This window comes from Indicator indicator, chromosome 7 (genome assembly GCF_027791375.1).
Source record: "Indicator indicator isolate 239-I01 chromosome 7, UM_Iind_1.1, whole genome shotgun sequence".
In the NCBI taxonomy this organism is placed as follows: domain Eukaryota; kingdom Metazoa; phylum Chordata; class Aves; order Piciformes; family Indicatoridae; genus Indicator; species Indicator indicator.
The window spans coordinates 15,015,712-15,159,890 of record NC_072016.1 but is presented as its reverse complement, the minus strand read 5'-3'; the positions used below and the strand labels follow the sequence as shown (position 1 = coordinate 15,159,890).

Below are 144,179 nucleotides of genomic sequence, written 5' to 3'. Positions count from 1 at the left end.
GGGAAACACCATTTTCTCCACTTTAAGTAACTGCAAGGGTAGGTCCATGCTGCAGCGTCAAAGACAGACACTTTATCTTGCAGAGAGCTGTTTGATACTGATGGCAGTTCAGCTGGGTTCCTAGGTGTAACAGGAGAAAACTCAACCTCCTCGAACAGCAGTATAGCTGCAGGAAGCAGTGTAACAAGCTAAGTACCACATGAAAGCCAGCCAGAAGATATTAAGTGCTGCTACCTAGATGCACCAATGCACAAATCACATATGCTACAGCTCATCAGGTAAGTCTGGCCATCAGATTGACACCTGCCAGACACACTTGCTCATAAAAACACCAAGATCCCTGACAGAATCTGTCAAACCAAAATATTCCACTTAAATTTAGTGAGATACATAGTGTTTTGTTTAAAATAACTCATAAGGCAACTGCTTTTGAGGATCTTTCATTTAGAGAGAAGATTGAATTACATCTCCAGGGTAATGCCAGCTGCTGACCTGAGATACCACACCACAGCAAGTTTTAGTAACATTCCATAGCACAAAACAGTTTGTATCGCAACTGAAGTTGTTTAAAGAGGATGAGAAAATAGATTGAGCTGACATAGTAATAACCAGATGTATCAAAATACAATTTATTCTTAAAATGGCTAGTTTACATATAACAGCAAGAGTTTTGGAGGTAAAAGGTGCCGTTAGTGGAGGAGGCTTATTTTCCTTTTGTATTTATCATCTCACTGCATTGCAAGTAGTTTCATATTCAGGACATTATACTTCTTAGCAATGGACAAAAATGTGATTTTTATTTTGATGTTAACACCATTTCTGTTCAGCAAAAATACGTGCCAGTATTCACTCCTATTGCATATGTATTAGATAATTTCTCACAAGTCTTACATGAAGATCACCTTTACAGTCTGACAGATCAGAAAGCTAAATTATAAGCATACAAATAAAAAAATGTTAGTTTACTGAAGTCTAAGGAAAAAAAGCAACTTCAGAAAATGAGGTAAAATAAAACAGTTTTCTATTTATGTGCAAGCCTATATTCCATCTAGAAAAAAAACTAGCAGCAACCCTGCTCTTTTAAAAGAGATGAGCTATCACAAAGCGCAGCTAATTCACTGTCTTCAATATGAAGGACCTTGCCTATGACACACACTTTTTAAGTCATCAATAACTTTGCAACAGGGAGCAGGATACTCAACCATCAGATGCTGCAAGATTAGATCAGGTGTTGAGTCAAATCAACTAATGCTGCTACAGACTAAGTTTACAAACCACTTAGTCTGTTTTGTCACCTAACCTTATTTTTGCCATGGTTTTAATTACTTTTTAAAAGGCACATTCTTCTTTTAACATTAGAAGGTAACCATCTGCCTGATGTGTGAGTAGGATGAAGTCAAGGTTGGATTTGTTCTCAAACGCAAGACACTTACTATTCATAAAGCCAGAGAGGACAGCGATGTCTTCCCAAAGCAGCAGTTAACTTCTAATGCTATGCATCATTTTCTGTATTCTCCTTTTTATCCCACAGAACTTTCTACAGGATTTAAAAAATCAGCTTTGCAAAGAAGAAACTAGAAGCACATCCTACTTCTTCCCCTTCTCCCGTTTTTCCATTATCTTTTTCAAGTTTCTTAACCTGTACTGAAGCCACAAATCTGAGCCATCCCTTTCTACCTGCTTCTGCTATAAGCACATAGAGGGTCATAGCCAGCCTCTGTCCTGACAGTATCACCTCATCTCTACTGCACTCCTAAGAGGTGCAAAATGGTTTGTGATGTTCTGTTCATATAATGTTCCTGTGCATACACACACACTCTCACACATGCAGTTACTGCAGCTTGCTAAGATACCAGTGACTTCCATACTTCCTCAAAAGTCTCTCTTCCATGGACTTAGAGTCTACAGCAGAAGGAAAACAGCACATACTTAAGATATACACATCCTATTTCTATCATAGGTGGCATATGCATGAGGTTTATCTTGGTATTTCTTTCTTTTCAAGGATAAATTTTGGCTAAGAACTTGTAACATAGTTTATAGCAAGTCCCACAGACTAGTGAATTTGGATTTGTTCAGACAGTCAACAAAACTTGCTAGGTGGTTTCATCGCATAGCATGTGAACCAGAAAATTAACAATGTTCTGCTTCCTCGCTAGTACTGATCACCAATATGGTGAGGAATTTTCAATCCGACCCAAACTCTGCCACTGGGGAAAGAGACCACTGGACAGCCTCGGACTGCCTAGGTGATCAGGCTCTCTCTCTTGTCCTCTCTTTGAAGTCTGAAGATCTACACATTCTTTCTTGGCAAACGGTATCTGAACACCATCAGGCTTCCACTCCGCATGGAGAACCTTGTAATTCTGACCCTCATTATTGTCCCAGAAAGTATGTTCTCCACTTTGGTAAGAAATGCAAAACTCTATTTTCTCTTCAGAGGAAATGGCAGGAGGCAAGTCAATAGCAAATGAGAAGGTATCATTTTCAGAATCGCTATAAACATTGTTCATGTAGATACAGTCGACATCCGTGTAGGTCTTCCATGTATCAAAGGTAATTCGAACCTGAACCTTTTTTTCGAACCTCACGTTTTTCACTTTGACAGTGCCAGATAGCGCCTTCTCTTGCAGGGTGCAGTTCTCCAAGCAGACCAAGTTCTTCTGCAGGCGATTCCTGAAGTCTAGGTAGTCAGCTGAGGGCTGAGGAAAATCCAGAATCAAGTTTTTTTCCTCATGTAGCTTTAGGCCTGATGTTATATCTTCAAGGCCTAAGAGGTCAAACTGAAGATCCCACCCAGGGTGCTCCTGGATCTCAGAGAAAGTGTGTATTGCTGTCAGGGCCAGCCCCTTTGAGTCTGCAAACACAACTCGCTTCTTGGCTCGGGCTGCTGAGTGGCTCCAGTCACTCTTTTGAGCTTCAGAGTCACTTTTCACGTGAAGACACGGTCTGAGAGGTTTGAATCTGTTCACAAAGTTTTTTCTTTTACAGTCCTCAAGGGGGCTGAGAAAACTCTTCAGTGGTGGAGAATGGGCTAAGCAAATTCTCACAGCCATATCCACAGGCATGATAGAGCTTGGCAAGGGTCTTGGGTCCAAGACCTGTATCATTCTGAAAAAAGCAGAAAGACAGGATATTATTTTTTGTTGCACTGGGTAAGAATCTTCTTAAGAATGCATACTTGCTTCACCCACTATCGTAATTATTCATGGCCTCATCCTTGCATGGCTTTAAATAACGCAACCTAAATTAACAGGTCAAGCTAAGGAACTAGGGTGAGAATATTCAGTCATTTCTTAAAGTTTCAATTCAAATGTGGTCTCATTTGCTTTTTCCAAATCTCTGATAAACAGATTTTAGTGACAGCTAATTAAAAACATTTCCTTGAAAATACATAAAGGAATGTTCCACTAACCAGTAAAACAGAGGAAGATACAATGGAAGTGCTCATATACTTCAGCTTCCCTTTAGAGACTCTGAGCCGGGTCCTAAAGTTCCAACAAGCTGGATCAGCTGCTTCATTTCTGAGCAGAGACAGAACTATATTTAAGCAAGTCACCTGTCCCATCAGTGCATCAAATGGGATGCTATGTACCTTGATGCAGAACTATCACACTATGACTCTGAACAGCCACCAGTGCATTTGTCAGGCACTGTGGTTTTGATTCATTCTGATGAAATGCTAACACATCTGTGGAAATATTTTCTATGTGCTACTGATCCAGATCTAAGGAACAGGGTTCATTTGCACTGTTAACACCAACTGCTGGGTAAAAGGGGGGGCAGAAGGGGTGAATGACTCTGTTTTTTTAACTCATTATACTTAAAAAGTCTCTTTATAATCGCCCATGTCCATGCCAAAAGCCTACTGCAAGTATTCAGTAAAAATAGTGCAGCTTTATTTTTAAAGACTTATTCATAACCCTCTGAGATGATGAAAATCACACTACTACACAAGAACATGGCCCATTCAATGCCAGTTGGATTATTTGTAAAAATTTGTGCTTCAAGTGCAGCACATCCCTTCTAAGGATGCATGCTGGAAATACGGATTTTTGTTGAGTCACAGGAAGCCACAGCATTTGCGTTGTCACTTAAATAAATGTGTTTCTCCTTCCCAGAGTACTCACTGGTATTCCAGAGCCCTGCCAAAAAAAAGCAGACTCTGAGCTGGCCACTTAATTCTTCTCCTTGCTTTTTTTTTAGTTGTGGCAGTATTTGCCATAATAAGTAGGATAAGGAGAGCACCAGCATCAAATCAATCAAGATTTGCTTTGCTTTAATAGGAAAAGAAGTCAGGCTTCAAAAGTACTCTTCAGCTTTCGTCATCAGCTATTGGGGAAACTGCTCCTATGCTTTTCCAGCATTTAAAAAAACAAAACAAACAAGCAAACAAAAAAACCCACACCACCACCTGAAAAGGCCAGGCTGCTAGAAGGGGCAAAAATGAACCGCCAGCAAATGCCGCGGCGAGTTCCGCAGTATTTACAGGCACCGCACAAGCAAAAGGACGTTTCCACCGGGCCTATCACACTGGAAAAGTGGAGGACAGGGTGCAGGTTTGGGGTTTTTACTCCCCCACAGACTGACGCCGGACGGCTCGGACGGCGCACGCCTAGCAAGCAGCGAGCGAAGCTCTCAGGGGGTAGGCGCGGGCGGTGCTTACCTGCTGCAGTGCATAGGGAGCGCAGCCGCCACTGCTCTCAGAACTGCTCCACGCCTTCTCCGCGCCGTCGCCGCCGCCTTTATGGGGCCTTTGCCGCGGCGGGCAGCCAAGGGGCGGCCCTGGCCTTGCCTCCGAGGAGGGGGGGCGTCCACCCGGCCTGGCTGGGCGCGGTGGGGCTCTGCGTGCCGACAAACTAGCGGCGGGGCGGGGTGGTTTCAGGACTGCCGCACGCACCGCGGCTGTCCGTCTCGGCTGTGGAGCTGCAGCCCCTCCGAGCAGCGGTGCCCGCGCGTTCCGCTTTTTTCCCTTCTTTTCTTTCTCTCTCTCTTGGTTTTTTTTCCCCCCTCTTCCCCCACCCACTCCTTTTTTTAAATTTTATTTTTCTTTTTTTTTTTTTCTTTCCTGCCGTGCTACTCTGCCTATTTATGGCCACGGGCGCTTACTTTTCCTATTTTCAGAGTTTTCATGTCCAACTGCAAGCGTTTCAAAAGTAGCCATGCAAACCCCTCTCTGGCAGGAATCGGTCTGCCTGACCTGGGCCAGATAGGAGCAGGGATCTACAATACTGGAGGAGCCTCCTCCAAAACTGTGCCTGTACCTCCTCTGGAAAGGCAAGATACTAAACTCCTCAACAGAGCAGCTAGAAGGCAGGCAGGTGTTTCAAAGTGAACTTGTTTAAGCACCTGCCTTTTCGAGTAACAGTAAAGCAAAAGGAGATTTGCTACACTGAATTTCCATGTGAAATGGATAGCGTTTGGATATGTTTAAGGTTTGATAGACATCTGTCTTTGTGGAATATAACTGTCCTTGTCCTCGGTGAAAAAGTACTTTTGGACATTTTATTTGAATGGTGCTGATGGCTTTTTGCCTCCCACGCATGTTGGTCTGTGCACTGCCTGAGAACATGACAGGCCCTGCCGTAGTTCCCACGCTGAATCTATTGCCTGTTTCTAGAGCAAAGGGACAAAGTTTGGTAGAACACAGTCACTGCAGTGTTAGCCATAGTGATGCTGCATTATTGCTTTCATCCTGCCTCCCAGAAGGCCACACACAGGATCCACAAAGCTGACAAGCCCTTGCAGATGCTGGAGGGTTAGACAGCTTACCGGTTGTAGTGTGCTGTCCTCTGCAGGCTGTGAGTTGCCCAGGGAAGGTCCATCCCCAAGTTACTGCTCTTCAAAGACTATGTACCGGATGCTAACAGCCTCTCCGGGTTTTCTAAGGGTTAAGAGTGTCATTGTCACCTTCTTGCTGGCCCATTTGATCTTTCCCAAGGGCAACAGATGACTTGCAGTCACCGTGTAAGATGTGATACAGAGTCTGTGAACCGTAATTTTCTGAGTCCACAGTTTTTATCAGGAGATGAGACCATGCACAAAGGAACAACAGCAAAAGAATGAATAATGCAGGATTTCTTTGGCTCACAAAAATTATTTTTCTGTTTGTGAGCAAAGAAAAAAGATTAGGAGATAGCATGTGATCATGGCAAGTAGTGACAGAGACACTTCCATTTTGGATTCAAGCTACATAGAGGCAGAGATAAAAAACAGTCATGAAAGGGCTAGAGAAGGAAGACTTCTGCTGAGTGACCCATGGCACATGGAGCAGTATGCTGTCTCTGTATACATATGAGAGTATTGATAGGACAGTAGACTTTGGTTTCTTGGATCCCTGGTGACTGAAGTTCCTGCCTTTCATGCCAGTATGTAACACTAAGTGTCACATAGGTGTAGCCTGAAGCACTAACTGGCAATGCAAACAAAGTTTTGGAAAATACTGCTCTGTTCCCTGACGCCAGTTATTCAAGATGACCTTCCCTGGTCCTCTGCTTCTCCAGTCACATCCTCTTCATCTCCCTTCCCTTCTCCATCTTTCTTATCTTTTAGTGACTGCTGGCTCCCTCTCAAAGGTAGATTATATTTTCTCTGTTTGCTAAGAAAAGTGCTAGAAAACAATATCTGTGCTCCGAAAACTTTGCAAGTTGCAAGAGGTTTATTTCTTCTTAAGGAAGAGCTACAAATACTTCCAGCCCCAGCCACTTGCCTGGCAGCAGTAAGCAAGGCCCAACATCCCCTGCAGGCATAAGGGAGGATTGGGCACATGGCTGGCACTCACCAAGTTTTCCCTATTTCCCTGTTATTACAAATGATTGAATAACTCTAAGGAAGTTTTATGAGCCTGTGCTACTTGAATCTTTGTATATGGAGCTTCCCCCGCAGTACTGCTAAGGTAGGCTGCTGAATTATTGGGGAGCATATGCAACAGGTGATATGCTTAGAAAAAAAACAGTAGTGAGATACAGAATCTTTCATGGGCAGATCATTGCCCAAGTCAGTAAATATGGACTGAATTCAGGAACTTCGTGCCTGCTTGGTAACTTGGAGCATGTTCATGGCCGTAGACTGATGTTCCAGTTGCCAAGACAAGCAGTGGGTGTTGTACAGAGCCAGGATAACTCTTTCCTCACCCAAAGAGATGTCTCTTCATGGAAGCAAACCAACAGGGTTATCTGAGGTAGCACAGCAGTTTGCACTGTCAATGATGGTTCTCTAGCTGTGCTTTTTATAGAGGGACTCAGGTTTCCAGTTATTTTGGTTCGGCAGCTTTCCTGTCATCGGCAGCTTAAAATGCACATCTATCTGTCTGCCTTACCTTTCAAATAGGGCTGCTAAAATGGGACTACCAGAGGGGGGAAAAAATCATTGTCTTACTGTGCATTTGACAGCACTTTGTAGCATACCAGCTTTCCTGACATTTGTAGGTACACATAGAAGCAATAACAGAAATGTATGCCTGGAAGAAGATTATGGGTGATTATGAAATCGAGCCTCGTCTTAGGGTGTTGTACCTCCAACTGTTTCTATAACAAGAAAATCCAAGACTAGTTCATTGGGTTTTTTCTGAAAACATTGCACTTTAAATGTAAGAAACCAATTGCAACAGGCAAGCTATAGTATAGTCACCATAGTTTCAGTAAACTTTTAATCTGTGTTTTTTAAAATAGTTTGCAACCTAGATCCAGAGGTAATGGAAGGCCCAGGCTCACTTTGCAAGGAGTTCTCTGAGGTTGCCCGGTGCAAGCAGGCAATTGGGTTCACACTGTTCTCTTCAAAGACGAATAGCTCCCCTGTGAATGCTTTATATGCAGACACACTGTTCTTCACCTGTCTGAACTAACCAATGCTTTTCAATCAGCTGCTCTGAGGGCAGATAATGAGCGATTGTGCCTTTCTGTCAGCTATTAGGCAGGAATGGGCTGCTTTGGTCATGTGTTGGCTCTCCTCATTTTATTGCACAGTAGAAAGAAAGAGCTGGGGGTTTTTCAGTCTGTCCTGGAATTGAGTAATTAGACAAGGTTTACTCTGACTTTATTACTTTCAAGTTACTGTGCTTCTCCACTCTCCTCCCCCACAGCTCCATGGGGGAAGAAAGGAGATACATTGCCGTTGAGGATATAGAAGGCGTTGTACAGCCTTTGGTATTTAATCGAAACCTTTTGAAGCAAAGATAAGCATTTAGCTAAGAATTTATTTTAAATGTCTTATCTGATTAAGACTGATGAATGACAGATATGTCAATGGTAGATGAGCAACCACTTTGGAAATGCATAGTGCAAGAGGCGTGCATTTCTTTCTGAAACAACTGACAAGCAAGAAGATGTATCTCAGGTTGCTCGAATGTTTTGTGTAATGTGACTGTATTAAATTCAGGATATTTTGATCCAGATTCTCTCTTGTAGCTTTTATGTAAAATGCAACCTTTTAAAAATACAGTTGCTTTGTTTGCATGTAGTTTGCAACAGATGAAATAAAGATAATGCTATGTTACTTATAAATTGCCACTACTTAAAGTAAAAAGAGAAAGAAAGACTGGAAGAAGAAGAAAGAGCGTGAATGCAGGTATTCATTCTTGGAATAAGCTGAACTTCCAATGAAGGATTCACAAGAGTGCAGAAAACAAAACACATACATTTATTTTATACAAGTGTAAGTCTGGCTTATGAATACAGATGTTTGAAAGAAATGCAATGTTTCAGTATTTTTTGAAACGACATTTCTCCTTTTATTTGCTGTGTTTGGGTGGGGTTTTTTTAATCACACACCCAAGAAGTTTGAACCTTGAGATTCTGTGCTGGGTTAAGAACTGGCTGGAGGGCCAGGCCCAGAGAGTGGTGGTGAATGGTGCCACTTCCAGCTGGCAGCCAGTCACTAGTGGTAGCCCCCAGGGATCAGTGTTGGGCCCTATCCTGTTCAATATCTTTATTTATGATCTGGACAAGGGGATTGAGTCCATCATCTGTAAGTTTGCAGATGACACCAAGCTGGGGGCAAGTGTTGATCTGTTAGAGGATAGGAGGGCTCTGCAGAGGGACCTTGACAGGCTGGTCAGATGGGCAGAGTCTCAATGGCATGAGATTTAACACATCTGAGTGCTGTGTTCTATGCATTGGCCACAACAACCCCATGCAGCACTACAGGTTGGGGACAGAGTGGCTGGAGAGCAGCCAGGCAGAAAGGGACCTGGGGGTACTGATTGACAGTAGGCTGAACATGAGCCAGCAGTGTGCCCAGGTGGCCAAGAAGGCCAATGGCATCCTGGGCTGTATCGGGAATAATGTGGCCAGCAGGAGCAGGGAGGTCATTGTGCCCCTGTACACAGCACTGGTTAGGCCACACCTTGAGTACTGTGTCCAGTTCTGGGCCCCTCAATTCAAGAAAGATGTTGAGTTGCTTGAACATGTCCAGAGAAGGGCAACAAAGCTGGTGAGGGGTCTGGAGGCCAAGCCCTATGAGGAGAGGCTGAGGGAGCTGGGGTTGTTTAGCCTGGAGAAAAGGAGGCTCAGGGGAGACCTTATTGCCATCTACAACTGCCTGAAGGGAGGTGTTGGTGGGGGTTGGTCTCTTCTCCCAGGCAACCAGTGACAGAATAAGAGGACACAGTCTCAAGCTGCACCAGGGGACGTCTAGACTGGATGTTAGGAAAAAATTCTTCACAGAAAGAATGATTGCCCATTGGAATGGGCTGCCCAGGGAGGTGGCGGAGTCACCATCCCTGGAAGTATTTAAAATAAGACTGGATGAGGCACTTGGTGCCATGGTTTAGTTGATTAGATGGTGTTGGGCGATAGGTTGGACTTGATGATCTTGAAGGTCTTTTCCAACCTGGTTAATTCTGTGATTCTGTGGTCAAGCATTTCATAAATATAGTCACATTTCTATGCATAAATAATCACCTTTTATTCTCTATTATTTTTCCTAGGCCCAGATGGAGGAATTACCTCTGCTAATCAGTAGTTTTTTCCAAAGAAAACAGTAACTGAAATAGCGCTTTGCGCAACTGGGTTTATCTGTAATCCTGTGTGACCAAGCAAATGTTGGTTGAGTAGACGCTTCTCTCAGCTATGTGGGAAGTATTCTTGTTCTTTGCAGTCTTTCAAGTAAAATGTGGTTTCGTTATCCATGTCTGAACAGTTTCTTGCAGCCTTACAGAAGCCACATGATTTTTCCATAAGATTACCACTCCCTTAAGACTTATGTTGAATGAAAACCTTTGTCCTGAATGGGCATTGCTGTATTCGACAGTGGCTCAACTAACATCTGCAGTATGTTCATCCAGAGAAGCTTTTGGAGGGTCTGGATAATAGTCCTTTTCTAGTTCTGCCACCCATGAGACATGATCGATTCCTATATTTTAGGTTCTCTTACAAGGTTCTTTTTGTCATGCATCACAAGTCAAAAACAGGGCTTAAAAATTACCACAGTGAAATTCTTCATCACGTTTTTCTTGGATTTGCTCTGTGGGGTGAAAAATCTCCCCTATGGCACAGGTCTAAGTGATGAATGAACCTTTCTCTTTCGAATTTGGTATAATTTATAATCACTTCAGCTGTAAAATTAGAGTTTCTTAGGATTTGACCTAGTTACCCTTTTTGGATGCACAACTCATATATGTATATTCCCACAGTTTCACAGGGGTCAGATTTCATGTAGAGATTAATTTCATTTTTAGATTTGCTAGAAAGAATGAAGCTTTTAAATCCAAGTGCTGCAACAGTATTAGTCTTGTTTCATCCCACAGTGAGAGAGGAAGTAGTTAGGGCCTCAGTGTAGAAGGTTTGTGGCCTAAGTAACATATTCAAAATAAATTGGTTTCTTTGCCTTATTCTTGGATGCTGCTTCCCAGAACACAGAGTTTACTGTCAAAATGTGCTTATTTCATATATGAAATAATGCTTAGGGTAACTTTTGCAATCTTTAAAATTTATTTTATCAGTGACAAAAATCTGGCATGCTTCTCTGAATTACAGTCATACAATAACAGAAGTTGCAAGGGGTCTTCTGAGGTCATCTAATGCAGTCTCCTCAAAACAGGACTAGCTTCAAAGGTAGATCTGGCTGCTCAAGTTGTTTGTCCAGCTGAGCTTTTAATATCTCCAAGGACAGAGTCCACAGCTTCTCTAAGCACCTGTGCAAATGCTTAACCACTCATAATTTTTTCCCTTTAGCTATCTGAGATTTATATGCTGCAACTTATGACCACTGCCTCTTCCTTTTGCTGTACATCTCCAGAGAAAGTCGATCTCCATACTCTCTCTGCTTCATCTTTCAGTAGTGGGAGGCTGCACTTTGGCCCACCGTTCTTTAGCCTTTTCTTCTGCAAGCAAACTTAGCTCCCTCAGCCTCACCTTGTACATTCACTTCCTGTCCCCTAATGATCTTGGAGAGTCTCCGCTGCTTTCATCCCAATTAGTCCATGAGTCTCTCTTACTGAGAGACCCAAACCGGGATACAGTTCTCTAGACACAACCTCAAAAGTGCCCCATGAAAGGAAATAACCACTTCCCTTGGCCTTTATTTCAGGGTTTTAAACTAGATCCATGGTGTTCTCTCATACATAGAACACAAGCAGTACTTCTTTGTTTGTTGTTGCAAAACCTCTGTTCAGGTTGGTATTTAGTAATTTGTGCAGTTTCTTCAGGGCTGTTTGGTTTGGGAAACAGTGGCTACCTCACCATTATTTTGGCATACAATAAGTTGCGTTTTATTTGTAGGTTGCGGGATTCTTCTTTTTATCACTCTTTGTTCCAAATCTGTAAGTTTGGAAATCATTCCCTCTTGTATATGATTTCAGTCACCTATGGAAGGGATGCTGCACTTCTGTAAACACATTATTGCCATCTTTCTCTCAGAACTTCAGGACTCTCTATTTAACTACTGCCTCCATTTCCAAATGACACCTGTTCATGCTTATCTGTAAAACTGCAAAGAAAGTTTTCCCCCAAAATGTTGATACACAAATAATTTGGTTTGCTAGTTGTTGTGGATAGGCCAACTTCACACCTCTTTGAATGCTTTTGGTCTGACGCTCTTTCATATCTCTATTTCCATACATGTAGATGATTCCGTCTTCCTGTCTCTTCTAATTAATTTTGGTTGTGTGACTTGTGATACTGTTTTTATTTACATTTCCTCTTTTCATCTCTTCTGGCTCTAAGTCTACTAAACTGATTTATCAGACTTCCATTTTATGTCCCTTAAACTCTTACTCAAGGCTCAATGTCCTGTTAACTTATCAAAGGCCACTAAGTTTTTCATTACTACTTTACCTCATCTCAGTTAAACATTCAGTCTGGCAGCCTTTCAATTTTTCTTTCTGAAGCCCTCTAAAAAGGCATCTAATGCAAAAAATCACAGCTGTTCTTTCACCATGCTGTTCCTACACCATACCAACCAAAATGTGCTTCAAAGCGCTTAAGGTTGCTCAAATTCTAATCTAATCAACACACATCCTTCTGGCTAGTTCTTTTTAGCCACTTCATGTTAACCAGGCAACTAGTCATGTAATTTGCACTTTACAGCAAAAGCACAGATCTCCTCGTGGTGACACTGATGTACAATTACCAGTCATATGTACTATTTAATGGTATAGGGAGTAATGAGAGGACTTTTCTCTGAAGAAGAAAGCACTCAGTGTGTTAGAAAGGAAAAAGAGCTCTATTTTTATTCCCAGACTAGTAAAAAGAAAAAAAGCTTCCCTTAACCAGGTGGTTAGAAATTTGACACAAAATTGGAATGTTTAGAGGAATAAATGTTCATCAGAGTGCTTCTTGGAAATATAGCTTTATTAAAAATAAACCAACCAAACAAAAGCACAACAACATTTATCTTTGCCATTAGCAAGTAGTTCTAGCATGAGAATTGTAATGAAAGAATCCAAGAGAATGAGATGGGATACAAAATAACACATGGCATGGGTAGCATGACATTCATGTTCTTCTCCTGGGTTAGGGAAAACCTATCCTAAAGTTCCTCACCCTTTTTCCTATGTGTATATATTTCTCTGTGGTATAATTCTATATGCCAAGCTGTATAGCTTGAACAGGAGAGGCTGAGAGAGCTGGATTCCAGTAAAGACATCCTGCTCCTGCCCTATTGATAGGATACAAACTGTCTCCTGAGACAGTGAGTTCCTGGCCATATTAACTGTCTGTTACGGGAGAGGAAGTTGTGATTCAGGCCTTTGGGAGCAAGGGAGAGAATGGAGAGAAATAAAATATTTGCAAAATAATGCTTAATGACTCTGCTTCCATCCAACCCAGACTGCTTACTTTTCTGATCTCTCCGTGCCCCAAGGGAAAGTTGCCCCATTTGTAGTTTTTTTTTCTCTCAGAGTAGTCATAAAGACAGTAAGCATGAGAGAAAATTAATTCTAGCTCTGTATAAAATGGTAACATAGAAATGTTATATCTGTTTTATTACTGCCATCATGCATTGCTCATTTGACTTCTCCAGATAATACCTTCATACAATCTGTATTGGAATATCCCTTGAAGAAAGTATTTAAGGAGAAACCTCTCTGCTAGTCATAGCACAGCAGTGGTGAAAGCAGGATGGGGTGTTGGTCAGTGGAATGTCTTTGGTTTAGAATGACACCTTGCTATCAGGTTATAAATGCCTTGCAGGTATAATACCTGAAAACGTAAAAGAGTATACCTGGCCCTTTTATGTAACACAACATAAGTACAGAGAGAGGAAGAGAAATCATGATTCATTATCTGTTCATCCAGAAAACAAGATTGCTGATTCATATGCTACATCCTAAAGCTTCACAAGTCTAAGCGCGTTCTGGACTATTGTCAATTCTCCATATAAAGAAGCTGTGCACAGGAGTGTGCCCATGCTTTCTGTCATTGATCTTGTTCTAAACCAAAAGGCCTAGATCAACCTTAGACTCATTGGTATGTAATGTCTCTTCTAGTATACCCTACTTCTGGCATCCTTGTTATAAGATTTACAGATTGTGTAGCATTAGTTTTGTTCTCTGTGTCTCTAAATAGCATGTAGGACTTAAAAATACCTAATACAGTCTGTAGCACACAGTAGCTTTTGTAAATTGCATTACAGACTCATGCTTGTGCCCTGTTTTGTTTATGACAGCCATATACCAAAAAAATGAAGGCAAATTGATCCCTCTTGCAGGTAAAAGTCATTCTGTCCAAGGCAGGGAGCTTCCTGGACGTTATTTTGTCAAAATTAGCAAAACCTTCTTTCAACCATTTTTGTCAAAGTAGGGCATCAATCTCTATTTCATTTCAACTGTAGAAACGTGTTAGAGTTGGATTCAATGTTGATTAAACCCAGCTGTGCCTAATGGAACTGCAGATTTTCTGAAAAAAAACAAAAAACAAAAAACAAATGAGACCTACCCCAGTGTAAGCACGTCAGATTAGTGGGAAACAATGAATAACTTCTTACCATATAAATATAGAAGGTCCCTGCCATGATTCTCTGGCTGCCATCTCTAATTATCATTATCGGTTCTCAGATAAATCAACAGAGATATTCATCTTGCTTTCATGGGTATTTGAGGTGCTCTGTTCTTAGGATCATTTCCTTTTTTTATTCGTTGGAATTTAAAAGAGTAATTATACTCCTGCTTTCCCTGAACAATGTTACCACACTCAGTATCTAACTCTTACAATGCAAGTAATAACAAGGGTGGAAACTCCCACTTGAAACTCCTACAAACAGTCTTTCTTGATGGGGCAAGAAGATGCTTGGAAAGCCATTCAGTGGGACGTGCTCTGAATTTTGAGACAATTCTACTTTCACTGTGCATCATCTCTACAGCCATAACAGTTTGCACAGATTTAACGGAGCATGATGTTCCTTTGAATACGTGGGTTTCTGTACTTCAGTGCCAGCGTAATGCAATCAGCTTGAATGGCGATAACCAACACCAATCTGTTGCAATGCTGAAAAGAAAGACCACAGAAGAGCTACGATAGTTTCAAGAAGTGTCGCCTAATATTTATTTAATCTGTTTGTATTGTTTATGGAAGAAGTGGTTCCACAGACCAGCTGAGAAAATCTGCTTCTTTTGCTGCAGATTAATATTGGTATGTTTCACAGCTGAATGACTCAAAAGACTCATAGAGCCAAAAATCTAAAACAAAAACTGACAGCAAGGCTTTGTAGCAGGAAGGAAAGGAGACTTACAGAAATACTGTGCTATACACATTCCAACAACCTATAGCCAAACTACTGTAGAATTCTTTGAGCCACTGTTGTGTCATGCAATATTTTAACTGTTGAGTCAGTGTACTTTTCTCAGGGTACCGAAACGTGTTATGTATGACTCCATTGCTTATACATAGGATCATATTTAAACCCAGTTTCCTTCCTTTTTAAGCCTTATAAATGGATGAGTTCAATTACCTGCTGAGACTTCATTCTTGCAGATAATTGACTACTCATCCACTGTAAGTTTGTATTTGGTAGCCTAGCTCAGGAGGCAGTTGATAGGATGGCTGATGCAAAAAGTGTATGCATGGATTTAGAGTAAGAGATATGAGCATACACTCTGAAAATGCTTAGTTGGACTTTTTTTCTTTTTTTTTTTTTTCTTTTTAAATCTGAAACTGAGGCACTGAGTCCTGCTAGGGGACACTTTTGAACAGGAATGTCTGGAATTATCTGTTAAATTGGGCCTAACTTGGAGTAGGAGGCAGAGAACAGGAGGAAATGGTGGCAGAAATAATAGACGCTAAGCTAGGATATAAGTTGAGGCTCCATATCTCAGAGGCTTTGTTCTGCCTCTGAGCAGCATCCCAAAATGGGTACTTACGTGGCATTTTCCCATGGTGTCCTACACTGTCCTCAAAGGGGAACAAGAAGAAAGCACTGTCAGTTCACACTGGTCATTTTCTCCCATCACACATGCCATAATCTAAATGTAACATGTGCCAAGAAAGAACTAAGCAAAAATCTTTTTATTTGGATATGCTGACTAAATATGAAGGGAAATTTTTAATTCTTCATAAATTCTTTATTTTCACTGCAGCTGAGTGTTTTGTAGGCACATTTGATTTTAACCAAATATCACTGCTCTGGCAGAAATTCCCACATAGTTTTTATTTTAAAATATCCTTCCAGTGTCCTTGAGCATTGCTAAGCACAAAGGTCCTAATGAAGAGGTAACGTTGGCTACTGCCCTTCCTTTACTTTGTTCCCTTCACCTTGAGCCTCAAGTGATGCAACACAAATGTTAGTAAAAGGTGACAACGAAAATGGTGTGTGACATTTTCAGGGGCACATTTTCCTGCCATCCCATTCCTCCTCTTACTGCAGTTAAGCTGTGCCAGTCCTAAGCTTGTCTAGCTATTGTGCGTACCACCCTCAGGGCTAGGTTCATGCATCCACCCAACAAACTCCACAATGGAAAACTCATCACTGAACTGAGGCAAGGCAGGTTGCTGGAGGGAATGCAACAGGAGACTCCAACTGCTGTCCTTGTCTTGAGGACATGATTGGTCCTTGTTTCCTCTCAATCTGTAGCTAACAGAAAATAGCCAAGAATTGATTTGGTGAGTCTTTCTAATTCATTTTAGATCATTTCAAAGAGATTTGCTGAAGTCACAGCAGGACTTCAGATGGGCTTCTTTGCCCTGAAAAATGACTAAGAGCAGTCATGTTCTCAGTTACAGCTGAAATGCAGCTTAAAATGTTCGCAGCCTGTCATCTCCAAAGTGGTGCCACACTGTAACTGTGCTATTAGACTTACCATATGCTAACATGTCAGATGTAAAAACAAGGTTTGCATGTCAGGGGGTCTGCTGTGAGTGAGCTCAAATTCAGCATCCCAAATGCACCAACCATGAAATTATCTTTTCAAGGTTTAGATCAAATTCAGAAGCAGTTTAAAAAGAGGAGAGAGTTTCATATAGATAAATGTGGGAGAGTGATATCATAGAACCATAGAACAGTCTGGGTTGGAAGGAACCTCCAAAAGTCATCTAGTCCAACATCCTCTGCTGTAAGTAGTGTCATCTTCAACTAGATCAGTTTGCCCAGAGCCCTGTCGAGCCTCCCATTGAATATCTCCAGGGATGGAGCCCAAACCACCTCCCTGGGCAACTGATACCCTAATGGTAAAGTACTTTTTCCTAACATCCAATCTAAATCTATTCTTCTCTAGTTTGAAGCCATTGTCCATCGTCCTATCACTTTGTAAACAGTCTCTCTCCATCCTTCTTGTAGGCCCCCTTCAGGTACTGTAAGGTCATTATTAGGTCTCCCCAGAGCCTTCTCTTCTCCAGGCTGAACAACCCCAGCTCCCACAGTCTGCCCTCATAGCAGAGGTTTTCCAACTCCCTGATCATTTTCGTGGCCTTCCTCTGGACCTTCTCCATCAGGTCCATGTCCTTCCTGTATTGAGGGCTCCAGATCTGGACACAGTACTCCAGGTGAGGTCTCACCAGAGCAAAGTGGCAGAATCACCTCTCTGGATCTGTTGGCAACACATCTTTTGATGCAGCCCAGAATGTGATTTGCCTTCTGGGCTGCAAGTGCACACTGCCTGCTCATGTCCAGCAGTCCCCAAGTCCTTTTCCACAGGGCTGCTTTCTATCACCTCATCCCCTAGGCTGTATTGATAGTGAAGGTTGTTCCAGCCCAAGTGCAGAACCCTGCACTTGCTCTTGTTGAACCTCATGAGGTTCACTTGGGCTCACCTCTCCAGGTTGTCCAGGTCCCTCTGGATGACGTCCTGTCCCTCTGGCATACTGACAGCAGCATTCAGCTTGGTGGTTAAGGAACATAGCAAAGGGAAAAAAACATACCTCTCAGGTCACTGTGGCCTTGTTTTGAATTCCTGCTGAATTTAGCCTGCAATGTCAGTGCCCATGTCAAGTTGCTGTTGGAACACAGCACAATACAACCTGCCCGAGCTAAGCTGCAAACATAAAACTCAGTTGCTCTGTCTCTGTTACATTCTTTCTGGTTAATCACTTGATAATTTAAAGTCTCCTGATAACTGATATCAAGTTTCCTAATAGAAAAATTGATAATTAATAAGCTGTTTAGAGACCTCGGAATTGAAAAGCAGAATGTGAAATGAACACCAGCCAATAGACCAAGAAACTGTGGAATAGCTTTCTCTTCTCTGTGATCAGCCCTTGGAGAAGGTGTTACTGTTTGCTTTTACTAACATATCTTCCTGTAAGAGAAGCAAAGTAATTTTTCCTATTAAGCAGCCACAAAGTGCAGATAATTGTCACACCCTGCAGAAAATATTCCCCCATCTCTGAAATTCTGACACCTTTATTTATATATATTCATTGGTTTGGGGGATTTGGGATTCTTGGTTAACATCTATGCTCATGTTTCCATTCATTAGTTTTAAGTGCCCCAGTGTTTTGCAAAAGATCAAGGTACAAAATAGCCTATGTGCAGAGTTACAAGGTAATTTCTTCTTCATATTTCTCAGGCAGCTGTTATCAAAACAGAAGCACCATTTTGGCCTGAAAAATCAGGGTCTTTCACTGATTTAAATTTTTGGTTTGAAACTTTTTGACAAACAATCCACATCATGTTTGTGTTGGTTTCTTTTCACTCAACTTCTTTTTCCCTGAGCACTGGGCAGAAGGCAGGGTTTCCAAATGGCACTGACTGTGTTCCAAGATGTATCAGCATGCTTGACATCAGAAGTAAAAAATGCAGCAGATTTTGCCAGTACTCACAATTGCCACATATCTAGTTGCTTTACACAGCTCCTCCCAATATGGACACAGAGGTGCTATATCAAGCTTTTCCACAATGTAAGTTTGGAAGCTCTGTCCAGGGAGTATGAAGTCACTTAAGCCTTCACATTTGTGCTGGGATCAGCTGGAGCAGAAGCAAGGGTTTAAAAGAGGACACTGGCACTTTGCCTAAGCAAAAATAACTGCCAGTAATCCTCTGTCTAAAGTATTTGGACAAAGCATAACTTAGAAATTAAAGAAATCAGTAACCAGTCAATTTCACAATGCAAAAATTATAAAATCTTGGATTCCATGTTTCTTTGCAAAGAATAAATCTATTTCCACAGTAGTTCAGTAACTAAAAGTCACATCTGGTTCCTTAGGCTTCCCTTTCCTAAAGGATTAATTTCAGTGTTGTCTGAGCTGACTTCTGTCCATACATGCAGATCTCTATCTTGAGTAACACTATGAGCTTGGCCTGTGTGGGAGCATAGCTTGGAGTTCATATATTTCTGATGCTCAGACCAATAAATAATAGCAAGGTTATGATTAGTCCATTCTGCTGATACAACTTTGCAGCACATCTGCTTTTACTTCTCTTCCATTTTTTACCCCTCTTACTCTATCTACAGTGAACTCTTCTACCATCTTTACAGGCAAATTACCTCCACCAAAAAACAACAAGAAAAAAAAGAAGACAAAACAGCTATATATATATATGCTGCTTTGAAAGAGTCCACACAGCAGTGCATACTTTGTATCTTCAATCCACCTGGCTGCCTCACAAGTTCCTTAGAGCCTGCAGCCTCAGAGCCCTCGGGTGCTGGAGTTTCAGCATCATGAGGGACCAGCTCACACTGTCTCTTAGCCTGTGCTTCCAAGCTGGCATTTGCCTGACAAGATTGTTGCTTTAGAGAGTGACCTCAGAGCAGCCATTAATCTGTAAGTTAGTGTTAGCCAGTATGATTTCCTATAGCTTTTTTCAGCAATGAAAGTAGCATGAATACTTGTTTAATTTCTTACTATGTTTCAGCATAATGTCTCTGATTTCATATTAGAACTAGTTCTTCTCTTCAGGGGCTTATTAAATATTCCTTTTAAGAATGTTATGAGCTCAGCATCAAAGTACATTATAAATCTGTCCAGAGATAAATAAAGCAGTACTGAGGAAAGGTAGCTAAGGGAATCCATAGTAAGATTAATTTATTTATCTATTGCTTCTGCTAGTGCAGAACTTCAGGCCTCCCCCAGAAGAACTGCCTGACCCAGAAGCAAAGCCTTTGGTTTTCGTTCCTGTCCTAAAGGGGTGATAATTGGCTAACTTATTTAGCAAAGCTTTTAGGTGTGTTAGTGAACATCCCATACACAGGTCACTCTGTTTAAGTCAGCAGAACTACTTTGCTAGCCAGAGCGAGGCCACCTGAGGAAAAAAATAACTGATTCAGCTCTTAGCTAAGGTGGGCCACACCTGCAGGATTCTGAGATCTCTACTACAAGCAAAGCATATCTCCCCCAGAAGCTGGTGTTGCTGTGCTGTTAGATGCAAGTTTCTACTTCACATTCCTCTGTGGCCTACCCTAGCCCTGTGTGGACTGCCCCAGGTGATCCTGCTTTGTCAGAGGGGTTGGACTAGATGATTTCTAGAGGCCCCTTCCAACCCCCTAACATTCTATGATTCTCTATAAGATTAATCCAATTTCCCATAGCTGCCCTCTCTGTGTTACCTGAGCAGATGCCAAATGAGAATACCTCAGAAAAAGCATGATTTTATTTGGTTCCAAGTTCATTTTGCTAAAAGCTATTTTGGCTAACTTGTACGATTGCTAAGATCTCCTGATGTTTCCTTACTGTGATCATTCTGTTGTGGGTGAAATTCTAGTGTATTGGTTTAAGCTGACTGGCCCCACTAGTAGGTATGAGGGACAGAGGAATTGGTTTATATGCCCTGTTCACTGACGGGTCCTGCTGTGTGGAGTCCCACATGACTTACAGAAGCTGCTGAGGGAGAAGGTGAATCAAGTCAGTTTGCAGAGGTGAAAGCCATCCAACTGGCTTTAGATATTACTGAGCAAGAAAAATGGCCAGTGCTCTACAGACTCATGGATGGTGGCAAACATTTTGTGGGAGTGGCTACAGCAATGGAAGGAAGACAACTGGCAGCGCAGAGGTAAACTCATCTGGGCATCTGAGAGAACTTGTGGTCAAAGCACATCATGTGGATGCCCATGTACCCAAGAGTTGAGCAACTGAAGAACATTGCAACAATCAGCAGGTAGATCAAGCTGCTAAGATTAAAGTGGCTCAGGTGGATCTGGACTGGCAACAGAAGGGTGAATTATTTCTAGCTTGGTGGGTGGGTCCATGTACCTCACACCATCGAGGAAGGGCAGTGACATATAGATGGGCTTGAGATCAAGCAGTAGACTTAACTATAGACATTATTGCACAGGTTATCCATGAATGTGATATGGCAGGTAAAGCCTCTGTGGTATGGGAAGGGCTGATAGCTAAAATATAAGTATTGGGAAGCCTGGCAAAATTGATTGCATGACAACAGGTCAGGAAAGCTGTTCCAGACATTGTGTCAGAGCCATGAGTAGCCCTCTGTAACAGTTCACCTTAGAGCAGGTCAGTGAAGGCAACTTGTTCACATCATGATCACATCATTGCTCTTCACCAATCTCAGCATTCTGACCTTGGCCCTGTTGGTAGCTGCTCTCAGCACCGCAGCCCAGCAGGAGAGCAGATGGAGAGCCTGGTGGCAGCAGTTACTCCTGTCCCAAAATACAGGAGCTGTGACTTTTTCCCAAGCAGTCTCTAAATCCCAATTGGTAATTAGCTCACACAGAGTTAATTGTATGTGATTTCTGTTGAAAAGAATTTTGTAAGTCACAGAATGGGCTGGAATGTGAACTCCTCTCAAAAGTTCCTGCTGGAAAAGAACAACCCTGCTTTTTCAGTACTCACTGCTGCACTGAGGCTTCCTTCTGATTCTTGTGGCATTTAAGCCATTGTGCACTGCCTTTCCAGCAACATAATGCTGTCTGCCACAGCACTGATTACCTTTTCCAAGTCTGAGGAGACAGGAGAAGCAGCATTTTCATATAAGAATACTGTTACCTAGGATGAAACTGAAATTGTGTGAGAAAAGGGCTGTGCATTCAGCAAGCCTGGAGGGACAGCATGCACTCCAGTGGTTATGGATTCAGTGTGATGAGAGTCTAAAGCTGGAGCTGATCTTGCTGTTCTGCTGCATTTTGTTGGCTTCAGTGACATTTAGTTCTCAGCTGTGTCGCTGAGAACCTACTGGAGGCAATCTCAATATCTGCACACATCAGTACACTGCTTTCCACCTAGAAACTTCAAAACATTCATTTCCTTACAGACTTCAAAGCAGGACATAGGAAGCCAGCAGGGAAAAGGAATAGATCTATAAAACCTCTTATGTGTTTTGCCATGGTTTCTGCCCCTGTTCTAGTATGTTATAAAACATCATTTTCTGAATGTGCATTTTGTTGCTAGAGATTTGGCTGTGCAGAAGGGGTATGGTGCATCTGATATCATCAGGTTGTGGAGTCTCCTTCTCTGGAGACTTTCAAGACCCATCTGGATGTGTTCCTGTCCGACCTGTGCTAGATTCTATGGTCCTGCTCTGGCAGGGGGGTTGGACTCGATGATCTTTTTGGGTCCCTTCCAACCCCTAACATCCTGTGATCCTGTGATGTGCTTTGATGGGATCTTCTGGTTATCCAAATGCCATAAAAACAAGGGCTTTGTGGAAACTGTTGAATTAGGAATGATCAAAGCCTGGCTTGAAACATATGCCTGTGTGACACAACCGACAACATTGCCACAAACCTGCCAAGGCAAATGCTATGTGCTTACAATGGGAGAAGCAACCACTGGGTGGTTGGGAACATGTTCAGTGTGCCATGCCACCTCTCAGAACAATATCCTGGGCCTTGAAAAACAAGTCCTGTGGTGACATGGCACCCTAGAAAGAAGTGAGTCAGATAATAGGACTCATTTTTGAAACAGCCGTATAGATACTTGGGCCAAGGAGCATGGCACTGAATGGGTATATCACATCCCCTATCACATACCACCTGCTGGGAAGGTCAAACATTACAACAGCCTACTAAAAGCCATCCTGAAAGCAATGGGGGTTGGGACCTTTAAAAACTGTGACGCACATTTAGCACAAGCTACTTGACTGGTTAACACCAGAGGATCTACTAATTGAGCTGTCCCTGCCCAATCCAAATTGCCATGCACTGTAGAAGGTTCCCCTGGTATAGAGGAAGACTATCCTAGGTTAGTCCTGATTAGGTAAAGATAAACCCACATGTGGAATTGCTTTTACTTAGGGACCTGGATGTATCTGGTGGGTAGTGCAGGAGGATGGAGAAGCTCATTGTGTGCCACAAGGAGATCTCACTTTGTGTGAGAATACACAGTAAATGATGTATAGGGTATGATGTTAGTTGGTGCTCAGCATGACATAGATTGTGCAGAATAAGGGTGGATAATGGATTGGTTTAAGCTGGTTGGCCCCATTAGTAGGAACAAGGAACAGGGCTACCTTCCATCCCCCCTCCCCAGACAATGGCACAGAGCAACAGAGCAATCTGGATCATATATTCTACACCGTGCTAAACTCATGCTCACTGCATGAAAGGAAAAGAGTTGCCCAAGGCTTATGGGACTTGTAATATATTCTATAGTTTGTAAGGTTTCCTGTTTTGTTTTTTTTTTTTTTTCTGTTTCTTCCCCAGTTTCCAGGCTGGGGCTTTTCACTTTTGTTCTGGTTTTGGTTTGCAGTTTGCACTTTGTAGTGAGATTCTGTCAGTTGGTACTTTCTTTCCTTCCTGTTTCCTTTTGTGTAATCTGATATCCCTGCAATAGAGTAGTAAATTGTCCTTATCTCAACTAATAACTCTGCCTCTTTCAACTAACAACTCTGCCTCTAGGGCCCTTCCAGCCCCTGACCCTCATCACTTGGTGGGGAGTGGGGCACAGCTTATGAAAGTGGGCTGTGTTAACCCAGGACATGAGGGAAGGTATGTATGAGTTGTTCTGATAGAAAAGCCTCAACATCGGTCACACACTTAGTCTTTGCTACAGCTGACTGCTTTGAAATCACTGGATCTAGCTATATAACAGGAAACTGGAATTCCTAATAAAATTAGTAGATACTGTTACTATAGTCTAAAGTGCCTGACTGCTGTCCTAAGTTCTACAGTGTTCTGCACCACTCTGACATACAGCTGACACTGGGGACTTTGATGGTTGAGTCAAACTAGTTCAAATGACAAAAATAATATATTTGTCTACAGTTAAGAATCCTTAGTAACTATCATGCATTCCTTTTTTCCCCCAAGGAATATAATTAATCTTGGAACAAATACAAATGAGGCCAGCTTCTGTCCACTGCTTATTTGTTGCATATAATTTCAGTTTACAAGCTCAAAGGGCCACAAATGGCTGGGTGCTATGTCCTCATGTACACTGCTGGGACTATTCTGGTGCACACTGAAGAGCTTATGTACATGGACAGTATCAAGAAAGACAACAGTATCTCTACTGCATAAGCTGTCCAGACAGCAAAGAGAGGATCATAAGTGAAATTGTTTCTGAAGAAAAACAGTTACTAACCTACTGGGAAAAAAGCTATTTCACTGTTGCATGCCTATGGGACATTTATTTTGTGTGCACATAAATGTGAGCAGAACCTTAAGATAAAGATCTTAATCATGCCCACACCTCCACACCAATCGTATCTTCCATTCTGCTGTTCCATTTCTGGTTTTGAAATTGTTTAGGTTATGAGATAGATCTGGAAAGTAGAATAGGCTTCCACTGGGCATGTACTGGTAAAGTGAAGTAGGAGACTCCTTCACCCAAGTACATTGATATCCCATCTCCAAGGACAAAGTGCCTGGTCAGATGAGGCAAAGCAGTGAAAAGGAAAGGGAGAAGGATAATCACTCACTTCCCTGGAGGAACTCCAGAGTGATAGAACCTAAGATATATTTAGTTTAACCCCAGATAACCCAGCTGTTGAAATGACATCCTGTATACCTAGGCCTAAATGGCAATAGTTATCAGTTCTGTAAATCTGTAAAGTAAAAAGAACCTGTTTTATAATTTTATAGAAATGTGGTTGGTCATATCTAAAATGCAAAAACTTTTAAATATATTTCCCAGATAGCTAAAAAGAGCTTGTGACATTGGATTATTCCACACACCCCAAAGATTTGCCCTCTATAGAGGAATTTATCAGGTGTTAGGCACTGGATGTACTAGTCAAGTACACAGTGGGTATGTACTATGCAAAATAATCACAGTCCCAGGCAGAAATACAAACACTACTATTTACTATTTTTAAGTAGCTGGATAATATCACCGTGTAACCATGATTTTGAGAGTGACCACAAGGCATCATTTCAACAGTCAAGGTATGTTCAATACAAGAAGAAAACCAGTAATCTTCCATAATAAATGGAAAAATTATTTTCCATGAATGAAGAAAGACATAATTTCAGGCTTTCTATAACCATACAGCACTTAAAATTTTCCCTCTCTTGCTAGAAAATATTTGATAAATAAAAAGGTTTTCTATGTCCATATATTAATGGGACACTAATATTCTTCTCATAGAATCACAGGATCACAGAGTGGTAGAAGTTGGAAGGAACCTCTGCAGATCATTCAGTCCAACCCCTCTGTCAAAGCAGTATCACCTAGGGCAGGTCACACAGGAACATGTCCACATGGATCTTGAAAGTCTCTAGAGAAAGACACTCCACAACATCTCTGAGCAGAATGTTTCAGTGTTCCATCACCCTTAAAGTAAAGAAAGTTCATGTTGAGTTGGAACTTCCTTGTGTTCCAGTATGTTACTGTTGCCCCTTTTTACATTGCTCATTTGTGACAGCAAGCAACAATACTTGATTTGCTAATATTTTCCTGTCCTTTAAATATATAATATTGGCGATAAATGAATCCTACCAATATACTTGTCTTTAAAGCTAGAAATTGCTCTAAGCATGGGTTCTGCCTTTGTGGTACTGTTGGCCAAGAAATTATACTTTTAAAATCTTTTAATAGCTATTATTAGTAAGTAGTTGAAAGGCAAGTAATTCATCAAACCCTAACCCTAAATCTAAGGGGTTAGGATTTCAGGTTAGGCTTAGGTTTTACAGTTTAGGGCTAGGGTTAGGGTTAGGGCTGGGATTAAGATTAGGGTTTAGGGCTAGCGTTAGGGTTAGTTCATTACTTCATAGTGAAACTATAATTACTTCTTGAACTAAGTAAATGTTTTGCTTAAGCTTAAATCAGGTACATAATTCTTTTTATCTTTTTTCTTTTTTCTTCTCTCCAGGCTATGGAATTAGGTGTTCCAAGAATCCATCATTTTAATTTTTGAGAAATTGCCTCTTAAAGACCTTTCATGAAAGAAAACCTTGCTAACACAAGTTGGAGTAGTACATTACTACTTTTTAGAAAAACTTTACATCTACTTATATTTGTTTCACTTCACACAGCACACTCTATATATGTATATACTCTATATAGTATATGATATAATATCATATATCATATACCAGTTTAAGTATCTACATTGAAAGTATGGGCTCCTTACACAAGAGGTAAATTGCCTCATAGGGCAATTAAGAGCTCCTTAGTGAGAAACCTGCCTGCTTTATTAATTACTTGGAGGACCTGGATGCTTTTGTTATCTCTCTGGAGATATTCAAAATCCGCCTAATGAGTTCCTGTGTGATCTGGTATAGGGGATCCTGCTCTGGCAGGGGAGTTGGACTGGATGATTTTTTGAGGTCCCTTACAGCCCCTAACATTCTGTGATTGTGTATTAGAAGATGCAATATTTTGATAACTAAATTGCATACCATCACACCTTGTCAACAACTCACAGTGCATCCCCATCTCTTAGAGGAACTACTTATGTCTGTCTTTGCTCATCTCTGCAATGTTCAGTCTCAGTGTTTAACTGTCTCCAAGTCTCCTAATTCTTTTAAAATCCCTTTATTACTCCAGGACTTTATTTATTCCACTTTACCCCCATCTGCTGGTAAAACAAAGCTAGCACATACAATATGCCACTGATTACAAATGAGTGGTTGGCAGAGAAAAGGAGCTAGCTCCTGCTTGCTTAATATGAGTAGCCAAAGTACTTGATAGATGGGATGAGAAGAGGAAGGGACTAAACAAGTTCCTTTAAAGATCCAGTTGTACATGTATTACTGTTGTAAAACTTCTTTGATTTGCAGTGAGCTCTTACTTCTTAAATTGATCAGTCTCTCTTAAATTAGAAACAGTAGCTTGCACTGATAGGTTCTAGGTATAGTTAAAAAAAATAATAGAGTACTTCTGTTTCTTTCCAAAAGTAATTTTTTTATTTAGAGGCATTGAATCATCGAAGCGTAGAATGGTCCAGGCCAGAAGGGACCCCCAAAGGACATCTAGTCCGACATCCCCACAGTCAGCAGGGACATCCCCAACTAGCCCAGGCTGCCCAGGGCCTCATCGAGCCTCACCTTGAACATCTCCAATTTTAGTCTGTTTCCAAGAGGAAAGGAAATCACTGCAGGGACCAAATAGAAAGAGCTGAGAAATCCTCATGAAATTAAGGTCTGACACGAAAATCCTAAATTTGATGGACTGCCTTGTCAATTGTCCATAAGCAAACTTTAATTTCCTAAGCAGAAAGGTAAAGAGTTTATTCTTAAGGCTGCCTTAGCCTGCCATACCCAATGGTCCCTCTTTTTCTTTCTTTTCTTTTTTTTTTTTTTTTTACATTTTTTTCTTTTACTTTTCCTTTCTTATTTTCTGACCTCTAGTGACCAACCATGCACATTTCTAAATGAACTGTTTAATTGCACTTCAAAAATACTTTGATGTATCTATTAGGCCAGGTCATACCACTAATATAACTGATCTGCAAAGGTAGAGTCTATTGGTATATCACAAATTACACACACAAAATTGCAGTTAAAATGTTTCAGTGCTATTAATGGCTGAGCCTCTCAGGTGGTGTTAATAACAGGTGGGTTGTAACCCCTCAACTCTAGAAAAATCCCTATCATATATATTGGATGGGTTTGGCATATATTTCAGCTATGGTTTTCTAACCATACTACTGTACAGAAGACCGAAGAAAAGCATTGAGTTTTACAGATTATTTCCTCAAAAAATAAATTCATATATCAAAATAAAATAAAAAGTAGATTTATTTTACATCATGTGAATCTTAAAAGTTAGTGTGAAGACTATTAATAGACAAATCTTAAGATATGCTCTTTGACTTGCTGAATTCAAGGATAACTGAATCTTGCTTTTACAGTACAACATTTTTAAAAATTATTTTTCATTCACAGAGATTTGACATAATTTTACATTCAAGCTAACAGAAAACCATACTGGAAGATGAAGTCAGGCTATAGGTACTTTAGAATAACAGTATCTTTTTGGTATAATGATGTGGAAAGAATGGGGGAGTTTGTTTACTCTAGATCCTGCTCTTCATAATCCCACTCTCAGTATTTACACAGGTACTTGTACTTCCACAGACAAACAGTCCCTTCTTCGGTTTTAGAATAGAAACAGCCAAGTTAATGCAATTGCTATTTCTGCTGTAGGCCTGAAGAAGAGTTTATGAACCCAAAACCTTGTATATTTTTTTCCAGCTGTGTCAATGAGGCTAATAGAAGACAAAATGGCAGCACTGCAAGTTTTTATTTTTAGTCTGTGGACCCTGCACGTAGAAAGGGCAGTTTTCGCTGTGCATACTTTGGAGAAGTTTGGAAGATCTGAGCTGGCTGTAGGCCTATGACCCATATCTGATAACAGTTCCATACTGCAATATTATGGCCACATGAGAAGCAGTGGATGAATTACATATGTGTGACAAAGCTGATAGAGGGAGTCTGGTCATAGCATGACTTCCCTGTCTGCTGAGATCACCTTGTGACTTAAGTGTTGATGGGAAGAAAAGCCAGTGGGATGAGAGAAAATACCCATGACCTATCATGTGTTTGTCAAAGCACATGGTTTCTGTCCCTGGGCTAGCTGCATGCTTCTGTTCTGTTTCTGCTGTGGCTATGTGTAAAATTAGTAAACAGTGCCAGGACACAGGCATTGAACCTTGACTTATAATCGTAGTATGGTTATGCCTTGAGATAGCTGGTAATTAAAAAAAAAAAATCCTGGGCACCCTTTAAACATTAGCATGTAGGAGGGACAGGCAATGTGAATGTAAGTACTTTGTTTCAGAGACAGGGACGTTTAACAGAATGGAAGTGACTAAACTGTGGAAATCAACAGCTGTGTCACTTTCCTGGTTCTTAGGCCATTTAATGTACAATAATCTTCAAGTTCAACTCAGCTGTTCAACTGAACCTTTCCTGACATCGGAACAGGAAGATACTGACTCTACTGAACTAACTTTTCACAAGTCTTTTATTATGTCACAAGTGGAAAAATGAATTTCAAAATTACCAAGTGAATCCTCTAGTTAGTCCTTTCTGAGCACAAGGTTCACCATCAAGCTTGTTAGGCTTATAAGAGCAGAAGATGCTCTTTTCCTCCAAAACTTTAAACTGGTGAAGTCCACCAATAGTACTTTCTAGCATGTTTTCTGAGATTAAGAAAGAAAAAATATTTATATTGTATCATTTCCATATCATAACTGTTGTGCACTTAACTCCATTTTAAGCAGGATGTTTTGCTATGTAAATAACTACATAGGGATTTTACATGATTAGCACCAAGATGCAGTGTTACAGGGTTACAGGGACACTTAAATGTAAGCAGCAAAGGGACCAATTCTGGGACCGATTCTGGGACCAATTTGAATTTTTGTGCTGCAAATCTTCCCTCAAAAAGGAGACAGCAACAGGCTAAAGATCGAGTATGTGAGCACTGCCTTTTACCTCACTTCCTCTCCATCTTTGAAATGTGTGCTGGAAAACTATTTCCCATTAATAGGCATCCATGTTCAGACCTTGACCGCAGCAGTATAGGCTGCCGGCGGGGTGGAAAGGAGAGACAGCACTTGCAAACAAGCGTGCCCTGAAGTTTAAATGGCCGGAAGACCGGGGGCTCAGCGGCTCCAGCACACCTTCCGCAGCTCTCGGCCGCAGCCATGAGCGCCCGCCCCGGCAGCAACTCCCAGAGCTCCCACCACAGCCACCGGCCAACGCCGTGAGACCCGCAACCCCCCACACATCAGCCCGGTTTAGACCCTCCCAGAAATCCCGACGAACCCCAAGGCGGTAGCAGCAGACAAACCCGCCCCAAACAGGGGGCGCCTGCGTAGTGAGACAGCGAGCAGTGCTGCTGTGGCGGTCGCTCCGCCTGGATCCCTTCGCCGCCATGCGCCGGGCCCAGCGCCGCGTCCAGCGCTCCGCCCAGCGGTGTGTGCGGATGGCTGACGTCGCGCAGAGCCGCGGCCTGTGAGCGGGGTGGCGGGGGCTGCTCGGCCGCCTCCGGCGAGCCCGGCTCGGGATGGCGGGGCGGCGGTGTGCAGGGGGAGCGGCCGCCTTGGCTGAGGTGCCTGGCTGCAGCGTGGCGGCGGAGCCGGCTCGGGAGCTCTTCGAGGCCTGCAGGAACGGTGACGTGGAGCGAGTCAAGCGGCTGGTGCGGCCCGAGAACGTGAACAGCCGGGACACGGCGGGCAGGAAGTCTAGTCCGCTGCATTTTGCCGCAGGTACCGGCCTGAGGCCGCTGTTACTGCTTCTGTGGGGAATGGGGAGTTCGGGAGTAGCCCAGCTGGACGCCAGGCCTGCTGCTGGGCCGTGTACCTCCTCCTCTTTCTCGAAGCGGGCGGGGGCAGGGCCGGGCCGGGCCGCTGAGGCACAGTAGGTGCTTGGCCTCTCCGCAAACTCCCCCGTAGGGTGAGGGCTTTGGGCGCTGCGCGGGTGTCGGAGCGTTTCCCCGGCCCCCGTGTCCATCTGGTGTCTGTCCCGTGGCGGTGGCCGTGATTAGGTGCTACCCACGCGGTCCTGGTTGCTGAATGGTACAGATGGTGGCTTGTTTCTGTCCTTTGTTTGTCTGTAAAAATAAACCTCAGCTGGCATTGAGAACATCTGAACAGGGGGTTAGGCCGTTCCTGTTGTGGCATGTGAGCTTTGACAGGTGATATGTGCCCAGGTACTGTTTCCATTGATTTCAGCAGGCCCGTTCATTTTTAAAATTTCACTCATGAAGAATCCTGCCATATAACACCGTTTCTAGACTTTCTGCATTCTTATCCTTAACAAATAGACTTTGTTAATTCGGGATTTAAATATACAAACAACTGACATCACAGAACAACTGCTTTCAATGGCAGCAGGCCAGAAGATTGTATCCCACCTTTTCAGACAAAGACCTGATTGTGACTGTTGTTTTCATGTTGTTTGTTTTGATATGATTACAGCTTTGGATGTAAGGCCCCAAGGCTGTCAGGCTGCAGAAGACAGCAGCTTCTTTTAGCTAAACTATGGGTTGTAATAAGTGTGTTTCTTCACTGAATTGTTTTGGAAAAGGTTTCTTCTGAAGGTGCCCTTTTCTCCTATTCAGTAGACTTAACAGGTATAAGTTCTTGAAAACCTCTTCAGGACAGCTGTATTTCACAGATTTAAGAAACTCGATCAACAAGAGACCCCAGGAGACAACTTCAAATATCCTGTTAGAAAACAGTTTTGCATCTATCTTTTTATATCCAGCAGTCCTGCCTGTTCACTAATAAATTCTGAACTTCTAAACAGATGAGTATATTTTACAGCGTTTCGGACAAGTGAGGGGTTTTCTATTTGTTTGTTGTTTTGTGCTGAAGGAGTTTCTCATGCAATATAGTGATCTAGTTGATCCTGGGCAGGAGTGATCTGTCTTGACTTCAAAAATCAGAACTCCTGATCTACAGAAAGCTTTTTCTCTTAAAAAAAATAAGAAATTAACCAGCAGTAAGTTCAGGTAGTTGTTAGACTTATAATGTTAAACTGATTGCTGTGTGAATATGAGAAGCCGTTGTTATGCTTACACCTACTTCAAATTTGATAAAGAGAAATTGATCTTCTCACAAGACTGTGTAAGATGCAAAAAGTTGCTGGTTAAAATGTGACATAAAGTACTTCTGTCATTTCTTGATTTAACATTCTAGCACTGCTTCAAGTTGACTCTCTTGATTGTCAGCCTACCTGCAATAGCCTTAGTGTGAAATACAGACATAAGTAACTCTGGAATTTAGGGGTTACTGGTTTGATTGGGTTTTGTTTTGATTTTCCTCTGTTATTCACAGTTGAGGTAATACTAGCTTCTGTTGTTTTCTGTCTTGAAAGGAATTACATTCCAGGAAGTAAAAGCAAAAGTCTGTTGTATTCCTGCTTTGTTTAGCCTGGGTAGCTAGGTGTTCTCAGAGAGTACCTTACAAAACTTCTCTGACTGGTTTCATTCAGTTTCCAGACTTTGTTCTGCGAAGAGGTGGAGCTAAAATATGAAAATAGGTTTTGTGTTGCCCTTTTTTTAAGAGACATTCTGGAATGTGAACTTGGATTCCGTTTTGTAAGTCTTTTCCCAGATCTTACCTAGCAATTTAAAAAATAAACCAAATTCCTCTTTTTTCCATGTGCCATTTTGTAAAGGTGGATTTGAAAAGCTATTCAAATATATTTTAAGAAATACTGCAAGGTCTGCCTAGACATGTCATCATTACAAGTAACATATTGGGATCAAGTTGACTTGCATAGTTGCAAGATACCCCATATGTGATACCATTTAGTTGGTCTTTTGAAAAAAGCTCAAGAGCCAAAAAAAAAAACCAACCCAAAACAACCCACTCCTTAAGAATTACATTTTTTTTTTTTGATGTTGAAATTGTTTTCATGAACTAATGGCAAAGAGGAGCCATTACAGTAAGTAGTGATCCTCTTTCCACTCAGTGAAAATGAGAGGGAAGAGAGAGACCATTGTACAGTTTGGCCACCTCCTCTGTATGCATACATCCTTTAGAAAATAATGAGAAAATATTTCTTTCCATATATGGTGCCCTCCTCTACAGATGCTTCCATGAGGAAGTAGGGAATCGCTACTGTGTATTCAGTGCTGAAGATGAATTGCAGAAACTGGAGTGACACAAAGGGACCCATCTCAACATTAAAATAGCTGCAGGTAGTTTAGTGGTGTTCCTATACTTGAAGTATTTTCTGAATGGATGCAGGCTTTGTTGCAAGCTGTGTTGCTTATGAACTGTGTCGTGTTGAACCTGCATACTAAATAGAGGGAAGCCAGGTGAATTCTCTATGCCTGTAATGAGGTTTACTACATCTGACAGTCAGTTATGGTATTGATTCCTGCTAAGGCTGGCATTTTATGTTCAAAAACATGTCCATACATTGAAGCTTTGAGGGACAGGAATGCTTTCTGTATAAGTGGTGTCTAGGTATCAGACATGTAAATTCTGGACAGAGAATTTGTTCAGAGGCTTTTTCTAGTGTAACTAAAGCAGTTTTGGACAAGTAGCTTAGGAAGTACAAAGCATTTTTTCATCAAGTACCAACTTTGATGATGTGTTTGCAGGACTCTTGACATGTGAGTAGATTCTTGAAGAACTTAGCAAATTTTGAATACACATTCAAACTAGAAACAGATTTTTTAAGTTTTGAAGATGTAAGAAAAATCTGGACACATTTAAGAAAAACTTGTAATATTTAGCTATTAAAGATAAATTAAGAATGCATGTCATTTTCTGTATAGACAGTATGACTGCATGAATATATGTTGTATTAGGTACTGATCTTTTTTTGGCAGCAGAAATATTCATGCATGTTCAATGTGCCTGTGCAGATGAATTGTTATTGCATGGGCCATACGCCTGATCTAGTTCTCAAGTCCTGATCTCTGTTAGGACAGGCAAGATGTCTTCTGTTTTGGTTATGAGTAAATACAAGGTCGAGTCTCAAAAGGGAGTTTTCTAGTGTATGTGGTTCTATTGAAGTCAAGGTACTGGCAAGCTAAGATTTGTACTAATAATGTATTTTGAAGAATTGAAGCACAGCACCAGTGTAGTCCTGTGACTGGGATTAAAAACTTCCACATAAAATTGGGTTTTTTTATAGTAATCAGTAATCGATGGGGAATGTACCAGACTTTGAGGGACGAGGAGGAAAGGTTTAATTTAATAATGGCTTTTCTGAATAATTTTCCTGGCTTCCTTGGCATGGACAGCTTGTACACAAGATTCCTCAGAAAGTAGGATCCAGTAATTGTTTAATAACAGCAATGTTTGGGTTTTGAGCTCCAAATAGCAAAGGTGAAAGTGCTTCTTGCTCCAGGATTTCAGTGGTTGGCTGGCTGGGAAAAGGTTTTCCTAAAAGTAAAGAACATACTGTGAAAAAGTTCAGTTGCAATTAAAACGAAAGAGTTTATTTGCAACTAAAATGCTGATGCTTCTATGTTTTTGTGTCTATGTCACTGGAATCTCGTGTAGTTATCACAAACAAACATCATTTCTAGGTTATGGTTTTCAGGGACTTAAACCTCCCTGCTAATGTTCATGGATTTGTAACAAAGTTTACTTTGCTACAGTCTGAGTGTCACTGGTTTTGGCAACTGTGTGATGAGGAAAAAGGTCAAGACTTCATCTCTAACCAGTTTTTTATGTCTTCAGGAGAACAGTTTGCAACTCAGATATTTAAAGCAAGGAAGGCCAACTTCTGCACACAGAAGTTGTTTCCCGGAAGGTAATTTGCACAAGTCTGATAGATAGCAAAACAGGGCTTTTAACTGCTCTGATAACCCTCTCCCAAAGAGACCTTCATGAAATGTTTGAGGGATTTCTCTATGCAGTGGCCTTTGGAACATATCCAGGTGGGCATAGTGCTACAAGCGAAAGTCATAAGTCTTGGCCTCTTGTGCAGATACTGGAGAAGACATAGATACAGGTTGATGTCCTGGTATATTTGCTGTTACATAAATGTACAAGGTACAGCTGACGTTAAACAGTAGTGGATACAGAATTGGCGTATGAGAGCAATTACCTTACTTACCATATTTTTCTAGACCCCAAATGTATTAGTGGGCATATTATTTTACCATCTACTAACTTGAATGACAGGTTTGTAAAAAAAGTGCCTAAGAATGTGTGACAGCATTTTTGTGCTTCAGTTATGACCAAATCATTTTAATGCATCATTGAAAACAGACATTGTGAATATCTTTCAATTATGGTTGTGCGTACTGTCATAATAAATTTCTTCAATGAAGGATGATCTTGAATCAATTTCTTACGTCCCTGCAGGTTTTCCTATGTGATCATTTCAAAGATGGAAGCTGTGTTCACATTAATTATTCCTTAGAAAGCAAATAGCCGTGTCATAGAATCATAGAATCGTAGAATCAAGAAGGCTGGAAGAGACCTCAAAGATCATCGAGTCCAACCTGTCACCCTAAACCTCATGACTATCTAAACCATGGCACCAAGTGCCACATCCAGTTCCCTCTTGAACGCCTCCAGGGATGGTGACTCCACCACCTCCCTGGGCAGCCCGTTCCAATGGCCAACCACTCTGTGTTTAACTTTAACCTGACAACAGTGCTGCTTACTTGCTCTTTTTAAAAATAGGCAACATGTTTCTGTAAAACACTTGCCATGCCATAGGAATAGAATTTTTAAAGTTCAGAATCTGAGTTATGCATGCATTGGCTGATAGCCAGTCTCATCCCTACTGCTCCTAGAGCTCATCTATTAGTCCATCCACAAACTGACTGTGGGTTCGCAGAGTATCATACAAAATATTGTTGAGTTTAATAGCCCCATAAAGTAACTGAAAAAGAGGGATTTGTTGTCAATATTTTGTTCTGTTTTGTTTCCAAGAAGCTGTTGACTCATGGGAGCCCTATAAAGATATTCGTTGTTTCAGTAATCCTGACTATTCTGTTGATTTTAATCTAATTTTTAGGGGTTTGAAAAATAGCCTTTATGTGTAAATGTTCCTTACACGTGATTTATGTAGCGTGGTTACAGTTATTTAAGTTTTTTGGTTTAATCTGTGTATGTGGGACAGGGAATTCTCTTAAACCCAGCCTTGCATCTTTTCTCCTTTTATCTCTTACAGGTTTTGGTCGAAAGGATGTAGTTGAATATTTACTTCAAAGTGGTGCCAATGTCCATGCACGAGATGATGGAGGCCTTATTCCTCTTCACAATGCTTGCTCTTTTGGTCATGCTGAAGTTGTCAATCTCCTCTTGCGGCATGGTGCAGATCCTAATGCTCGGGATAATTGGAATTACACTCCCCTTCATGAAGCTGCCATTAAGGGCAAGACAGATGTCTGCATAGGTAATTTTTTCCCACTTTTCCTGTGACTGGTCATTTCTTTCCACTGTGAAGAATCAAGTCCTTTTAAACACTGTTTTGACTCTACGAAGCTATGGCTGGTATAAGGATTAAAACTGAAAATCCATCATAGACTCATATGCCAGTTTTCTAAGGAATGAGCATTTTAGATCTGCCTTTTTTAGTAGTTGCATAAGTATGAAAGCTCACATTGGTGTCATGGGGAAAAAGCTTTGGCGTGACATGATGGAGCTCTTCTACTTCAGCCTTAAACTCTTACACTGCCTTACGCTGCTACTCACAGTGCAGTGGAAAGAACAAAACTATCTCTGTTTGCAGCAGCCATGTTAAATTAGTTGAGGATGGGAGCTAAATTTTAATTATATTGACTGCTTGTTTTGCAGTCTTATGCAATTCTTAACAGCTAGGGAAAGGTAGAAATTTTTATATGTGGTGAAGAAAAAATATTATGTAGTTTGTTCTCATTTATGTTATTAAGGAGCACATCTGTAGAGTGTTATATAAAACATTGTCTATTTGGCCCCAGTGTGAGTGCAAGATGCAATGACCTGCTACTGCTGTATACAGTTTAGGCCATAGTCACTTGGGGAATTGAGGCAGCATGCTTTGGACCTGATGAGAAGTAGCTGCTGGGTTTTGTGGTGTTCCATTTCAGCTCTGCTTTTTTCTCATAAAATATGTCTAGGCATGTTTCGTTAGTTAAACAGATGACATTGAGGAATTTTGACATCAAAAATTTGAAATGGGAAGTTAGGATCAGTAACTGGATGCTTGAGGCTTACAGTAACAATAGGTCTTATAAGATCTGTCTCTGAATTTTCTGATGGAAAACTTTGGTGTTTTGTAGTACTGCTGCAGCATGGTGCTGAACCAACCATCCGGAACACAGATGGAAGAACGGCTTTGGACTTAGCAGACCCATCTGCAAAAGCAGTGCTGACTGGTAAGTGACAATCTTTAATTTGACTGCTACCAGTCACAACATAATCTAATACAGTATTTCAGGTTTTAGTTTAACTTCTCTCTGGTTTATAATTCTAAATAGAAATGTCCATATGGCCTTCATCTCGATCATGAGGTGTGTTCTGGATAAATAGTTTATTGTGTTAGTTCAGTAGCGGATTGTCACATTTTTAGCAGTTTCTGTTTTCAAAAACTTTATAAAAGGAGAAGTAGTGAACTTCACATTTATAGATCTATATTTAACAACTAAAGAAACTCCCTTTTGTCTTCCAGGTGAATACAAGAAAGATGAACTCTTAGAAAGTGCCAGGTATGCATGTTTGGAAGATCTTGAATCTAGTTACAGTTTCAGGATTGTATGTAATGAATATATACATGTGTAGGCTTTTGATCTGGCACTCCCATGTAGATGCTCATCTTTGGCTGTTACCTATGAATAAAGCTACAAAAATAGCTATATAAATGGAATTTTGCTTTTATTGCTGACAGTAGAGAAGTGAATGTATTACTTAAGAAAGATATGATGAACATTATAGCAAGGAAAATGTAAAAACATAATAAGCTACTAAAAACTCTTTAATCCCTTGTTTTTTTTCAGGAGTGGAAATGAGGAAAAGATGATGTCTCTTCTTACACCATTAAATGTTAACTGTCATGCAAGTGATGGCAGAAAGGTATTTTGGTTTAAAATGTGATTTTAAATTAGTTCACTGTTGTGTTTCACAGTTACTGTTTGACTAGATTTTAAGAATGTTAAACATAGAATCTATTTTCCTTAATGTATGTGGGAAAATAAGATGGTGTCTCCCTAGGAGCTAAGCTGATTTTTTTTGGTTGGTTGGTTGATTTGGGGTTTACCCTTAAAAGAACTACGTGAGTATTTCTGTCTAGGAGCAATAAACAAGCACATTTTCAATTGGAATTTCTGCTTGGCCAGCCTTGTCATAGATTCTTCTCGCGATCATGGGTACACACAAAACCTTATTTGCCATACAGTCTAGACAAATTGCTGCTGTTTTGGAAACAATCTATTCTTTACTATAAGTCCTGGTAAAGAACCATAAGAAAATGTTCAAAATCTGCGTTCTAGAAAATCCTAATAGTCTCCTGGGTTCATCCCTGTAGCCTACCAAACATTTTGATTATTTGATAGCAATTTTAAGTGTTGTACTAACTGTTCAAGGCTTTGTGGTAAGATACTAAGATTTCCAAAACTCGTACATGTCTCTGTTTTTTCACTTTCTAGTTATGAGGTTTATTCTCTGGGAACTGTATAAACCCATTCCAGTTGATGAGTTTTGTAAATGAAGAGGGTAGCATTTCTCTTCACTAGTTTAATCTATTGATGGACAGTCGTCGTTTCTAATGGCCTTTCACAGGGGATGTAGTTTGTCCTAATAATGTATTTATAGTTATGGTAGACTAAAAGACAAAAATGGACTGCAAGACTCAAAATACTTTAAGAGGGCCTTCGTTGTCAGAGTTTATTGGTGATGGAGTAAATTCAGCATTTGTGTTCATGACTGATGACTGGGAAGAGTGAGTAGGCAAGGAACATAGTTACCAAATGTCTGATTCAAGTACTCTGTTTTTTAAATATTGCAAGTATTTTAAAAACTTCAGTAATTAGTACTAAGTTTTAGGAAAAAAGTGATCTTGATTTTTTTTTTTTTTTTTTTTTTGTGTTACTGATTGATTCTACATTCTGTCGTTTCAGTCTACTCCTTTACATTTAGCAGCTGGGTATAACCGTGTAAAAATAGTGCAACTCTTACTGCAACATGGAGCAGACGTACATGCTAAGGATAAAGGGTAGGTTCATTTTTCCTTTGCACAGAATAAACACAATGTGTTAAAATTGAGGAGAAGTAAAGAATACTAATTCTGTTTTAACCATCAGGAATTTCTAACTTGAGTCTGATCTCCCATCTTTAACCTTTCTGTTACCAAAACAAAAAGGCAAAATATACAGGCTTAAGACATGAATCAATAAAATCCAATATGAGGTGACCATAGAACACAATACCTGTAGGTATCACTCGCCAAATTCTTGTCTTGTTTAATAAAATATGTTCATACATCACTGTGAAGTCAGCAAATGATTGATGATTGTCTATCTTGATTTTCTTTCTACATTTAAGTTTCTGCACTTCCTTTTGCAAAGAACGTGATAAAAATTGAAGATCTGTTTCCCAGAGGTTTTAGGCTCCATTTTCAAGCATTTGGTTGTTATGTAAGGAAATGTAGTGAAATATAGACATGCTTAGTTTATTTAGTTACATAAAACGTTAAACCTCTTTTTAAAATGTGTGTTTTGTGCATTAAAGATTATAGAAAGGAAACATTTATTCCTCCTTTTTCATAGGATCACTTCACAGCTACATAAGTAGCTGCCTGATGAGACAGGTTTAATTGTCCCCTCAGGATTGGAAGTCACTTTTGTCATTTCTCCCTTACTACACCATAGTGAAAGAATTCTGTTTCTCACTCCTAAGATCACTGGGTTTTGAGAGAGTATGAGGCTGGCTTTGAAACCCATGTAGCTCTGGTATTACTGTAGAATACAGTATAGTTAACTAAACATTAGCCAGTACACCATCTTTAGTCTTCAACAGAAGATAATCTTACAGCATTTTTCTTGTGAAAAAGGAAAATATTATCATCACTCTTCAAAGTCCCCTGCAAATAGTTCTTCCTGCTTGGGGTTCTGGGTCTAAGTAGAACCACTTCATTTGCTGTAAGATGGTGCAATTAGTTTCTCATCGTATGATTATTTTAAATGTTCATTATTCTGAAAAATGCTGTCTGGTTTCTCTGTGTTGTTCTCCAGCTTATTTCTTCTTAATGTCATTTGTCTGATTCTCGTGAACTATCAAGGTGCAACATAGTACAACTTGCAGTGTTACAGATGTATTTGGAATTGAAATATGTGAACTCATTTAATCATCCTCCATCTTTCTCTCCTGTATAGAGATTTGGTGCCACTTCACAATGCCTGTTCCTATGGCCATTATGAAGTAACAGAGCTTCTAGTCAAGGTTGGTCTTTGAAGAGATTAAAATGCATGTTGTTTAATAAGAACAGTTTATAATATACTAATGCAAATTGCATTTATTTATTTTGTACTTAGCTTTACAAAACTTAAAGAATGATGGATTTCTTTGTCTCTGTATGTTAGTTAGTGATTATTAAGATGGAGCTACAGAATTTTCTGCTTGCAAGGAGGCTTTGTCCTTGTAAGTGTGCTTTTCTAATTTTTTACTGTCTGCTCCGGAGTTGAATGTTTTTGTACCACCAAGTACTTCTTACCTCTACATTCCCACTCAAAAAAAAAATCACCAAAAACACCCCACAAAAACTGAGCAATATTGTAAGCTTGAACAGTAGAAAAATAACTCAGAAGACAGAGTATTGAGGCTTTTTAAAAGGATACTGGTAAATATTGTAAATGTTTTATAATTAAAGCATAATCAGTCTCATGAGGGAATGAACTTCAGAACGTGAGTTCTAGGCCTGGATTGTAGCCTTTGCCAAAAAAAAAAAAAAGAAAAAGAAAAGTGTCAGTTTTCCCAATGTAAGTGAACCTTCAGAATAGAGACAGTTGCAACTGTTCACTCTAGACTTTTTCTACAAGAGCAAGAAGTGGGAGCTTGTTCAAAGGTGATTTAGAGTGTATGAATTAGGCTCTTTCTGGATGTGCTGGAGCGTGAGCAGAGAAGGGCCGCAAGGATGATCAGAGGGCTGGAGCACCTCTCCTATGAGGACAGACTGAAAGAGTTGGGGCTGTTCAGTCTAGAGAAGAGAAGGCTCCAAGGAGACCTTATTGTGACCTTCCAGTATCTTTAGGGGGGCCTACAAGAAAGCTGGTGACAGACTTTTTAGTGTGTCAAGTAGTGATAGGACTAGGGGAAATGGAAAAAAAATAGAAATTAGTAGATTCAGATTGGATGTTAGGAGTATGTTTTTCACCATGAGGGTGGTGAGACACTGGAACAGGTTGCCCAGGGAGGTGGTAGAAGCCCCATCCCTGGAGGTTTTTATGGCCAGGCTGGATGTGGCTCTGGGCAGCCTGATGTAGTGTGAGGTGTCCCTGCCCATGGCAGAGGGGTTGGAACTAGATGATCCTTGAGGTCCCTTCCATCCCTAACAATTCTATGATTCTCCAGGCTTTAGCTGTAGCAGAGCCACTCTTTGAAGAGATTCTGAAGAAAGCCTGATGAGACTAGCCTGCCTTTGGGCTTCTTTTAATGTGCCTGTAAGGCTCTAGAGGATTAAAAACTGCAGTGTGCTGAAATGTTGTGCTATGTTGAATATGAATGTCTGGAGAATGTCTTGGATACAGTTTGCATACAAGCATTGATTTTTATTTTAACAGTCTACTACACTGAACTAATTACAAGTCTTTTTTTAATGATCTGGTTTTGATACTGCATCTTTTTTACTGCTTTCCCTTTCAAGCATGGAGCATGTGTGAATGCAATGGATCTGTGGCAATTCACCCCTCTGCATGAAGCAGCTTCTAAGAACAGGGTGGAAGTATGTTCTCTTTTGTTAAGTTATGGTGCTGACCCAACACTGTTGAACTGTCACAACAAAAGCACCATTGATTTGGCTCCAACACCTCAGTTAAAAGAACGATTAGCATGTGAGTATAAAGAGAGTTTGGCTCTACAGTTATAGATTGTAATGTGTGCTTATGTTATCTAGCTAGTGACCTGCCAGAAATCAGATTTTGAAAGTGCTTACGCTTTCCAAGCAGTGTTGCACAGTACACTTCACTGTTTACCATTTAAGATTGCTAGATTTTCTGTATGCATACATTTGAAATAATATTGTTAGTTTTATAGTCATATGGTTGTGATGTATCTTTTCTTCCCTGAATACATGCTTTCCCTCACAACCTTGCCAGTATACTTTAATTTTCTATATGTGCTCCTGTTATTGCATCAAGACTTTTGAAATAATCATTTTCATTACACTGTCTTTTGTTAGAAGAAGGAAAAACCATAACTGTTTAGATTACTAAATATGTGTATGCCACACTCACTGGAAGTTCAAAAAAATTGATGCAAGTTACTGATTTTTGTCCAGCAAACTTCAAGAGTTGAAAAAAAATTGCCTTAAATTCTGTCCTTAAATGATCAACCAATAACTTTCTGGGATATGTATAAAAATTATGATTACATACTATTTGTCTTCGTGTTATTATGTAGGATGGTTTTCCAAAGACAGGTCAGAAGTAGAGGTTTATATATGCTTGAGTTGGTACATATGCAAAGAGTGGAACTTAAAACAGTGCTGAGTGAAACAGGTTTTACTCAGCTGGTTTGGGGATGTCTGGCTTTGGTTTAGAAACGAAATGCATACCTGTAGTGTTTTGACTTAGCTAACAAGTTCTGTCAGGTGATGTAGAAGCTTAAGTCTGAGTTGGAAATGTCTGCACCATGGTCTGCTGAAAAAAAAAATAACCAAAACAATCCTTGTGGTGTTAAGGAGTGTAACCTGCTATGTATTTATTTCTTTTTAAAGATGAATTCAAAGGTCACTCGCTGCTGCAGGCTGCAAGAGAATCAGATGTAGCTCGTATAAAGAAACACCTTTCTTTGGAGACCGTAAACTTCAAGCATCCTCAAACACATGAGACTGCATTGGTAATATCTCAGGATTTCCTGATTATTTTGCCTATATTGTGGCTGACCTAAGCATACAAAGTAATAGTTTAGAACTAAAACTTTTAGTGTCAAGCTGTTTATTTCAGACCAACTTGGAATATTCAGTGTCTAGTTAAATAATGTTGATTAATATTTTGTTCTCAAGGTTAATCTTAAAAGACTACTCTAAATTGTCTGCTTAAATTAGGTTGTCCAAATTACTATTTTTCTGTAGAATAATCTAGCTTTAAGTAACAGCAAGCTATGGCTATGTATATTAGCTTTGTTTTCTAAAGTTTGAGGACTTCCAGTAATTGTTGGAGCAGGAGCTCTGGAAAATACCAGGGTAAATCCAAAGCCCATGTGAAATCTCCTGAATTAATAAGCTTCTACATGTTTTTCTTTTGTGTCGTTGTTGTGTTTGGTTTGGGGTTTTTTTGTTTGTTTGTTTGAGGTTTTTTTGTTGTTGGCCTTGCACACAACCAGCTGTTAACTACCAGCTGATCAGCAAGTTGTAAAACCTGTGTATGGCTAGCTAGTTAATGCTACCATTTTAAATCTTAGCACTGTGCTGCTGCATCTCCGTATCCTAAGAGAAAACAAGTATGCGAATTGCTGCTGAGGAAAGGAGCCAACATCAATGAAAAAACAAAAGAGTGAGTGGTTACAAATTAATATTTTGAAGTGTTTAGAAGATTTTGCAAAATATATTTCTAATTTTTAAAATTTTTTTTTAAGCTTCTTGACTCCCCTGCATGTGGCATCAGAAAAGGCTCATAATGATGTTGTTGAAGTAGTTGTGAAACATGAAGCTAAGGTATGAGTTAATCATCATACTTTTTTTTTTTGTTGAGATTTCCCTACCACACAGGTTTTTCACACTATGAGAATGGTCATCTGAGTAGACAGACTTTTTTAAAGTAATCCCTTTTGGAAGGTTATAGATTTAAATACTTTAAGACCAAGGCCATCAATCTAACAGTACAGACCTATATATGGGGGCAACATCATCAGTTTGGTCCTATTTTATAAATGCAGATGTAGTTCTCACTGTTAACTAAAAGTTTGTAGAGTGTCTTATTTGTCGTTGTCCAGCAGTAGTGATGAAATGCTGAAGTTAAAAAATCACTATGGGATATATCCAAACAAGAAGCTGGACAGATCTGTGTAACAGATTTTATGTGGTGTTGTGTGCAGTAACAATTTCATTGAAGGGAAAATGTTAAATCGTAGCAGTGTTTAGCTCAATTTTCTGCAAACAGTGGAAAGAAAATACTCTGTAATGCTTGAATCCTCCAAAACTCTCACAGAAATTTGACTGCAGCCTGACTGCTGTGAAATTTCCAAAGCAGTGATCAAAACCAGAGGAACAGTGGGGAATTCAAGTAAGCTTTAGGTGTAGAGTTTTAAGTAGTTAAATACACCTTGACTGAAACACGACCAAAGTCCTCAATCTGGAGGAAAAAAAAAAAAAACCACTCCCAAAAACAGTGTATTCTTCTAATTAAAGTGAATCTTGTGAAGCTCTTTCAGTCAGCAGCTTTTAACATTGAGTTTTGATGGTGGTGTTTCTTGTCTGTTGTTATTTTTAGGTTAACGCATTAGATAATCTTGGCCAGACCTCTCTTCATAGAGCAGCACATTGTGGTCATCTTCAGACATGCAGGTTGCTGTTGAGTTCTGGATGTGATCCTTCAATTGTGTCTCTGCAGGGCTTTACAGCCTTACAAATGGGAACTGAAAACGTGCAACAGCTACTACAAGGTACAACTTTATTCAAGATTTATTCAAGATCCACATCTGAAGTAACATGGTGCTTCAGTTCAAGTGCTGTTAAAAAAAAGAAATACTTCATAGCAAAGACAGTAGTAGGTTGTGCAGTTCTTGTTCTATAACCACATGCAGAGCTCTAGGTGTAGTTACCGATGTGATGTACTCTCTAGTATTCAGCTACACAAATTGTCAGAGATGCTCAGAATGTTTCATTGTGTAGCCACCTGGAATTATTCTGGGAAAATCCTGTCATAGGGGAGGGAGGCATTTTGTAAGTAGAAAAAAATTTCAGAAGCTAAAAATGGCTACCTTGCATCTGTGAGTACAAGCAACAGGGTTCATGGATTTTCAAGAGTAAGGTTTGGACATACACATAGGTAAGCTTCTTGATATAGTCTAGTTCTGAAACTGAAACAAGAATGTTTACTCATACTTCAAAATAGATAGGAAGCATGTTGCTAAAGGCAGCTTTGCAAACACTGTTAGAGCTAGTAGCTGCAGTTGCAGGTGGTAATGTAAGGCAAAACTTGTCCATAATTGGGTAACTTTTTTTAAGGGAAATCTGTTAAATAAATAATTTCCTGCCTTAAGAAATGTCTTCAACTAAATTGTGCATCCTCATTTGTTTTGCAGAAGGTATCCCATTAGGTAATTCTGATGCAGATCGACAGTTGCTGGAAGCTGCAAAGGCTGGAGATGTGGATACTGTAAAAGTAAGCTTAAGCTTCTCCTAAAAATAAGAGGGAATTATATCCTGAAATAAAATTTCTGAAAACGAGTACTCAAACAGCCCTTCACTGACTGCTTTAAAGTTGTGATCGCTGTCCTAAAACTTTTGTATTGCACAAATGTTAGAAACGACAAAATGCAATATTCACCATTTCTAGAAGTTTGTCTTATATAAAAAGCATAAATTAGAAGTCACAAGTGAGAATTTGGGAGGAAGGAGTACTTAATTATTTTTTCCCTTGGGACACAATGTGTGGAAATTAAAGGGTTTATGTGAAAATAAATTAAGAAAGTAACTTCCTTTTTAATGAAAACAATTTTCCAAAATTGGATCTGTATAAGAACATTTAACAACTGACTAAAAGGTGTGCCAACATTGTAAGTAATGATGTATGTTTTGTTTTGGGAATTTCACAGAAACTATGCACAGTTCAAAGTGTGAACTGCAGAGATATTGAAGGACGTCAGTCTACACCACTTCATTTTGCAGCTGGATATAACAGGGTATCTGTTGTTGAATATCTTCTTCAGCATGGAGCTGATGTGCATGCAAAAGATAAGGGGTAAATACTCAAATGTATATGTTCTTGGCAATTGGTGATATCTGTTGGCTCTTGAAAATTGCTAGCTGATAAGCATCTCTTCTTCAAATTTTTTTTTTTTTTTGGTTTTAGGGAGTTCTGTTAGAATTAGTATGTTCAGGATATCCACCAAAACATTTTGTTGTACTTGAGAATAGAGTTTGAAGAATTTCTCATCATGTGTTTTTACTGCTTTTAGGTGCCACTGCTGATTGCATTTTTACTACTTGGGCAGTAGATATCCCTAAAATATTAGACTGAAAATTTTAAAACATTTTTGTTGTGGTGTGATTGTCAAAGGTGCATTGTGTTTTAAGTTTGTATCACTTTGTGGAAAAAAAGACCCAATTTTTAAAGAATTGTTTTATTTTTTAATTTATTTCCAGAGGACTTGTCCCTTTACATAACGCTTGCTCATACGGTCACTATGAAGTTGCAGAACTTCTGGTTAAACACGGTGCAGTTGTCAATGTAGCTGACTTGTGGAAATTCACTCCCTTGCATGAAGCTGCAGCAAAAGGAAAATACGAGATCTGCAAACTCCTCTTACAGGTATTATATATGCTAGAGAAAGGTTCCTTTCTTTACTTTCCTGATTAGTCTGAAATATGATTTGACTTCTTTGAAAAATCGACTTCACATTTTTTGCAGTTTCTAAATGATTGTAGTTAAACCTATCTTTTCAGCAAAAGAGGGATACTGTTAGCAACTATGGAGTCTTTTCTCGCAAAGTAACTGGAAAGCTGTCAGTGAAGTATTTGAATGCATCAGAATATTTGCTCAATAAGGCGTAAGGTGCCCAAGATCCAACATGTTTATTCTATTTACATACTTACCATCTGTTTTTGATGTGCACAGCATGGAGCTGACCCTACAAAGAAAAACAGAGATGGAAACACTCCATTAGACCTTGTTAAAGATGGTGATACTGATATTCAAGACCTGCTCAGAGGAGATGCAGCTCTGCTGGATGCTGCAAAGAAAGGTTGTTTGGCCCGAGTGAAAAAGCTGTGTTCACCTGACAATGTCAACTGTCGGGACACTCAAGGACGGCATTCAACACCACTACATTTAGCTGGTCAGTGTTTTAATTGGATCAGTTGCTAGTTACTGTAGTTGAAGCTTAAAGTACAGGTGCAAGCTGGTGGATTCTGTGCTTACTCTTTTAAAAAAATAATTAATATTTTATGGATATTCATGCATTTTCCTTTGTTTTTTGAATTGTGTCCTTTTGTAACCTTCAGCTGGTTACAACAATTTGGAGGTTGCAGAGTACCTGTTGCAGCATGGAGCAGATGTGAATGCACAGGATAAGGGAGGTTTGATTCCTCTGCACAATGCAGCATCTTATGGGGTAAATATCTCAAACTTTGAGACTTCATTTCTTTTTTAATAAACAAAGGTGATACATTTCAGTGACAGCATTGTAAGCCAATACTGTTAAGCTTTTGCCATAAAGTTGCAGTGTAATCCTATTTGTAAAACACAAAAAAAGAAATTTGATTATAGTCAGCTCATTGTAAAGGTGCAGGCTCTCAAATTTGTAAAAACATAGTTGGAGACTACAAGAATTGAGTTTTCTGAACGTGAACACTTAGAATACCATCAGCCTGAAAGGTGTTCCATAAAACGCATTTCCTTCTCTGTGCCTGTGTTGAGGCACTAATTATTTTTGTGGGTTTTGTGAATCTTTGTGCTTGGATAAAGTCTTTAATCAAAACAGTTGGGTTAGTTTCCAAACTAGAAATTCAAATTCAGGCATTTTTTCTTCAGACTTTCCTGGGTTTGGGGTTCTGTTGCATTCTGTGCTTTTTTTTTTTTTTTTTTTGAGAGAGGGAATCGTAATGTTTTACTATCATGTTAGTGATGAAGAAGAAAACACTTTGTTCCAATACTTCTTTTTTAACCATAATTAGAAAATAAATGTATTCTAAGGAAATTAGAATGAGGATTCAAGAGATGTATCAGTAATAGTTTAATACACTGTGATACCTTGGAACTTAACAGGTGTTTTTATTTTCCAGCATGTTGATGTGGCAGCTTTACTTATAAAGTATAATGCCTGTGTGAATGCTACGGATAAATGGGCTTTCACCCCTCTGCATGAAGCCGCCCAGAAAGGAAGGACACAGCTTTGTGCCTTGTTACTGGCACATGGGGCTGATCCTACTTTGAAAAACCAAGAAGGACAAACACCGTTGGACCTGGTCACTGTAAGTGATGGAGCTCTTGGGAAATCTGTACTTGCCTGCCATTTTTGACAGCTCATCTTAAAACTATCCTATTAAAAAAAAAAAAAGTAGCAGTTTCTATAAAATTTAAAATACTCTGGTTTCTCTCATTTATATGTGCCTGGTAATGAAAGTTAGTAGAGCCTTTATATAAACTTCTTTACCTATGTCCTTGTTCAAGACTTATTTCAAGGTCAAGTGGAAAAAACCATCAAACAAAATATCAAAAGGAATTGATAATTACAATTTGATACTTTTAATTTGGCACTTAGAGTTTGGTGAATACAAGGATCATGGCAATGAAATGTAAGCAACCTTTGTAGCAACATAAATTTAGTAAACTAGCTGGCCATCAAGGTTGGGGTGGATGGGGGTTTTTTCTAAGTATTATAGTACAGTTCAAAACTACACTCAGAGTAACTTTCTGGTTTTTCCTAGAAAATCTATTCTGTCTAATTGTCACTGAACTGTTTAGAAATATCGAAATCTTTCCTTTTTATGTTACTGCAGTTTTTATTTATAGACATTTTACAATTATGTGTGCTGTTGGCAAGAAAGGCCTTTTGTAAACTGCATTGTAAAAGGCAGAGTTTTCCAATGTGTGTTTATTTATTTTGGGGTATGCTCAACAAGCCTAAAATAATGATAATACATCCTAGGAAAAAAATGTGTAAAAGCCTTCCTCTGTCTTAAGTTGTTTTCTACTATTTAGGCAGATGATGTCAGCGCGTTATTGACAGCGGCAATGCCTCCTTCTGCCTTACCGACTTGCTACAAACCTCAGGTTATAAGCATGTCTCAGACTACAGGATCTACAGCTGATTCCCTGTCTTCTGTTCCATCCAGTCCATCCAGTCTGTCTGCTGCAAGTAGTCTTGACAACTTGTCTAGTAGTTTTTCTGAACTTCCTTCTGTTGTTGGTACAAACAGTGCAGAGGGAGCTACTGTTCTGGAGAAGAAAGAAGGTGAGGCTTCCTCAGTTAGGAAAGAGTAACGTTTTATACTATGTGGTGAAAAGAATAACACAAGTGTGAAGTTTCTCACACATGCACACAGTTACTATGATATATGCACTATCGGTATCTCTTACAATGTCATTAATGAGGAACAGAAGTCTAAAAGTCACATAGTACAAGGTTTTAGCACTTTTCCCTTACAGCATCTAGTAAATATTCCTTCGTTTTTGTTGTACAGAAGCAAAGCAGTGAGTTGTGTTTTAAAAGCAAAGTCTAATGAAATTTGCCTCCATACTAAACACTATTGTACTACAAACTTCAGCTAATTTCTAAGAGTTTAGCTAGTTTCTTAGATCAGGTATCTTGAAAACCTTACTTCTATAACATTTTAGTTCTCAAAATACATGTTTGAACATGTATTTCTGGTAGCTGGTAAGTTTTACCTCATGGAAGCACAAAGGCTGCTTTTGGGAGGGGTAGAAATCTTAAATCTCAAAGTACTCTGGTGGATTAAGTAATAGTTGCCGCTGACTTATTCTTTGTCTTCAGAAGATAAAGATTTATTGCCACAAACACCATGAGATGTGTGCACTTAGTTTTATAGTACATCTATGAATGCTCATTGTCAGTTTTTCTTTTTACCCAGTTTCAGGTGTAGGTTTTAGCATAAACCAGTTTGTGCGGAACCTTGGCCTTGAACATCTAATTGATATATTTGAAAGAGAACAAGTAAGTAGCTATGTTTATTTCCAGGTACTCAGCTAGAAGACAAGGGAATAAATGTTGTTTAGAAAAACATAATGAGAGAGATTTAAAACGAGTGAGTGTCAAAAGGAATGGAATGAAGGAGGCTAAATGGATTATTTTTTTTTATTGGTACCTATATTTTAAAATATCTATAAAAAGCTGGGGGCAGTTAGAGTGTAGGCATGTTTCCTTTCAGCAGAGTGTATGGTGGGGTAAATAAGTAGCGAGTGATGATTAGTAATTTCTGGATTTGCTTGTGTTGGCTTTACATCTAAAAATTGTATTTACCAATTAGAAATGTGAAGCTGGCAAGCAGTACGAGTTACAGGATTAAAATTTGTAACATTTAAAGACAAAATTTTGGAGAGAACAGTTGGGTAAAGAAAAAGAAAGTACAGTAAAGTCTCCAGTGTTCATGTTTTCACACTTGCTTTTTATCTCAGCTATTACGAGGTATTTTCATTGTTACTGGCAACTGGTACAGTGTGTTAATGCTATTGTACAAAAAAATTACATTGCTTTCATTATAGATAACTCTGGATGTATTGGTTGAAATGGGCCACAAAGAACTGAAGGAAATTGGAATCAATGCTTATGGCCATAGGCATAAAATCATTAAAGGAGTTGAAAGACTCATTTCTGGACAGCAAGGTATATACTTGTTTCAGATTTTAATGTACTGTGCTAAGCAGAGACAGATGGGTTAGTGTGTCTGTTTATTCCTGCTGAGAGAATGACTGATCAGTATCCACAGATTAGTGAAGATGATTGCTGTTGATCTGCATCCCAGTGCAGCTGCTGTGCTTCTTGTCGTTAATAGTGTATGCATGATAATGTGTGGGTGGAGGTTACAAACACAGATGCTGAAAAAGTTTTATTTGAGGGATCGCTGTTTAACATCTGCAAAAAATGCCAGAAGGAAATTGAAGTAGTTAAGTACCTTCCTTAACATCTAAATTCGTCATCTTGTAAACTGGAAAAATGGTCCCTTCTAAAAAGAAAAACCTTTTAATGGTTATCATTCCAAATCATCAGCCTGAAAGCAGCTTCTGAAGTTATTTTGTTATATTCACAGGACTTAACCCATACCTCACTCTAAATACTTCTGGAAGTGGAACTATTCTCATTGATCTTTCCACTGAAGATAAGGAATTTCAGTCAGTAGAAGAGGAGGTATGCCTTTCTTTGTAGTCACTCAGTATGCTTGCTATTTCTACTAAAGAAGTAGATGAAGAATTATAGCCAGACTTTTTAAAACATCTCTAAACTTACAAAAAACTTGCATAAGTATACTTCAGATTTCTAACTTTGACTGCACCACTTACAGTCTGCACTCATGACATCTATACTTACTTTCTTTCTTAGGTTAATATTGCTTCTAGTGTTTTTAAACTCTCTACCATATAGAAAAACTCTTTGCTGTAACATACGCATTCTGTGCTACTGATTGCCTGTCTGTTACACACAGATTTAAGTCACTTCCAAAGTGACCAAATTCTGAAGAAACAATATTCTGAATAGATTAGTGGCAGTCTTGAAGACTAGACCATGGACTATTCAATATATGATTTTTTTTTTCAAAAAGGTCATTAAAAGATCATGTGCATCCATGAAAGCTAGCATTATTTAACGTAGTCGCTGCCTAAAACTTTCTTTTTTTTTTTTTTTTTTTGAGACAATCCTTTTGATTATTTGACTGTGTGAAGGATGTGTGTTTTTAAAGTGTTCTGAAACAAAATGATCTACCTTAAAATTCTCAATCTTCAGATGCAGAGTACTGTCCGAGAGCACAGAGATGGAGGACATGCTGGTGGAGTCTTCAATAGATACAACATCTTAAAGGTAGCAATTTGATGGTTACACTTCTGGAGGTTTTTCTGAAAAGAAAATGTACATTTGTTGTTGCAGCATGTGGTAAGATGTTCTGTTCTGAGGCATGCATAGGAAAAAGATCATCTCATCTTCTAGGGAAATTCCAGAGAATAAGATTCTATGGGTAAATTGCTTAGGGGTTAGTGGTTCTTGAGGATTTCTATGAGAAATTGACACAGAAGAAACTCACAGAAAATATTTGAAGAAAAAGGCAGAAGGCTTTATAGGAAACAGAAGGTTTATGTTAAGGAAATGGCAGGGGAAAAACAACAAGTGAAAGCAAAACTCTTTAAGCATGGAAGTAGGGGTACCTATTTTGGCTTGATTTAACACTGAAGAAGTTTAAAAAACTTAGGAAGTTTTCTTAACAGTTTCAGTTACAGTTTCCCGAGTAGAATTGACATACTGTATCTACACATCCAAGGCTCTGCAGATAAGATCTGTGCTCACCTATGCACCTCTGCAGGGAGTACATAATTTACTTTCTTTCATAAGAGTTCTATAAGTTTTTATGGAAGACACTTCTTAATTTACTAGATAACCTCTTTACAAGAGTTTTGGCATCGAGCTGTTTGGAGTGATACTCAAGTAGAATTGCAACTGTACCTGGTGAATTTAAACTAAGTATTGCTCAGCAGAAGCTTAAAATAAATTGATTCTTAATGAAGCATAATAATTATATGTACTTAGTTTATGATATAACAAACAGCTTCTGCAGGATGGGTTAAAGAATTTGAGTTGCATTCAGTTATAAGGAAAGTATTCTTATTTAAGTGGCAATGTAAGTGTACTCCACTATAGCTGCTATAGATGAAACATCTGTCAAGTAAAGCAAAACAGTTTCTGGTTTCATCACAACTTACATTTTGACTGTTTCAGATTCAGAAAGTATGCAACAAAAAGCTATGGGAAAGATACACTCACAGAAGGAAAGAAGTGTCTGAAGAGAATCATAACCATGCTAATGAAAGGATGCTGTTTCATGGTGAGATATTGAAATGTGCTTTTTGAACTCAATTCACCATCAACACTCTTTATTGGAGGGCTCAAGAAAAGTAAATTTTCTCAGTGGGAATAAGTTCTAGGTCTTGCCTGAGTTTTATATGCAAAGTGTTTGTCTGTGTCATAATGCATTACATCTTGTGAAATTAGCATTTTTCTGCTTATCTCAGAAGTCTAAGTGAAAATGTTTTAGCAATTACAATGGACATTAATAAGTGTGCCTCCCTTCCATGGTTAAGTTGCTAACTTATTGCCTGTGTGACAAAAAGGATTGAGGGTAAAACTTTATTCTGCTATGGATTGTTTGGGGGATTGGGTGCGGGATTTTTTTGTTTTCTTGCTTTTATAATTTGGTAAATTCTTATCCATCATTCCAGAAAAGATAGCTTATCATTAACGAATTAACATGAATTGAAATCTCCCTTGTACACAAGTACCTAGTTTGTCCTGACAAGCAGATTAAGCAAGTTCATAGTATATCCCTGCAATGCAAGCTATATAATTCCCATACATTACTGTTGGAAGCAGCACTAACACAATAATTAATTGCCCAAACTTGTAGATACCTAAATCTTGTCTTTTGATTGTGATCTCTACCCCTGGACAAGGAAGCTACTTCTAATGGAATGACCAGTCTTTAAAGAAGTCTTTTGAATTAGTTACATAATAACACAATTATCCCTGGAACACAGCTATTAATGCCTTGTGAGTGTTTCTCTCATTCTCATCAGGAACATCCTCCTTTATATACAATTTGGTCATCTTTATGGTGGAAGTTAAGGCTTTGGGTTATCTTTACTGTAATTCCCAGCATAACTGAAATGCTGTGTTCTTAGTTTTTCTCTTAACAGTACTTTCATATATATTGTTCCAAAAATATTTACTAAAAAAATGGCAGTTTTTCTGAAAGTCAGTGGCTACCACTTGCCTAAAGATGAAATATCTAACCATTTTGAACAGATTATTTCTTAGATTTTATGCCCATATTTTTATGTTTATTGCTTTTTAAATGCAGTCTACTTAGCACTAGGTGGAAGGTGGGATTTGTGTAGCAATGCATTAAATGAATCTTGGTTACGGTGAAGCTCTGCCAAAGGAAGAGTAAATTTACAACTATTGCTGCTACAGAAGGTTCTGTTTCAGATAGATATATAAATATTTGTTTAAAATGCACACTTACCAGTTACTGTCATTTGTATAGTATATCTAGCAAATCTGTTGTGTAAAATGTGAGGCCAGGATTTCTGGAGATTGATTTCCTTGTATGCATGGAAAAACTGTACCAAAAAAACCTGGAATAGATGATTGAATTTCCTTCCTTTCTCTTAGGCTCCCCATTTGTGAATGCAATCATTCACAAAGGCTTTGATGAGAGACATGCCTATATAGGTGGCATGTTTGGTGCTGGGATTTATTTTGCTGAAAATTCTTCCAAAAGCAATCAGTATGTGTATGGAATTGGAGGTGGCACTGGATGTCCAGTTCACAAAGATAGATCTTGTTATGTTTGCCACAGGTAAGTCCTTCAAAAGAATCTGATTTTGCCTTTGTATAACATGTTATAGACCCTCAAGTTGGCAGAGTATGAAGATTTGCTTGGTAGTCAAACCTCAGCACTCTCTGTATGCTGGGCCTAATAGAGACTTTCGGAAAACTCAAATATTTAAGTCTTAAAGCACCTTTAAGCATCTTTAGTTCACTTAACCAAACCTTCTGTCCTTAACTCTATCTAAATCTGATTTTTAGAATAAAAGTGAAGAGGACCTGCTAGGTGCTTGTGTGAAAAATGCAGAAATGTGAGGGGTTAGTCCCTGACCTGTTAAAGAGAAAGGAGATTCCTCTTTTCTCAGTGATACTCAGATGTTTTGTGTCTTTGAGGAGAAGGTGCTTTGTAACAGCCCTATGTCACTGCTGCTTCACACACTGAAATACAGATGTGGATTTATAGACTCTCTACCACAAATTAAATCCACTTTTCTGCAGAATACCTGTTATCTTATTGACACCATCAGATCAGAATAAAATTGCTCTATGAAATTAATTGTAGTAGTGGTTGTCAGTTCAACCAGGAGAATATTTTGTGTCTTTGCGCTTACTGTTTTACATTGGTGTCATAGGAATAATTTTCATTCTTCCAGTTTTCTTCCTTGAGTCTTTGCTGCTTTTCATATTGCTTGCTCTTTTCTGGCACTCTTAAGTAAAGAGAATAATCTTCTAGAATTATAGGGGATGTCAGTCCTCTCATGCTTTAAAAGTTTTGAAGAGAAGTTGTTTGGGGGTTTGGTTGGGGGTTTTTTGTTGTTTGTTCGAGGTTTGGTTGTTTTTCATGTTTTCATTGTTTGAGGAGTTAGAAAAGCATAAATTTTGGGTGAACAAAAGTGCTGAGATTCCGTTGCCGTTGTAAAGAAATCAGTGCCCTTGTTCAGGTAACATACTGACAAATGCTATTATGAGGTATTTTGTGTTAACATAGAGTTTGCTCTTGGTATTAATGTTGATTTGCCTACTAGACACAAATCTGTTAGAACACAGGGGAGTTATGTTGTTAGTATGAATTAGGGGTGGGGCATCCTCAGAAAACTTCTTTTAAAACCCTCTGAAAAGGTCGTGACAATCTTTGAGTACATTAACTAAATGGTTTCCAGGAATTAAGATAAACATTTCTAAAGAGAGCATAACTTTTGACTTCAGCTTCAGAATTTTGTGAATTACAAAGAGTGACTAAAGTGGTTCCTCAAGTAAAAGTTGAAAATTACAAGGTAATTTTTCTGGAGCTTCACAGGCATTTTGTATTCAATGTCCTTCTTCCCTTTTAACTCAGGCAATTGCTGTTTTGTCGTGTGACACTGGGCAAGTCTTTCCTGCAGTTCAGTGCTATGAAAATGGCTCATTCTCCCCCAGGACATCACTCAGTTACTGGGCGACCCAGTGTGAATGGATTGGCATTGGCTGAATATGTCATTTACAGAGGGGAACAGGTAAAAAGTGCTTTTGCTTAGTTTTTCAGACAGTTTGAGGGGTTTTTCATGGTTTTGGTTTGGTTTGTTTTTTTTTTTTTTTAAAGGCATGTGATGTGTTGAAGTTTGTTCTTAGTTTCAAGGTTCTAGGACTTCCTTTTGTCCAACTCTGGTTGCAGGTGGAAGGTTCCATATCTCTGAATGCTCCAGGCATTTTACCTTTGACATTTTGCCTGGTTTTTTGATTTGTCATAAATCCTTTTTCCCCTTTCCAGCAAACACTCAGAATTTATCTAGAAAATTAAATCATAATAAAGAATGTGTGTGTCACTCTTTCAGGCTTATCCAGAATACTTGATTACTTACCAGATTATGAAACCTGAAGCCACCGCTGAAGCTTAAGACAAATTACTTGTGAGAAACCATCAGACTTTGAATGCGAAGATACCAGTGGCTGCCAGCATGTTACTTAAAATAAGTTGTTGAAAACCTTTCATCTGCAAGGTGGTGTGGTAGCAAATGTGAACAAAACATACATTTTTGACTTGATAAAGCTTTAATAATGTACAGTATGTTTTTCTAAAATTTCGGAAATGTCCTCTTTTTCAGCACTTTAACAGATACCATTCCAGGCATAAACTGGGGTTTGGCTGTACTAAATTATAAACAACAGTTGACTTGAGACAATGGTTTTATACAATACTGCAGTGAAATTTAGCAGAAATTATAGTGCTCTATACAGGAACTCATTTTACTAATATCGTGTTCTTTGAAACACTGCATTTACACTGAAAACAATTTCATTTGTAAAACTGTAAATAAGAGCTTTTGTACTAGCCTGGTATTTATTTACATTGCTTTGTAATATAAATGTTTTAGATCTGTAACCTTGTGCAAAACGTTTTCTCCAGATGTTGGTTTGTTCATCTGCGTTTTCTCATGCACAATAGATTTGAAAAGCCAATTTTTTCAGGGTTTATCACTTACTTGTGAGGAAGAAAGCAAATTTTATCTAAAGAGGTTTAGAAATATCCAACTTTAGATTGAATACACAAATTATTGTTCTGTATTTTTATTTATGAATATATACATTCCTGAGAATGATGGGCTGTGAGTTAGAATGTTCCAGCTGCATACTAGAGTGGTTTTCTGCCTACTTCATAGTCGCATATTTTATTTCTATAAAATGTCTCCTGAAGTTTTTTATTTAACTATAGGTGTAGTTAACCTGTATCCTCACCTCAAGGCTAGTAGGCCTTGCAAGCTACAGTTTCAGTGAATTATTTTCTTTGAATTGGAAAATTAACCTCAAGGAGGTCTTTCTGGATTTCCTCTTGCTTACACTTAAGCTGGGAAGTTAAATAGTCTATTCCTAATATGAGGGCAAACAACTTGGCCTTTTTTGTATGCTGTTGGTGCCCTATGGCGGAAATGTTAAAAACCATCCTGTCATCTCCTGCGTTTCTTCCATGTTAATGTTCAAGCTGTAGTTGAAGCAGATATGTAGAAGTGTGTTTATCTGCAGTACTTTTGGCTGAGTGGAACTGCTCGGGCTGCAAGACTCTGCTCCCTATGCTCAGACGGTGGGGCAAGGAGCGTCAAGTGGGATGAGCAGCTCAGCTCCTCCATGGCAACAGCTGCCTTCAGCAGCCCTAGAAAGGCTGCAGGGATGCAGGAAGAGTACAAAAGGTACAACCCCCTGTTCCAAGTCTCGTTTGGGTTACTGAATGCACCAATCAGTTCGCTTAGCCTTATAGTTGCTCTTACAGTTGCTCTTCTGTGTATTCTGCTTCTCTTCCATCTGCAGGTTTTACCTACATATTTAAATATGTAAATAAAAATTATAGTTCATTTGGGGTTGAAGTGGTTAGGAGCGTATTTTGGTTGTTTTTTTTTCTCTATTTCTACATACAGAACGATGTCCAATAAGACAATTTGTTTGCAGAGCATGTTACCATACCATGGTTTAAATGTAGTGACTGGTCAAGATAATGAAATTGTCTTCTGATGTGGTGGTTATGTGGTTATGCTCTATGTAAAAATATATTGAACCTTACCCAGTTCTGTGAGGAACCTGAACAAGAAGATTGCATAACTCTTGCAGAAAGTAATATTGGCGACGAATAAAAAAGGCTTTGATTTTTAGATACTTTTCCCAGCATGTTGCCTGTTCCTTAGGTATAGTAATGCTGGAATTGGTGTTCATACAAAATCTATTAGGTATGTTTTAAACTTTTTTGTTATTGCTGAAATACTTCATTCTCTATGAACGATCACTTAATGTCTTGTAAAGTATTGTGGTATGATAGCATTTGAAGTGGTACCACAATGTCGGTTTTGTCTGTTTGGGGATTTTTTTTTGAGCTGTTTTTTTGCATGACATACCTTGCACTCTGAAGATGGAAGCTGTAATGATTTGGTAATACTGACTATTGAGGTGAACCTTTAATCTCTTGTGCAATTAGTTCTGCTTTACTCATCTTGAAGTGTCTTTACATGTACTGTATAACATTCCATATCCATTTAACACTAAATAAATTTAATTCACTGGTTTTCTGGTAGCATGGAAGTAGTACAGACATAACATGTCAACCTGTTTGTTCTAGGTGTAAGCATGTAACAAACTACATCATTAGGGGGGAAATTAATTGCATTAAATAGAAAAGCTTTTAATGTGGTTGAAGAACTGTAAATGCTGTGGCAACTTGTAGTTTGGTATACAGCTAACAGCTTTAGCTACCAGCAGGAATGTTTTAATAATAAATCTAGAACTAATCTTCAGTTTGTGCATTTAAAACTTCATGATATGGTCCAAAACTGAAAAAGAAAACTGTCTTATGTTGAGTTTGTGACCTGAAAATTCTTACCTTGAAAGGTAACTGGGTAACAATATGATACATACATGAGCAACAACAAAAGTACTGCTTAGATCATTTGCATTATCACAATAAGTAAATAATTTTATTTCAGTCGGGCTACTTACGTGGCGTAGGAGGTTTCGAAGCCGACTTGTGTAGAAGGTTTAAATAGATACGAGCACTAGAGGGCAGGGCAGCAATAGTTGAGTAAGAGCAAGGGTAATGAAAATCTTTTAAAGTATCTTGGGAGTACAACTTCTAATAGAATTACTTTGGAAAATTCCACCAATCTGGGTTGCAAAAAAATAAAAATTTAACTTTCCATTTTGCCTTTTTTTATCCTTTTTTTTAAGATAAGCAATTAATACAAAAAACTTGCTGCAGCCAAGCAAATTTAACTTTTTAGGGTTTTTTGCCAGTTCTTAGAAATTAAAAAAATATTTTAGACTCTTTTGTCATGTGTAACTGAAAAACTTTATCTATACAGTGCATGTTGAAGAGGTGCATTGGCACTAATTTTGACTGGAAATAACTGTACAAAAGGATTTTCCCTGCCTTTTCTACCCCGATCTCATTCACTAAACACCATGCCATACATGTACACATGTGTGTATGCAGAGATACATGTACTTATTCAGTCTCACTTTATTCACCAAGAAGCTGAGAGTTTTAAAAGTGACTTTTCCAGCAGACCACTACTGTCAGTGAGGGTGCTGCAGCCTAGGAGCCATTTTGCTTTGTTTTCTCCATCCTCTGAACTTAACCAATTTTTTTCTGGAAACAACAGAATCCCATAGGTGGCTTACCTTCTGCCTTCCAGTGAAAAAGTATAAGGGCTTGATTTGTACTCGACTCATGCAATGATACAGCAAAGACTGCTCTCACCTTCAGTGAACTGGAAAAGCAGACTGACTGTGCTTGGTCTGCCCCTCTGTGGTTCTTGGAGTGGTGCTTTTCCTGCACCCACTGGAGTTGCTGTAGAAGGTAGAGGTAGGGTCCACAAGGGAAGTGCTGTAGTTGAGGGTGCGGATGGAGGTGTGTGCCTCTTTTTGCCCCTCTCCAGAAAGCATAAGCAGTGGTACTCTTGAGAGTATCCAAGGGGTTTCTACCTTCTCCCTGTGGCTCACTGGATCAGAAAAAGCTGCAGGTAGCCAGAGAAGAATGCAAGATAAAAAGTGTGTAGATGACTGGTTTGAAGTTAACGTGTCCTGCCTTATTAAGAGGAGAGAAGGTAGGTAACGGGGAGAAGGTAGGTAACTGTGAGAAGATGCAAGGGGAGATATAATAAAAGAACTAAAAAAGAAAACTGTTAAGGAAGAAAGGAAAGTTCTGCAAACACTGGAAAGTCATGGTAAGAATAATTAATGTTATTAGGAATGACCAAAAAACTGGTGCCACACCAACTTCCAAGTTTATGTCTGAGTTGAAAGGGAAAACAAGTATTGATATGTAAACATTACATGAATTTCAGAATAGCTCTTGAGAAGAATATATATTCAGGAGGAGAAGGTTGCAGCTAGTTCAAAACATTAACCTTAGACCTGGGAAACTGTGTAAGAAAAAGAAATAGGATGAAACCAGAAAATAAATATCCTGTACAGTAGTTCTTTAAATCATTTATTTTTGATGGATTAATTGTCAGAGACAAGCTGAACACCCACAGTAGATAGCATACCAATAAATGAAGGTATGTCATATAGAATTACCTACCTGTGTTCTGTCCAGTGAATAGGCTATATGTGGGGGTGTGGAGGGATGGGGGTGTTCAATGCAGCCAAAAAGTTCAAAGAAGGAAGTAGAGCTTAAAGCCATCTCTCCATCTCTAATCTTGACAAAACAGCTAATTGTATTTGGCTGCAACTCAAGTGTGTTTCAAGTGAGGTCTTAATGGGAGAGGCAGACCAGGGGATTGCAATGGTTTCTTCAATGGTACAATTGCATTGTACATGATGCCAGTGCAGTGCACATGCTGTGATAGAGCTAAAGGAATGCTTACCTGCAGACTTCACGTTAGGACCATTAAGAGTTGTCAAAAGATGAAAGTAGTATTTGCAAACCTTAATAATTAAACTGGATGTAAATTGTTTAAGGAGCAAAAGAACCTGTGCTAGTGCCTAAAAATGTGTTTGAGAGCGTAACTGGGATAGCAGCCTCATGTCAGCTAATACTGTTTCCAGGAGTAGGTGGGTACACGTAGGCAAGGATTCATGTTGAGCAGTGAAACAGACAGAAGTAGGCTGGGAAATTGCCTTGAAAGGAGTCACTTAGTTGTTAGACTGGCAGTGTATGACTTTATGTTGTCTAGCAGCTCTTCAAAAAGGTAACATTTTCTAGCAACATAATCGGGAGCTTATTTCACAATTTAAAATTTTACATAGTTTCATGAGGAAGAATATTTTGTACTGTCTTGGCAATGAAGCAGGTAAATAATCAGGTAAACAAGCAAGTAAACAGGATTGGCATGAAAGCAGAACAGAAACTACATTTTGAAAACTGGTGGTTTTTTGGTTTGTTTTAAAATCACTTAGTGTATATAATGTATGTAGCGTATGTAATATTTGTGACCCAACTGAGGAGGGTGTTGTATGTAATAATTTTTAATTATAGAAGTAGTCAAAGTGAAAGCTAACAGCAGTTACATTAAATACTGTTTCAATTAATGTGACAGAATTAATTACCAAGCAGTCCAAAAGTGTCGTCTGGTGACCAGTGCCTGATAGATAGTGGCTCCCTGTTTGGAAGTAATTTACTGAAGCTTTGCAAACATGCAATAGAATAAATTGGATTTGAGCTGGTATTAAAGGGCTTCTTTTTTAATAATAAGTATTCCTTAGAGCGCCTGTTTTCATAGAGATCTAATTTGGGATTTAGAGAAAGAACTTAGCAGTAGGTTACTAACCCCAAAGATTGATAAATAATCCAAAAGCTACATAAATAAGGGTATCTTCACAGGTGGCATAGTCCCAGTAAAAACATGAGGCCCTTGAAGCGCATTGTATAGATGGTGCAATTTAATGCAAGGATTCCAAAACCAGGAATCAGAAAAAGGAATAAATCTGACTTCAAAATTAAGGGATTAATGGTAAACCTTGTTTTAAAAGATGAGAAGTGTGAAAATGCACTAGAAGCTGCAAAATACAGGTTTTGAGAGAAGAAAAAGTTCTGCTGAGACAATAGCTCTATGAATGGAGAACAGGTTAGCACAGCACTATTAAGATGGATTTCTAAATGCAAAACAGGCACACCTTCAAGGAAAATAGAGGCTTGAAAAAAGAAGGTGTTGGGGGAAGGTGTCATTGACTGAGTGTCTCTGATAATGGTGGCAGATATGTTAACATAGAAAATCTGGTCAATGGTATGCCAGAAGATTAGAAATTGCCTACACAGAATTAGAATGTAAGGCAGTAAGTGTCAATAAGGAGACAAAAAGAGGGAGGAGTGCTGCTCTTAACTGGTGAAGAATAAGTCTGATTGCTAAATTTCTGAGAGAAAAGATTTCAAAGTGACCCTTCTGTCTAATGTCCTGTTTATAGACACCACGTAAGCATTTTAAGTATCTTTAAAAGCCTCTGAGCATTTGTGTAATTAGACTCAAAATGAAAGGGAGTGGCAGAATAATAAGCTGGTGGTAGCACTTTTCCAGCAAGCCTCAATAGTAGTGTGGAGCATACTAGTCCCAGGGGGGAATTCTAATGGAAATAAACCATTATAGATAGGATGGGACAAAACACATGGTGCTTCTGAAATATTGCCTGCTATTGAAACACCCTTAATCAACTATAATTTAAGAAGCACCTAATAAAAAAACAGAAAACCCACAACCAACCAACCAAAACACGACCAAACACCAGATGTTCGTAAAGTACAAGAAAGAAAAAATATAATTTTCTGACCTGGACCAATCAAAGAAATATTTCATACTTACTGTAAATGGAAAGACTTGTTCAGTGAAATAGTTTAAAACCAGTTTTGGAATTTTTAAAATATATACAAGTAATGTGTCTGTTGTAGGGAAGTAGTCCAGCAGAAATAATGAGATCAAGACAATAATTTGCACAATAGAATCTTGTACATGTGGCACCTTTGAATAGACAAGGACTCATTCAAAATGTTCAGTAAACAAATAGCTGTGGATTTCTGTCTCTGAGACTCCCTTCCCCACTCCCAAAAAATGCTAAGTTTTTAGTAAAAGTTTAGCAAAATGTATGAGTTAAATATTTTGTATATTAAGGTTTGGTTTTGTTTATTTTTTGAAAAGAAGAAAGAGTAATCATGTGATGTACAATTAATATTTTAAATATTATTTATTGTGTGCTAGGGTGCATTGTTGTGTATTACAGATATTTTATTGAAGTACCAATAAATAACATATTTTCCTTAATTTTTTTTTTTAACAAACAGTGCTTAGTATGTCTCTTTCACTAGACTGATTATGACAAATTTTGGGGTGTTTGTCCATCTTTAATGTACTTGAAATGCTGTTAAAATAGTGAGGTTAGAAACACAGACCTACTAGTTTTAGCATAATGAATTTTTCTCCTCTCTGTAAACATGATGAAATCACCTGTGTTTACCTCAGAATTCACTTATTTTCAGCTGGCTTCTTAAACTCAGACGTAATTCATTCTCTCCTGCTGGATCTAATTATGGAGGTAAAAACATACCCAGTATTTCTCAAGCAAAGACATGAAGTATGTCCTTTATTTTTAAAACTTATTTTATTCTGGTTTCTCCATTTTCATTGTGTTTTGTCTCTTCTGACCTAATGGAATTTCTCTATTTAACTGTAGCTACCTCGAAAAAGCCTTCCTTCATTACCAGTAGTTCTGCCTTTTGCCAAGATCAGAATGGGGTCTGGCAGGTGTGTAATGCTGCTGGGCAAGGGCTGTGCACACATTTTGTCCCTGAAATTTACTTCCTTAACTAAGCTTTTGCACATTGACATCAGGAGGGGTTCACATGTAGTTCAGGAAGGTTCAGGTAGCTGACGATCTGCCTCCTCCCTGAGCTATACTGAGGGGTCCCTGTTATGTTCTCCATCCTTATTGCTCTAGGTGGCTCCAGAGACCCCCACTGTCAGAGATGTCACCGAACAAACAATGTTGCAGCCTGCATTAACCCTAAAGACTCCAGCTCTCAACAGTGGCCGTTTGCATCATACCTTGTTACAGGCCTCAGGGACTCGCTCCTGTTAAGGACCTCACTGTCTCGGTTCATGGTCTGCCCTCCTGTAGACTTGTGCACCTGATCTGAAGAATCACTACAACTCTGTTCTGTGTGGCTGGAGCTTCACACCTTAAAATGTTTGAGTGATGCGGATGCATGTGACAGGGATCCTAAAGAAATAGGTTTCCATAGGGATCTCTGTACTTACAGGCAGCAGCCAACACAGTATTCTTTTTATTGCTGGAAATCCCAGATTCTCTACAAATGTTTCCCTAGAGCATTCTCTGTGATTTTTGCCTGTTTTCTTTTTTTAAAAGGTGATTTGACTTGCAGTTCTGTGACAGCCATAACTGAGAAGCCAAAAGGCCTTTCAGTTTAAAGTGATGTTTATCCACATTGCTCCCAGGTACTTCACCCAAAAATATCTGCTGTGGTACTTTAATGTGCACTCTCTGAAAAAAATCATAGAATCATAGAATGGTTTGGGCTGTAAGGGACTTTTACAGGTCATCTAGTTCACCTCCTCTGCAGTAAGCAGGGACAACTTCAACTAGCTCAGGTTGCTTGAAGCCTCATCCCACCTGAGCTGGAATATTTCCAGGAATAGGGCTTCTACCACCTCTCTGGGCAACCTCTTCTAGTGTTTCACCACCCTTCTCATAAAACAAACAAACAAAAACCCAAACAAAAAAACACCAAAAGACAACAATAGAAAAAAAAACATCAACAAAAGACCCCCACAACCTAAACAGCAATTGGTAATTGTAAACCTTGTATTTGAGAAGGATAAAAGGAGTGTGTATTTCTAGAAGTCTTTGTGATTTAGAGAACTTTGCTTGCTTTGAAATAGGAAATTTCTATTCTCAATGTTGAATCCTGGGAGTAAGATCACATCCGATGGATGCCATTGTACGTATTTTCAAGTAAATGAGGAGTATCTTGCCTGAGAGAAAAGGAACTACGTCTAGCTTGTATTTATAATTTAGGATTCAAGAACTTAAGTTGAGGAACATAAACCACTAATTGTTAAGAACATAGGTCAATCTACATGCTAATGCTGTAAATGCATGTGGAATCTATAGCTCCATATACATAAAGCAGTGCAAGCCAGACCACCAGTTCTGCCAATCAGTCATTCACGTTTCCCACTGTTTTGCTCTATTGTAGCAAAATGTGAGAAGCTGCTCTCAGACCACACAAACAATGCTCTTTATTGGTCTTTACTAAGGAACGATCAGGCGTCTCTGCTGAAACTGCCAGCCTCACAGAAGTGCTACTGGATGACATCTGGCAGCCTGGCTTTGCAACAGATAGATTTATGAGCTGTGAAAGATGGTCAAATTAACATCTCCTGCATTCTTGATAGGATTAGGGTTTCTGGGACATGCAGTCATTTGCATATTGCCCTGACTTACCACATTAGTATTGTGTTTATGGCTCACTTTAATAGATTTTTCGGGGGGACTTTCTCCCTATACACCCTACCATTTTGCAGTCATTTCTGGCAGTGATGCAGCTGTGGACAGACCTAAAAGAAATCATACTTCTTGCTCTGACCTTTTCCATTTACAGTCTTAATGCAAATGAAGAGCAGTAGCAGTGGTAATAAGTTCTTTCACTCAAAAAAAAAAAAAAGGATGGTCTTCATTAGAGATGAGGTCTCACACACTAGATTTATCCAGCCTTCTGATTACCCAGTTCCAATTTTTCACACTCGCTTTTACTCTGATTTGAAATGCCTTCTCTGTAGAGCAAATTACTTCCACTGCAAATGATGCATGATGGAAATATTTTCATTGACCTTATTCAGGAGTTAGCTCCAAATTTCCAACAAGAGGTCTACCCCACTCTGGCACCTTATTTTAAATAACTTGAAAGGATTCATCATCTCTGAAAGTCCCACCACACTGTGAAGTTGTGGACAGAGAAACTACAGAGGCAGAAATGTACACTATCACCAGAGCCTAATTTCCTTGACCAGCAAAGAGCATGAAGAAGGCAATGAAACATCTGCACAAGCATGGTAGGTGAGGATTCATATAAAAGGCAGAGCAAGATGAGACATTTATTCTGGTGGCATTACCTAGGTACTCCTAATTTTGTGATATTATTTCATTCCTAAGCCATGTTTGCCATGTGGGCATATTAAAAAGAAGAAGACAAACAGTGCCAGGTGATTTGGCCTCTCCACACGATGATGGTGCTATGAGAAACAGTCAGCAGGAGCCTTTTGGTGGTCCAGTGATGCGTTGTCCCTACAGGTGCCCCCTGCACGTGTCTGGTCCCAGACCCAGGACTGCCTTGTCTCTCAGAAATGAAAATAGGAGCCTTTATCTCCCTTAGATCTATAATACTTTCTTAAACTAAACTGTTTTTTGTTTCCTAATGCCATTTTCATATGACTATGGCACTATAAAGTTCCTGGCTCAGAGGCATCCATTGAAAGCGACTGTCACATTACCACTGCTATTTACCGTGGACTAATACAGCTTTAAAAAGCCCCCCAGAAGCTATTAAGATGCCATTGATGTGTACGTGTGTGGCGGAGCCGGTGCAGGAGGACGTTCATTGGCCCTGCGCTGGGTGGGATGACATTGGCCCCACTTTCCATAGGGCCCTCAGCTTGCCCCGGCGTCTGCTGAGGGCTGCAAGAGAATAGAGCTGAGGGGAGGAAAACTTTCACACTACACTCTCTCAGCTCCAATGAGAACACAGGCAGCTTCAGCTAGGGATAAAAGAACTTTAAAAAAAAAAAGGGGGGGGGGGGGAAGAAGAAACCCACCCCACAAAAAACAAAAAGAGACTGTAGTCTTGGAGCCGCTCTTAATGGGAGATGAATCGCAAGAGACCATTTCCAGCCGGGGGACTTCAGAGTGCAGCATCCCCAAGAGCCATTAGCTCTCAGGGAGAGCCGTGCTGAAGCCCTTTGCTGTCAGGACAGAAGCATGCATATAAATTTTAGACCATTTGTCTTTGAGCAGAGACAAAAGAACAGCTCTAAATCCTCAACATCTTGTCTCAACTAACACGAAATAATACTCTCTTGTGTGGCTGCCTTGTTACTCTTTTCCCATCAAAAATACTAGTGATAAATTTATTCATAATTTTGAAAGGTTTTGCTCTTAAAATTAAAAAGCAACCAGCAAACACAAGACTTGAGGCTACATTTATTCCCATTAGTGCAAATCATGCTGCTGCTAAGGATGGTGACTTTGGGAAGTGCATAGGATTTGTTTTAATTGAAAAGAAGCTTTTAAAAGTCAGCCACTAGTTTTTCTTCAGCTTTTCACTGAACTAACTCTGAGGGTGATATGCCTCATGTGTTTTCTAGTTACAAGTGCAGTCTGAAAAGAAATAAGGAATTGCTGCAGAATTTTTTTCTCTTTTTCAACTTAGAATTCAGACTATAGACATTTTGGGACATAAAACCTTCAATTACTTGTGAAAGAAAATCCACTGAATCCAGTAATCAGACTAAATAGGGAGTCTGGATATAACATGCAGAGTAAAGTGCTTTAAGATCTTTTTTTACTAAATTAATGTGTGCTGAAGTAGATATTAAACACAATTTTACATTTTAGGATTTGGATCTCTTTTATTGGCTCATGCTTTGATCTATGTATTTCCTTTGTAAAACAGATATTTTAACTTCAGCACTTTGTGAACATGTAATAAGAAATCATTTAATTCTGTGTTCACCACAACACTTTCCTCAAACATTTTCTTATTTTAGGGTAGTTTAAATAGAACATAAGGTCACGTTAGAGACTGAAATTGATTACAAGTCAATCTTAGGAAGCCTTTTTTTATAAGGAGCAATTAATCCTAGGTTTCCTGTGAGACATGAAAATAAGGCTTCTCCAGCTGATCCAACATCTCTGCAATGTGTGTAACATGGGTGACTGGACTGCACAACACAAGTGTGGTGATGGTGCTGTGCATCTTGGGTACTACCCAAGCAGACAGCAGACCCCTGTGCCCAGGGCACACACCACCAGCAAGTCATCATTAAATGTGTGTACCCATCCATAGTACAAGGGCCAGCAGCAAGGACAGAGCTTTGAAATATATATGTTTTTTTAATCGTATATATTTATTTATATATAAAATAGACTATTGGTTTTGGTTTGATTGGTTGGTTTGGTTTTTTTTCTCAGTGAAGCATCCTTGTGTTTCCCTGTTTCACTGAGCCCTGATAGGTCAACCCTCAGTGTCTGACCCCACCAACCAGGGCTGTGTGGGAGCCTGAGTGAGTCCGTGCTGCAGGGGGGTCTCTAGTGTGGGAAGACTGGAGCTGACAGTAAAATCAGAGCGTGGCAGTCAGATCATGATGCTATTCAGCCAGCAGGAATGTGAGCTGAGCTCATGCTTCACCTTGCGCCCCTCTCACGCCCTGTAGTGCCTCGGAGAAACATTATTAACCTTCTGAATGCTTGGAACAAACTGGGCAAAATATTTGCCTTCCATGAAGTCAGTACAAACTGTACAGGCATGACAGAGCGTGGCACATACCGAAGAAGTTTAAGCCCTAAAACACTGAATTATTTCTAAAGCTGTAGATATTTTATACATGCTTGTACTTAACAGATCCCTTCCATGTAAGGAAGGAGTGCAAGGGCTGGGAGAGTTAATCTACACTCTGTAATACTGTACAGTTAAAAGCCTCTTTCATGTAACTGTGTTCATGAACTGAGCCTGGAATTCTTAAAAATCCAAATTATTACAAAGGAAGGGGTTTGGTGTTTGGCAAAACAACAATGCCTGCCATTCACTTGCCTCTTATGTTGCTTGGCTTTACAGTGATTCCCAGGATTTGTAACACAAGGGAGAGCCTAGGACACATCAGAGACACAATAGGCACATTCCCTTTTCCAAGAAACAATTTCTCATAAATATCTATAATAACTAAAGGACTTCTCCAGCCTAGCTGGAGGCCTCAGTATACCCAGCTTGGATTAAGTAACATGGCCTCTCTAGCAGTACAGGGTTTCGAGTGCTGGTGTTCAGAGGCAGCACCAAGAGCTCCCACAGAGAGATTTGGAGGAAATAAGGGTGCCAAAACTTGGGCCTGGGAACCCAGCAGCACCACCCCTTGGCCAGGACCCTGGGGTGCTGGGTGTAGTCTGTGGGGTGGCTAGGACCAAATGCATTGCAGTATAAGAGTATAAGTAAGTTTTTGCACTGCTGCACATGTAAATAATATATTGCTGAAGCATCTCTCTATTCCATTCTCCTGCTTTTTTCTTACCATCAGGCATTTTTCACATGGGAGTGCTTAGTGCAGAACCTGGGAAAGGGTAATTCCTGTTGTGTGCTGTGACAAAAGACTGAACCTCTCAGAGTCTGGAGTCTGCAGCTCCAGAGCAATCCCAGGAGCAGCAACCTCAGAGCCGGCAGCTGTGCCAGAGATGTCTGTGTCACCAGTCCCCACACCATGTCCTCTGGCAACCTCCTCCAGGAGTCCCCAACTTTTGTTTCAAGTTGCATGGCCATCCATGTTTCTGGGCAAAAATCTCTGTGGCTTAGCCATTTCAAGATTTTTTTTTTTAAATCAAGCCCTGTAGACTGCTTCCTGCATTCCTGTGTTGCTTGTGCCAGCAGCATCATCCTTACCTTCTCTGCGCTGAGGCAGCACAACGTCGCTGGCTTCTTGATACTGTGTCCAAACCGCATGTCTTGAAATGGGTTGGGAAGAGGGGAGCAGGAGCAAAGCTGAAAGTAATTTGCTGGGTCAGTATTGGTAATGTAGCTGTGTGCAAGAGTACTTAAGTGCCCTGCTGCAATAGCTAGTCCACTAGGGATATACAACAGATAGACCTCACTTAGACAAAACACTAAGTATTTAAAATATGCTTATGACAACTCAGTAACACAGTGGCACCTTAGATTGTAATAGGTATACTCTATATGGCAGGATATTGGCATGCTTTGGCTTCTTTTAGTTTCAGTTTGCCTTTTCAAACCAAGAATAAATGGAAGGATGGTCTTTCAGAGGACAAGAGCTAGTCCTGTTGTCCAGACAGAGCTGAGCACAGTAGCCTTTTGTGGATACTGGTCTTTTCTTCCACCTCAGTCCAGCATAACTCACAGGCATTAGGCTGACTTACAGAGATGGAAATACTTTCAAGTAAAACGCAATCATCTCTGTCTACAGCTGCTATCACTGTCTTGCACTTGGCCTATGGAGGTTCCTGTTCTTAGTTCAGCTTTGCTCAGATAATGAGGAAAGATTTATTGAATATATTGTTTTTGTGGGAAGATTGCTGCAAACAGCAAGACAGCTTACTGCCTGCTTTAACCTTGCCAGTTAGAGTAACATCTTGCAACTGTCCTTTCAAAATCAGAAAGTAGCAGAAAAGAGGTTGTTAGTTTGCTATTTAATAAGATCAAGCAGGTTTTATGCATAAAAAGAGTAATTAAAGCCAGGTGCACTTAAAAAATACCAATATTCAGTATCCCTGCTTTCTCTCCAAAGTTAAAGCAGAAAATTGTATTACCAGCTCTTGAGATTCTGTTGGAACTTCCAGACACTGAGGTAAGTTTGTATGGTCTCATGAATACACGATGAAGTGTGAATTCAAACTGACTACCATCTCTACTGAGAAACCAAAGGAAGGAAAATGTTGCTGTGTGCGCAGCAGGACACAAAGCTATTTTTTTATTATTCCTGAAAACTTCCAAAAAGTTAGAGCACCCAGGAGGTAAAGTCCAGAAGCTAAAAAGTCAACCAATTCTTTTAAGGTAGCTCATGTTTTTCCTTGAAAGATAGACCTAGTACCCTGAATAGTAGTTTAGCTAGCAGCATCCTTGTGATGATAACCCAGCCTACAGCTGCATTTTGGGAAGATGCCCTCTCATTAACTGTGCCCAGGACCACCTGCTTCTGGGGTGGGAAAGTTTATCAGATCTGTGGGGCAGGCAGGCAGAGTTTCCTACTGTCAGGATGGCTATGCTGGCTTAACTTGCTGAGGACCTTAAATAGCCAGGAGGAGCTGATGAGGAAAGGATGAGTAGCCAGGAGGACACAGCCAGGCAAGAAATTAGAGATGTGGTGAAGGACTACCACAGCTTCACAGGGAGAGCAGAGGTAAGGCTGGCTGCAGAATGATTATGTAGATGGATTTGTGTGGCTGAAATAAATCTAGAGGGGTGACAAGTATGTGTTGTGGTGGAGCTGTTGTAAGGCTGTAAAGGAACATACTCTGTTGGAGGTGGAGATCTTGGCTATAAAGCCTTCCTGTGTTTGGTTGGCATAACTGGTGGTCACCTAGTCAAGGGAGAGAATTAAAGTGTTGAAGTAGGAAGCAAAACACCGCAGTCTTCATCCCTAAAAGCAAATCTGAGGACCTGGCTGTGGTTTTCCAGCCTCTGGGATCTGCAATACCCAGCATGCAAAACCTGATTATTTGTTGCTGTTCAGCTGCAGGCATTGGTGTCATTAATCCCAGCAGATGCAGTGAATACAGTCTCTGGTGGTGTTGTGTTTCATTACTTGGTGGTGATATAGGAAAGACTTTGAGCTCTTTTGGAGAGTCAAAGGAATAAGGTGGTAAAACACAGGGCAATGGATCCTCTTTCTTCTCCTTCTGGGGTAAAACAATGGATTTGTTCAGAGTACCTAGTTGGGTTTTTAAACACAGGGTGATGTGGGTAATCAGATCAGTTGCCATGGTGTTCCACCTTTGCACTGATGGTGTGAAATGGAAGCTCTAATGGCATTGCACAAAGCTTCTGTGCCAGTGCCATGGAAGTGAAACAAAGCTGTGCGTTATTGCAAGTTACCATGCATTGCTGTGGCCAGCAGCCTGCTGTATGCCTGTTTGTACAGCACTCACAGGAAGGAGAATGAGATGTAACTTAAAAAAAACATTATGCAGGTTATGTACATTGATGCTGAAGCCTTTGCATAGCGCTGCTGAAAATTATCCAGGCTACCTACTGCACAGGAACGTGCCCTGTCACTAAGAGCTGTATGCAACAGTTCAGGTCCTCTTAAGAGCCACTTGGCAGATTCTTATTGCCTCTTAGTTGCCTCCTCATAGTCATCCTTAAAATCATATAGAAGGAGCCTGCATGTGCTCCCAGTTACGGACAGACACCTGGGGCTGTGTAGGATCACAGGTACTTTAAATGTGTCTGGAGAGCTGAGGAGGGCTGGTTTGCAGAGTAGAGCATGCTTGTGGCTGCTCTTCTTCCACCCCCCAGATGCACTGTGACCATCCTTGGGTGTATCTGGTGGCACTTGATATATGAACCACATCTGAGGACTGCAAACAAGGGGGTTAAGTCAAATACTTCTGAGATTAGTAGTGCAAAAGAATGGCTAAATTACAGTTTGTAAAGATATGTATGCGTTTTCAGAACTACATGAGCAATGGTTCAAGCACATTATAGTGTAGGTTAGATACTTTTAGAGGTTGTTTGAAGGGGCCACATTTATGACTAACAATAAGCAGCTCTTGTTGCATAAACTTTATGAACATTCTGTATTTCAGCTTTTAAAAAATAATTGCAAAACTAACACTGCATTTGTGCTCTGTCTGCTTTATCCATGGCTTATGTGGTTGCTTCACTGTAGTTGTCAGGGATTTGACATTTGGTCACTGGTTCTATCTTGTGTACGGGAACCATCATGTGTGCTCTGCTGGGATAACGCTTCTCTGTGCTCAGTCTGGTGATGCGCCAAAGTGTTCTGGTTCAGGATTATTGTATGAGAAGCAGCCTTCTGAGTGACTGCAGGGGTGATTTTGAGATATCTCTGTCTAACAAATTAATGTAAACCTTAATCAAACACCTCTCTGCAGGCAGGGATTGTTCCAGTTTCTGCACAAGTGACTTCCCAGGAGCTCCTTTTTTATGAATGAAAGTTGCCTCATGTGCAGTCTGTTTTCTCCACAGCCACACTGGGCAGTGGGGCAGAGGAGCTGTTGATATGCAGTCAGGTATAGGCTGTTTTTACATCTTAGAATCTGAGTGGGATGTGCCTGAAGGAGAGAAATGGGGATTGAGGAAAACCTGAGTTTTCCTTACCAAAATGTACCAGAGAGATATGTGTCAGTAAACTGATAAAACAGTTGACACCTCAGCCCGCTCTTCCCCCTTGGTACTTCAGTGTTTGTCTGCTTCCAATACTATGTCCCTCTAAACATGACCGTTGCTTTGGTCCTTGCTCAATAGCTAGGTGAAACACCATTCATCTACCAAATCCAGTCTTTCTACTCAGACGCTTCTGAGTGTCTCCATCTCTTCACAGCTGCTTTCTCACCCAGCTCAGTCCATGTTCCTATTTGAAGTCAGTTAATGGTCATCCACTCTGTGGAAACATAACAAGACTGGCCTGTTGTGAAATCTTTATAAGCAAGAAACTTTTTTCTAGACCTTATTATTTACCGAAGTCTCACTAGTTCCTTATTTTGGCATAAATGTCTGATTTTCTAGTTGGGCAGTTTAAGTGTAACTTTAACCTTTAGGTTTACAGAAACGATTTTGAGGGAGGGAACAGCTGTCTCTCGGTGCTTGTCCTTCAAAAACTGTAATGCACTCAAACATGTGAACTGTCCCTGGCCTCTTCCACCACAGATGTCATGCGTGATACTCAGCAAGTGTAACAGTGCTGCAGGTACTACCAGGCTTTGACGAGAAAAGAGTTATGTGAGCGTTTTGTCATAAAATAGTTACCACTTTATTGGAGATGTAAAGGGGGAAACTGACAAAGTTGAGGGTCACTGATGGCAGCTGGGTGCAGCCAGTCAAAGGCGGACTGGCACAGCTAAACCGTGGCCCGGGGCAGATGCCGCCGCGCTCCCTCCTGGAGGACCGGGGTGGCTCAGCCCTCCCAGAAGCCGACGAAGAAGCTACACAGAGAGTGCCACCGCTCGGCACAGTAGGTCTCCGCTGGGTCCGTCGTGGCCTCCGCGATGATGGCCGGCGGGAAGGACCCGGGGCCGGGACCCGGCAGCAGCCGGAGCTGCGCCTCGGGCGGCCCTCGGCCCGGGCCGCAAAGTCGGGCGCTAAGCGGGCCGCCCGGGGCGCAGGGGTGCTGCCGCCGCCGCAGCCGGCCCAGGATCTGCCGCCAATACTGCCGGCTGCGGGCGCCGTAGGCGGGGCAGCGCCGCGGCTCCCCGCTGTAAGCGCAGCTCTGCGCCGCCCCGGCGCCCACCGGCGGCCGGCACCTCAGCCGTAACTCGCTGGCCCCCGCCGCTGAGTGCAGCTGCCAGCTGCAGCGGTGCTGCTCCGGCGTCAAGAACCTGCCCGACTGCGTCGCCTCCTTCGCCTCCCGGCCCGCCCTGCCGGCGGCGGCCCCCAGAGCGGCCAGGGCCAGCAGAGCCAGGGGCAGCTTCATCCTCTCGGCGCCGCGGGAGCCTCCTGAAGTGCCTCAAAGACGGAGCGTCCCGGGGCAGGTCCCGCCTGCCTGCCGCATCCTCCACGCCCTGCGAAGAAACGGACAGTGGCGGGAAGGTTCCCCCGGTGGTCCCACCTGCTGCCCGCCTCGGCAGGAGCACAGTCCCCGGGGTCGCGCCGGGCTAAGCCGGGTGGGGTTTGTTTCGGCAGAGGGGTGCAAAGCGGGCTTATCCCGCCTGGGTCGGAACCCCCGGGGCTTTTCGTTGTTTGTAGCTTGTTTCCCTCTGTCTCCGGACCACCCATGGCGGCAGGACACAGAGACCACCCCAACCGGGAAGCTGTAAACCCGGCGCAGCGTGAACCGAGAGTCCGCACTTCTGTCTGCGGCATCAAAGTAACGAGCGGCCGTCGCTCGGCAATCAGACCCGGCTGCAGGCAAACTGCTCCCCGAGATCCCCACCGTTTTGCCCCGATCCCAGTTTTCCCCACCAGCGCACCCTCGCACCCTGGTATTTTCCGCTCTATCCCGAAGGCACTCACGCTGCGCCGTGGAGTGGGTGGCGGTGCCCGGGGCCAGGCGTACGCGGCGCTCTGCGCTCTTCTGCTGCTGCCAGCAGGGCCGGGCACGGGGATTATCAATGGCCGGGGCTGCCCCCCCGCGACGCCCCTCCCCGACTCACCACCCGCGAGGGGGGGACAGCGCGGGGACAGGCGCTGCGCCCCGACGACATCGACTTGCAAGTTCCCCGAACCTTCCCCAACCGGTTTTTCGAGGAATCCGCACGTTGGTACGGCAAAAGCCTTGGAAGGCGACCGAGGGAGCGGGGTACGGACAGCCTCCCGTATAGAGGGATAGGAATCGCTTTGCAATTGATGGGGGGGTTAGATCACGAAAGAGATTCTCATTTCAGAAGTAAAATACCAGTGTGGATTATTCTAGGACAGTTATTTAATTATCCATACGGAGACAGATTTCTGTTTAGGGAGGATGCGTTTTTAGAAGTGACGGAAGTTTCAAGAGTTATACGGCAGTTTCAGAAATCTCTGGTCGAAATTAGGCTCTCAAAATCCACAAGTCCTTCAGTTTCATGGGTGATTATGTACTTTGCATGTCTGTCCCAAACTACTTAGCATTCTGACCCTCTTGCTAAACTGAGAGACAGCTCCTCGCGGCGTCCGCAGTAGCGCATCAGCAGGGCTGCGCCCCTGCTCAGCGTCCCGAGCCCAGCACCATACGGTAGAGACACTCCTCTCTCAAGGCACTTGCAGGGGAGATTCAGACTGTCCTCTGAGCTGTCACATGCTTTTAGAAAGATTATTACTGAGCTCTCAATACAAGTCCCTCAAGTACATTCGTACCCTATATTTATGCTCATGTAAAGACCTTCATACTGCTGGCCTAACACAACAGTTGATCTGGAGCTAGTCTGAAGCAGGCAGAGCTGCAGGTGCAACACAAGCTGAGACCAGCCCTGCCTTTCATTCCTCAGCAATAGGCAGCAAAGCAGTCTCCTTGGTACACAAGGACATATCATGACAGTAAGGCTGAAATGTAGCCACCTTTGCACAGCAAGATAAATGTTGCTGTAACGAGGACTGACTGGGACAATGACATATGCTCTAGGCTTTCTTTTTGTGTCATCTCTCCTTCACAGTGCCTTATGGCAAACATTCCAGGAATGCCTCAGTTTCACATAGATATTTTGGGGTACTAGTGCTCCTCTAATCTTTCTTCATGGGGCAATTTTGGACAAGTACTACGCAATGGAGCTCAGTGGTGGAGAGAGACTCATATTGACTGATTTATCTTTCTATGCAGTAAATCCAATAAAAAACAGACTTCTGCTGAGATGAGAGGATGAGTGCTGGAGAAGAGGTGGTCTGCAGAGTCCTTTCTCCAATTTGGGGTGAGTATTTTCAGATCAATCTCCCATATAGGCAGTTGAGGGGTTACCTGCATCTCAGAGATTTTCCTAGCTTTTCCTAGTTGGTTGAGGGTGAGGAGAGCAGGGGAGAGAGGGTCATGAGAAGGAAATAAAATGGCATAGGCAACAAACCATGGGAGAGGGTTTACAACCAAGAATCTCAAGTGGAAGCTGGTATCTGCTGTCCTGCAGCCATATACATAACTATCTCTGAAAGACCCTTAAGGCTTATCTGACCATTAGCTGCGTGGCTTTTTGCTTGACATGTGGCATGCTGGATTGTGTAAATTCCGTTCATAGCTGCTGAGGGCTTCCCATGGGCTCTAGGCATCTTGGCATCTAACTTAGGGCTATGGTCAACATGAGACATCATAAAGAACTGTATTGTGACTTTTAAACCCCTCTGTGGCACCAATGAGCATAAGGCACATCATGTGCCTTAGCTTACTGGGCCACCAAACTTCAGAGTTGCACGAGTATGCTAAGTTCTGTCCACCTAGAATTGCCATATGTTATTATACCAAGACCCTTGCCCCTTTTCTACATTCTTGCTATTATTTATGCAGTGTGAAATTGAGTCATCTATTATGTTTGAGATCGCTTTTAGAGCAGGTTATTCTAAGTGTATCAGGTTTGAAGGGAAACATTACTATGTATTTTAATGAATGTTTTGGTGTTACACATTTTGGACAGTGTAAAAAGTCATGCAAGTTATTACTGTCCAGGAACTAAGGAAAGAAGATGAATCAGAATGAAATTTTATCCTACTTAATCTTCTTCACTATGTTCTCCACATACCTATAATTACACATTCCTCCACAATTGTGACTCATCTTCTGTAGTAAAGCAGATATTAGTCTTCAATACTCACTTCTTCTTTATTAATTTTCCTGCACATGCTACAATTTTATCTCTTGGTTTTGAATGAGGTATGATGGGGGAAGATTATTCTAACATTGCTAAAATCACTGTATCCTTTTGTACTGTCTTTGCAGTTAAACTGTGTTGCTGCTGTACTTGTGGTTTTGACTTCTCCTTCCCTACCCCCTGCAGAGAGCATGAAACAAATCTGAGGAGTTAATGAGCCTGTCTGTCTAAAGTAAATGAAACAAAAGAATGTGCTAGGAGTCCTGCTAGAATGTACTGCAAGGAGAATAAATTGGGAGGAATCTGTACCAAGTTAAGTTGTAATTTGGGCTTCAATACTGATTCTAATATAAATTCAATGTTAATGTAAACACTCACAGGAACGGTCTAAACAATGGGATTCAGCTCAATGGACAGAAGTGTTAAGATACAGGTCTGAAACATCTGCACAAATTGAAGGTGATGGAAGCTAAGTAATGTGTCTGCAGAAATTCATGTACAGTAAATCACAAGTTGAATGTGAGATATTTGTCATGCAAATGAGAAAAACAGGCACACACCAAAAAAAAGTATATCACCTATAAGATGTAAGGTGTGAGTTAAGCCAGGATTTGAATTGGGCACTGTATCCAGATGGACTGACCTGCAGAAGAGCAAGAATACCACAAACTTAAAGAACCTGATTTATGATCAAACAATTTAAGCAATGGGCAGAGAACTAAGATGACAAATATGGCAACAGCAAAATTTCAATCACTGCTTAAAGCTGTTTGCTTCTTGCACATCTTTCCACTTCAGAAGTTCAGACTATAGCTTTAATCATACTTTTCATTGGCCTATGAATAAATGATCCTGGTAAATTTTAACTCTGAACCAAAAAAATCTACATTCTGCTTATAAGCTACTTTGCCTGCACTGGAGATACAGTACAGGAAACTAGAATTAGGGCTTTGGCTTCAGAGCTGTGAAAATTCAGTTGAGGTAACCATTTGTTTGTTATTAAAGCTCCAGTCACTGCAAAAAAGAATACTTATTTCTCTTATTGTAGCCTTAGGATTGCAGCAACATTGATAATAATGGCAAGAATAGTCTTGCTTTACAAGTGGAAAGTAGCCACAGTCTCCATCCCTGTCATCATAAGCTCCTTTTCAGGGAGCTGGGTGAAGAACATTGATGATTCATAAGCCTAAATTGTTTTAAACATACAACATGAGCATAACAGTGTTTAACCTCCTTGTTTGATCTATCAGTCTTCTGACTTCTTGTTACTGGCTCAAAACAATAAAATCATATTGATTGTGATAATAAGCATTGGCGACAGGGAGACAGACTGACCACCTCAGTTACCTGGTTTGTTCATGGCAGGACAAGGTCTGCATGGTACAAGAGAAAAAGTAGTGGCTGAAGAGCCACACAATGACTGATTCCTCAGTGGGGGCATGAATTAAAATAAAATATTACCTTACACTGTGAAAGTACCCAACAGTCTCATTCACCTCTGCTGTGTGTCTCAGAAAATCAGTCCCTGAAGGGTGTTGTGTTTTTACTGGCTTTACTGGTCAGAATGTCTAATGCTTTATGTCTGGTTATGCTGGAGGATCTTACAAGTCCAGGCACTTGCAAGGTCCTTCACACTGAGCTAGAGCACTGCAAGGCAAAGATGTGAAACATTTTTGTCATCTTTCCCTCTTCCATCACTGGCAAATAAGCATGACTACTGATCTATAAGTTGGTTTCTCATGCTGCAGAATCTGTTTGAAATCACCTTTATACCCATCCTTTGGTCAGCAAATCATATAGCTGCTGAATGCTCTCTTGGAAGCCAGGCCATTGAAGGGCATTTCAGAATCATCCTAGAATACAGTTGCTCCTCAGCTCGTTTTCTATAACATAAAATGTTCCACATATGTTCCCACCATCTTCTCTGTCTCGCATTCCCTGCATTTTTTTTTCACTGGTGTGAGTCATTCACCTTGTGTTCTCCAGCACTCTGTTTTTCTGACTGGAGTTCAGGAAATCTTAGTGATTTGAGTTTGTGGTAGTGATTCAAGCTCTTGGTAGTGATTCCTTTCCTTCTTAGGAACCATGTGTATATTCCTTTCTTTCTTTGACTTGCGTATTCTCAATCCAGATAGTCACATGTCTCTAACTGGAAATACAACTACATGCTAATTTTTCTAAGAAGGCAATTTCCATGTTTAAAATGCCACCTATTAAATTATTTCTTCTATAATCTGCCTTCTCCTGCAAGGATACTTCTTTTTCAGTTGTGTAAAGTTTACCATGCTCTGCTATTTTTTTTTCCATAAACAAATTTAGGAATTCTTTGTTTATTTCTGTTGCTCAAATGTTTGTCATAGACTCATTGCCTCCTCCCACAGAGAACCCACATGACCACTATTTCCTACCTTCATTCTTCGTTGTATGTAATTGATGGACTGACCTCAGCACTGACAATGCTTGATATGGAAGCTGCTGAAACACCCCTACCACTCCATGCTTTTCTGTCAGCTGATCAAAATTTTAAGCCTTGTGAAAGCCAGCTTTGCCTTTTCCATTCCTTACACTTGTTCAAATTAAATCAGACTCTGGCTTCTGATAGTGAAAGAAATGACACTACTAAACACAGGACTTCTTTGGGACACCAAAAAAGACCATTTCCTTTCATGTGGCTGGTATTCCTGTGGTTGATTTAAAGAAATAGAATGTACTTCGTGTTGTAACAACACTTATACAGACCTAGATCTAAGTAAAAAGAAACCAAAACAATAACATAGAAGTATTGTGGAATGAAAATGAGTTGCCTTTTTAAATTGATCATGGTCGCTTCTTTTAGAATCAAAGAATCGGTCAGGGTTGGAAGGGACCACAAGGATCATCTAGTTCCAACCCCTCTGCCATGGGCAGGGACACCTCACACTAGATCAGGCTGGCCAGAGCCTCATCCAGCCTGGCCTTAAACACCTCCAGGGATGGGGCCCCAACCACCTCCCTAGACAACCCATTCCAGGCTCTCACCACTCTCATGGTGAAGAACTTCTTCCTCACGTCCAGCCTGAATCTCCCCACTTCCAGCTTTATTCCATTCCCCCCAGTCCTGTCACTACCTGATATCCTAAAAAGTCCCTCCCCAGCTTTCTTGTAGGTCCCCTTCAGATACTGGAAGGCCACAATAAGGTCACCTCGGAGCCTTCTCTTCTCCAGACTGAACAGCCCCAACTCTTTCAGTCTCTCCTCATAGGAGGGGTGCTCCAGCCCTCTGATCATCCTGGTGGCCCTCCTCTGGACATGTTCCAGCATGTCCAGATCCCTCTTGTAATAGGAACTCCAGAGCTGGATGCAGTACTCCAGGTGGGGTCTCACCAGAGCGAAGTAGAGGGGGAGAATCACCTCCCTTGACCTGCTGGCCACACTTCTCTTGATGCAGCCCAGGATCTGGTTGGCTTTCTGGGCTGCAAGTGCACATTGACAGCTCCTGTTGAGCTTCTCCTCCACCAGCACCCCCAAGTCCCTCTCCTCAGGGCTGCTTTCTAGCCAGTCACTGCCCAGACTGGATTTGTGCTTGGGATTGCCTCGACCCAGATGCAGGACCCTGCACTTGGTCTTGTTGAACCTCATGAGGTTGGCTTGTGCCCACCTCTCCAGCTTGTCCAGGTCCCTCTGGATGGCATTCCTTCCCTCCAGCGTGTCTGCTGCACCACACAGCTTGGTGTCATCAGCAAACTTGCTGAGGGTGCACTCAATAGACATAGACAAAAAGGGTGGGGGAAATCAAGAATCAAGAAGGTTGGAAGAGACCTCAAGGATCATCGAGTCCAACCTGTCACCCTACACCTCATGCCTATCTAAACCATGGCACCAAGTGCCACGTCCAATCCCCTCTTGAACACCTCCAGGGATGGTGACTCCACCACCTCCCTGGGCAGCACGTTCCAATGGCCAACCACTCTCTCTGTGAAGAACTTTCTCCTCACCTCCAGCCTAAACCTCCCCTGGCACAGCTTGAGACTGTGTCCTCTTGTTCTGGTGCTGGTTGCCTGGGAGAAGAGACCAACCCCCTCCTGGCTACAATCTCCCTTCAGGTAGTTGTAGACAGCAATGAGGTCTCCCCTGAGCCTCCTCTTCTCCAGGCTAAACACCCCCAGCTCCCTCAGCCTCTCCTCATAGGGCTTGTGCTCAAGGCCTCTCACCAGCCTCGTTGCCCTTCTCTGGACATGCAGAATCCATTTATTCTTCACATTTCTAGAAATGTGAAGTGTTAAAATTAACAAATTCATCTTGGAACTATTTCTTCACTGTCTTTCACAATGTGGTGGAGATGGCCAACACATTATGAAGAGCTTGTTTCATCATTTAAGTGAGAAGAGTAGATAAAGGGGAGCAGGGGGATGTATGGAGATAAAACGATGCAGGAAATCAGCTATTAAAATATAACCAGAGAATGTTTGCATCAGATGGTGTGAGAGAATATTTTTATGCAAGAAGCAGCAGGCATGGCATGAGGATAGCAGACGGATAATAATGTGAAAACTGTTACTGCAGCATGGACCCTGTTCACCATGTGTGGGCAGAACTGTGTTGTACAGATCACTGAGAAAATTCAGAGGAGGGGAATTGCTTCTTATTTTTATTTTTTGTGAAATGGGAGGACATTTCACATTCTGCAAATATAAGTTTCGAAGCTTTCATGAACAAAACGTAGCTGCAGAGCTTTTCAAAAAGAAAACAAATTATTATTATTTGGCAACTAAGTTGTAAAGAGAAGACTGAGTTCTTTAAAAGAGATTAAATGCCTTATGGTTTGAGTGAAAAACTTCAGTTAAAATTCCAGAAAAACTAAATGTCTACAATGTTACCTCTGACTGATGTAGGCATTAGTAAACACTCTGTGCTCTGTGTTATTTCATGCATTCATTTATTTAAACTATGTTAGAAAATGGATATGTCTTATCACTTTTCTTTATATCTTTTTATTTCCTGAAATCTAAGTGCAAAGGTCAGAGAGACTTTTCAGACTGGCCATGAAGCAGCAAATTCATCATCATGGCAGAGATCATTACTTCTTGTCAGGCTTTTAGGATGATCTCTAACTAATTTGGTTTTGTTACCCATGGTAAAAAATTGCAACTAGTTTGCACACTTGATCATATTATCCTGTATGTTAGTATGGCCCATCACTGGTTGGTTTTTATCCCCTTCAGCCAGAGACTAAGAGTGTTTTTTTCTTATCCTAAAGTATGTATCTTCACCTAGACATCTGTGACAGTTTGGCCTAGATGTCCATTGATTGACAGCTTGCTCATATGTAGCTAGTTACCTTTCATGCATGAAATAGTTGCCTATAACCTGCATTCAGCCAGTTCAGCTTTAAATACAGAAAGAGTAAAATAAAGTGATGTGTTCTCACTGAGGGTGGGTGCAAAGATTAATTTAATTAGTTAAAAATGCAGTAAATGTTGAACTGCAGAAACTCTATGAAAACTGTCTTTAAAGAAAAAGGGAAACCTAGCAACAGTTTCTGCAAATTTTACAAATGGAAATGTCTTCTCACTACCTACACTAAAATAAAACTGGCTCAGGATTAAATACTGCTCTTCTGGTTGATGAAGATAAACCTTCATTTTTGCTAGTGTCTTTATTCATTTTATGCGGTGCAGATGTAAAGATCCTGCATGCATGTCCACAATTCATTTATTGCTGTCAGTAGTTCCACTGATAGGCAGTTTTCCTATCATGCAGGTAGTTCACTTAGAATACATTAAATGCAGGCATAAGCCCTGGGTTTTCTAAAATTCTGGAATGATTATACAGAGGTAGGGTTTGGGAGGGGAAAACAAGCCCAGATCAGGATGACTCTTAAGTTCCTTTTCAAGGCAAACATGGCAGTAAATTTAATTAACGTATTTGTGCCTTTCTTTGGGGTCAATGCAAATCAGTCCTTAAGAGAAACAGAAGTCTGAGGAATAGCCTGTGCCAAGTGGGTACATTCTGCTGCATGTCTCTTTGCAGGAGGAAAGGCAAGAGGATTTGGGAAAGTGAGTTAAATTATAACAATGGGATAAAGTTAAGAGTTACGTGGTGGGAGCCTGTAACCATGGTGATGAAACCACTTAAGTACATCAGAGTCCAAGAGGCCTGGACCAGTGGTGCTTAACATCCAGAAAGGTACATCAAGCTCCCAGGTGACAGAAAAACAAACCAAAAATCCCCAACCAACCAAAAAAAAAAAAAAAAAAAGACAAACAAACCCTCAAAACAGTTGATGAAGAATGGAAAATTTTTCCACAAAGGAATTTCTACTGAGAAATACTAAACTAATTGAAATACACTTAATATTGAAGTGTAGGTTTGGCATCTGAAATCCAACCCAAGAGGCACGATTTTGGCAAAAGCAAAACAGCAGATGGTTCTGACAACCAAGTTGTATAACAGATTTCTCTTTTTGATACCTAGGTCAGCTGTTTCTCACCGAAATGAAAGTTTAACTGAAATGTTAAGGCATCATCTTAGCATCAGAGAGATAAGAAAAAACATATACAGTTGAGGTATGAACTTGTTTTCCTTTACATTAAGATTTCCACTGAATTCAGCATCCATTAACATTATATCTAACTACAAATTTGTGGGGGTTTGGTGTGGGTTTTGTGTGTGTGGTGTTTGTTCTGGTTTGTTGGGGGTTTTAGTTTTTTGGTTGGGGTGGGTTTTGGGGCTTGGGTTTTTTTTACCTTTATTATAGGAACTATATGTAGTAGTTACTAAATCAGAACTCTGTAATTAATTTTTCATTTGCATGTATTCGGATGGAGTTGCTAAGGATACAATGTTATTTAGTCAGTATTCAACTCAGTGTGGCAAATTATAACAATTTAGCATGAACTAAAGGGAGGAGGAGGAGAGAAGAATTTTTAAAATATATATATATTATTTCCTCTGATGCCTTGGAAATATACTTTGCAATGTACAGGGGATAATATTACCTTCTGCAGTATCCATGTGTCTGTGCATTTGTGAAGTAGATAGAAAATAGGGAAGGTGGAAGATTTTCCCGTCAGGTTGGATCCATGGATAGACTTCCAATTCAGCAATGGGGATAATGGGAGGAAGTCTAATCTTTTGAAGTTTTGCTTATAAAGATTTTGCTAATGGGGAGTTTCTTCAAGAATATATTTTTCTTTTGTCTTGGTTTGAATTGCAGAATTGTCCCAAGGCTTTATGTCTTCTTATGCCAAGTGCTTTTGGGCACATACTTTTCCAGTCTTTTCTCATTCCTGGAACAGATATGTGTAGGCAGAGTGCTGTAGCTATAACAAGCTTCTTAAAATCAATGGCAATCTCTGAAAGCTTGTGTGTAATGCAAAATAAAGCCCTACATAAATAAGATTGCAGGCAAACATAAATTCTAAACAAGAGAGCACAAAAATGCAAGCATGTCAAGGATGCATGTGTGTTGTGGTTAGTATTTTTAAAACATTTCTTAAGAAACAAGATGAAACTTTGCATCGACTTGGTGTTCAAGTACATCTTTGTTGTCATACTGTTGCCTCCTGTTACAGAGGTGCTGCATGTGACTGGTGGCACTATATTTGTTTTGAGAAACAACCTGATGGCTGGTTACTGAAATGTCACCTGGCACCTTTTCCACAACGAGCTGTTGGACCAGCCCTGATCTTGTCCTTGCCCTGCTGTGTCTTCAGCTCCAGACAGTCCTGCCTTGAGGTTTCAGTTGCCACTTCCTTGAAGAATGCTGTTTACTTTCTAGCCCAGTTTTCTAAGAAGGCACAAACACATGTATGCACATATGTGTCTCGGTTTAGAATCATAGTATCATAGAATGCTAGGGCTTGGAAGGAACCTCCAGAGATCATGGAGTCCACCCCCCCTGCAAAATAGGACTGCTTAGGGCACACAACTTTTATACCTAATGAACAGATAAATCTGACAGCAGGGAAAAGTTCTCAGATTGATAAGCATCTCTACAGCCACCCAAGGAGGCTACAGAGACATAAACCCTATTTCTCATGTGCAATGAAATAGTGAGTAGGGCTGCCATGGCAGCTCATCAACATAAGATTTTAATTCACCATGAGAAGTTTGTATTCATTTCAGTTGTGTAATAAAGAAATAGGACCTGTGGCCTGACAGAAGGAAAGGGAGTTGGAATTATTTGAACATAGAAGGCATTTGATGCACATCTTAAAACCCTACTTGTACTTTGCTGAACTGGAACGTTTTGGTTCAGATATTTAAATACTGGGTAATAAGAGTGTTTAGATAAGGCATCTGTAAGGCTGGACTGTTGTGACACCAAGGCTATTTAAAATCTGTTTTTCAGGGCACTGTGACATTAATGGTATTGTAATGTGGAACTTCCAGACATGGAAGTGAACTGCTCTTAGTCAGTAAAACACCTTACATATATTGTGGGGAATACATGAAGAAGTATGTAGATGTAATGGTCTGAGCTATAAAAATGTATTTGATAAATAGCCATAGATCTCCCTAAAACAATACCTTCACCATTTCTGTTAATTTCATCCTGCCAAGACAAGAAAGTTATGATGCAGAAATAGATAACAAAGTGCTGCCAAGTTTCTCACCGGAAGGTGTTCCTTTTGAGTGGCTGCAATGGTGTAAGCAGAAAAGAATTTTGCCTCAATTTCTGATGAAGTAAACCTTTGGCTTTGTGTAATAATTTTAATGTATCTCATCAGACTTGAACTTAACAATGGTAATTGAATCTTGCATAATCTAACACAGTAGCTTGTCCTGTCATAAGAAAAATGTCAATTAGAAATCATATTGAATCACTAGAAAAATAAGTCTTGAGGCAATGTCTTGCTCATTTACACTTTATAGAACTGTGTGGTCTGTAGTATGCATAACATTCAGGAGCCTTCTCAATCTAAGAAAATATACAATATCAATATTAATGTGTTATTCAATCATCAGCAGAAGAAGATATAGTCTGAAGGGCTATGTAGCTTTCATGTGAAGTACCTGGTACCTTCAATAATATGACATTTAAAATGAGTATAAACAGTTTATGGCATGAAATTTATTGCAGCCTTGAACATCACACTGCACATACTAGAATGGACCTTACAGCTGTAAACTGTTGTAATAGCTACCATCTGCACATCAGTAATGATCATTATTAATTAGGTACAATTATTTCCAGCATCACTTACAAGGAGCAATTTTAGACTGTCCCTTTAAAAAGCTACAGTAAAGAATTTTTTCCCCTTCATCTAAATATCCATTTATTTTCAGGTATAATCTGACCTATTAATGAACTTTTTTTTAAACAATAGCCACAAGCACTGATACAAATAGCTTTTTCTATTCTTGACACAAATATAATTTCATACCATGCGTTTCTGGTTATTCTTAAGAGAAAATATTCAAGTATATTCACTGCTTAAATTCTGTCATACACTAAGTTTTCATCACTCTATGTAGTAAGTCCAGACTACTTCCTGGGCAAGCAGCTGCCATAACCAGGGCAAGCTCTGTAAGAAGGAAAGCATTTCCCTTCTGTTAAGTAACAGGTTTTTATCACCAATGATGAGACTGTACACACACATACACACACACACTAAAAAAATAAAAGCTTCTGTACAAAATAGTTTCATGTGGGGCTTTAAGTCCCAGAAGACTGAGTGCCACAAGAAGGAAAATATGTGTGGGCAGGGAGAGTTAACTCTCTGAGGGATGGTGCCAGTTAGCATAGTGTCTATCAGGTGTGGCAGTATATCCCTAGGATGGGTTTTAGTGTGGAGGGGGTGAGATGAGGAGTCTCCTACAGCTCAGAAATATAATTTGGAATATTTTTTTTAATAGACAAAAGATGCTAACACTCTTACCATACGTGTTTCTGGTTTGTTTAAGAGGGAAAGAATGTAGCAAGAAAAATCCTCAGGAGTTTATTGACATTTCAGCATCTGAATCCATGTACAGTTCATGTATGATCACCTAGAAAATCATCTAAGTGAATCAAAACAAACACAGATCTTGTAGCTCTTTTAAGAAAATACTAGAGTTTTTCTGGATGAGACACTAGGCATGCTGAATATGAGCTGTTAAATTCTAAGAGAGAAGGAGAAACACACCAATGGGGTCTCAAAGTTCTTATCTGTGTGTGGGGTTTTGCCTTCAAGAAAACAACTATGAATTATTGCATGCAAAGAAAAAATAAAATCAAACATCTTAAGCCCAATGCTTGATGAGTTGTGTTGTCATAGTGAAACTGGAATAGAAACCATTACACTATGCCTGCCTCTGCCCTGAGACAGGATTAACAATGCCCATGTCATTTCTGATAGATGTTTATCAATGTCATCTTGAAGACTTTTACTGTGAGTTATGTCATAATCTCCTAGGCAATCTTCTCCAGTGCTTAATTATTCTTAGGAAGTTTTTCCAAAGTCTTGCCTTGGTCTTTTTTACAGTTAAGCTTGTTGCCTCTTCTCCTGCCAGTCTTGGTCATGAAGAACAGGTTAGAGTCACACCCAAGGGCACATTCCTAAAAAGATCAGGATAGCAAAAGCATTTTTTTCCTGGAAGAATTAATGTGATGTGGGAAAATGTATACTTTTAAGAGCTGCACACAGTTTAAATTCACAGGGAGCAGGAACAGTATCACTGGGAGGAGAATATGGCTTTTCTGCATGGTTCACTGTTCTGGAAGATATCAGCTGTGACATCTATAAGACTGAATCTCCAAAAAAACTCTTGTAATGTAAGCATTCTTGATGTCTCTTTCTGGATAATTGTGTCTCACTCTTCCCAAGGTCAAACAACTCAATCATAGGTGAAGGACAGAAAAAAGGGGGATGTTGATGGTTAGTGGAGCACAGTATTAAATGGTAAGAATCCCTAAGTGGTGGACAGGTAAGTGGAGGACAGTGAGGTGCCACTGTATTCCCTTAATGTCTACAGAACCCTTTTACACATAGTGGGGGAGCTTGATGATGGTTTTTGATTTTTCTCTTCTGCAAGCTGCCCACCACCCATTTGTTCTGCCTTTTGTTGCTGTTCTTTTATACCAGTAGTGAAATGGGTACTTTCTATTTTGTGATCGAGCTTGCTTTCTAGAAGGATTGGCTGCCTGAACTAGTAGGAGAGAGGAAGGACTGCAGCTGCCTCAGCTGACTGCAGTTTAAATTGCTCTGAAGTTGTAGTGTTAGTTCTCAAACACCATTCTGCTCTAACTTCAGCCTAATACAATGAAACATTTTCTAACACTTGAGGATGAGGAATATCCTAGCTCAATACCACTAAGCCTGGATACCAAAGTTAGGCACCTGAAACGTTTGAAGTCTACATTTTCCAGGGTTTTGAGCAGTCTTTTGAATCAGGATAAGATAGTAATATTTTAATATGGGCATTTTTATTTGAGACCGTAAACACAGATTCAGATCTGTAAATCCATACTGGCAGCTTTGAAACAAGCACAGGAGTAAAATCCAACAGAACTATGTACATCTATGATGTGAAACCATGAAAGGGGGGGAAATGGGTTTTAACGAGGAAGCTGTATCTAAGACTAGCTTATCAGTATGAAATTATGTAATGGTCTCAAACTATGAGTTGTTTTTATTTTTATCTAATTATCTCACTATTGTAAATAAATATCACAAGTTCGATTGAACAGTGGGGGTGAGCTAATGCATGGAAAACGACTACTGGCTATGAAAGACAGGTAGCCATGGGAAGAGTTAATATATGGCAGCTCTGTTCTTTTGGAATGGACTTCACATGCCCATCACCCCTCTGGTGTAAGAGCAGAAGGTTCTCATCCCTCTGGGATGGGACTTTGCTGATGAATGGGCATAGTTTACATGGATGCAGAGTGAACTCACCCTGTGTGATGAGTCTGTGAGAAATGTGCAATCACTTATCCCTCTCGAACAGGGTGATTGGGTCCCTCACAACAACCAAGCCCTGTACAGGGGGCAACAGTTTCCAAGGATAGCTCTGCCTCACAATACAATTGTAAAATAGCTGGCATCTGATGAGTCTTGGGGCTGCTGCCAGGGGCAGCCTGTGTCTGAGAAGCCACAGATGTCTTCTCCATAGGTACCTCCTTACTGCTGTGCTCTCTCTGAGGGTTTGTGGCATGATGTATGGGCTGCACCCAGGCAGTGACAGCAGTGGGGGCTACTGATGATGAGGCAGCTCCTTCCTTCTGGCAGGTGGTGTCATGGTGACAGGAAACAAGCTCATTGCTGAAGTTGACCCTCTCTACAGTGGATCTGGGTGTGGCACAGCAGAAGTGCCGGCAGCCCAAGAGGTTGCTGAAAGCACGCCTGAAGTCTGCGTTGAAAGCATAGATCACTGGATTCACTGAGGAGTTGGCCCAGCCAAACCACACAAAGATGTTGAATGTGGTTTGGCCAATGCAGGGTGACTGTCCTTCATGGTCTGTCTTGAGCTCAGGCTGGCAGAAAGGCAGCAGACAGTTGAGTAAGAAGAAAGGCAACCAGCAGCAAACAAAGACTCCCATTATGATGGAGAGGGTCTGCAGCACCTTGGTCTCCTTGCGGAGGGAATTCCGCAAAGAGGGGGTGGGCTCCTTGCCAGGAGCTGGCCACTGCCCCCCTGCTCGCTCGAGGGTGGAGATGCGGCGGATTTGGGCCTGAGCAATTCGGTAGATCCTGGTATAGGTGATGATCATGATGGCCACAGGGATGTAGAAGCTGATCAGGGAGGAGGTGACAGCATAGGTGCGGTTCAGGCTGACATCACAGTGGGGTGTGCCAGGCATCCAGGAACCAGGATCTCTCCTGTCCTTGGCTTTATGCCAGTGTAGCTGCACTGGGACAAAGGAGATGAGGATGGAGAGGGCCCAGGCTGTGGCTATCATGGCACAGGCGAGGCGCTGTGTCATCCTGCGCTCATAGCGAAAGGGGCTGGCGATGGCCCAGTACCTGTCCAGGCTGATGATGCAGAGGTGGAGAATGGAGGCAGTGGAGCACATGATGTCGAAGGCCACCCAGGTGTCACAAAAGCGGCTGCCAAAAAGCCAGGAGCCTCCAGCCACCTCAGTGACCGCCTTCCAGGGCATCACCAGGAGCGCCACGCAGAGGTCCGAGACGGCCAGTGACAGCACGAACCAGTTGGTTACCTTGGCACGCAGGTGGCGGAAGCGCAGGACGGCCAGGCACACCAGGGCATTGCCCACCAACGTGCCCAGTACCAGTGCGCCCAGCAGGCACCCGGTGACGGCCCGCAGCGCCCGCGGACCGCCGTCCGTCGCCGCGTTCACCATCGGGGCGCTCCGCTCGCGGGGCAGCGCTGGGGGAGCTCCCCCGAAGGAAAGGCTGGCCCCGCTCCGTGCAACCCCTGGCCGTTCCTGTCGGAGTGACTCTCCCCGAGGGGGCGGCGGAACCCCAGGCAGCCGGCGCCGCTCGCGGCTGGAAGGGCGGCCGCCCGCGGGGGCATCTCTGCCCGCCGCCCACGCCGCCTGCCTCAGTTTCCCCCGCGGCAGCGGGCGGCGAGCCGGGCTGCCTCGGGGCTACTCACTGCGCAAGCTGCCTGGGGCTGCCCGCCTGTCGCCGCCGCTCCTGCCGGGGAAGGCATCGTCCCGCTGCGGAGTGAGGATCGGCAGGCAGCAGTGGAGCTGTGCCGTGCTGGGACAGATCAGCGTTTTTCCCCAGGCGCTGGTGCGGATGAAGGGCGACTTTACGAGGCCTCCGTGTGTCGCCCGCCGGCGCGCTGCAGCTCCCCGTGCAGCTGTGGGGAGCAGAAGGGCGAGCCCGCCCCCAGGTGGAGCCTCCTGCCGGGTGGGGAACGGTGTGGGATGTCCCCAGCATCAAGCGACCTTCCTAACTGAACGGAGAAAGATTTCCCCACAGCATCGTCCGGGGAAGCGCCAGTCATAGATTGGTACTTGTGTGACAGGGACGAGGATCTGGCGCTTTCCAAGTATCTCCTCCTTTTGGAAACCACGAGAGAATTTCAGGTTTCTTAAAGAGCAGGATGGCACTTTGTATACGTTTATGTTGTGAAAGCTTCTAATACCCAGATTTGATAGCAAGATTTTCACCAAAACAGCATTTTGCTATTGTTTTTTTTTTTTGTTGGAGTCCTATGTAAAGAAAGCAAAAGCACAGAAACCCAAGACACAGAGAAGTGTAGATTTGTTGCATTTTGGCAGAAAGCTGTTAATTTGTTTCCTCGGACACAAACATCCCAAAACTACTACATTAATTTTCAGCCAAAGGTATTTTCTGATGTATTTCAACAGTATTCCATTTGCTGTTATAATGACGCACATGTTATCATATAAATGCCTTGCATGTATTTACAGCCTATTTAAATAAGGTATCCTAATGCAAACAGGGTGTAATCCTTTATTTTGGAAGAATTCATACAGTAACTCTTTCATGGGAAAAGAGGGATTGGGATGTAAATAGACAATATCAACTCATAATTCATTAATGTGACAAACAGGGTTTTTTGGTTTTTTTTTAGATTTGGTATTTTATGTTTTCTTTTTGCCTCCTAATTAGAACTATTTCATCTACTAGTGCAAATACACATATTTTTCAAGCCAGTAGGTATCTGTACAGATATGGTATTCTTGGTTATTAGAACAGAGACTGGAAATGTTTAAAATAATTTTTGAACAGCAAAGGCAGCAGCTTAGCCTGTAAAAATAAACATATTTAAGATAAACTAGATGGGTTGTACCAGTTCATAACAGATTGTTAACATTTGGTCATGTTTTTTTTTTAAGATTCTAGCTGCTTTGTGCCTTGGAGACCACAATCTTGATAATGCATATTGGGATATGTTTCTTATTAATGTATTTGTCTACAAGACTAACTCATAATTCAAATAATTTATCTAGACTCTTCTCTGATAAAATATGTACTTTGTTGAAACAGTAGTAGCTGTCAAAATAGTATAGGCTGTAAGATAAAAGCCAGCTCCACACCCTGTCTTATTTGAAACCAACATTCATGGATTTTGCCAACATCTGCAAACCACAGTAGATCTTTGATTTTCATTCCAATACTAAGGACGAAATCTTATTTCTTAAGAATTACCTACACAGTTGCTAACTTGACTCAATAAATTTATTTTTATTTAACAACCAGTAAAATTACCCTGAAGAACAGAGTATATTTGTGAAGAATTGCAGATGGCATTAAGGCAGTACAGCACCGAAAAGAACAGCGCAATGCTTTTGCATATTCAGCAGCTAGTAGTGCTACAGGCCTCTGTTAGTGGGAGGTAGCTAGCATTATCCTTATAAAAACAACTGTTTTCAGTGTCTCTGTGTATCTCCAGTTCCCAGGATCTCATTATGCTCCACAAATCTATCTAGCTTCTTTTTAGCAAGGAAAGTGCATGTGAAGGTGCTCTTCTGTGTGCATGTTTTTATCTGAGTGCCCTACCTCAAAAATTTGAGGCTGTTGGCTGAAGTCTAATCTGACTGAGAGGTCAATGCCACAAAAAATTAATTTCCTACAGTTGTAATTAAAATAGGCATCTGGGTAGAAGTCAGCACCCCTATTAATATCCTCACCAATAGGAATGTTGCAGTGTAGACTCAACCCTTATTAAGCACAAGAGAATCCACACATTATGAATGATCTTATTTTAAAGAAAACATAAAAAGATACATTTATCTTCTAAGATACCAGGGGATCTATGTGTAAGATGCAAATGATTAGGAAACTATACAGTGAGTCAGAGACAAAGACAGGAATAGAAACATTGCCCTGCTCTTGCTCCTTTATTTGGCACAATGAGGTGAAGCATGAGCTTATTGGAGAGGAAGGAAAGAGAGACTGTGTGAAAATTGGTGTGTGCAGTGAGCTGAAAATGCTGTAAACTTTGATATTTAAGGGCTGTAGCTGTTTCTTGAGTTAATCTTACTCAGGATAGAATAGGAAGGGTCTGAGCAAAATTATGTAAAAATACTGAGGAACTAAATAAAACAATCTTTTATGACTCCAGAAAATATTTCAGTCTTTTTCAATCCATGGGTAAATCCCTCACTGGGAATGCCTGGAAATGACACTGAAGAGTTATAATTTAAATACAGGTGTGCCATTTTGACTATTCATGTCTCACACAAAAGCTGCATATTTTTGCTGGCAGCATAACCACTTGATCTATAAGTGCTTTTGGAGCTCTTCAGGATGACACCTGGACATGATGACTCTCATGCTTTTAAAATTATAGGATTGCTTGGATTTATCTTATAGCTACTCTTTGACCTGTAAGAATGCTTTATTTTCACTGCTAAAAACTACTAGGTCAAGGGTAGCTGCCTTCCCATAATGTTACTAGTTTAGAACTAAAGTAGAGAAGACAACCTTCCCCTTCCTAGGGTGGCCTAATTCTTCTTTGATCCCTTTAGCCTCTAGTGATAAAGGAGATGCACAGATCCATTTAAGGCTATATCAACCCTTCTAATTCCTCTCTTATCCTCTGTTTGTTGTACCTGACTATTCCTGAGGCTGTTTTCTGTACTTGGTTTTGGAGAGGGTCCCCAGAATTCTAAAGGAATGCATGTTGGCTTAGATAGTGCTGGGCATTAATCATTTAGCCATATTGGGCTTTTGGCAAATGTTTTCCTGGTATTCAGAGGTACACTCCTATTTGAACATCTCAGATATCCTTCCTAACTTTGGTAGGGACGAAATGCCTAGTGTGACATTTACGTACAGTCCAAAATCCAGAAGGTAAAATCAGAAGATTTAATGCCCTGGCAGACCTAGGAGAGTACTCTTGACTATTCTAATCTTGAGCATTATTGACTGGCAGCCTTTACTGTAAGGCAAAGTATCATAGACTGGAGTAATGTCTGGACTGAGTTGGCTCCTGACAGCTTGTAATTTAGAAGGCAAAAAGATGGCTTTAACACAGCCTTTACCCTCTTGCACCTGAGCTGTGTTTTTGAGCAGCACAGTACAAAACCCAGCACTTTATTGAACAAAGCAATGCATCCTGCTGCTCAGGTATTTGATGACAGCGGCTGCCTTTTTCCAGAGGCATGGCACGATACAGCTTTTTGATTCTGCTTTTTAAACAGAGAAAAAAAATCACATTGCTACAGTAATCAGTACCTCTGTTATTTTACCCAGTGTTTAATTTGATTAAGATAGTAATAATAATGTGAAAACCAGTCTATAACGAAATGTTGAGTATTTCAAAATGTTATCTCCACATATTTTAGGATAAAAAAATGTGACATTGACTATCAGTGCATTTATAAAACAAGCTTTAAAATTAAGATTTAAAAAATGCAATCCAACTTGTGTTTCCAATAGAGGGCACACACATCACTTGGCAGAATGAAAAATTGTTGAAATCCACTCTTACTAACCAGTGTGGCAGAACTATCTCCAAATCATGTTCCTACAGAAATTAATAGTTTGTGCTCTACCTACAACAAAAACTTATCTGCTAAATTGGGAATGTATCTCCCTGGTTTGCTTCAGAATATGCAAACTTTAATCATTAGGAAAACACATGTGAGTTTTCCTCACGTTTTTTTCCCCCACATCCCTTACCATCCTTCACTGTGTGAACTGTTTTTTTGAGGGGAGCTGTGTGATGTTTTCCAAGGGTGAACGGCAAACTGATTTTCTCTATGTGCAGGACACTGCTCAGCACTCAGAATGCAGAAGTGCAATTTAACCTCTACTCAAAATGCAGGTTTTTAAAAATAATTTCCAACAGCCATAGCATTGCTTTTTGTTTTGCATTGTGTATATTTATTTTAGAGATTTAGTGAAACAGAGCCTGTGAGCAAGCTGGAGAGCTTTCTAGCAGCCAGCAGCTGTGATATGTGATAGCCACTTATTTTTAGTGTTTCATAAGGACCATTTTGAACTCTCATCTTGTTCAAAGTCTGCATGCAGCCACTGTCAGAATTGGTTAGACTACATGATTAGACAGCACAGGAATGATGTGCAATTATTTTTTTCCTGAAGAGATGACCACACCACTGCCACCACTAAGGCCTGGTGCTTGGATAACATATATTTGAGAAATAACAACAATTTGCTACACAAAATGTAAGCAAGGCAGAAGTGATGCCAAGAGGCAGATAGAAGCCTTTTGAAGGCTTCACAACCCTACATTCAGTCTTGATGATCCTGCATTCCTAAAATCTATCCAACATATATTTTAGAACAAACTTCAGATTCCTCTGAAACACTTCTTTGACAGCACAAACTTTATATTATCTAAAATAGATTATTAGCCCATATTGGTAGGCAATAGAAAGTCTAATTTACCCACTTATTGTAAGCTCATGGCTGGTCTAAAGCCTTTGAAGTAACTGGGCATGGATGATGAAGGATACGTAGAGACACGTGAGCACAACAGATAAGGTCACTGAAGCCTATACTGGCTACTTTGAAAGTGATTCGGATTCATGTTCTCTATCTTCAAGGTCCTATAGAAAGTTCTAGAAAAGATCATGGCTAATAACTACTTGGGAACTGTCCCTAATCAGAAAAAAAAGCCATCCTGCAGGAGCTGTTCATTGCAGTCTCTGTCCTCGAAGTTCTAGCACCTCACATGCCTTGTCACCTAGTGCTCCATGTTTCTTTGCTAGAAAAAGCTGAACAAATTTGTGTTCAAATACAAAGCAAATAAACATAAATTCTTATCTGGAGTATGGGCTTCTTTCCCTGTGGTAGAATACAACAAATATTAATTGCACTGGCTGTATCTGGGTTGCATGATAGGTACATCCTATGAGACACTCCAACCATTATATTGGCTACAAGTCTCTTTAAGTCTTTCCTTGGCTTTTCATCTGTGGAAAGCAGTGCATGGAAAAGTGAAGGCATGATGTATAATTAGCTCCTAACACTGAGCCAGGATAAAGGGAGTTCTATCCCTTGTACTGAGGTACGAGAAGTGTTTCACCATCCCACAACTCAGACACAGCCATTATCTAATGGTTGTGCTTACAGGCATTATGTAATGCAGTGCTGGTCTGGGACGTAACAGTAATGAACATGGCATAAAAACTGTATAGAATAACTCAGCAACACAGACTTTCAGTGCTGCCTGGAAAATAGCTCAGGATGTGTAAGATGCCATACTGCATAACTAGAAGGTGATGTTTCTGGATAGTAAATGTACATCTTATTTTTCTTCTCTCATTTTCCTCATTCCTATCCATCCATGAGCCCAAATGTTGCATGTTTCTTAGAAAATATACTTAACAAATGGCCTTAATAAATAATACACTTAAGAAGTTTCTCCTCTTTTGCACTGCCTGTGATTAGCCCCAGTCATACTGGCTGTACCTGGCTGCAGCATTTCCTAAGGGACTGTCTGCCAGTTTAGTGCAGCTTAAACATAGAGCAGTAAATTGAACCTTACCCATGTCAACCACTCCCTGTTATTCTATTTGCCCAGGATAAGAGAGGTGTGTTATTTTAAGGATAAACTGTTGTTTGCTACTATTTAGGACCTACTTCAGCATTCACAAGCAGTGCCCTGTAAAATGAGGTAGGCAACTCCTGCTTCCAGCTATTTATTCATGAGTCTGCATCACCTAGCTTCATGCGCTGTGAAACCAACAGAACTGAGAGGACTGTAAAGTAACATGGCAAAAAAATTAAGTTATTTTTCATCCATATCACTTTCCTGGTCTGGTTCACTGTGTTGCCACATAAACACTGAGATGGCATAATAGGAAGCAGGATTAGGAAGGACCAAGAGCTGGGACAGAGTAAGATCTGATCCCACCAACATTGTCACTGAAAAATTATTCACCCATTTGCTTTCGTACACCTTGACAATCTCTTCAACTTTCTATGAAATGTTTGAATGCTTCTGTGCTGGTCATACCTCAAGAAAATTATTTATAATCAAATTCAATCAAAATATTTCATCTACAACTACTTCTATACCAAATTCAGTTCACGCTGAATTCAGGAGGAAAAATGTAAAAGAAAAAAAAATCCCAGGAAACTTTTTTCTGGTTTTTGTTCTGTCAGCTGTAGAAGTCATATTATAAGTACTAGTGACAGTGAGCAGAGCACAAGACTGAGACAGGAATTTGGGATAAGGTTGTAATCACCATGGGCGAGGACTAAAAAAACTTTTATCTACTATATGTTAACTTTAGAAAAGTAAACAAAAAACTCATAAAAAACTCTCATTGCATGTGACAATAAATGTTGGTAACAAAAGTGCAAAGCAGAGCCTGTGCAGTGGAATGAGCTCCTACAAAAATATTTACTTCTGTAGGCTAAGGACCATGCTGATGCCTGAAAAAAAGAAAGGATTGAGTTTGAACATAAGTGATTCAAAATGGGCCTAATTAGCAGATTAAATAAGTAAAATAACTGTTGTTGGTCCTAGAAAAACCCCGAATAAACCTCAAAAAAAGGTTAGTTGGAGAATAACTGGCCAAAATATCCTGAAGGGAAGAAGAAAAGGGCTCAGATTTCTTCTTCTATAGAGTGACCCCTCCCCCCCCCCATTTATTTAATCTGAAAAATATGCCTCTACCGGCAACACCGGGTTACTGCCCGAGTGAGTGATGATCTCAGGTGAGGAATATGAGATCCTGCATTGTCTGCTTACCCTCATCTGTTCCTTTTCTTCTGCTGCTTCTATGTCTGCTCTCTGCCAGCTTGTACCTGCTCCTTTGGTGGAATTCAAGGGTGGATTTGAACAAAAAGAAAGAGAAAACTTGCAGTCTCTGTGAACACATCCTGAAGCATCTAGCAGTCAGATGGATAGAGGCTGTGGATCAGGTAAGTGACTGATTGATTAGCTGGATAGAAAGAGGAAAGTAAAGTCCTTTGGGATGATAGCAGAAGCATGGGAGTTTAATTTTTTTTTAATTTTCTCTTCTATTGTATTAAGAACCAGTGTGATTAAATTTCTGGTTTGGATGTGGAAATAAAAACTTCCGTTTACTTCTATCTTAACCTGGTTTCATGTAGTAGCAATTTCTATGTAATTCTCTTTAAATGTGACTGAACCAGGGTTTAATCACATTTAAACAAACAATACTGGGATATGCTAGCAGTCTTTAGCTTTTCACTATCTTGATGGTGATTCCTAGAGGGCACAGTCGTCTCTACATAGGTATGTCATCTACATAGCCCAGTTTGGGAGTGAAAAACACAGAGGTTACATGAAAGGAAAGTCATGCAGTGACTGTCAATAACCTGGAAAGCCTTCTAGCCATATCAGAGCCATGGTAAATATAGACTACCCCAAGAACATTCTGGCACTGTTTGAACTACAGCAAGCATAAGCACACACAAGCAGAGCAACACAGGCTGCATTATCATAATACAGGTAATACAGCATATTTGACCCACAAGCAGTGCAATTTAATTTAGGACTGCAGCATGACAGGCAGTGTGCTAAGCAGAAACTTGCAGTGTACAAGACTCTGCCAAACATCATGTCTCTGAATTAATCTTAATTGATTGTTAGTTATACTCTGTGATGAGATCTTGTCCAGGGGACTTTGTATTAAGAATGCCAACTGCTATTACTGGCGTGCAAATGTTCTTGCCAGAGCAGCATTTCTAAAGAAATGAAAGCTCCTGGAGCGAACTGCCAAAGAGCACAACTATAATGGAAATGAAGAACATTTGAGGGTTTGGGAGCTCTAGGGTACAGTTCTTCCTATATATTGATTTGAGGAAACCATTCCATATTTTCATTACAGAAGTAATGAAAGAGCACTGGGAAACCACCAGCTGGACATCAGTTATGTGTGTAGCCGCTGAACACATATTCCAGTTATCAGCATTGTTTGGCACACGAAATAAACTAGTGTCCAAGTCCTTGCTGTGTTGTTCTTTTGAAAAGAAGAATCCAGCGATGGTTATTTTTGTCCAATTTGTTGAAATGCAGAATGTAGCCCCTCCCCGAGATGTCAGTTTGGTGAGGAAATCACACCACTACATTCTGCATTGCAACAACAAGTTCTTGCTCCTGAATGAATGTTTTCCATACTGCCAGTAGCACTGTGTGAGTCTAGTTCTGCAAGGATCATGCACCAAAGTATGCAGAGTTCCCAACCATGTGTTTTGAGCACTGCCTTCTCTTAAGTGTCTGCAAGATTAGATCCTTTGCCTATGTTCATAGCCTCCTTGAAAACAATTACCTGGGTTATGCTACTGCAGGATATTCATTATGCTTTAATCTTGGGAGTTAAAAACAGTCTGTAGCACTAAAATCCACATGGATTTAGTTTAGGTGGGGCAACACAGATCAGAGCGGGAACCAGAACTAAAACTACTGATCTGTAACTGTGCTAATTATATGAGAGATGTGTGACATTAGTAATTGTTCAGACCTTCGAAAGGGTGCAGTTATAGACAGGATTTTTTCCTAATGAGGGACAGGATTGAAAAGTCAGCTGTCAAAAATGGTCAGGGATGCAGACAGGCCTAGTTTTCTATTCTATCAACTATCCCAGGTGCATTGACAGAACCAAGTTCACCAGAAGCCATTCCTGTGTTACAATTTTAGTGCCAGACTTTATTTTGCCTAGCTTCTTTAATATCTGGTATTACTTTGCAGCTTCTGTATTAATTAAATCACAGGAATTTATTCAAGAGTGAAACTGCCATACAGCATCCCACATAAACAGTGAATGCTTAGTTGAAAATAAGCATGCTCTAAGGATTTAAAACTAAAATCCTCACCAGTAAAGGCAGAACAAGCCTCTATAACACCCAGGATGTATGTTCACTCAGCAGGCACAGTGATCTGACTCTATGTTCCGAGATGACCCGGAACACAGTGAAGAGAAAACCTACCATCCCAGAGCAAAAAGCTTAATTAAAATGCTTTAGTTAATGAAAAACCTTAATTAGTCTATCCTTGCTAATGGTTTATTTTGACCAAAATAGCCTACAAAGTGCAGTTCAGCTGGCATCTCCAAAGGATAGGTAAACCTGGCCACCTTTACTGGGCATTTTTGTGAGCAGCTCTGGCCAGTGGTCCTTTATCTGGCATGGCTGTAGCTGGCTGAGGCTGCTTGCCTGCTATCAAGATCAGAAAGACAAAACAAAACATAATCAAATTGTTTCTTCTCCAGCCTCTGAGTTTCCAAAGTATTTGTCAGCTACTGAAATCTAGGAGGTGAGATCACACTTGCCTGTTATATGTACAACACCCAGAGCTGCACAGCCCACTGCAGAAATACTGTTACAAGATGACAAAGAGGAAAAACCCTATCACAAAGGGATTTGTATTGCAAGTCCTAACAAGAAGTAGTAACAGTTACATGCATAAACTTTTTATTTAGGTGAAAATTCACATTTTAAACCTTTGTTTCTGAAATGCTCACAATTTTAAAGAAAATGAAAACCAACAGAAGAGGGCGGCCATTCCTTCCCCATTTCTGTTTGGTGCTTGAGGCCACTTTCTCTGGGCATGTCCCACTTGCCTGCTTTTAAAAGCAAGGACTGCCACCCCACTGCATGACCTTTGCAGGGGGAGTTATCACATGGAGGACTTCTCTCTCAAATGGTTTCAAAGACAATGGCACTTTACTTGTTACCAGCTGTATTTATGTAGGCACACAAAAGCAATTGCTTGGGTTGAGGTGCTATCTTTGGTGCTTGCCGAGAATGACTGGTAGCCTACTTGAGCTTGTATGAAGTCTATGTCGTTACTGCTTCTCTGGAGACTTATTTTGACAGTGACTTCTGGCCTTGCTTCCTCACTGGGTAGAGGCGACTGCAACAAATTGTTTTTTCCTCTGAGAAATGTGGTAGGAAATACAAAGGCGGGGACCTCCCTTCCATCCACCTCCCTAGCGTTAACCTGAAGAGTTTTGAGATCCCGTCACGGCTCTGGAGAGGATTCACCCCACGATTTCGAAATGGCTATCCCATTTCTCATCCCTCCTCTCATTCCCGCCAAAAGCTCAAGTACATCCTATCTCATCAAAAAAGAGGCACAGGTAGGTCCAGACCCTGCCCTGACCACCCGCATCCGCGGTGGCGGTCTCGCACTCGCAATGTCCCTCGCTCCTCTCCCTTTCCTCCCCAGGCAGAGGAGCGGCTTCCCTGTCCTGCCTGAGGCGCCACGGTCCCTTCCTGCCCCGGCTCTGAGATGGCCTCCACTCTCCTCCCCGGGTAGGCACTGTCGCGGTTCCCGGGTGAGTAACTACACGGAGCCTCATCCCCCGTTTCGCCGCGGTGCCGGGTCTCCGTGAGTCCTCCGCTCCGCCCCGTGCACTCGCCAGTCTCGATGCAGCCCTGTGTGACAGCTTCGCCTTGCCCGTCCTGCCTCTGCGCAATGCCATCGCAACGCCACCACTGCTGTTTAAAAGTTATCATTACCTCTTCAGACAAAAAAAAGGGGGTAAATGTCAAAAGTGAGACTACTGTGCGTTCTGCGCGTGCCCCCGGTAAGCTAAGTCCACCTCTGTTACGCCTGCTGTCCCGGGCTGAACGCTAGGATGGTACGTGGGTGCGCGCGACCACAGTGAGCACCTGCACAGTGAGTCTGTCGGGCGAGAGTGGAAGCGGCGTGCCCGAAACCCGCGGGGGTCATGTAGGCTTTGTGTAACTCTAGCCCGAGCGGGCAGAGACCGGACGCGGTGGCGCAGGCAGTGCGTGGTAGCTCGGCTCTGGGGGGAGGCAGGAGGCTGCTAACCCCCGAGCCGACCGTTTTCCTTGCAGACGGTCGCGGCACTGCGGCGGAATGTGGTAATACTGCGCGCAGAGAGCCTTTAGCTGGAATACGGTAGCGGGGGAGGCAAGATGGCTCCGCATTCCCTCTCTGGCTGACAGGATCCTGCCTAGTTGGCATCTCTATGGTCCCGGATGTGGTTACACCGGGGTGGGCGGGCGCGGTCTTCCTGCCCTGCCCCTCTATAGTGGTTTTCCGGGGGGAAGGGCCGGCGTCGGTGCCGTGCGCCTGCGTGAGCCGGGCCCGCCGCCCCCCCGCCGAGGCCGCGGTCCGATGCGGTGAGCGGCGCCGGCTGCCAGCGCTCGCGGCGCCGCCGGTGCGGAGGAACGCGCGCGCCCCGCGCCCCCGCCGCGCCGGGGGGGCCGTGCCCCCGCCCCGCTGCGCCGCTGGCATCCCCGGGGCTCCGTGGCGGCAAATGGTGGGGCCGGACGATGCTGGGGCTCCGGGCAGCGCAGCCGTGCTTCCCGCGGGCCGGCAAGAGGTGGCGGCGGAGGAGGCGGAGGAGGAGGAAGATGGAGAGCGGGATGGGAGCCGGGGCTTGAGCCGGAGGAGCGGCGGGCCAGGGCAGGAGCGGCTGCTGCAGCGGTACCTGGCGGCGCTCGGCCCTGCCGCGGCGCCGGGTGGCAAGCGCTGCCCGGAGAAGCCCGCCAACGGGGCCGCCTACGTTGTGGGCCCCCGTGGGAGGATGACCAACGGGGACGTCGGCTTCCTGCTGCTGCCGCCGCCTCCAGAGGAGCCGCCGCTGCCTTCTCTGGCAGGACTGGCCGAGCCGCGGCGGGATGAGCCGGAGGAAGAGGAAGCAAAACTACAGAACGGGGGCTTCCTCCCCTGCCCGCCCGGCCCGGGGAGTAGTGGCGGCGACTTCCCCACGGGAACGGCCTTGGAAGAGCCGCTGAGGAGCTGCCGACTGCGGAGTGAGGCGGAGCGGTGCGGTGGTACGGCGGCGGCCGGCAACTCCCCGCTGCCCCTCGGCTCAGAGGACGATGCTGGTAGCCGGGCGCAGGCCGCCTCCGGCGTGCGGACCTCTCGAGGCCGGGGTGAGCCCGCTCCCCTGACCCCTGTGCCCCTCGGTTTCACGGACGTGAACCTGAACTCTCGTAACACCTACGAGGTGAGCCGTCGCCGCAGCGCCCCAGAGCACCTGCCCACTGGAGGGGCGGCTCCTGCGGCCCCGGCGCCGCCGCAGGAGCCGGCGGAGAGGGCCCAGCGGGCGGGCATCGCTGGCAGCAGCTTTGCCGAGTTCTTCACCAGGTAAAGGATCAGGCGGCGGGGCCAGTACCGGCACTCCCAGTCTTGAGCCGGGGGAGAGGGGGTGCCTGCGGGGCCCAGGCGGGCTGGGTGCGCTGGAGCCGCGGTTAAAGTCTGTTGGGCCGGTTCTCGGGGGTGGGGGTTGTCTGAGTGACCGTGTCTGCTGTCAGCAGTGCCTTCCTGCTGGTCAGATGATGAGCGATTCCAACTCACGGCGGGCTCTTCTGCCAAGTAAACGCTGCTACAGCAGGAATGTGGCTTTGGTTTGGACTTGGGAGTGATATGGTAACGATAGTCTTGCTTCTGCAAACTCCATGGACGTGAAACTAGAACCTGCTTCCTGTGACAGAGCTTTGCTTTTTACTGTCTGAACCAGTGTACTGCTACCGATTAAATTGCTTGAGGAATATAGTGAAAATAGTTGGTGTTGGAACCTGGTTTCAGGTGATTCTAAGAATCATCATGAAAGTTGCAGAGGCTCATAAAGTTTTTCCTATTTGCTGACAGTGTAGGTACAGTTTACTTTCTTACTCTGAACAATTTAGTTATTCTGAAGCGTGATATGGAAAGCTTCAAGAGCTGAGCTTTGTGCTGTGATTTATTTGCCTTCTGTTAGGTTCTAGCACAAACCCAGAAACTTAAGGGCACCCAGCGTCATTGGTGGGGGAGTCTAGCATCACTCTCTCTTTTAACATACTATGCAAAAGATGCATCTTGATTATAATAGTTCATAGCATACTCTATATTACTTTTGTTTAAAGATGGGAGTTTGATTTCCAAATTTCTGGTTTTATTCTCCAAAACCCTGGGGTTATATTTCTCATCAGTGACTGTTTTGGGAAAACTGAATAAGGTTAAACCTATTAACTAAAGAACTGATACAGAAGAGCAGAAGTTTGATCTCAGAGCAGGATCCTAAATTGAGAAATAGGCTTCTTCTGTCAACCCTCAGGGAGAGCAGTGAGGGATTCCTGCCTGAGGATAAGGATAGTGGCAGTTGCAGGGTGTTTGATGCCTCCACCTTGTTCCTAGGATGGGTTGAGAGATGTGTCTCTATTCCTGCTATTTCCTATTAGTGCTCTTTAGTCCCACACTTTTTTTCATGGTACATGGGCTAGAGGTTATTTACCTTCCCTTCACTATGTTACTTGAACACTTTGACTGGTAACATTGATACTTGTTGCTTTTTTGTCCCAGAGTAATAGCTTAATGAAATTCTGGAGAATTTTCCTCATAGGAAAGAGTGAAGTTGGTGTTCAGTAGAAGTTATTGTCAATTATACACTGATGGTTGCTGTTTTCAGGGGAAGCTTGGGTAATATATGATAAAAAATTAATTGCTTCCAACCTTACAAAGGCTGTAGTGTTGACGTCTCAATGCAAAAATGGGGTTTCCAGAGAGCCAATTTCATAGCCCCTGGCTGGCCCTGCTGGCTGTGCCTCTTGTGCATTTGGTCTGCTGAGTGGTACTGCCTTCAGGGGCTTCAGCTTCATCTCTGTCAATACATTCATTAAAATGCCTTAGTTATAGCTGATTTTATCTTAGTAGCCAATATGAGATCTACTAGTAGACCATACTTTTACTCATTTTTTTCCCAAACAAAACAAAAAACCTCAAACAACCTTAGACTTTTTTACTGATAGATTTGTCTCTAGATACAGTAATACTATAGTTTGTAGTCTCACTGCTTAGAAAAGTGATAATAAAGCTTTCATAATTTTGAGTGGTTTGTTACTGTTTTCTGAACCATTTCTGATACTTTAAAAGCTTGTATGTCTCACTTCTTTTTTTAAACTGCTCAGATTCATTCAAAACTGACAGTTTTTAGATTCAAATTGTGTAAAAATTGTCTTGTGATTGAGTGTTGGTGGCAACTGTCCCTCTTTGTCAAACTTCTCAGCAGATGGTTGCTTGTGTTTTTGAATGAGCACAGAGCCATAAATGATGTTGTTCCCGAACGTTTAAGTTGTACCAGGTAGCCATGTTGTATCAGAAGTACTGGCTAAGAGAGACCAACTTGCTCATGTTTTGTCAGAGTATGTTACTTGCTCCCACAGTGTAGGAGAAAAGGTACTGGATGTGTTAAGCACAGGCAGTTTGGCAGCATGAAGCATCTTATATAGGATGTTTTGCACTTGGAATGCTCTTTGTCCAGTTTACAAACTGTCAAAAACTTGGTAGCTCTCATTGATTTTTCTAATAGTCATACGGAAAGATTTTCTTGCTACTACTTAAAAAACGATAAAAGGCAAGGGGGAAGTCCTGCTGCCTTCAGCGTGAAAACTTCGTTTTTGTAACTCCCGGGTCAGACAAACTGTTTGATCATGGCAGATCTGGGTTAGTAGGCTGCTGTTTCCAGCTGCTTGCTTCAACCTCTTCAGTTTTCAGTTACCAGGGGGGCCTTCTTTGCAGTTCTTTGAAATCGTTAGTGTTAATTTTCTGTCTTGCTTTCATTGAACCGAATAGGAATCTGATGAGGTGAGGCAGGGGCAAAAACGAGCAGCTGTCAGCAGCAGTGTCTTGCCCAAGCTCTGTTACAGGAAGAGTGACTTTGCCCTTGAGATTGTCAGTAATAATTATTTTAAAGTCATGACGAAGTTCACTCAGTGATGATTTTTTTTTCTTCCAGATAAGTATTAGGTGTAATATTTGTCCATGGGGGTTTAAGTTGTGTTTGTGCCACATTACTAAGCCTGTCAAATCAATTATGACAACTTTTAACTGAAAAATAATTGGTTTTGATCTTTTTGTTCTACCTCTTTGTTTCTCTCAGCATGTGAAGTGGGATGCTTCAAGTAAATCAGAGGTATGTGGAGCGGAGTGCCGTGGCAAGGAAAATTGCATGACTATGGTCACTTGTCTCCACTGTGCTACTGTTATGGTCAGAGCATTAAGTGGCATCTTTAAAGTCACCTGTCACTGCTTTGTACTCCTGTGTATGATTTGTAATACAGCAATATATAGACACTGTTCTTATGGTTTTGTGGTAGTATGTAGCAACTTGCTGTTCTGGATTATGGGATCACTTTTGGGTAGCCCTAGTGGATAGTTGTTTGGTACAGAATGCTTCTGTGAGCAGGTGTGTTGTGTGGACAGCAGAATTAAAGCCATGATGATTACTTTCATTGCTATATGCTTTATCTGCCAAAGCAGCACATACAGAGCAGAACAGTAAATTAAAAAGGGCAATCAGCAGTGAGTATTTCAGGGCTGAGATGAATCCACAGTGATTTTCAATCTCTTTTTAATTCTACATGTATATACCAGGCATCTTCTCAGCTGGTATAGATACTGTTCCTTTCTTAATTGTGTATTTACTACATAAATTTAGCTACCTGGTGTTTTGTGAAGTTTCTCATTCCTGGATTCAGAGCTTACTGTTGACAGCAACAGTGATGCTTTGTAGTAAAACAACATTTTCCGAGTAACTTGTTTTCCAGAATACATCTGACAAGGTTTCCCAGTAAAATAGTGAAGCCTTTAATTCATAACTTCCACGTCTCACAGATCTTTACAATGTGCTGTGTACACATTGGTGTAAGGGATTATGAGCATGTATGGCTGGTGGCACCTATATCCTCAGAAAAAATGTCTTTAGTCTCATCCTTTCTCACCCAGAGCAGATGTGCTTATTATCCAGAAGTGTTGAAAAATCTTCACTTAGGGAGATGATGGAAAGTTGAAGGGAGTCAGTGTTGTAGAAACAAACAACTGAGAAATCACTGAAGCCCGTATCTTTTTCTCCCTCTTTGTAAACACAGTTCTGTGGTTAAGTAAGTAGGTAGTTCTTCAAAAGCTGCTAATCTTCTTGCTCCTACAAATGTCCTTGACAGAGACTGTGGAGGATTGCAGAGAGATTCACTCCCCTGAGTATTGTTACTTGTGTACATAGTAGTGTCTTCAGAGCTGTAGTTGATATTTCAATTTATTACTAAGCAGTGCTTGTAGCTTTTTGAGCTGTGTATATATATATATATATATAAGTGTGTGTATATATATATATATAAGCATATATTTAGTCTATACCTGCCTCTTGTAAATGTTTAATACCAGAATCAATGTTTCTTTATGTATACAGAGTTTTTCTGTTTTATGTATCAGCATGAAACTTCAGAGGATGTACAGTACATCTGTGGGGAAGAGGTCTCTTTTGTGGAGTTTTAGTGAATAACTAAAGTCAAGCGGGGAATAAGTTGTCCCTAGTTGCAACAGATCTCCTAAGCCTTCTGTTTGTGTAAGGATAAAAGAATAGATTGATGGAGGCACTTCACAATGCTTAATTTATATTCCTGTATTGCCTGTTCCTATACCTTGGTCCGTTCTTGCTGATAGCCTGGAAACAGTTGCATGTGTTTTAGATTTCGAGGTGTTTTTTTTTTCCCTGTCCAGAAAAAACAAACAAACAAAAACAACAGGTACAGAGTGCCTCTAGCAGGTCGAGGAAATATGCTGACAATATACTGGAAAGATAATAAGAGAGAAGAGCTAAAGGAATAGAGCAATGCTTCTCCCAAAAAACTGAGCACCCTTCACCCTTCTGTCTTTGTCAGACATAGGTTTTTTCTTTCACTAAGCAATCTTGTAATTTGAGTGAACAAGTGGATATTGTAATCGTAGGCAAGGACACCTTGTGTCAGTGGGAGGTGAAATTCCTCCCCCTGACAATCACACCTAGACACAAATCTATAACTAGCTTCAAACATCCCTTTTTCCTGAGTTAGAGACGTAATTAACTTGCTGAAAGTAGGAAAAAGTGTTGTCAAAATAAGAAGCTTGTCCGAAGATTCTTCATTCGCTGTTTGCAAAGAATGATTTATGACGTTATGTTGACGTGTTGGCCAGTTCCTGGCTTCAGTCACAACTTAAGTATGTGTAATCTCCAGTGTAACACAAACAGTATCAAACTTTGAAGACTAATGCTTGCCATTCATTTTTTTGTCTACCAACTTTTAAAATAACACTGTACATTGAAAATTTTACTCAAATTATATAAGCTTTTTGTTCATGAAAAGGTCAAGGAAATGTCTCTGTACACCTAAAGTCCCAGTGACAAATGTGGATCCCATAGTAGTGGATTAAGTCTGTATGACTTGGCAGGCTTGGTTTTATTAGTGAACCAGTTCCAAGCAGCTTATGGAAATGAGCAAGTCCCCAAGGTCTATGGGTTGAAAATGCCTGTGTGATGAAGTTTCACTCCCATGCCTTAGGATGACTGTGTAGGTTTTTAAGAGTTTTGTATTTCTGAAAAACTTTGGCAATAGGTGTTTCACACAAGTATGCAGGATGCTGTGCACCTGGGTTATCATTTGGCTGTGATGTTTGCTGAGTAGCAAACCAAAGTTACATTTCAGATACACAGATGGAAGTATTGTATGCTGATTTAACTCTGGATAGGTGTGAGGTTGCTGTATTGCTCCAACTTCCATCCGCAGCCTTTTTTGTGTGTCTGTATTGGTTTGGTTGCCTAATGCGTCCATTAACGTACGATCTTGCCTGTCTTGCTGGTGGGCAACAGTGAAACTGTTTGTATGCTGGATGCTGAAATGCTTCAAGAAAACCAAGCAAACCATGAGCTACCAAAAGTGTTTGGGAGGTTTGTGACTGTGAAATGGCAAACAGTACAGATTCCAAAGTACATAGTATCTCTAGCTTGTTGTCATTGTAAATTTCAGATGTTTTGCAAGTTGCTTACCATTCCTCATTCTATAGGTGAAGCTGCTGCGTGGCTGACTGAAGAATTTCTTCCTTGCTTTGTAAACCTTAAAGCTATCATGCAAAAGTGAAAGGAATCAGGCTGGTGTATATTAATATCTCTGTCTAACAGATCCTCATGTTTTGTAGTATTTCTTTATCACTGGAGCAGTGACAAAATATATTGTGAAGTGCTAATCACCACAGAAACCTGACACACTGAGTTGGCTACAATGGTGTAGTACAGTAGTGCTACATTACATAATTAAGTAGTTGATGGGTACTCTTTCTGGGACTAGAAGGGAAGAATATTAACTGACAAGTTAACTTGTTGGCAAGTTGGAGTGGTAAGCATCACCAATTCTTGGGACTGGTCTTCAAAATAAAACTCTGCCCCATGCCTGAACTTAGGCAGACTCATAGGCTTTGTCAAAGGCTGAAATCTTTCTCACTTTGTCTTGAAAAGCTCATGAGTTTTGCCTTAACTGAAAGTGAATCACTACTAGAACATTTGAGCTGTATGTATAGGGACTGCCCTGATAAAGCTTGTGAGTTTTGCCTTAACTGAAAGTGAATCACTACTAGAACATTTGAGCTGTATGTATAGGGACTGCCCTGATAAAGCTTGTGAGTTTTGCCTTAACTGAAAGTGAATCACTACTAGAACATTTGAGCTGTATGTATAGGGACTGCCCTGATAAAGCTTGTGAGTTTTGCCTTAACTGAAAGTGAGTCACTACTAGAACAGTTTGAGGTAATTTGCTTCATTGTGTTGTACTTTTGTAAGGTATCTTGGTGAGCTGATTGAAGAATTTGCTGTTGTCAGGAAACGATATGTCTTCCCTGCTTCTGGTATTGATTCTCTCTGATCTGATGTAGCTCATTAAACTGAGGAGTGAAGAAAATGTGGATGGTTTTGTGTGGGATTGGTGAGTTGAATTGACTTGCAGGGTATGTATGGGCAGTCTTGGAATCTATGCAGCAAAGGGAGTGTAGGACATCACTGGTGCAAGGATGAGAAATGGGCTTCCCCGTAGTGGAGCTGAAACAGTCTTATTCACCAAGCACTGTTAAACAGCAACATGCTGTAAGCAAACCAGCTGTGACTTCGCTGGAGTAGATACCCTTGGCTATGCAAAAAATAGCAGGACATCTGTAGTCAGCTGGTAGAAATTCTCCACTTCTTGCAGCTGTGATGTAGGATTTTGGTTTAAGATTTGTATGGCAAGTGACCTTTGGTTGTTACCATAATAGATTGACCACAGTGCTTGGTGTAGTGCAAAAATAACTGCTGAAATGCCTGGTAAAATACAAAGATGATAGAATAGTTCAGCATAGTGCATTTTGCTAGTTCACTCCGAAAAATAAAGATGAGACCACACTGATGACCTTCCTTTACTCTTAGTACTTGAGCATTCTGAAATTTAACCATACACATGTCCTCTTGTTTATGGTTTTGAATGTTTGAGCCTGTTTGTGAAGCTGACCTCTGGAACAAATCTTTGTTAAGACATTAATGTAGACTGTTAAAATACTGTTTATCAGTAAGTGTTCTCTACAGAGTGTTCTGTAATATCACTAAAATACTTTCAGCTTTTAAAACTTCCTGTGTTTTTGTACCTATAATAAAACTGTTTTGCTAGCAGAGTTTGCAAAGCCACTTTAGGACCGGTATCAATAGTTCTGTTAAGCTTTGTGGCCTCTAAGAGGCCAGAAACTTCCTTCCCTGTACCTCAATCTTTAACAGTTACTCCTTGACATTTCATTTGATTTCAGTTATACTTAATTTTAGCTGAGGCTTTAGTTGACCACTAATATCCATGACAATGTCATAGCATCATAAAAAAAAAAATGCTGCAAGCCTGGTCTTGCTGAAGATGAGTATTTTCCTGGTTAGGATTTTTAGTTGTCTTATAATTCCTTTTTTTTTTTTTTTTTTTTTTTTTTTAATAAGAAAGCAGAGGAAGAAACCAAAAACTTGCAGTTTTGGAGTATTAAGGATAAAAACCTTCAAGTTTCTTTGAAGAGGGTGGTTTGGTATACTTTTTGGGTTGTCTTGGTGTGGAGAGAAAGAAGAGATCTTCGTACTGCTAAAATGTGCTCAAACTAGAAAGATCCTGTAATGGATCTGTGTTTGAGGGTAACCAAATCTAGAGAAGCTTCTCTCTGTAGCAAGTTGGTGGAAGATGTGACCTGTAAAATTGATTGGCTTGCTTCTTGTGCTCAGAGCAACTGTATAAATGTATTGAATCAAAATGGGCTGATATTATTCCAAGTTATTGGAACTGAAAATATAGAATGTGTAATAAATTCTAAATTTATTACTGTTTTATTCGAAGTCTCCATGTTAAGAGTTTTAAACTAAACCTAAAACCATTTGCTTGTTAGTTTAGAAACTGAGGTTGAACTGTTAGAATAAAGGATGAGCTGAAAAACATATTTCTAAAGAAGGGGGTATTTGCCTTTGTCACTTTTCCAGCCATAACTAATAATGTGAGAAAACATTTCTGAGCATGTGGAAATGAGCAAATAGCTCCTGGACTATGTAATATAATTAAAATCTAAAGTAGTGGGGACATCTATCCATTGGTCTAAGAAATAATTATGGTGTGCACTCTGAACATAGATTGCACCTTTTGGGATGCTTTTAAAAGAAAATTTCTACAAATGATGTACTGTATATAAGCAGTTTAAAATGGAGATCTGGAATTCTACTTTTGTTGCTCTGCAAGCTTTGTAACTGGCTAACCGAAAAGGTTTTGTTTCCTTTCAGTGATTCATTATTTATGCTTGGAGTTGAGTTACATTTGTTTCTGTATGTAAATTATTGAAAAGTCGTCTTTAAAGCAGAGGAGCTAATTGTCTATAATCAAGCATTGTTTTTCTGCTGTTATTTCCAAATTACTGCACATAAGACTTTACCTTAACAGGATGGACGACATTGGAATATGAAGAAAAATTCTCTTGCCTTCTTAAGCAGCTTTTGCATTTTGCACATGGTAAAAACATGCCAGTGTGAATGTAATCATTCTTGTTTACTCAATTATAGTCTTGAAGGAATATGGAATTACAGGCATGTAGGGGTCTTTAGAATTTGTGAAGACTCTTCTGAAAGTAGTATAAATGATTATTTTTAATGCTATACCAGTAAAAATGCATTAATAACAATTCTTGTGAACTACATCTAATTCCTTACTGATTCTGCTCTCTGGATAAGGAATATTAGATATATAGTTTCCTTATCAATTTGTTTTTTGGCTAATTCAAATTTCAACAAAATTCAAAGGAAAACCTATTTTATATGGCAGGGATGGAACAAGAGCAGACAGTATGCACAAGAAGAATTCTGTTCTTTATGGAGATGTAAAATCAATTACATTCTAATACATAAACAGTCTTTAATTTTGTTACTTCATAATGTTTTACAAATTCTGAGGTTTTATTAGAGTCAGTGGATTTTTAATGTACTTTAGTTATTGAGGAGAAGTGCAACTTTTAGGGTTTTTAATTGCATTTTTGTAATTAGATTTAAAACAAACAGAAAAGCTAAACTTCCCTTCCCCCCCCCTTTTTTTTTTCTAACTTAGTGTGCATTTGTAGCATCAGTTCCATGCTGTATTCCTCCTCTAAGCCTTTGTGATCCTGGGAGGAAAAGTTATAGGGTATAGTGAGAATGCTCTTGATGCGAGGCTGTTTCCTCCCTGTGTGTGTCTTGCTTCCCTGGATCTAACATGAGTAGTTGTCTTATGCAGTGTCTAATAACATACTATGTGCTTAATAAAAAGGAAAACTTAATCAGCCCTCATTTCCTTCATCAGTTTCTGTGGCTTTCAAAATTGTCTTCTCAGCTCTTCCACATTATAATAGATCTTGAAAGGTGGGTACAAGAAGAAGAAATGATTGATTGAAAATGACAGTAAATAAGATTGTATGTAAAGTTAGAAAAATGTTTTAACACTAAGGGTTTTTTGTTTGTTTTCTAAAAATAATACCATTTTTAGTGCACCAATATAACTTCAGAGGTCATTTGTTAGAGCTGTTTTATTTGTAGATAAGTAAGTAAACCTTGTAAACACTTCGAAGAAGGTCAAAGTTACCTTGCAAGGCAAATAAACGAGAGAATAATAGTCTAGCTTTCAGCATCAAGATTTAAACACAGTATTCACTTATTTCTAACATAACTCTGAATTCTGAATATTTCATTTGGAAAAACCTGTTTCTTTGGTGCCATGCTTCAAGACTTCAGATTTTGCAAGGATTGCTTTCCAGGGATGCCAGGGTTGTGTATGTTTGGGATTTGTGTGTGTGTGTGTAGTTGTTTTTGTTTTGTATTGTTGTCTAACATGGAGCAGCATTTTAAATTAGATTTATTTGTGTATTAGTGAACCATGAAGGGGCATGCTGTGTTGCTCAGGTATAACAGTAGTGATGACCATGTGTTTTATAGTCTCTTCCAAGACAATATTCTTGTCTCAGTAGTTGATACCACTTGAATTTTGCTATTTTTCATGGAGAAACATTTTAATGTTTTGTACATCTGGAATGGCTCAAGTGTAAGATGTAATCATCCTTCATACTGGAATTTTTTTACATAAGTAAAAGCAGCAGAACAGGTGAAGCTTGGGTCTGAGGGTGAAGTTCTAATGATTTGATTTTCTAACACCTAATAAGAAGTAGAATGATGTTGCAGCTTTTCCTTCAATGCAGAGGAGGCAGTACTATACCTCAACAACATCTCCGAATGATCAGAGATGGTTCTTCTGGCAGGCTCCTTTGAGGCTGGGAATTCAGATTGGGGACCCAAAGGTGTGCATTTGGAGTAGGAAGGAAAGCAACTTCAGGTTTTATTTGGATCACAAAGCAGTGAAATACCCATGGCCTGTTATTGACAGACTATGGAGTTATAGAAAGACAATATCAGTATATGTGCTATAGTTCTTTAAACAAAAATCAAAATGACATCTAACTTGAAACAAAATGTGAGTTTGACATTTTTGGGCAAATGGAAGACTCATAAGACCACTTAGTCTTGTGGAGAGTCAAATCAATCATGCCTAGAGGCAGAGTGCTGGAGTTGTATCTAGGCTGGTGCCTTTCCTACCTGCTGATATTCATGGTTGCTGTTGTTCAAAGCACTTCAGCTTCCTCCAGGTGGCTGTTGTGCACATAAGGCAGCCCAGTTTCTGTTGGATGAAAATTAAGATCAAGCTTAAAGTAATTGCCTCTGTTATTTTCCAGTAATTTCCTCTAAATCCTGGAAATGTCTCCTCTTGGGCTGGTGCATAGCTAGCTCAGAAAGTAGAGATAAGTTTAGTGTTCACATTTTATGATGGTGACTGGGATAGTTGAAAGTAAACAACAAAAAGGGGTCCTACTAACAAATTCCACTGCTCCCCTTCTGAGACATAATTCTAACTCCATGTAGACTTACTTGATTTTTTTTTTTTCCCTTAAACAATACCCAGGAAAATTATTTGAAAAGCAAAACCAGAGTGGAGACAAGCAATTACAGTACTAGAATGTCATATTAATGCCACCTGTGGAAATGATTAACAACTATGGATTATGGTGCCATCAGTATGGTAAAGCTCTCTGACAGTGTGCTGTGGGCACATGAGTAGTTGAAGCAATGCTGTTGAATAGGAAAGAAAACTACCAGTTGTAACTGTTATTATAGCTGTTGTAGTTGTGTGATGGTGAGAGCCCATAGGTTTTTGTGTAGTGTGATCCAGACAATATTAGGAATAGATGTCTTGGTATGAGCCAGTAGCAGCTTCTTACGCTGTGGTGCTTCAGTTACTTTCCAAGCTCTTGAATAGACCTATTGAAACATTTTTGAGTGTCATTTCAAAGTGTTAATATGTGTTCCAGTGTGGTTATATAAAGCTAGCAAGGAAAGAAACCTTGCAACTTTTCCACTGGGCTTTTGTAAATTAAAGCTTAATTTGATGAACTAATTTAATACTTCTCTCCCATAGGCCATTTAATAGAAAACACTTTTCAGTTCTAAAGTTTAGGCCTTTTTTTGAAAGGAATTTTGAAGTTTTTGAATGGATTTTGAGATTCTCTACCAGAATGCTATTGACTTTTCAGTCCATATCAATGGATTACTTTTCCTGGCATCAGTGAGACTCATGAATATTGTAAGCAGCAACAAATAAATCAAATCTAGTACGCTTCCTGCAGTTCAGTGAGCGCAACTTCCAAGCATTCACAGATGCTGTTCCTTAACAGGGCTTTTGTAAGGCTTTACTGTTGTCAACAACACATCAGATGTGATGCTGTTAGCTGCCAAAACAATGTATTAGAAGTGTCCTTCCATCTTCAGCAAAGCTTCTTTGTAAACCTTCCATTCCTCTCTCTTGGATTAGAATTCCTGTGTGAGGTTTATGCTGACATGGTATCAAGTCTGACCGACTTTTTGCCTTCACAAGAAGCAGACCTGAATAAATCTTATTTAATAAAAGAAGAGTTGTCTAATTTCACTTATATATTCATAAAAAGTGAAATAAATCTTTGCTTAATTCCGTACACCAAAGAATATTAAAAAACCTCAACCCCTCAGGATTCATTATGGTGGTTTGTTTTAGTGTTATATTTGTTTAAAAAAAAATAATTGAAAAATAAAGTCTCATTAGAGCCATGATCATGCTTCAATCTGTTGTACACAAATATTAATTAAAATCTTCTGTTTACATGTTTTTCCTTTTTAAATCTGCCAGCTTCCTGGTTAATCATTAAGCAGCTTTGCTACAGTGACAGATTGATATCTATGTTAAAGACATATATCTTTTTAACTCCTATAAGTGCCAGAAACCATGGAGCTGAACTGCATGGTAATCCTGGTGGTATTCCATAGCATATGCAGAAACTCTAATAGCTGTGGGTATCCATGAAGGCAGGATGCATGAGCTGTTTGCTGTTTTAGGAATGGTACTCCAGAATATATTTTCCTGCATATTTGCATTGTGGACAAAAAAATCTGCTCCAATTAAGTTCAAATACAGTCATATTTGAATATACTGTCATAGCAGTTGCAGATTTAAGCCTGTACTATAGCATTTAATGACATGCTAGTCTTTAAAATACTTTGTATTTTCTTGATGATTCTTTGAACACTGCTCCTTCCCTCCTGAAGACAATGTAAAGCACTGTGAAAAATTGACCTGTGCTTGTAAAGTGAGCCTCTGTTATTTACATAAACACGCTTTTACAGGTGGGTTTATTTATTTATTATTTTATGGATGGACCTGTTCATTTCCCTAATGATATGCATTCCTGGGATTGACCACGGACAGAATCTTTTCAAGATGTTAGTAGCATGACTTGTTTTCCTCAGCCCTTTCTTCCAGGTCAGTAGTTGGTGTTCTGGGTGCTTGCTTTGTTTCCATGGGTATGGACCAAGATACTGCAGGTTTCCCTGTTGGGGAACAGAGTTGCAGGGTGCATAGGTCATCACCAGTGCTTACTAGAACACTTTGTATTAATGAAGCTATTATTAATAACAACAGCTTGAATTCATTAATGGCAGGTAACTATTCATACTGTGCAAGTAGTTATCCCCAAGCATTCTTACTGAGCTTACAGCCTGGTAGACCTGTACAGAAGTGGAAGAGTGTAGTGATGTAGCCACAGCTTTCCAAGTTACCCAAAGCAGTGTGTGCTGGTGGCTTCATACAGAGCATGTAGTCTTGGTGTGCTGAGTTTCTCGGTTCTCCTGGATTCCAGAGGAACACTAGTGTTGAGTTCACTGGTTCTTAGGAGACTTTCACACTTTATCAACATCTGATTCTGCTTCTCTCCAGCTCGCTGTTTTCTGGTGGCTAGGTCTTCAGCTGAATACAAGTATCTGTAGAGTCCATTCAGGCAAACTTGCACAGAAGGGATTTTTGTGACAGACATTTACTTGTTTCCCAGATAACAAAAAGCATTCTGGGAACTGAAAAGATAGTTTGTATTTGAAAGCTATGCAATGTCTTACAAAGACTAACAGTTGCTAATTGTGAAACTATGCTGCCTGGTCAGAAACTCTGACAGTGCTGGAATTTAAGAGTGACTGTTCTTTTCAGGCAGATTGTGTTTGTTGGAGCACGCTACTTTTATCTGGGCAAAGCCAAGATAAAGACTTGTTTTCTGTGCACAAATGTGAATGCATCCAATTTGTGGAGGAAATGTATTTTAAAATAAAGCAAATGCTTTAGATAATGAATAAATATGGGGATCTCTTTCCTGAGGAAGAGTATGAAAACTATGAAATTAGCTAGGTAGCACTGCAGAAAAATGTCTTCCAATAAAAGTGCTCCATATTCTGTTGTTCAGAGGTCAACTTGTAAGCATCCTGAGAAGTAACATTACAGATTATTTAACTTCAAACTTTTAGTCATAAGGTTCTGGAAAGTAACTTTCCAATATCAGAATAAATGCACTTCTCACATTTTCAAAGTACTTGTACATAGCACAGTTTGTGGGAGGTTGTGATCAGAGACAAGCAATACATTTTTGTATCTAGACAATGGGTGTCTAGGTCTTGTGATGCTTGGCTTTCTAAGAAGTAGTAGAGCAATGCAGTCATCTGTCTGATGGAGTGTAATTGCTTTAGACAGTGGCAAAGGTTATCTGTTAAACTGAAGCTGCGTGTATGTTCCCAGGTTTTCTAGTCCATGTTATGAGAGTTGAAGGTGTGAAGAGTGCAGAAAATCATAGCAGATGTAATAGGTCACCATTTCTTTTTTAAATCTGTAAGTTACATGGTGATTTTCATCTGTTTTCAGTCTCCAAATAGCTCCTTAAGATATATTGAAACAAACCCCAAAGAAGAGAGCTGGTACATGCTGCTAACTTACATTTAACAAAGTGTGGTATTGCGAAAAGAGCTCTGATGTTGCAAAAAGTAGCTTAGAATTCAGAGGTAAAACTGTGTGTGAAGTACAGATACATTAGTATCAAATCACCTGTAGTAAAAGGTGATCCACTTCAAGGTAATTATTTTAAAGTATAAGAGAAAGCTAAGGTAGCACACCATCCATTTGCTGAGCAGTATCTCTCTCCAGTGGTGGACCTGATTTAAAGAAATGCTAAGTCAATACAAATATAATTTGTTTATATGGTTGCATTAAACAAAAAGAAAACTTTCCTCTCTTTTCAGAAATTTTTTCACTAAAAGGACAAAGGAACTCAAACCTGCTGTCCAAAGTGCTCCTGGTTGGAAGTTGTTTGGAAAAGTCCCACCCAGAGAAAACCTTCCAAAAGATTCAAAAATAATTCAGCAGGTGAGTAAACTCTAATTAAACCCCAACTTTTAAAGATTAGTGTGTAGATACTGCAGGTTTCTGCTGTTATCTCCACTTCATTACTACGCAACCATAGGATGACCTGGGAAGATGATTTTGGGGCTTTGTCTAAAGAGCAGTAGTTACTGAAGGAGTGTGAGTTCTATGATTATCTAGTACATTCTTCAGTACATTGTGGTGCTTGTAAAGGAGCTGTATCTTCAAAAAGTATTTAAGCTGTTTAGATAAAAACATCAGAACTTGTATTAATTTCCTGTAAAATTTTGACTTAGTTAACATGCTACAATTTTTTTCATGGTAAATTGATTATGAAATACTCTAGTTTGCCTTTATGAAGTTCAGTTCTGAATGACTTTTGTGTGTTTTGTGCAATAAACACATGGTCATACTTGTATATTCACCTTTTCTTCAAACTAGATATGTCTAGTAGTTCTTGGGTATTCTAGTGTTACAGAACTGGATTTTTTTTTTTTTTTGTTTGTGGGGTTTTTGTTTGTTGATTGGTTTTGTGTTTGTTGGGGTTTTTTGTTGTTTTGTTGGGTTTTTGGTTTGGTTTTTTGGGTTTTTTCCCTCATCTAATTTATCTTGCTAGTCATCCTTGCCTGGAATACTTACTATCTGAATAAATTGTGACTAAGTCCTTAGAACTCTGAAACATGTAGTCGTTTCATTTATACCTTGAGTGAGAATAAAAGTCCTTTTGTTTCAAAATGGTACTGCATGCTGAACTTGTTTTGAAGTAACTGGAGCGCTACAGAGAAGTATTTCTGATTTCCTTCCCCTGATAGCAAGTTGCACTTCCATATATTTGTTTGTGTTAGAGTCTGTCTTTAATTTGATAAAATAATAATAATACGGCATGATCTTTAAATACGAGCAATTGATCATGTGTAATTAACTTCCTGTTAACTTGCAATCCTGAACTTGAAAGATTTGTTGACATAAATGTGAATGTCCCTTGGTTTGGTGAAAACAGTAACTTGAATCTCTTGAGAGCTGTTTTCTCTTTGTCTCCTTAAATTCCGTATAAACTCATGTGTTTAGCAGGTGCAACTGCCTGTGAATGAATTAGTGTTCAGCCATCTTCTAGAAGGAGCTTTGTGGTGAAGATGGCCTTTTGGGAGCAACTAAAGTGCAAAATGAGAGGTTCTTTTTGAAGGACTTTTAAAGGGACTGGCCACACAATGAAATGTAGGCAAATCATGAGATTACAGCGAGTGTTATTTACTCTGAACTAAAATGGATGCTTTTTAAAAGTTGTCAAATACCATTTTCCTTATTTAAATAGTTTAAATGCAAGTTTTCTTTAGTTTACTTGCAGATGAATGTTGTTGGCCTTGTTCTTTGAAATTACTGTGGTAAAAATCCAGATGTCTCTGCCGTCCTAAGAAATGGAGAATGTGCACAATGCTGCCAGTCATCTGCTTTGAGTTTTCTAGTAATGAAGATGTTTGTTCTGGACACAAAGTCATAATCTGCAGAAATATTCTTGTTTTATTATCCTGTTGTCTCTGAGTGACTGCTTTTCTTTTCAACTGTAGTGTTTCCATTTATTTTAACTTCTCCAAAGTGGCAGGACAGCAAATATGTTAAACCTGTATATTGTCTTCAAACATGATTGAGTTGGTTCTAGCCACTAGTCATGTAGTTTGTGTTATAATTGCTGACAGATTAGGGTCACTATTGGATTTATATAATCTCTAGTAATGTGATAGTAATAGCTAATATTTTTAGCTTTTAATTTAGCTAAGGCATCATGAGTTAAAATATCAAAGGGGGATCCAGATTGATGGTGTATTCTGCACAGTTGTATCTATTTTACCTAAGAAAATGTGATTATTAAATTGAGAGGTGACCCTAATGTCTCCATATTTGACATGTCAAATGCCTTGCCTATATGTTTAAAGTTAACATTATAGGTCCTTGTCCTTTAAAGAAAAGCCAATGGTTTATTTTCTCAAAAATGTTCAAATTTGCCAGGATGGCTATGGATTAGAATGAATAGAGAAAGGCATACTTGGTTATTGAAGATCAGTGGAAAACAGTATCTTTGCTTTGAATGGCTGATTGACATCCCTAGGCTAAACTGCTCACTATGCAGGAGATGAGTGAAAAGAATATAGGCAAGAATGCAGTTATGAGGACATGAAGAAGTTGATAGAAAGATGATTAGAGCTTAGTATGTTCTGTTCACAAGTGATTCTGTGAACCTGGCAGAATACTTCATATCCTACACGGAATGTCTCTACAAACCTCCACATTGACTTTCTATATTGAAGTCAAGGTATCAAGTGTGATCTGAAACACTAATATCCCATTTCCCCCTATTTTTAGCTATCTGTGGCCAGAAAAATGGCTACTCACTGTTCATTAACTTTTGTAAAATGAGCTTCTGGGTGTAAGACTGCAAGTAGAACAGGCTTAAGCTGTAGGCAAGCTGCCTGTGAGGGAGTTTATGGCACTTTCCTCAACAGCTATAGGCATTCTGCATGGTTGAATACAAAATTCTGTGACTTTACTGATGCCATTGGTGAGGGAGGGTGCAAATAAACCCTGGGTTAAGGAAAAACTCAGTAATGAATCGGCATCCTTCAGATGAAAAATGAGATCTTTAAGAAGCCATTTTGCAAGAAATATTAGCTCATAACAGAAAAGCCTTTGTAATTAATAGGGTAAAGGTAATACTTATGTCAAAGGTTATAGCAATATTGTAAATCTTAAAGGACCTCCCTGTTAGTGAAATAAGAAAACTGTTTGCATCATTGTAGATTCATAGTCAAAGAGATGGTAGGGCTCACATGCCCCATTTCTGTCCTGGCTGATGGAAGCTTCTTTTATTCGCTTCCTTTTGTTGAGGATGATGTAGTAAATAGATAATTACATTTAAATGAATGCATATGTCTTCCAGTCACTGTCTGTCAACTAGACATTGCTGTATATGCCTCTGCAGAGAAGTCAGGTAGTGATCCTAAAGTCTTGAATAAATTTCAAGAAGATCTGGAAACTTAATTTGGGGTACTGTTTCAGACGTTTTTCAGACAACAGTGCTAGCTACCTCTGCCTTTAGAGACCCTCTAATGAATATTATTGTAAATAATTTCTTTGCAAGTTTCTTAGCATAGGTAGAAGATGATAAATATTTTAGTTGAAAAACAGTCTGTGGGGCTTGCATAGCTGGGGAGATGGCAGAGTCCTCTGCAGCTGTGTTGCCATCAGCATGCTTTGGGCGAGATGCTCTAGCTCAAACTGGGTCAGAGGTTGAAAGTTTTTGGCAGCTGCATCTCTGCTCACAGCTGCTGGCATGCTTGACTCTCCTTGGATTTAGAGCTGCCTAAGCAGGATGTGATTGAGGCCAACTCTTTTGCTGGACATCTCCCTCCTCTGGCTTCCTTCCTTCACAGCTTTTTAAAAAGAGAAAAGAGTAACTCCTTGGGACTGCAAATGTCAAATATATTTGATGGTTTTAGGAAATGTGCCTTTCTTTTTTTTTTTTCATGAACTACACCTAATAAAACTGGATATTATAAGAAGTACGTGGTCATTAATAATTGGTTTGGTGAATTATTTTCATTCTGTACAGAAATCTGCTTTAAATTAGATTGCTGAAATACTTTAATGCAGAAGCATTTAAGGCAGAAACTGACTTGTGGGCTGATGTGCAACATTTTGGTGTGTGCTGACTAAAGTGCAAGTTCTGTTTAAAAATGCAAGCTCAATTTAATTTTTTGTGCTTATGGTTAAAGAGAAGAGCTTTTAATCTACGATCAAAATGGTTCTGAGTATCAAACCATTTAAGTTTAACTCTTGCTTTTTATTAAAGAAGTCTTGAATACTTTTATTAATTTTGTTTAAAGCAGCATGGTGATTTTTTTTCTAATATGCCCAAATTAAAGTAAGCCCCAAATATGTAAATACACATCACAATATAAAGAAAGTAATACATATACAAATTGTTAGCAGGTTTAACAAAGTACTGTCCGTGACAGACTTAGGAGAATGAGGGGGATAAAAAATCTTTTCTATTTAAGCCTGACATACTACGAAAAGCTTGCAGTGATTTAGAAATGATGACTTATTCAGAAGTGAACTAAAGCCATCTTTTCCAAAAGCTGTCACCCTGTGTACAAAATGGAAGGTGTTCATTTTAGGTAGTCCACTAAATACTAACTCTGATTTTGATGACTGGGTCACTGTTCTACAACTAACCTCTGAAAATACTATTTTTAGGTGGCTCTGAAATCTTAAAAACAAACAAAAGAAGTAAAATTCTGTACTTGAGTACTAAACCCCAGTGTCTTAACTTGCATATTTTTCTGATGGTGTTATCTCCAGTCTGAAATCTAATGGAGAAATTGCATTCACTGAATCAACAGTGGTCCAAGAGTTGTTGGAGGTTTTTCTTTAGAGGAACAGATGCATTTTTAATCTCCTTTTATGTGATTCAGACCTTCTAACTTGCAATATTAACTCTTCCCTCCAATTTTTGTTGTTTAGTTTAACATTGCATAAAGCTCCTAATGCTTAAGAATGGCATTTTTGTCAGCAAATCTAAGGATGTGAATATCTGAAAGAGGTAGTGCTAGATGCTTTTTCAGAGGATTAGATTTTAAACAGGTAGTTATCTAGACAGAGATTGTGTTGACTCTTCTTGCTTTACTACTGGACAGAAGAGAAAGGCAAGATTTCTCCCTGTTTAGCAGGCAGGTAGAAGTATATCGGTAATAAAAAGCCTGGAAATCAGGACAAACAATAAATGGGAGTATTGGTTTGCAAAGAACTTATAACACCTGAATTACAATTTTTCTGCTAGCAGCAGTGAGAAGGTGGTGATGGCTTTCTTTGTAGACACTGTAGTGGTCAGATTCTCAAGAAATGCTCACTGTCTTTCCAGAGTCACACATATAGTCAATAAAATGCTATGCTAGAAGTTAAACAAAGATATTCCCCAGTGTTTTAAACTTTCACTGTGAGAAAATGGTATTGAAATTGGTAAGACCTCACTGAGACCAATGCTAGTACTAGGTTTACCCAGCTGCTTTGACAGGGAAAACTTGTCAAGGGTAGCTCTGTCAGTGCTATGTTGTGGCACAAATGCCTTGAAGACAAGGGAGTCCTCTACTGTGACCATGGGCTTAAGGTTTTGAAATACTGCAGAGATGTTGATTCTGCTAAAGTGAATTCTTCTGATTTGCTTTTTAAAAAAAAAAGAAAAAGGAAAAAAGAAGTCCTTGAGGTCAGCTATGAAGAGTATTGAGGCAAACTTTCTCTTCCTAGAGCTTGAAAAAGAAGCTCTATAAGAGCATTATATGTATTTTCATTTTATCTTTGGAAGTTGCTGAATTTTGGGAAAGCAAAGAGTATAAAAACATTTTTAGGTAATAAAAATGATAGAACTTATTTTACTTTGTTAGTATAATAATAATTATTATTAATAATATCTTCTGGATCCTCTTTTTGATGGGATGCCTCTCTGTCTATTGGACCTTGTGAATTTCTTTAGCAGAAGACGACAGATAAAAATATTTGGGGTTTTTTATTCTCTTAAAAAGTGAGCATTGCATGTTAAGCAGGCTTATGCTGCTGAGTTTGAGATGCTGTGAAAGCAAAATCATTATCTAGGCAGTATGTATCAAATACTAAAAAGATAGGGTTTAGGAAAAAGATTTACATGGTAAAGGTTCTGTCTTTCATGGACTTTTTTAAAGTGTTGGGCTTTTTAATATAAGCCATATCCTTCTGAGGCTAGGTACTTCACTACTGAAAAGGAGAAAATAGTATGGCAAGGGAGAAGGAAGACTTTAAAATTATTTTCATTAGTCTGAGTTATACATGGTACAAGAGCACTGCAAATATATTCAGAAATAATGTTGAAAGCATAAGAAGCTTATTTTCCTTCTTCCAGGTGCTACAGTGTGCTTAACAGCATGTGTCTTCCCCCCACTGTATGCTGTCTTTAAGCTTGGCTTTTCTATTAGAAAACTGGCTTTGTATTTTGAATGGAAACCTGGAGAGCTGCAGTTGTACAGGGTATCTATCCTGTAGCTGGGCATGGCTTTGCCTGATTGCCTTGTTGCAGTTGTTTCAGATTGCTGTTTTGAATCTTTCTTTTAAGTGACTGCTTCTCAAAGCCTTGGTGTATCTTAGTTCTCATCAGCTCCCCAGTGAGGTTGAGATGTAGCCCACTTCTGAGCTTTCAGTTTAGAAATACTAATTAAAACCTGGCAGACAAGAAGGTTGGGGGACTTAATGGCCCACTCTAAGTCACTGTACTATTTAATGACATTTTCTACCCTCTCATATTGACTCGAAAACCTCAAAATTTGAATTAGAAGGTTCTGTTTAGAAGTTACTCTAGTATTTAGGTTCTTGTGAAATGCTTCTTCAAGTCCAGTTATGTTTCTTTTCCCTTTCTCCACAATGCAAGTACTATTCTTGAACATTCATTTTAAGCTTTAAAGCTAACTAGCTTATAGGTAAAGATGTCCTGTCGTGTTTGAGGTGCAATCTAAGACGAATTTACAAGCAGGGCAAACAGTTTCAGTTTTCTTGTATCAGGTAATAAACAGGGTTTTGTTCTTTTCTCTTTAACAGTGTATCTTTCGAGGCCTGGTGGTTAAGTGTAACTCCTGTGGTTGATGTGGACTAGGGAGGGACAGTGTATCAGACAATGTTTGGGGTTTTTTTTGTCACGCACCTGGTTAAGTGCGGTGAAAAAAGATCTCCCCTTTGGGAGATTGTAGAAAATATAAAACCTCAAACCAGAAAAAAAGTAGTCCAGGAGATGTTTATACACATCATGCTACAAAGTGGAAGTCTTGTTTTTGTGTTTTGAAGGCTGGATAAGAAGGAGGAACAGACCCATCTATGTTTCTTCAAACACAGACTATAAATACGTGTGAATTTAAATTTTGGCTTGCATGTTGCTTAATGGAAATGGTCTTTTCCTTCCTTTATTCACTAAGGCTTTGCTTCTGTTTTTCTCATTAGGATGACAGTTCTGGCAGTCTTGCATCAATATCTGCTCTCAGTCTATTAAACACAGGGGTATGACATTTAATATATATATATATTTTAGTTGTATTCAATAATATGCATGGGACTATGTAGCACTCATCAAAATAGAACAAACATCACATTTTCACAGTAGCATGAATGTTTAATGGCACTAACCATCAATTCATTAGATACCATTAGTAAAATAAACAAACTTAACACATGAATCTCACTAACAACTTAAAATGATAGAGTATTATTATTGCTTATATTGCATGTTCTTAAATAAGGAATAGATATTGCTAGACCTTGAGAGTAATTTACATTCCATGTTTGCTGTGCCTCCTTGCTTGATGGTAAAAGTTGTTAAAAGGTTTAATTCGTAACATTTTTTAACATCTTGTATTAGCTTTGAAATGGTTATCCCTGCCACTAAGTCTCACAAGCTTCTAATAGTGACACTTCAGAACTCCAGATGCTTTTAATCACTATTTCCAATGTGGAATTGGAAACCTAGAAACATGTAGCTGTTGAAACTTTCGTTTTATGTTATGCCTTCTGTTTGCTGTGATTGCTATCTTTCAGAAATTGGTCCAATGGACTTGCCTGTTGCTTTGAAAGTTTTTTATCTAATACCACACTCTGTGTTAAAAAGGAATGGTATAAATTGGCTTTTTAGTTCTGTGGATCTGTTACTTTGGCTTTTGGAAACAGAACAGTCATATAACTGCCAGTTGGTATGTGATGCCTATGGCTCACCTGTGTCTAGCCACTCTCAGCTCTTCTCTTCTGGGTGCAAAGGCCATGGCCTGATGTTCTTCAGTAAACAACAAAAAATGAAACTTGATGCGATGTGTTAAATATCTGGTTGAGGGGAAAAATGAAGTAAATGAACAACTGAAGATGGACGGCATTACTTTGGAAGGTTGATCTATTAACTAACAACTCTTGGTTGTTTCTCATACAATGTGAAGAGTGCTAGCTTTTCCTACTTTGATATAGGTTCTTCCTATGTTGCCTTCAGGTTAGGAAAAAATTTCCTGTTCTCTCTGTCCTAATAGCATCTGGCATTCTTAGTTCTGGGAAAGTGTCTAGCTTATGACTCACAGAATTTTTCAGTGACATCTACTCTTTCAGTAAGCACTTCTTTGCTTATGATCACCTTCTAACCAGTGCCAGCTCAGTAATTTTAATATTTAACCTGAGGACACGTGCACATGATGACATAGGAGAGAATCCTTATGCATTACCAGAAATTCTTCATATATAAATTTTCTAATAGTTTTATTAAAGTTTAGTAAATGGACACCTTCCTAAGCTATTCTGTTAATGCTTCGATTCTGGGTGATCAGCCCAGCTTGAAATGAAGGGAAATAATTTTTTTTTACTATATTTTTAGTCAGCTAGAAAATAATCATACGGATGGTTTTAGAGGCCATCTGCTCCAGAGTTGCATGTCTGTGTAGAAGGAAGAGAGGTTTAAAACCACTTGCAGAATATATGACAGTCCTAAGTGCTTCTTTAACAGATGTCATGACTGATTGAATAAAACCTTTTTCAGTATCAGGCTTAGAATATTGGGAGAATAAAGCATGTTAAGAGGAAGTGTTCATTCCCAGAGTGCATGCTTTGTTTTAGTTGGAAGTATTAATATGCCTTGACATCTACTTTCAACAGAGACAATCTTTAAGATAATGAAAGTTAATTCAGTGTTGCTTGTCAGGGCACTTTCTCCTCCAGCATACCTAAAACATAATAGCATCTGTGGTGCTTAATCAATATAATTGGTACATTCAGGACTGTGAGGACTTTCATAGCAATCCAAGACTTTTATTGCTTATTTTAAATTTTGTTGTTGGATCATTTATAGATCCTAACTTAGCCCAGAAAGATGCACATTAAATTTCATAAGCAGTATTTATTCCTTTAAAGCTCTGTAGTTCGGGCAATGTAGATGCAAGTTTGTATTCTAAAACTGAATCATCATGTGCACGCCTAGTAAAATAACTCGTCCACACAAGCATACCCTGCTTAAGGTCAGCTAATGCTTTTGGAATACTGCAGTGCAGCTGGCTTTCCTTTCTGTGAAGTAGTTTGCTTGGATGCTGGAAGGAGCAGATACAGGCAGTTATGGCTATGTCACACGGTGCAGTTCAGTAATACTGAGAGATACCTAAAATAGTTCTGAATGGTCTAGCTTTCCTCTATGGTTCTTGTGAGGAAGGATGAAAGAAACTCCAGTTCTGTATGTTCTCCATGTAGATATCAAAAGAAATAGGCAATGAAGACCTATGCAGGTTTATTTTCTTTTGTTTTAAACAGGAGTTCTAGTGTTTTTTCTTTTTCTTTAAAGATACAGTTTGAGGTGTCTTTATCTTCTTAAGCACAAAAGGAGTTAATAAGTAAAAGACTTTATTTGCAGCCCCATTTATATGTTACCTGTCTGTCGATTAATAGGCTTATCTTTACTTCTGTAGGACTAAATACCAGAAATACAAGTCCCTCCATGTACTGAAGTGCTCTTAAATATATTGTCACAGTGGATTTTAGGAAAGAACATATTTTTTAGCCAGTTAACAGCCTAATTATTGGCAGTAGATGAGAGGATGTAGTTCCAGCCTTAATGAGTAGAAAAACTGTTCTTATTTTCTATTAAAGCTGAGATTTGGTTTTCTTTTTTCTGGGTTTATGAAAGGTTCCATGACTTATGATAAACACCAGATATGCTGCAATAAAGCAATTTTTTAGCATTCCCTAAGCTACTGAAACAGATTGTGTGACACCTCCAAAAGTGGGCTGTGTTTTGGTTTAGTTTTTGGTTTTTCTAATAATCAGGCCTTACATAGTCTTGAATCTTGGGTATCAGTTGTTCTGTCCTCTGGCATATGCCCTGCGTGTTAAGCATTTGACAAGACATTTGAATTTAAATTGTATTTTTACTTTATTATGGAAGAGTATTAGCTCACATCTTTTCAAGTGAAATTCTGTCAGGTCAAGCTTTTTATCCCATGGCAAAAATTTTAGATTCTGCATCAAATATGTGGTTAAGGCTATTTGATTCTTTATAGCTACAAAGTATTCTGGAGGAGAGGGAAAAGGTTGGACAAACCAGTAAGTTCCATGCAAGTCTGATGGTTCTGGGATATAATCTTCAAATATATTTCCTAGAGCACAGGCTTCTTGAGGAAGAAGCATCTTCCATTGGGATGTTCTGATACTTTGGAATATGTTTCATCTTGGAGAATCTGCAGCCATTGACCATTTGTTCCTGAAGCTATTTTGGTCTCTGATTTGACTCCTCCTAGTAATGCTTATAGATTTCCCTCTCTGCTCATGCATACTTTTCTTGCAAAAAAAAATTTGTCTATAAAGTGTGCTTACTTTCAGAGGCACAGTTAGATGATGCCCTTTGCAGAAATCCCTGTTGAAGGTTGGTGGGTTGTTTTTTTTTTTGTTTTGTTTTGTTTTTTGGTTGGTTGGTTGGGTTTTTTTACTCTCCCTGTTGCTTTGGAAATAGTGTATCAGTTCTTAGCATGTTATATTAACCAGAAGCTCTAGAACCATTCAAATATATTACTTCTAATAAAAAGGTGAGAGTGGCTTAATTTCTAATGTTCATAGTGCAGTGCTTTTTAAAATGTTGCTAAAAAATAGCTGTGTGGGATTACTGAAATGGTTGGTGATGTTTAAGCTTCCTCATCTCTGATGACTAAATGAACTTGATTTTGTGGCTCCTGGTACAAAGTACTGGAAAACGTGAAAGTATATCAGAACTTGTACCAAGAATGAGAGATGCTTTTGCTGCTGATGTACTGCAGCCTGGATACTGACTTCTGGATGCTATCTTAGGATACACTCTGAATTTAAGAATGTACTGGGATATCCTGAGGCATAAAGCATGAGTGCATATAATGTCTCTGAGTTTAGATGAAATAATTTTAGGCTTAAGAACATGTATATTCATTCATACAGTGAATGTTGGTTTTCTGATTCTTCTTGTGCTTGTGTGAATTACAGCAGAATTTGATCAATCCTATGTGTCCATTTATTCCAGATACTTGTTTGAATGTGCCTAATTATGTTGGATTCTTACTAATTTCAATCAAAAACTATCTTGGGAATTACCTTTCAAGTGACAAATATTCTAGGAAATTTGCATAATCAGAGACTTATCCAGAGTAGAAATATTTAGAACCAAGTTGATTTAAGAACAGTTGGCTAGTAACTTTTAAATTTACAAAGAATTAGGTTTTTAGTGTGTATGTATGTAAAAGTCATGATAGCAAATAGTTCCTCGCTCTTTTTCTTTACAAGGTGCATGCTGAGGCTTTTTTTGAAGGCAGAAAAGCAACAGAGCTTCTTTTCTGTTTGAAACAGTAAACTGGTTGCTATAGATGTGTGTTTGTCTTTCCAGGACACTAACAAAATGAATTATTCGGTACACTGCCATGGGCCAGAGTATGATACAGTGGTTAAAGAGTGGATAGCTGAAGATTTGGGGGAGGAGGGTGGGGTAGAAACCACTTCAAAAGACACTAAGAATGTTTCAAACACATTCTTTGGCTTATTTGTGGAGGTGCAATCCTCAGGATCTGAAAGTATAGTGGCATGTAATGCACGTGGCCTTACCAGTGCGGACACACCTGATTTCCTCTGATTTCTGAAGCTGGTTAGTACTTCGATGAGAAACCACTTGGAAATACTCTGCCTGGTAAGAGTGGAGTCTCTGTCCTTGGTGAAATTAAAATTTGGCTGAACCTGTGCAACCTGCTGTAGTTGACCTTGCTTTGAGCAGGGACGTTGATCTCCAGAGGTCCTTTCCAACCTCAGTTATTCTGTGATACCTTCTTCTTGAGATGAGATCAGTATGACATCACTGAGGTTATACTTTCCAGATCATTTAATGTATGTGGAACAATGGAAATTTCGTTAGAGATCATTAAAGTGGGAAGAGCAGAAAGCTTTAAGATGCTTAAGTGTTGAGCAGACGCTTTGTACCCTCTCTGGAAATCCATGGCTGCATTGTCATATTTGTAAAACGTCTCTTCCCATTTTAACATCACAGTCTTCAACTGTGTACTGAACTTTATATAATAGCTTTAAAGTTGTCAGCTCTGTTTCTAGAAAGCTGTTAATGAACACTAAACACATAAAGCCCTCTTTCTCCCTGGGAGAACTAATGTGTACAAGAAGCTGTGTATTAGGTGTGAGATTCATTTGGCAGCATTTCCTAGAGAAGACTTATATTAGATTGGGAGGGTATATGACCTAATTTGTAATTGATTAAGTTTTTATTTTTGGTTTTTTTTAAAGTTTTGGTGACTTAAGATATTTTGTTTAATCTGAGACTGAATTTACTTGCTTACTAAAGCAACAGATGTACAAGAACAAACTATCTATAGATTAAAAAAGAAAAAATGCTTGTGCAAGTTAGAGCTCATTTGGCTGTGTGGTTATTAGACCTCGCTAGAGCTGTGTGGTCTGTGAAAGTACATTAGTAGGGTACCTTCAATTTCTTCTCTTAAAGATTATATTTCAGCCCGTATTATTCCAGCATGTGGGAGGCTTGCAGTGAAACTAGTATTTAGCCTTCATGCTTTCGGGAGAGCATGAACCCACAAGCTAACCTGGTTTGTGAACAAGTTGAAAGTCTTCTCACAGATAACCTTTTAATATTTGCTGGACCATAAGAATGGATTTCCTAGTAATTTGGCAGTAGAGTTTTATTTATAGAGGCTGAAAGTGAGGGAGCATGAAATCTGAGGTTTTCATTTGGTGCTGTCTAGCCTTTTTTCTCTTGTGGAAAAAGAAATTTGATTCTTTCTCCCTTGGAATCATCTGTGTAGTAAAGGCTGTAAATCTTTCTAAGCAGATTGCAAATTTTAACCTCTGAGGAAGAAATTATGTGAATCAAGCTTGTAAAGATCAATATTGTTATATTGTCGCTGAGTATAGTGTAGGTGGTTCTGGATAGCATGGGTTTGATGGTTTTGCTAAAGGCTTCAGGAACTTGGAGTGCCAGTTCTTAGGATGGCTATAACCAAAAGGAAAGAAATGGGAAGAGACACACATTCTTGATTAGTGGTTTGCAGTGGGTTGTTTTTGCTTGGTGTTTTTTTTTTTTTTGTCAACTTCACGTATTATTTAAACATTCTTGTGCATTAATTAGTATGGGAAGATTATGCAGGTTTCCTAACTGATCCTAGGATGCTTGGTAGTAATACTTAACTAGAATACATCAAAGATTAAGTTGATACAAGAAACTGCTTTCTCATTCATCTGTAGTTAGCAGTTCTGGAAAGCTGCACTGTTTTGCTATAAACAATTTTGGCTTATACTGGTAGTTCCCTGCTGTCTTAAATGATTTAATATTATATATTTTAACATTACTTAGCAAGTATTAAACAAGTAATATACTTACTGGTTAGAAATGAGGCAGAAAGTTTAAATACAATTTTTATCAATAATGTTGTTTAGGAATATGAAGCACGGACAGGAAGAATGTATAAACCTCCACCCCCATCAGCAAGACGTAAAAATATTGAGTTTGAACCACTTTCAACTACTGCTTTGATTCTGGAGGATCGACCAGCGTAAGTATGATTCTGCCGTGGAACTGATGATGACTGAATTGGTTAGATCTGCTTCTGATGAGGTAAACTTCACAAGTCTTACATGAAAATATCATTGGATTATTCCATCCCACATAATACCCTAACAAATACCTCCAGAAGAACCTTTAAGTGTATTATAGTCTACGTCAGGCATTTTCTCTCACTGTACTTGGGCCAGTGGTTTGTTGTCTGCTATATATCACAGCTGCCTTGTGACAGTGTTTTGGGCATCCTTAATCAGGAAAAGTCTTTTATCGATTTCTTCACTACCATCTCAGTGCACATTCCCTTCTCTTCCCCCATTCTGGAAACTTGATTTCCTAGACCAGTTGGGAAAACTCAACAGGGGTAGTTGTCACTTCAGCAAACCTGCACTTGGCTTTCCAGAAGAGTTTTTTAAAAAATAAGTATTAGGTAGGTAACATCAAGGGGAGGAAGAATTGCCTTTGAAACACAAGATGTACCTTCCTGTCATAAATGCCGAATGCTGACAGCTGCAGTTAAATGCTTTGTTGATACCAAGATGATAGTGTTCAGTGAAACTGTTCCATGCTCCTGTTCCAGTTATGTTTTTGTGGCTCTTTAAAATTACAGCTGAAGGCAAGGGAACAGTTGAAGATGCAACAAAAAATGTATACTAGAGAATAAGATACGCAATAAGTGGTTTGCTGATGCTTTCCTGTACTTCCAAAATGTCACAGTTCACAAACTAACATAGATGTGTTCCTACAAATGACACTTCCTCTCGTGAATTGGAGTGCAGTATGTGTTGCCATAATCTCGTCCCTCAAGATAGATTCTGATCTCACTTTCAATGGGAATAGTAAAGTGATCTTTTCTGCTTGTATAAGAGGAGGTTGAAATTGTTTATTTTGAACCAAAGTAGACTAGACTAAATGTGTTCTGATTTGTTTTGGAATGAGTCTACTTGGTCAAAAGGAAGTGTGTGTTTGGCAATCACAGGATCACTGTGCATTCAAAAAAATCCAAACACACTTTAAGATGGTGAACATTTAGCACTGCAGCAAGCCTGTTTAGCTTTAGCTCTGATACAGAGAAGATCTATCCTTTCTTCCTTCGGTAAACCTATCTTCTCTTGTGGGAGTTTTAAAGGGCTAATAATAATGATTAAAACCCTGTACCTTTTATTGAAAGTATATCATCATAGATTTAAAATGAAGAAATAGAGTATTGATATGCAGGTATATTTAATGATTAAAATACACATGTGCAGAAACGCCGTGGAATAAATAACTATATGGAATTTCATTATTTCCCTTTTTCATTTCATGCAAACTTCATTTTAACATCATTCCAGATGTTCAATAAATCTGGGGAAAGTGATAGGAGAACTAATAAACAGAAGCGGTAAACACCTGGTAGTTCTCTACTGCTGTGACTGAAACCCTGGGAGTGTGACAACCCCAAGTCTTACCTTAGCAAGAAACCAAGTTAAGACTTGGTTTGAAATTCTTCAGAATGTCATTTGTGTGTACTGAATTCAGGAACAACTTGTTTTCAGAAATCTTCCTGCCAAATCAGTGGAGGAGGCTTTACGTCACCGCCAAGAGTATGATGAAATGGTAGCAGAGGCAAAAAAACGAGGTATGTTAAGTGTCAATAATCACTATAATTATTTTTAGCTGTGAAGTAGAAATAAAATAATTTCAGGTTTGTAGGCTAGTAGGTACAGTAGAGGCCAATCTCATTTAATATCTAGGTTATTCTCTCACATGCACATATAGTTTAAAAGAGAGCTCGATTAGACTGAATGTTAGGAACAGGTTCTTTATTGTGAGGGGGTGGAAAACTGGAACAGGTTGCCCAGGGAGGTGGCTGGAGCCCCATCCCTGGAGATATTCCAAGTGAGGCTTGACAGGGCTCTGGGTGGCCTGGTCTAGTTGGGGATGCCCCTGCTTACTGCAGAGGGGGTTGGACTAGGTGACCTTTGGAGGTCCCTTCCAGCCCAGACCATTCTATGATTCTATGATCAAATAATTATCTTATTCCACTGCAGCGAGTGTAACTAGGCTCAATAGTCAATGTAACCTTTTCTTTAATTTTTAAGTAGAAACTTGATTTTTTCTTTAAAGCTACTTGTAATTTGATCAGTTATAAACTTTTTGAGTATTCAAACTCTTTTTCAAGCTGTTTTGCTGCAGTTACCACTGAGACACAAAGTATAATAAAGCTGACTGATTAAAGAGCTGCTTTTTCAGGAATTTGAGATCTATTTCAATATGAAGACAAATGAAAACTTGAGTGGGTGGATTGGGTTGGTGGTGGGATTTTTGTTTGGGTTTTTTTGTTTGTTTGTTTTTCCTCCTAACTACTGTTACCTGTGTGGCCCTTCCTACTCCCACTAGATCTGTTTTTTAATTTAAACATATCTGTAGGATCTGGTACTGTGTCAGTCTATGAATAGCTGTTGAAAGAATTTCTGTGGTCTCGTGCCTAGTATGCAGGGAATAAGCTATTTTAAGAATTTCTGCTGCATGTTTTCCTTGGGCTGTTGAAAGATACAAGCTTCTGAACTGATTTGAACCTCTATGGATCTGTGGCAGCTTACTCTGAAAAAATGTAATAAGAACTCCAAGGCACTTGACGACTCATTTCACTCTTCTCTTGTATTTTGCATCTTTAAAAGTGTCATCTGTGGTCTGTATTCTCTAGCTGTGTCTTTGGAGGATTAGCCACTTGTAGGGTTTTCAGTATGTGCACTCTAGTGTTCATTAAATTAATTGTTGCTACACATACAAAGCTTTAGTAAAAACTTAATGAAGCTGGTCAGCCATATCCATTTACAAGAGGTGGCACATTTACTCCTTTGATGTGTCTAATGCATAATAGAAAATTGAAATTTCATGGTGGTTCTTAGTGATGTCAAGATAGCACTCCTCTGCACTTGTTTTAGCCTGCTTTGTTAGAGGTACCTACAAATGATCCTTTTTTAACAGAAGGCAAAATACTCGACTCTTGTTCAGCACTGCGCCTTTGTCTCAGATCTTCAGGTCATCTTTCTAGGAAAAAACCCAAATATAATCCTTCTTGATGGAAGTTTCAGTAAAATTTTAATAATTTTGAAATGGACTTAGATTAGCAATTGTTAATAATATTTTTTTCTGTAACTATGGGTGATTATTCCAAGTAATAAATAAAGTTTAGGTAGTGATGGTGTGAAATTCATGACTGGAAAAACTGCGCTGATGTGCCTGCTCTTTAGTCACTCTGTATGCTGTGGAAAAGAGTGCAGTGAGTTTTCTAGACATATTTTTTACTTGTCTAAATCACTATGTGTTTGAGTAACTTAGCTTAGATGAAAAAAATTCCTGAGAAATACATCTGCAGTAAATAGAAATAGTACCAGCTAGCTCATGTGCAGCTGTAATTTACCCATGCTTCTTTCAGACATCTATGTAATTAGATAATAGCTGAATTATTTACTTAATAATTGGTATAAATTAATACAGAGTTATTAACTTCTTATGCCTAACAGAAATTAAAGAAGCACATAAAAGGAAGAAAATAATGAGAGCACGTTTCAAGCAAGAAGAGAATATTGCTAGTGCTATGGTGATTTGGGTCAACGAAATCCTACCGAACTGGGAAGGCATGTAAGTATAAAGTTCTGCTGTGCAAATGATGCAAGGCCAGCTTGTTTCTCCTCTGCAAACAGAGAACACACATACCTTGCTTTCCTTTCTGGTTTGTCAAGAAGTCATTTTTTTGTGGTTTTGATAAAGCAGTCATTACAGGGCAACATGAAACATAGCTTTCCATGAGTTTGTTTTGTTGTGTTTCTGTGTGTGTTTGGTTGGTTTTTTGGTTGCCTTTTTTTAATGGGGCTTTAGCATAAGCAGAGATCCTCGAATCCTTGGGTGGCATCCATCAGGGATCAGTACTGGGGCCAGTGCTGTTTAACATCTTTGTTGGCAATATGGACAGTGGAATTAGGTGCACCCTCAGCAAGTTTGTGGATGATACCAAGCTATGTGGGCCGGTTGACATGCTGGAGGGACGGGATGCTATCCAGAGGGACTTGGACAGTCTTGAGAGGTGGGCCTGTGCCACCTTTGTGAAACTTAGCAAGGCCAAGTGCAATGTGCACCTGGGTCAGGCCATTCCCAAGCACAAGCACAGACTGGATGAAGAATGGCTTGAGAGCAGTCTCAAGGAGAAGGACTTGGGGGTGTTGGTTGGTGGAAAAACTCAACGGGAGCCAGCAATGTGCACTTGCAGCCCAGGAGACCAACCGGATCCTGGGCTGCATCAAAAGGAAAGTGGTGAGCAGGTCAAGGGAGGTGATTCTTCCCCTCTGCTCTTGTGTGACCCCTCCTGGAGTGATGCATCCAGTTCTGGCCCCCGCAACACAAGAAGGACATGAAGCTATTGGAGTGGGTCCAGAGGAGGGCCATGGAGATGATCAGAGCCTTGGCGCACCTCCTGTATGAGGACAAGCTGTAACAGTTGGGGCTGTTCAGCCTGGAGGAAAGAAGACTCTGGAGAGACCTTCTAGCACCTTCTGGTACCTGAAGGGGGTCTACAATAAGGCTAGAGAGGGACTGTTTACAAGGGCTTGTAGTGATAGGACAAGGGGTAATGGCTTTAAGCTGGAAGAGAGTAGATTCAGACTAGATATTAAGAAGAAATTCTTTACAGTGAGGGTGGTGAGATACTGAAGCAGGTTGCTCTGGGAGGTTGTAGATGCCCTGTCCTGGAAGTGTTCAAGGCCAGGTTGGGCAGGCCCTTCATCAATCTGGTCTAGTGGAAGGTGTCGCTGTCCATGGCAGGGATGATCTTTAAGGTTGCTTCCAACCCAAACATTTCTATGATCTGAGAATGTTGATTTGGGCAATAATATGTTATTTTGCTTCTAAATTGCCCAATGATTTTAGAAAACCAGTATGCGCCTTTTGTCCTGTTTCTTTTTCACCTTGCTTAGGCGTGCTACCCGAAGAGTTCGAGAGCTGTGGTGGCAGGGATTACCCCCAAGTGTACGTGGGAAGGTTTGGAGTCTAGCTGTGGGAAATGAATTAAATATCACTCCTGGTATGTCTAATACAGATCACATTTAAATGCAAAATTAAGTTGGTTATTTTTTCAAAGGGAAATATAGACTTTTCATTAAAAATTATCAGACTATGTTTGTGGTTTTAAGAAACATATTTTGCCACCTTAGAAACAGGTGTTTTGCAATTAGACAGCATATCCTGGTACATTAGGGAAATTTTTCAAAACCTCTTTACAAGAACCCACCTACATTTTAGTGTTTTAATAGTTAAGGGGTTGCCTCCTTCTCCCCGTGACTTGTCCCAGAATTTTTGTGCTGAAAGTCAAGAATTTGTAAGTTTGCAGTAGAAGGGGGAACTGGTTTATTTCCTAACTAATGATTTTAACGAGCTGGAAGAGTTACAACCTATTTTAAAAAAAATATTTAAGACATTATTTCCCTCTTGTAATTTGCATGTTTACCACAGAAGAAAGAATAATTCAGTGCACATTATAAAATCAGTAACCATTGAATAGATTCTTCACCTTGCCCCCAGTAGTTAAGATGGGACCAAGAAACAAAACCAAAGCCAGGAATAGTTACTGTGCTTTCGATTTGGATTGGTGCTTTTCTTACATATCCCTTCCTTTTTTATTGTTTGGTTTGTTTTTCTTCCATGCAGAACTTTATGAAATCTTCTTGTCGAGAGCTAAGGAACGATGGAAAAGCTTCAGTGAGACAGGTTCTGAGAATGATGTGGAAGGTGAGCTCTCTTGAATGCTAGACAGCCTCCTAACTGTTTATAAAAAATTACCTGTCTACATGATTGTAAATATGCTTATCTTTGAAAAACATACGCAGTGCCCCTTGGATTTTGGGGTGGGAGTTTGTTTGTTCTCTTCTTCCTGGAGGTGTGGACTGAGCAGGGTGAAAAGCTTAGGTAATTTGTTTATTTTGGAAAGGTAGTTGCTCTGGATGGAAATGAAAGGGGGCAGGGTCCATTTTGATTGTGCTAGATGTTCTGGGAAAGGTAGTAATAAGGGAAGACTTATGAGTAATAGGATTTTCATCTCTGGTTGAGAAGCAAGGCAACCCACTGTGCTTGTTACTAATCTTTAGTAGCAAAGTCCAGAAGATCAATTATTTTAGCCTCATTTGACATTAGTAGCTCTGAGGGGCTGTTCAAGTATCTTTAACACTTTAATTTGGCAGTTAAAGATTAAAGCACAAGAAATACCTTTTTGTGTCTTGAAGAGAAGATACTAATCAAAGCGTGTTCTATGGAATCAAAGAATCATAGAATGGTTGACTTGGAAGGGACCTTTAAAATCATCTAGTTCCAACCCCCCTGCCATGGGCAGGGACACTTTCCACTAGACCAGGTTGCTTAAGGCCTCAGCTTGCCTGGTCTTAAAATACTTCCTAGGATGAGGCATTCACAACTCCTCTGGACAACCAGATCTGTTCAAAAGACCTCCATCAACTCCTCTGGAGTTCCATGTGATCTGTATCTCAGATTCTCATTTTTCTTTGGAATCACTCTAAATGGATACTTGTTCCAAGTGAAATTATCACAAGTTATCCAATATAATGCCTGTTCCTCTTGAAAGAGGACAGATTAATCAGCAATTCTTGAACTTTTTATTTTGGATTGTGTAAGTTCTTTTTCTGTAATAATGTTAGCCATCTTTCACCCATAGTTCACACAGCTTGCAGCAGTTTCATTCACTTCTGAATGCATCTTGGAGTTTTAGGAGGACTGGAAAGAAGCGTTGCTTTCCAGCCTTCAGTAGGGCATACAGCATTGTGGAAGTGTACTCCAAGAATTAGAACTAAGTAATTTTTTTTCCTTAGATCCTGCAAGTCTTTATCTGCTTGTGGCAGTTTTATTCTGAAGTCTAGAATTTACCTATCAGTTTTAATAAGTGTTGGTTTTGCTTGCAGATGCAGGTGCCTCTGTTGCTGATCGTGAAGCCAGTCTGGAGCTAATTAAGTTGGATATATCACGCACATTTCCATCCCTGTATATTTTCCAGAAGGTGAGATTTCTATAAATTTAGTTAGGACAGCTTTAAACTGCTGAATAATTAAACAAGAAAAGAAACCTAGCTGGCTAAATATGGAGTAGTTTTTAGGAGCTGTATGAAACAACAAAAGTAAAAGTGGTTCTTTATTATGTGCCACAGCAAGCAGTCATCTTTTTTTAATGAGAATAAAGTAGGGACTATAAAACTTTTTCTTCTGGAAAAATGTCATGTGGTTCCTGTTAATATATATATATAAAATTCTATGCAAAAATGAGAATATTCCCACTGCTGCTACAGAAATCTTGATGGGTTGTAATACACGTTTACAGGCTTTATGATTTTTTTTTTAATATAGATATATAAATAGATACAAATCTATGAACACATATATAAATAAAATAGCATGCACTATTGTAATATATCAACTTGTATTACTAGAAATTAAGCCATCCACTATCTCAGAAAAGGAAAAGACTACCCTGGATGTGTATCCCATTTTTTTTTTTTTTTGGTTATGTATTGATTTCCACTTAATTATTTCATAGAATTATTGATCTGTTACTTTAACATCTCAAAAATGTATATGGTAATAGTGTAAAAGCTGGCATTATTCTAGATGTGAGCAAAACAATAATTCACTGGCTCACTTGCAACTTAAAATACTGACTGGTTACCTTCCTATATTTATAAAGTGATTTTGAAAAAAAAAAAAAAATTTTTGTTTGTTTGTTTCCCCCCCTCCTACCTCTCTTTGAATTAGGGTGGTCCTTATCATGATCTCCTGCACAGTGTTTTAGGAGCATATACATGTTACAGACCAGATGTGGGATATGTAAGTATTGGCTGTAAAATGTTTCTAACATAGTGAATAAGCTTAAGCTGTCATATATTAGAGTGTGTTAAATAAGTAGCTTATCTAAACTTCACGCTACTAGCACTGAAATAATTCAGTGTTGGCACTTACTAATTTCATAGCAGTCACAATGAAATGTACTCAGTGTCAAGGATAAGCATGCTCTCTGGTTTGCATGGAAAATTTTAAATAGAAGTGTTCACAAGGTGTTACAGTTCTGACAGACCCAGAATATCTACAGAAGCACATAAACAAATAAAACTTCCAGTGAGCAATTAGTCTGTTCTGTCCTAGTGTTGCTGCCATTTCCATAGCAATACTCTCTGAATCACTACCACATTTCCTAAAATCCAGAAACTCCTTATTTTGGTGTCATCTTGTTTGATGTCATCTTGTCAAAGATTAATCACTCCATCTGAGTTCAGTGAACTGGTTTTGTGTTTTGTTTTTTTTTTTTCAGCAAACATTACTGTGTTTTAAAAAATAAGAACAAACCACAAAACCAAAAAAAAAAACTCACAACAAAAAAAACTTCCAAAACCCCCACAAACTAACTAACTAAACTGAACATCTCTCTAAATTATGTCATCTACAGAAGCAGTTAAATAACAAAAAGATAATTTTCCCTTGTTTTTTTGTCTTTGTTCCTGGGGGTAGCTAGAAACACCTTGCACAAGCCCTAGTCTCTTCTGGGTTAAAAAGAACTTGAAAAGTTTTAAGTCTGATCTGTGCAACAAAGGATTATTTAGCACAGGGTGTGTTTTCCTCTCTAAATCAGACATGCTTGGGACTCTGCACCAATGTTTATTTGTTTTTTCATGTTAAAATGTTTTTAGCCCTGAATTCTGTCATCTGTGACCTCATTTTTGGCGACCTTCCCAAGTGAGATTACAAACTCTGCAAATTCTGAGATTACTTGTTCCCTGGGTGGAGTTTTAAAAGGCAAATAACTAATTTTTCATGGCTATGTCCTCTTTTTTTTTTTTCATTAAGGACACAGCTTTCCTAGATGTTTCTGATCAGAAATTTATTATTTTTAGTGTAATATGGCAGTAAATTTAGTCTCTCACACAAAAATGGAAAGCTGCTGTACTGTTTTTGATATATAACAATACTCTTGTCCCTAGGTGGTTGAAATACTGAGTACATATTTTCAAATGAGAAGCAGGCAGCATAAATGCCTGCAAAGAGGGGAATAATCATCATTGCAATTGAAATGGTAAAATTGGTATAATGAATATATAGATCTCAATAACTAGAAGAATAATGTTCTTCATATTTATTGCAGGCTAAAGTTTTTTTTTTGAGAGAGTAATCATGGAAAAATGCAGACTTGCATTGTAGCTAACCACTTAAAATTAATTTTATGAGTGTGAAAAAATACTATTTGGCAAGTGGAAAGAGACGTATTGACTGTTCTGACACAGAATTTTGTCTCAATTCCAACATATCTGTCTGGGTCTAAACTGCCTCATATGTGATGTTTTTCTCCATGTCAGCTTCTTCCATAACTTAACAATGAACTTCAGGCCAAGTTTTGTCTCTTATGAGCTCTGTTGAGCCTGTGTGGTTTTAACTTTCTTGCATTCCAAGTCCTGAGGGCTTGGGATCATGACACCTCACAGAATTTCATCAAGCACCTAAAACCAGCATCTGAAGAAACACTCTTATTTATTGCTGAAATAAAATTGGTTGCATGCATAAAAATTATGTATCTGTGTTGCTTCTGGAAAAGTTATACAGTGGTATTTGATATATTTGTATCTCCAGAGATATAAAATGTACTGAACCTACTCACCTCTATTTACACAATGCTTTTCCCACTTGAAGGTACAAGGGATGTCCTTCATTGCTGCTGTGCTCATTCTCAATCTGGAAGAGGCAGATGCTTTCATTGCCTTTGCTAACCTTCTAAACAAGCCATGCCAGCTGGCCTTTTTCCGTGTGGATCACAGCATGGTATGCACAGAATTTTCTGGTTTCAAACCATAATATTCTTTTGACTTGAAGCATAGTTGATTTATTGATGTCTTGCTTTTGAATAATGGAGAACATTAACCTGTGGTTACAAAATTGAAAGTGCCAGATACTAATCCATAGAACACATTCTACTGTACTGATGTTCCCTCTAGAAACACTTAATTGTACTTCCTAAGAAGTCATGGTGTGCTGTGCTGACATCTTCAATTCTTGGTGGGCATTATGTTATTTTACAACTGCATGTTATTTTGATGACTGCTTATGAAGTACTTTGTTATCTCTACAGATGCTGAAATACTTTGCAGCCTTTGAAGTATTCTTTGAAGAAAATCTTCCCAAATTGTTTCTTCATTTCAAATCATACAGTCTTACTCCAGACATATATTTGATAGACTGGTGAGTTCAGAGAACATAGCAAACCTAACCTTAGAACTGTTGGAACACTTTCCATTTAGATTTTTTAGCAATAGAAATGCAGCATTATAGAAAAAAACATTCAGTAAGTATTTGTGTACCTCAGTTTTCTAAGTCTTGTAAAACCATGATGAACTGTTTTCTGCAACCACAGTTCCTTTGGCAGGATTCAAACTTTATGGTCCAGCATTTGGAGTAATATCTATTTGGACAGGACCCAGGACACACAGTACTCCTGTGTCTCATTTTCTTGTTTTCACAAGTGAGAGTCAGCTATGTGTAACATAAATAGGTGAGAGAAAGCTCCTACACTGTAGTTGTCTTATGACTGATTGTGACTTGATGAAATGAGTGTAACTGGCTACTGAACAAAGTATGAATATAGGAATAAAAACTTTGAAGTGGAAGGAGTGTGAAATGTAGGATCTGGTTTGGGAAGGGATGAACTTGGAAACAGAGTGAACATTTTGAAGTAGTAAGTGTTCAAACTACATTACATGCCTGCAATGGAAGGCAGTAATGTCAGTGTCCTTGAAGTGTGTGTAATGCTGCCAAATACAGAATGTCTGTTCATATGTGTGTGTGGATGATGTGCTTCACATAGGATTGGGTTAGAAGTTTCTAACAGAGTAAATTGAATTGGGTAGAATTAAATAATATAAAAATGTAATGACATCTGAGAAGTTGGGAATGAGGAACTTCAGCTATAAGATCAGCTTAACTGTAAGCAGTAAGGCTTTGCAGGAGCAGGTTATGCAAAAGCAACATTGAGTTGGGAGTGTGCTACAGTTCTGAGAGTTTAGACAGATCAATATAGGTATAGATATATGTATGGTGTGGAAATAGAGCTGCTGTACAAAGTACTAGAGTATTCTGCTTCCAGTTACCTGTGAGAAATGAAGATTCTTACTCCTGCACATGTTCCAAAGATGGCCTTGAGATAGAGAGAACACCTTTATAAAAGGAGAACAGAAGTAGTTATGGTAGTCTGCTGTAAGGGGTGTTCTGAGGTTCCCAAACCACTTCTTAATATAGTTTATGGGGAAATGGAGAACACTGTGCTTTATATCAAAGAAGCCACTACAAATTTATGGGAGTGGTTCTACAATGCAGTACATATGGCAAACTGAACTCTCCACTCAGGCATAATGAGTACTTTTTAAAAATAAACTTTGCAATAAGAAGTGCGGTTGGACTGTTCCCAGTAAGAATAGAACATGGACTGTCTTTAGATTTCAGTGACTTTTAACGTGGAGAGAAATGCAAAATGTGTCACAAAACTGTAGTTACCGAATTCTCATTTAGTATATTAGCTGGATGTAGCCTTCTATTGAGACAATTTGTGGCATCAGATTTAGTTAGGAAACAAATTAACAGACCTGTTAAACTGTGTGTCTTAAAAGTGGCAAGACCTAAGTTACACAGTTGCAAAGGCTGTTGATGAAGTTCTTATTTGTACACCTGAGTGTAAAGATATTTGTAACTTCTCTAATGGAGGATTTCCTGTAGCAGAGGTTTTGGGAGTAAGAGTGCTGACTTCAAAAACTGGAGACTTGTGGATCTTTGAAATACAGAAAAAATAAGAACATATGAAATAACTTGTACTTATCTTTGCCTCAAAGAAAGGTGGTATTTTCATCTTTCTGAAATAGGTTAAAATTGTAACTCTTCCTTTTCTTCTCAATTGTAGGATTTTTACGCTCTACAGCAAGTCATTACCACTTGATCTGGCCTGTCGTGTCTGGGATGTTTTCTGTAGAGATGGAGAAGAATTTTTATTTAGGACAGGGTTAGGAATCCTTCGGTTATATGAAGATATTCTCCTACAGATGGACTTTATTCATATAGCACAGTTTCTAACAAAACTACCAGAGGACATTACATCAGAAAAACTTTTTAGTTGTATTGCAGCTATTCAGATGCAGAATAGTAACAAAAAGTGGGCACAGGTGAGTTTCTTGGAGATAAATATGTATCAGAACAGACATGTCAGCAACATGAGTATATGGGACACTTAATGACTACTTTGTTCTGCATGTCTGACTTCTGAGCAGTGGGCACTTCCTTTCTAGTGTCTCATTCTAGAAATATCCATGTTAGGAATGTGGTGATTAATATTGGTCTATTTTATAAGACTGGCTTCTTTTAATATTCTAGAAATATCCGTGTTAGTAATGTGGTGATTAATGTTGGTCTGTTTTATAAGACTGGCTTTTTTTAATATTCATTAAATAATTTACTTTTCCAGGTGTTTGCCTCACTGATGAAGGACAACAAAGAAGGGGACAAGAACCATAGCCCAGCACTGAAAAGCTAATTGTCATAGTGTTGAGGCCAATTGAAAATGGAAAACCACTTGATGACAAAGGAGGTTTCACATCACTTCTGTGTGGAAAAGCACTATAGAAAATGTGAAAATGAGATGGGAAGATAACACAGCTGGAAAAATAGCAGTGGAAAAATAACACAGTGAAGTTAATGAACTGATGAAATCTTCACCCTTTTGCCAGTATTAGCTTTTGTTGTGGGAAGATTTGTTTTCACACAGAACACTAAAAGTTATGAAACTGAGAAGCAGAGGAGTTAATTTTTAATACTTTAAAAGAATCAGCTCAATGCAATAACTATTTGTAATAACTTCTGTTGGTACTTCAAAAAAAAAAAAAAGAATTGAGACATAACTTTTTTTACAAATACCACAATGGCACTTTCTTGGGGGGGATGAGGGAAATGCTAAATCTTAAGGCCCTA

The 144,179-nt window shown here is 40.0% G+C and overlaps 5 protein-coding genes across 6 annotated transcripts; 2 read left to right on the top strand and 3 right to left on the bottom strand.

The window, feature by feature from the left end:
* Window positions 1-2,165: 2,165 nt before the first annotated feature.
* PPP1R3C (protein phosphatase 1 regulatory subunit 3C) lies at window positions 2,166-3,110 on the bottom strand. The gene has a single exon (XM_054382493.1). It carries the CDS (start codon window positions 3,108-3,110, stop codon window positions 2,166-2,168), a length of 945 nt encoding a protein of 314 aa, XP_054238468.1.
* Window positions 3,111-30,215: 27,105 nt separating this feature from the next.
* TNKS2 (tankyrase 2) lies at window positions 30,216-56,245 on the top strand. The gene is made up of 27 exons (XM_054382779.1): window positions 30,216-30,417; window positions 35,804-36,028; window positions 36,894-36,989; window positions 37,283-37,319; window positions 37,608-37,683; window positions 38,727-38,821; window positions 39,981-40,047; window positions 41,468-41,654; window positions 42,539-42,660; window positions 43,225-43,316; window positions 43,399-43,477; window positions 44,253-44,424; window positions 45,067-45,146; window positions 45,580-45,725; window positions 46,130-46,295; window positions 46,602-46,821; window positions 46,988-47,097; window positions 47,768-47,956; window positions 48,687-48,939; window positions 49,577-49,659; window positions 50,208-50,328; window positions 50,753-50,850; window positions 51,445-51,519; window positions 52,429-52,534; window positions 53,881-54,067; window positions 55,373-55,529; window positions 55,848-56,245. Exons 1-27 carry the CDS (start codon window positions 30,216-30,218, stop codon window positions 55,908-55,910), a joined length of 3,504 nt encoding a protein of 1,167 aa, XP_054238754.1. The 3' UTR covers window positions 55,911-56,245.
* A 17,113-nt stretch (window positions 56,246-73,358) lies between these two features.
* Window positions 73,359-73,874, bottom strand: FGFBP3 (fibroblast growth factor binding protein 3). The gene has a single exon (XM_054382750.1). The coding sequence runs from the start codon at window positions 73,872-73,874 to the stop codon at window positions 73,359-73,361; it is 516 nt and encodes a 171-aa protein (XP_054238725.1).
* Window positions 73,875-88,561: 14,687 nt separating this feature from the next.
* LOC128968062 (D(1)-like dopamine receptor) lies at window positions 88,562-89,935 on the bottom strand. The gene has a single exon (XM_054382383.1). It carries the CDS (start codon window positions 89,933-89,935, stop codon window positions 88,562-88,564), a length of 1,374 nt encoding a protein of 457 aa, XP_054238358.1.
* An 11,808-nt stretch (window positions 89,936-101,743) lies between these two features.
* Window positions 101,744-143,959, top strand: TBC1D12 (TBC1 domain family member 12). Of its 2 annotated transcripts, XM_054382196.1 has the most exons (15): window positions 101,744-102,268; window positions 102,371-102,579; window positions 117,413-117,536; window positions 124,545-124,601; window positions 131,028-131,143; window positions 132,687-132,769; window positions 134,661-134,778; window positions 136,107-136,213; window positions 136,837-136,917; window positions 138,099-138,193; window positions 138,942-139,013; window positions 140,865-140,993; window positions 141,301-141,410; window positions 143,119-143,377; window positions 143,677-143,959. In XM_054382196.1, exons 1-15 carry the CDS (start codon window positions 101,744-101,746, stop codon window positions 143,743-143,745), a joined length of 2,154 nt encoding a protein of 717 aa, XP_054238171.1. In that variant the 3' UTR covers window positions 143,746-143,959. The 2 variants fall into 2 exon arrangements, with proteins under 2 accessions (XP_054238171.1, XP_054238170.1); XM_054382195.1 differs by having other exon boundaries at window positions 101,744-102,579.
* Window positions 143,960-144,179: the final 220 nt, after the last annotated feature.

Coding starts and splice junctions, on each gene's coding strand:
- PPP1R3C (XM_054382493.1), bottom strand. CDS start 3,110: ATGATACAGGTCTTGGACCCAAGACCCTTGCCAAGCTCTATCATGCCT.
- TNKS2 (XM_054382779.1), top strand. CDS start 30,216: ATGGCGGGGCGGCGGTGTGCAGGGGGAGCGGCCGCCTTGGCTGAGGTG. Junction 46,296..46,601: donor TCTGCAAACTCCTCTTACAG/GTATTATATATG, acceptor TGATGTGCACAG/CATGGAGCTGACCCTACAAA. Junction 55,530..55,847: donor TCATTTACAGAGGGGAACAG/GTAAAAAGTGCT, acceptor TCACTCTTTCAG/GCTTATCCAGAATACTTGAT.
- FGFBP3 (XM_054382750.1), bottom strand. CDS start 73,874: ATGAAGCTGCCCCTGGCTCTGCTGGCCCTGGCCGCTCTGGGGGCCGCC.
- LOC128968062 (XM_054382383.1), bottom strand. CDS start 89,935: ATGGTGAACGCGGCGACGGACGGCGGTCCGCGGGCGCTGCGGGCCGTC.
- TBC1D12 (XM_054382195.1), top strand. CDS start 101,744: ATGGTGGGGCCGGACGATGCTGGGGCTCCGGGCAGCGCAGCCGTGCTT. Junction 131,144..132,686: donor ATTCTGGAGGATCGACCAGC/GTAAGTATGATT, acceptor ACTTGTTTTCAG/AAATCTTCCTGCCAAATCAG. Junction 134,779..136,106: donor CTACCGAACTGGGAAGGCAT/GTAAGTATAAAG, acceptor CACCTTGCTTAG/GCGTGCTACCCGAAGAGTTC.